Raw genomic sequence first — 144,179 nt, 5'->3', positions numbered from 1 at the left:
AATGATTATAAATTTTCACATTTGACCACCTCTCTGCTAGTCTCATGCTTAATGCACAAAGTTAGGAAGCTGCAGGTAAAAATTTCACAAACACTTTTATTTATGATGTTGTCCTTGGTAACGGAAATTTCAATGTACTGAAATGAAAAGTATGATTAAAGGGATACGACGTCCTGACAAGGATAGTAGAGGGCAGCCTTCTATTTCCCACTGAAAATATATAATACTTTTCTGACATCAATTTCATAGAGAATAGACATGGGCTAGTCATGAAAAAAAGACACAAACACGTTTCGAACTTCACTGTTGTTGTGCTGTCTTAAATGAAACTTATTCCAGAAATATCTTGCCCAAATAACAAGGCTTTGTAATTAATTTTAAGAGTCAGATCAAGAGCTAATTTAGCATAAGCAAGATACGGGATGTTATCTTAATGATCTTCCACAAAACTTAGAAAATAAGAACTGTTTCTTCTCCTGTTAAGAGAGATACTCTCTTCTCATTTCCTCTTGTCACTTTCCCTATCACTTTACTCCTATAATAAGATTTATTGCTTGTAGATTGCGTTTCAGATTCCAATTTCATTTTAGCTAACTTGTGTTGTCCTACACAGCCAGAAAGTTGTGGTATGCTTGAAGCATTTTAGAAGTACTATCCTAATAATGACTGGCTTTAGTCTAAAATCATTTCAGCTTCTTTACTAAGTAGAAAAAAAATACATCTATATAGCATTAAGAATTTTGATCCTGTTTATGCATAGAGAGAAAGGGAAATGAAACTGCACTAAGATTATATTACTAATAGATTACATTAAAAAACATCCCCCAAACAAATTCCTTCTTTCTGAGCAACGTGGCAAATATATTACCTGAGCTTAACATCCCACTTTTATGGGAAGCATATTAATTCAGTGTCACATTTTAAGCAGGTGATATTACAAATTAAAATAACTTTTTATCTTTAAAACAAAAATAAGTGATCACCAAAGAAATTCACCTTCTAGACAAATAGTGTGCGCATTTTCCAAGTGCATACATTGAAACAGTTAACACACCTTTGAAGTCCTGTGTTTTTGAAATTAACAGCCAAACTGGTTCATTCCAGAGAGTTAGAATCAAAACATGCTTAAATATCCTTAAAAAGGATTCAAGAAAATAAACCTTCTACATTCTGGCTTTTTACATTAAAAACCGAGCAACCAACAACAAAAAACCTTATGAACTGGAGAGTGCAGGAGTTGCGTCCATGAAACACTGAACTTGTCACCTCAAATGACTGTTTTCAGTCCCCCTTGAATTATACCATCTGAAACTTGCTTCTATGTTTTGAATACTCAGCAGCATACACAAAGCTCATAGTTTGTTTTCACTGTCAGATGGGTTTGTGCACACTTCATACTGAATACTTTCTGTAACTAACATAACTAGCAGGGAAACAGCAGGGTCCAAAGTATTATTCTAGTCCTTGAATTTCATAGGTAAGCATACTTGTACAGCAGCTCTACCAAGTTATACTTGTGCTTTAATATTACTATTGATTTCAAGGAAAAAAATCTAGAATATCACATTGGTACTAAAAAGTTATGCTTCTGAAACTCGTGAGGTATTGTTATCCACACAGTGGTTGACAATTTACTATTTACTTCCTCTCTTCATCTCTAGAAATGGGTGAACAAAGTGTTCTGTTACAGACACCCAGCCATCACGTTATTAAGCCAAAAAATCTCACTGTCGCACACTGCAAATATTTTTCAGCCTGTACTTCTAACAGCGCCGTACCTTCTTTGCTTGCAGGAGCTGCAAATATTTTGTGACAGATCTCATTTGTTGGCTGGCGATCGCAGAACCCTGAAAAATACATTATGTCTTCTGTCAGTTATTTAAAAAAACACCACAAATTATAACAAAAACAAAATTACCAGCAATTATCATTTGAATGTCTATACTAATCCATTTCAGATTAGCCTGAGGTTTTACACCTTGATATTTTTCCCTTCTTACCACAGTTACAAGTTACTGCGGTCATTCAAATTTCTTCTTTTACAATCATTGCCATTATAACACCAGCAATCTACATTGCTGAGCATTCTGCATAGTATCCTTACTGAAGCACACTTGATTCTAAATGAATTTTAATATTTGCAATTTGAAACCTGACATAAACCCTCAGAGCAACCATGTGGCATCAATTACGCGATAAAGTACACAGGTTACAAGTACCACAGCAGAGCTCGCACTCTCTTTTTAACTCACTAATATCTCTGACCCCTCTGTACGAAAGCACTTCAATCAACATTCATATATATATTTCTTTTTAGCTTTACCATTTAACAGGCTGTAAAAAATGTTTAGCAATCAATTATACACATCAAGTTGATATCCTGCAGAACTGAGGGTCATTTAAGCTTACAACTACATCTGAAAGAGTTTGGGAAAGCCATACGGGGAGCAAACTAGCTTTTCCCTTTTTGAACCTTGCAAGCAGAAGGACAGCTTAATTAAACCTAACAGAGGGCATCCCCTCAGCCTTTCAGAGGCTTATAGTATAGCCCTAACAACTCGGCTGTTGGGGTTTGAGGGCATTTGCTTTACATCTCCAAGCTCTGTTTGTGCCACATACCGTGCCAGTTAGAAGTGTCACAAACAAGGAATCGTATTAGGTAAATTTGATTCTGATCGCAAGACATAATCCAGTGCTAGAAGAATAACCTAAATCTGGACCTGGCTACTGATATCTGGTATGAGATATGGGTCAGTGAACTTAAGTGCTCTATTTGTAATCATAAAAAGAGAGATAATGCATAGGATGCTAAACTATTGCTTTGCCTCCCCTTCATCTTATGAGGAAATTGATGGTCCATATTCTCCTGGAGGGCAGGGAGAGCGTGTGGCTGATTAGGAATCAGAGGGTTGCTCTGACTAGGCATCTTTCCAAGAAACTTCTCTCCTTTTATCAGTATTTTCAGGCAAACATGAGGAATAAGAGTAGGTTCCTCACTGCTCAACTAAGGTACTGCTTTTAGAAGAGGTTTCTCAGCCAGCTCCATCTATTTTTCTCAGGGTTCATAGGTAATCCAGCTTTTGAAGAGACTGAGGTTCTTCACATTCTTTGCAGAGGCTCTTTTGCCAGCCTCCTGCTGAGCCGTCATGAAAAGCTGCAGCAGCTTTGTAGCTTTCTCACAGGGTCGCTGACAGGGTGCAGCAAACTTCCTTTCACAAGCACTTTACTCTCACTAAAACTAATCTCGTAGCATCAATACCAATTCTGCTGCCTGTTCAGGAGCTTCTCAATAACTCACGGTGTCCAAATATTTAAAAAAATCCATTTCCCTTTGACATCTTCGTTTTCAGTTAAGTGCTTACTTAAAGGACAAGTCAACAGTTAAACAAGAAATACAATTGAGCGGTGTGATTTCTTTTTTCTTCACTACAGTCTTCAAAATTAGGGCAACCAGAATTTTGTCTAGAACTGTACATAAAGTGCATAGCACATGCATTGGACAGAACACAAACTTTAAGTATATCCCACACATCCAGCTTTGGTGCTCATGCTGTAGAGTTGACAAGTGTCACGTGCCTCAGATTCCTCCTAACCGACATTTCAGGAGAAAAAGGATTCTGGAAAATCCAGAGAGATAGTAGATCTGGTCAGAAATCTTCCCCAAAGAGGGTTTGTAGATGCACAAGTTAAATACTAAAACATGGTTCACTTTGGAAGAAAAGCCTCAAGAATATTGTCCTCTTTTTTGGTGGTTCTTAACCTGCATTGAGCATTTGACTGAATTATTACAGATGCATTGATCTGACTTCAACCTGAAGTTACTAAGGTTTTATAAGACTGCAATAAAGCTTTCTTTGCATTAGCCAGCCAAGCACATAAACATTTTAATGAACTGTTTTTACATGGTTCGTTGAGTAGCGCCTGGTCTCCTATAACACAAATCACTTCTCTGTCACATTCAGTCCTCTCGTACCAGCCTTTCTTTTCACCACACAAAATACAAATTGAATAGCATTTCTATGGAAATTCAGTGAAGACTACATTTTAGTCAGTATAGCTCCCTATATTTAAAGTTTTAAAGCTGTTGAGTCACGTAAAGAAATTCCCTGGCAGTCAAAAGCAACAAAAAAGAACATGTAGAAAAGCAAGCTTCACTGCTATCACAAGCTAACTGTCAGGGACCACTACAAAATAAGCTTTGGAGCTATCACACTGCACCCTGAGCATTTCAGACAGTGAACTACGGTGTTGCCATGGAGCGCTGGGGGGAGCTAAATTGTCATTAATCATAGAACAGACCATCTACCAAACAGGTATTTATTTTATGCTGACCTAAAGCCAAGAATAAGCTATTGAAATCAGCATCAATGCAGAACAAATATATTTAGAATAATTAAATCACATCAATGATGACCATTTTGGTACATCCTAGTCAATCTTTAAAAAGCAACATGGAAAGTATAAAATAATTATTGTGTCATAAAGTCTATCTGAAAACACATTATGTATTTTTGAGATTAAAGATTGTTTTAACACATGATTTAATAATGAATGCAAATTATGAATGAATATTTAACAAACCATATCACGTTTTATGTCTTAACATATCCTTCGCCATTACTGTGAGTGAATGAGAAATGGCTTTGTGATGTATTGTCCTGCCGCCTAGGGCTCTGGTGTTTTCACCTTGATATGGCCTTTAAAATAAATTAATTTGTTAACGTTTAAGAACTCTGTGTAAGGGTTGGCATAGAACATTTTTAAGTCTGTCTATGATTGAAAGAGCCACGCATTAATCAGATACCATTTATATTTAAAAGAATTTATTTGGCCAATTGTTCCGTGAGAAAGAGTGGGAAATGTTTATTTCCAAATTGAGTTTAGGACTAAGTGGTACTAATGGTACAATAAAGATGTTATATGGTGTTAATATAACCTGCGTATTAAAAACATAATGAATTTGCTATTTATGAACCATTAAGTTTTACCTCAACCCTAGGATAAACTTCCTGTCATTACAAATCTATTAATAATTTTTGTCTCTTCTCTTCATCCTTATTCCCATCATTGCTTTCTTCTATATGGTCACGCAGTTGTATTGTGAAGCTCTTTCTAGAGTGAATTAAAAAATATTTTAATTTTATTCTGAGCAATATCCTTTAATATTGTATGGCTAAGTATGAGCTTCACTAAATTGAAGTTTTAAAGAATAAAATAAATAGGCAGGATCAAGCACCATCTGCCCCCTGCGCTGCTCTGCTCCATGTCCTTGCTTAAACCAAGCCTTGTGATTGCACACTGAAACTTGGGCTTCCTCAAACATTCACACTAGTGTCTCTTCCTTTTGTTTCTAAGCAGCTAACACAGGTGAGATAAGCCATCCTACTTAAGGAGGGAAGGATTTAAGAAGCCAAAAAGCACATCAGATTATGAAGGGAGAACTAACAAAGCTTAGGTTTAACCACGTTGTCCAAATGTTAGCCTCTAACAGTAAACTTTTTAAGTCCAATTAAGATAATCAAGCTTTTTTTCCAATCAGCTTAGAGCAAAGCTAAGGACACTAATCTCCTTAATACCACACAAGGATTTCCAGGGGAGACGCACGAATCTATGCACACAGCTGCCGCCATTTTGAAGTTCCTCAGAGAGGAATGGTGCCCTCACAGCCTCACCGCTCACTCCGAGCCAGCCCAGTGCAAACCAAACCAAACCAACCAAAGCACATTCACAGACCTGGTAATATTTTATGTGGTGCCCAGAGGTAACCAGCCTCTGGTTACCGTATGGAGATAAAGCAGCCACGGAGATCTTTTCGTAGATTTTACACTCTCACTCAACTCTTTTGTGTGCACTAGGTGCAGCCTAATGACCTGGGTAAGCAGCATTAAAACATTGTGTTTCAATGTACACTAAAGCTATGATTATGAATATCACCTCACCTGAGGAAAAAAAAAAAAACATGAGTCAAAGTTCACACAAGCCAGCATCACAATATTACGTTCATATTCACAATATGTCTGCTCTGCTACACACACACACACACACACACACACACAGCTTCAACCTCTACTTTGGAAGTCAGCAGTTACACCATGTCCAGAGAAAAAGAAACAAGCAAAACTTAGTTATGTGAGAAAGCATTATTTGAATTGTTAGGGGTTAAATAGCAGACAGTAATAGCTGGTTCAGAAAACAAGAATGATTTCAGAGTTTTTGCCTGAAAACTTAGAAGTGAAGAAAGCAAAACCAATTCCCAGCTGAAGTATAGACAAAGATCACCCTCCCGCAGGAGTACAGCATGATAAGTAGCCACGGTGAGAATCACTGTGATCAGTCAGAAAGGCAGGAGAGTTATTAGCTTAGCCCTGAACCTCCTACTTAATGTGGGGCCAGTGGTGATAGTTAACAGACCCTGGCTAAGGTGACAAGCTTTGGACCTGCTTGAGGAAATCCAATTGAGAAGCAGCCAAGAGGAACAACAAGCTAGAAACAGATGTTCCAGCTACCAGGATGTGCACACATTTAACCTGAATATGTAGGAAAAAAAAGTATTATTTTCGATAGATAGCAATTTCATCTCCTTCTGCAGCTCAGGTACTGTCCGATCTCATTATCCACAGCTGAAGTGCTTCCTTCACATTTCGGAAGGGAGCTTAAATTCAAGTGAAACTCTGAGTGATAGCTACTGAATAAAGAACTCAAGGCGCTAGGCTGATATTCTGAAGCAAGTTTTAGTATTCAAGCAAAACAAGGCTAAAGTCATGGGAATACAAAAAGTTGAATTCCAACACGGAGTTAGAATAGTTACTAATACACATTTAACACCCAGCATAAACAGTCAAGAAAGCCAGCTTGCTTAGCAGCTGTCAATTCATATTTAGAAACTGATGCTGATTGAATGTACTTTTGTCAGGAGAAAACTAGACTGCTGCCAAAATGGGACAAAAACAGGTTTGTTAAAAGGAGCTCATTATATTCAAAGGTGATTTGTGCCATACGCAAAAGAAATGCACAGAAGACTAGCTTAGGACTTTGACATATCTGGGCTCCATAGAGTACAAAGCAGAGTACAGAAGTCCTATGGGATGATATTATCTTATATAAAATATATACTTTGCTCTATGTCTTCCTTTGCAGTTCCATAAATCTGTTTAACATTCATGAAAACTATATATGCACCTCAAGAGGAGAAAACACTCACTATGCTGATTTTTACAACAAATTCACTATTCTCTACACAACATATATTTGGTCCACATTTCAAAGACATCCTTTCTTAGAGACATAAAACATCACTAACTAGTTACTGCTAAATTCGTTTATGGTTCTACATCGAAAAGTAAAATAAAATATGAATAAGAGAAAATTGTACCAATGATTGGTTGCAAAATGAGTGCACAAGAAGAAAAGATCTTGATAACAACAATTTTGTTCTATGCCTTTCTTAACTTCTGACCCAACATGGGGGGTAGGAGTAAATTAAACTGTTCCCTCAGACTCTATTTTCTGTGTCAAAATAAGTTACAGGAGTACATCTACGTTCCTTCTTGCTGCCATTTCCAAAAGTAAATTATCTCAGTAATTTCCAAAATTATCGTAAATAAGTCCTTTGTTAATGTTTTTATTACTTCAAACTAAGGTAACGGTGTGACAAACTACTCTTATATTTAACTTAAAACAAAAACCACAATCAGTTGCCTTTCTTCATTTAAGCAATGATATGTAAGGTGGAAAAGAAAAAGTGGATTAGATGAGCACAAAATTAAAAACTACTCTATGCAGCCACACCAACATGCCTCAGCTGTTCCACAGCCTGCTTTCCACAAACTACAGTGATGAGTAGATCAACCCTACAGTTACTAGCATCAGTAATACTACCAGGTTTAACAGTGCTGAAAGGAATCCTAATTTCAAACTAATCAACAGTTCAACTCCTTACTTTGAATCAAGGCCCAATGAAAACCTTTCCTATCAACCTTGAAACCCTATCACTACATTGACCATTCATCACCACTTTCAACTTTATTAGTCATGAGTATCATTACACTTACTGTGAGATTGTTGAGCCTCAAATTGGCTCAGAAGTATCTGTAAAACTTTTGGATTATTTTTTGAAGTGTTTGTAATTTCTTGAGTATGGACAACATTTTTCCAGGGTTCTTTCCCTGAACAATAAAAGGTCTGAGGATTACCTGTGGGTGCCACAAATACTTTGTGTACAGCTTTATGTGGTTCTATTAAATTAATAATGCATGAGGAAATGTTCTTCAGAGCACTTTGCTCCTAAGGAAGCCTAGTTACTGAAACAGGTAACTAACCAAAAAAGTCATAAAGGCCACTAAGATTTCCTCCGGCTCCAGATTGAGGCATACATTTACATGAAATTTAACACTTTTGAACTATATTGTGAGTATGGATATAGGCTATGGGGAAAGTAACAGCCAAGAGAGTTACCAAATATCATCCCTTTACAGAAGCTGCAAAATTATCTGGGACCAAGTAAGTGCTTATCAACTCGTAGAGCTCTTTGTCACGTGCTGCAGTGACTGGTTTTACACAACCATCAGATAGCCTGCAAGTTAGCAATTAGTTTGCTTCTACAAGATTTCTTCAGTAATGGAAAGGGCTGAAATTACAACAGGCATTTCGCTATCTGTCAGACTGTACTGTTGTAATCTATTCCTATGCTTTTTTTTTCCTGGTTCTGTATATGGCGCTAGATTGGGAGTGCAAATATTATCCTCTTCCTTCAAGTCCTAGAAAAGCAAAAAATTACTTCCTGGTCCTTTGTCACTTACTGTTTTGAAACAGCTTCTACATTTCAAATAGGCTCTCAATTTCTATTTTAATTCATCTACCAGTAAACTGGGAATCAGATTACTAGGATCTAGGAAATAATCAACGTCCATATGAAATTCTGAGTGCCTTCCATAGATCCTAAACAATACTACTCCCTGAAAAATTAGCTCATGAGGCAGATAAATATCAAACAGCACATACAGGATATCAGAATGATCTTTAGTCCAGTGGGCAACATCCTAACTCGTTCTGTGTAAAATGAAGGTTTAAAAACTTCTTTTCTCAATTACTTATAAGTGTAATGTTAAAAATCAGTTATCTAGTTGGACAGCTCACCTGCGTTAAGATTTAACACCAGAATCTTCTATCTCAGATTCACCTTTTCTCTAGGGAAGCATTTGTAGAAGTCATGGGGGTATAGAACCACCTTTTTTGTTTGTTTGTTTGGCTTGATTGTTTTGGATTTTTTTTTCTCTCTAGCAATATCTAGAAAACAGTTACTGCAGCCATCTCTTTTTGCCCTACGGAGAGCTGATAAGTTTTTATATGGCCCACAGGAGCATCAATTCAATTTTAATACTTTCTGAATATATTCCTGGATCTATATAGGTATTAAGATACTTTGCTTCTAACCTGTGATTTTAAGTGAAGTAGTATCTTAAATTATGTCAGAAGAAAAAAACCCAAACAATTCAAAACAGCCACTTCAATTTTAAAAGTACAAGCTAAAATACCCTCAAAGATTGAGGGCCATTTTACCTCACCAGGATAAGTTATGTTTAGTATCTTGCATCCAAGTTAATCCAAGAAATATCTCAGTGCAGTGGGAAGAAAATGAAACTAATGAAGAAAAAAAGCAAACCACAGAGGTGCCACCTCTACTGCTTGTAACACAAATCCTTGAAATCAATGTGCAAAGAAAGACGAGTAAAACGAATGTCAACTCCCAGCGACCTTGTTTTCATGTATTTTGCTCAGACTTCTATACTATCATTTCTTTGCAATCAAGCTAAGGTACCTTTGTTTTCAGCTCCACTCAAAATATAATTTCCTGATCTAATCCTGTTTATTACCAGTGTGAACATTTTTGAGTGTAAAAGGTATCCTAGCAACATTAATGACTCAAACATTAATTCTTTAAAAGGCAGTATATATCAACTTACTGAAGCAGATTCCTTCTTGTTCCCAAGTAACAACACCAAAAATGCCCTCAAGAACAGTGAAGGTCTTTCTCACAGAACCTCCTTCCCTCCTCTGAGACCAAGGAAGTATAGTCACTTTGGAAATACTTTAAAATTAAACCTAAATATTTTCCTTTTACGTGAGAAAAGGAGAACAAGCCTATTAAAAAAGAAAGTATCTGAATGATCCCACGTAAAAGACACCATTAATTTGATGATCTGTTGCTTTAACATACTTGGTCATACATTTAATGAAGTATTGTAGTAAGTAGAAACAACATGCATTTCACATCAAAATATTTTACATTGATATTGGAAATGCAGATGCACGTGCCTTGCAAATGACTGGCGTGTTTTAAGTACAAAGTTGATTGACACATGCTTTCAGTTAATGATGGTAATTATGAAGAATAACAACTCTAAACCACATCTGTTCAATGTAACAATCTTGTTGTGCTATGCAGATTACACTGAGAGCTGTCAGAAATGCCATTTTACCACAAATCATGCATAAGCACATTTGGAAGACAAGAAACAGATTAATAAGCATCAACACTTCTCTGTAAACACTTGTTGAAGAGAATAAAAGCTATTAGCATTGAAGGAAACGATACAACAGTGAATGCTTTTTCTATCAAGTCTGAAATAAGAAACCACAGGAAGGACAAAAGTGCGGGCTGGGTCCCTGAAGAATAAGTACCCTGTGGTACTTCATCACCACGTGGAAAACTCAACACCCACACTTCACATGAGCAACCCTTAATCACATTCTCTTTGTTTTTGATAAATTCTCACTCAACATCTTCCTTTAACGTGACACTTGATAATATACAAATAAACACTTTTAAACTGCAAGTACCTAAAACACTGAACAAAATAAATCTAAGCAAGCACGGAAATAAATCTGTAGGTATTTTTTGTCCACTATTTCAATCCTATTTAAACATTCTGAAAAAAAAAAAAAAAAAAATAGTGCTTTCAGTGTGGTTAATACATTTTAATTGTGTTATATCAAATGAAAATTGAAACTAAAACCATTAAGTGAAGAAAAATGAAAACAACTCAGTGATAAGCACTATAGCTTTTTACCGTACCATAACTGTGGGTACTTTCATTCAAAAACTTTAAGATTCAGGGTCATGTTTTTTCTATAACAAAGGAGCATGGAATTGTAGGCAGGCTGTCACACGATCACAGACAAGTCATTAATGTAACATGACTTTGTTTGCTTTCGTATGACACAAGACATTACAAAATGTACTTGACATGCAATATAATTGTAGATTAAATAAATAACAGGATTTCCAAAACAAAAAAATGTTCCTATGGGTATTTTTCCCAATCTATTTCATTTCAAAAGGGTAAGAAAAAGTTAAAACAAATTAATTGGAGAAGTATTTTTCCACTTATGACTTAGTTATTTCTAAATAATCAATATAAACTTGCAATTTTGTACAGTACAGTGCAGTAATAGAAATTCAGCAGATAATCTTTTTGGCTCTAAGTATTTCTTTTTCGAACTCTTCTGAATGTCCTCTTGTTCACAGACCACCACGTTGGGTAAACTGTATAGTTCTTTAGTCAGACAACCTGCAGATTTAGTCAGAGTTAGCATCTACTATACACCTCACTCACTTTGAAATTCAGCTTAAATTGCCAACATATGCTCAAAGATTTGTTGTTTTGTCTTTAATATTTATTGATAATGCTGATACAGCCATCACAGACATTTCAAGCTGCAGATTAGCCAAAAATGGTACATGTCATAGCCAAAAATTTCATGAAGAGACTATTTTCTACGTATTATAACCTACAGAACGTCTAGAAATAATGGTCCAGTTATTTTCATGCTCTGAGCTTATTCAATTTCCAATAAAATGGATCAATCTTCCATAGCTAATAGGAAAGATGCCCACGGAATGTTAGGTCTGATACTCTGCAAGCTGTTCCATCACTGGGGCAACACAGGGAAATGTTTCAGAACATATTTTCAAACTCTGAAATTCACATTTATAGTGTCTGTAAAATCTACTGATTTTAATTCAAAAAAAAAAAAAAAAAAAAAAAAAAAAAAAAAAAAAAAAAAAGCAGCTACCAGGATTTTAACACGCTTAGCATTCCTTCTACCAAGCTATTACCAATAATTAACATTCAGTGATTGTTTATTGCAACTGTCAAGCAGAAACAGTGATTTCACTTAGCCAGCAGCTTGCAAACTGTCACTGGGTGAGCCAGGGTTACAACTTCTTGACTAAGGGGTGCACCTGCCCATTAGAACCCTCTTCTCAGGGGAGGGCACAGCACGCTTCCTAGTGCAGGAGGAAAGCATTCTTTAATGCAATATTCTTCATCACAACAAATATGTAAGCCTGAACAAATTTTCTCAGAAACAGCTGCTTCTATGGTATCCTGGCATTTGAGTAAATGATTTGCAGAAATTCCACAGGGAAGGAGGCACTTTAAAGGCTGCCAGGGAGTGTGATAGGGGCAGAAGAAGAGTGAAGAGGCACAGCTGTGACAGCTGAAAGCAGGATAAGCTGCACTGATCTGTTTCTATGCTTATCACAACACCCATTAATCAATTCTAATCACAGCAGGCCCACCAACTAAACTACACTCCACCTCTCAAAAACTGACTACTCAGCCTTGTAATCCTCTTGAAAAATTGTTCATCTGAAAAAAATGTCAGGGGGACACTGTATTGCTTACTTTATTAAAATGTAGATATTCGCATTAAAAATATCAAGCAACAGTTAACATATCCACAGACTTTTCTTCCTGATTGTGTTCAATATTTCACTTACTTGAATTTCTTCCATGTAATTTTAAATTTTCCTTTCTACCTTCAATATGCTGTGCTATGGATGGCCATCACAGGGAACTTAAGGTGAGCAGTCGACAGACAGGACTACATATTCAAAGCAGACTACAGCATAAAATGGTTTCTACCCTATGATTTTTTAAATGTAACTTCATATAGAGCTTTCCTTATATGAAAAAATAGATCTGGAATTACACTAAAAATATGACAAAATACACAAAATTAGATACCAAGTTGCACTAAAGCATAAGTTGTGGTGTAGCTCACAACAGAATACCTTTTGTATCAAAAATGTGTTTTAATAAGCTTACTTTTCTTTGACACTATAGGTAACGTGAATCTGAGTTGTGTTCTGAACAAAGGACTGTAAAGATATCACTGCTCACTATTTGCATATATCAGCAGCTCATCCAGATTTGCAAATTCTGCAGGTTTTGAAGGAGTTGTCTAAATTGTTCAGTACTTAAGTTGCAATGATACTTACTCACTAGAACAATCAAGTAAGCAGTTCTGTGATTTGCTTGCTTGTTCACTAATTTTCTAGTCATTAATGCATTTTAATCCCTGCTTTTTTTGAATCCAGCTCTGTCTACACCAAAACATAGTTGCAGATTCAGAGAACATAACATAAAAGAATTAAAGACATAAAGAAGAAAAACATTTCTACTCAAAGTAAGTTCAACAAGATGTCCCATGATGACATATGAACATTTTTCCATAGATTTCAGAAGGCAACCCTAACAGAGAGATCTCTCGGAACAAAGAGCGCAGATAACTGCATTTCAGCCCACGGTGCTTTGTTACACAGAATTCAGTCCAGTGTTGACAGGCCAGAAGCTTTAAGTTCAACTAAACATCAAAGAAAACACATAGTCAGAAGCCTGGGTACTTAAAGCCACCACTTGGAAGGATTAAGTGTGCTTTGTGCATCTCTTTGCAATGTCAGTTTAAAGGCTGGAAGAAGGCTTTCAGAATAATCGAAAAGATATAGAAGCTGGAAACCCTTTACAGTCAGTGGTATCTAAGTGCATCTAAAGAACATGGCACTTATTAGAAAATCTCACATATAATACACCATTTTAACAACCTCCTTATTTATGCAGCTGTCACATCTTTGAAGAATCGTATTCAACCCTTTTATTTTAATAGTGGCATAAGTTAACAAGAGTTAGATACTGCTTGTGCCACGTCTGGGAATTTTGCTATTTACCATAGAGTGACACAGGTCTTTTCCAGAGACCACATTGCAAATCCATGCAACTTATATGGGCCTCATCACGCTTGTGTTTGCTAAGTGCATGCATTATTTACACAGCATCAATAATTTCCTAGTTAATATACAAGCAAAAGAGATCCTGGAATAATTACTGGACAACAGCACAGAATAAAACAGCCGTACTACTCATTCAAGTAAACAGCAGTCTACAATTACCACTGGAAAGTAATATGCTTATTAGTTTTTATTATCTACGATAGTGTCAATTGTCAAAGAGGGGCAGGAGACACCTTTCGTGTTAATATCTTAAATTCCTTCTACTACCAAGCCAAACTTTTGAGAGCTGCATACGCTCTTCATGGAATACAATGACCTAATTTTATGTTAATGAAATTATTCTGATAAATGGGTAACTATTTTGTACTCACTGACACTACAGAACAGACACAGTAAATATGCTGAGGAAATTCAGGAGTCAGAATCACTCATGTAAGCTGTATGGAATTTGTAACTACTTTTCATTAGGCCCATGAAAAGCTCAGTAAGTACAACATAAATGCATCGTATTTTAATGTGCATCTTATCTTCATACCTTCATCATATTGGAGATTTCAGGAATTTGTTAGGTCAGGTTTATTTTCCCCCCAGTTTCTCGACCTCCCTTCAAAACTGGTCCAATTCACCCTTCTCTTTAGGTGGTGTTTCTAAGGAACAGCAACATAACATAAGAAAAGCTACTTGTATTATATAAACAAACTTTCTCAGTTATAATTACCTAATGAAATTTTTTTTTTTGCACTTGTCTTCTGTCCTGAAGTCTTTGGGATAGAGATTTACCATATGTTCAGAAAGTTCCTACTACATGCTAAGCACTGATGCAATCTAAATAGCATTGAAAAATACCTTGATCTAACAAAATTCCTGATGGAATCTTTGCAGTGGCAAATTACAACAACATTGTATCCTTTTCAAACTACTTGTACAGCCTTAGTTTTTCCTCACACTAAAACAGAAACAGCTATATAACTTTCATATGAAAATAAATAAGAAAACCCAAAGGTCGAGAAGTGCTTCCAGCAGACAAAGCACAGGCTGTGCAATTGCAGGCAGCATGAACATCAACGTCGGCATCTCGTGAAGATGGAATACATCACTGTGCTCTGAATGTTGTGATATTTGAGAGCGCAGAAGTAATAGAAAACAGATCAGATGTGCACACACACAGGAATGCACTCCTTTTTAGCAAAGAAAACATAGAAATCCATTACATACTAGGTTTAGATGCACCTAAAAGGAACCTAATAACTAAGCTAAGCCACTGTTCACACAAATATGGCTTTTATTGGCCTCTTTTGATCACATGAAGAGTCTTGATAGTCTTTCAAAAGAAGTGCACGCAGCTCCTGATATATGCAAATTCTCAAACAATACAGTCAGAGAACATGACTGTAAAAATGATCTTATTCAACACAAAGCTAATTTGTGCAGTCGCATTTTTTATGTAACTTATACAGATATGTTTTCAATTCAATAATAAGATTTTTTTTTTTTTTACTAGTATTATTGTGACTTCAGAGCCCAAACAGAAATGGGAAAAGCTGCTGGTGTACTGCGCTATATACTGAATTATCTCCTACTGGAAATGCCTGCCAGGTGACTCCTTCAAAACCACATAGCAGATAAAGACATATCATGAGTCTCATCATGCCTTCAGTCCCAAACAAACATCCCAGTTGACTTGAATACACCAGCCACAAGAACAAGGAAAGATGAGACACTCAGGTTACGGTGCTATGCAACATTCCACATTTCTAGAATACTGTGGTGATTTTCAACAGTTCACAGTCTTTTAGATACTATTAAGAGTGCAGTTTTTAAAGAATTTTTTAAATAATTCAGACTTTTTCTCTGAAAGTTCCAGTTATCTGAAAAACCAAGAGAGAAGCCTGCTATTCTGTTTTCCTTCTCTGGGCATTTATGAAGAACGGATCCCTGGTGCCCTTACAGGCATCCTGTGCACTGAGAAGTGCCCTCTGAGGACACAGCATTGCTAGATTGGAGCACGTAGCCCAGAGCTATCTTAATTCTCTGGACTTCATAACCTACCAATAGAGTGTCATAAATGTGTTTTATGTATTGTGCATTTGACTGAAGCCTCATATTTCTTAGACCACTGCTGTAAACTAAAACTCTAGTTTCAAGGAGAACGAAAAGGGGTCACGTAGGAGACAGATTTAAAAGCAAGTTCCACTGGGGTTCTAGGTACAAGCACAAGGCAAACAAAACTGCAGGGCTCACCTGCACACAGTGCTCCTAAGCTCAAACAGTAAAACCTCCTTCAGCTACTGTCCTATACAAGGTTTTTGTCTGCAGTTGGTCTCCAGAAAGTTAACTCTAAGTTCCAATACAGCATTATATATCTGTGCACAGTATGTACTAAATTACACCTGTGTGACAGCTCATATGTGACTATTCTCTCTATATTAAAAATACCAAATGGAGAGGAAAGATCCTGCAGAAGAATCTATTTCTATGGTAAGGACTGTTCTTAAAGATAGAACTGAATATTTGCTCTGTATCAGAAATAGGAATATACTTCCTCCTTTATCTGTTGAACAGGAAACAGTTTCTCACCTTTGCAAAGCATTTCAGATCTGCTAGATAAGCACTGTAGATTCCCATGTAATCCCAGCCCCAGAAGGAAAACAGAGGTAGCATTATGACAACTCAGTAGCATCAGAAGTTAGAGAAGTCGAGCTGCAGCTATTGCAATCCAGTTATATCAGTGCTCTGCAAACAAAAATACTCTTTTGAAATCTGATCTGCCAAGACAGACACCTCTTCCTGACTTTCTAAGAACAACTGAGCAAACCACAAAACAGCACCCTCATCATCAAGTGCCAAACTTGATAGATACATCAGGAGACAACTTTAATACTCACCTGTCTGCAAAACGCTCAACGTTTCCCATTATGCAAAAATAGCCCTTTTTTTTTTTTTAATTATAGAGATGGATCTGCTTGTACAGGAACATACACAAAAGGAAAGTATCCTACAAACAAAACTTTTTGCTAATACAGTATGAAAGCTAGTGATGAGATTTCTCCTATGCTCACTCAGCGATTGCTGCTGGCTCACAACATCCAAATCCTTATGAGACACTTCCATCTAGAGGCTGAAATTGGAATAACTAAAACCTGCTGTAAATTGTGACACACACTTCAAATGCCTGAGACTATCTTTTAGTAAACAGGTTAACACTTGACCAAGGTTTTGCACTATCTTATTAGACAGAATTTAAGAAAAGTCTCTATCAAATATTCACTTTCTTTAAACTAATTTTTTCAATGAAGACAATGTATAGCCAAGCAGATCCTTTCTTTCACTGCTTTCTAATATAAAAGAAAAATGTCCACGAGCCTCTAAGAATTCTTCCTGTCCTCTGTTTGTTCTGAAAATGCTGTTCACAGAATGTGCTGTCAGGTGTCAGAATTAAGGTGCAGGTTAGTACAAAGATAATAGAATTGTGAAATAAACGCTCATAAATGACAAATGACTTTGGACAGAGAAGTACTGAATTCGTCTAGGCATTAAAAATTTCATTTAGTTGTATTGTAGGACTAAGCAGGGAATTACCCCATCTATCTGCTGACATAGTCATGGCTCTAACAACAGCATGGAGACATGGGTGCTCTTTCTACTAGAATGTTTGAGGGGCCTACAGTCTAACAAAAGCTATGTCAGGAGGTCAGATCCCTCAGTACCACATGAGCCTGCAGCATCTCTAGGTAATCCCAGAAGCCAGCGTCCCACTAACATCACAGCAGCGTGGGTTCAATCCTGTGGTAACACCTCAGACAAATGCAGCTGATTATTTAGAGACATGCTTACAAAAGTTACTTACAATCAAGAAATAAAGGTAAATGATCTAATACCCAGATTGCATTAGTCTTTGCTACATACTGCAAGCCTCGTCTTTTCTTAGCGTCATCAGCAGGTTTGTATAACCATCTGGACTCCTTCTCCCAGTGAGTAGCAAAATGAGAAAATCTCGTTGCACAGCAGGATGAGAAGTACAAAGGAATGAACACCTTTGCATACCTCTCTTCAGACTACATGCTCCAGAGTGGTAAGTATAGCATAAAAAGTTTAGCTTTATTACATATAATGTACAAATGCAGGTCACTCTGACAGTCATGTCGCCTTCTTATTTCCACAGAAACTACAGCAGATACCAAAGACCATAACAAAGCTATTTGATACAGCAAACTCTCAGATACAGAGCACTATTTTTCAATAATCACAGAATGGCCAGGGTTGGAAGGGACCTCAAGGATCATGAATCTCCAACCTCCTGCCACATACAGGGCCACCAACCTCCCAGTTTAATGCTAGACCAGGCTGCCCAGGGCCCCATCCAATCTGGCCTTGAACATCTCCAGGGACGGGGGATTCACAACCTCTCTTCCAGCACCTCACCACTCTCTCACAGTAAAGAATTTCCCCCCTAATGTCCAGCCTAAATCTCCCCTCCCTCAACTTAAAACCATTTCCCCTTGTCCTGCAGTTATCAACACTTTCAAAGAGTTGGTTCCCCTCCTGCTTGTAGGCTCCCTAAAACTTCTTCACCACCATTAGCTATAGATTTTCACCAGCTGCAAATAAGAGCCCAAACGCCATACTTGCACAAATCGGCACAGCCAACCACTGCTGAAACATACCACCCACTGCCTCACTGTGCTCACATCCACTGTTTGATCTCCAGAAATGTTCAGAAAGCATCAAAGAATGCTAACGGGTGCCATTTTTTCCTCAGGGAGGAATTCAGCAGCACATTTTTTCCTTCACACGGACTTCCATGTTAGGCACGATTTTGTCAGACTGCCCCTTTGCTGCCATCTGTCATACAGCAAAAAAACTAACGAGGTAGGCAGGAAGGTTCAGCTTCCCCTGCCATACCACCAACATAGACCTCTGATTTCACAGAACAACATAATAAAATAGGGGAAATAACTTTAAAAACAGCCCTCATATATATATATATATATATATATATATACACACACACATAAACATACTACATATATATATATGTAGTATGTATATGTATACATATATATGTATATAATAACCTCATATACACCTTATGTAATGTGACACACAACATGGACTACATGGACTCTTCACCATTTGATTAATCCTCTTGTACAAAGATCGGAGATTATGGGAAGAGATTAAACTTGCATATAACTGGTTGTAATCAAAAACTGAAAGCCAGATAAGTCAACACTGATGAAGCTTTTCTGATACTACTATTTCTATTAACTATTTAACACATTTTTGAGAACATCATCTCACAATTTCAGTGGTAAGAAGCACGCACAGATGTTCTGAAATGATTTCGTTGCAAGTGGGAGATGGCAGTGGACAAATAAAAAGGAATATCAACAGACTGAGTCCTATTTTCCAGTAGCAAACAAACCTGATAAAAATAGCTCCGGAGAATGAAAATACCTTTAGTATTATTCCCTAATTACTGTCCTGATTTGGTCAAGTCTGTTGTGCAAAATTTTCTTATAGAAACTGCTTAGGACACTTACATATAGCATACTTCATAACAAAGCTTCAGGGAACTCTACTTTTAAAGCAAAATAGCTTTGCTTCAAAGCATGTAATAAGTACATTTCAACATCATAATTTATTGAGCTGACTTGGGCTTTTCTGTCTCCTTGCATACATGGCCACAAACAGATAGTACAGTCATGCTGCAAACAAATCACAGTCAGAAGAGACCCCTCCATATCATATCTGGAGCTACATATGTGACTTCACATTGGAGTGCAAGATTTTGCACAAATATGCTGTATCGGTATATATCAGAGTTTCTTTTTTCAAGTACCACTTCATGAATATTGTTGTATTCACACTAGAGGGAGTTGTATGAGCACATTAATTTCATAGAAAAATAGAGGTAAAATGCCACACATATCACTACAAAATGACAGCATTTTTAAAGCAATTTAAGGTACAAATAGTTAGGGAATGAGACCAAACAGTTTTGTACTCAGTCAGGTGTATATATATAAATATACACTTATATATATATATATATATATACTTATATACACTTATATATATATATACACACACACACACACATACACACACACACATATGTGTATGCAAAAATACATTATAATATAACAATACAATCAGATAGTAACATATAACAAGATTACTATTTGTTATTAACCTACTAGAGTTGTGCAGAGATTAATGAGGAAATGGATGAAAGTCACTTAATGTATTCTTCAATTTTATATGTTTGGAGTTTTATTTGTTCGGGTTTCTCTTTTTTTCCCACTATTAGAGATGACTACAAGTTTACTTGCTATTCCCTTCCTTTCCTTCAACTGTCCATAAACTTTTCTATTTATATTTGCTTGTACTTACATTAATTGAGAAAATAAAAAAGAGCCTTATGAGATGGAAAGATACCTGCAAATATTAGCTTTTTGGGTGGTTTGCTGCTGCTGAAATGTCAGCTCAGGAGATCTCTTTCTGTTTTGTTTTTGCTGCAACAGTCAAATTATAAGAACATGGATTAGAATATACATCATTTCCTGATCTGGAATCTAACACCATCACAAATGCAGACAAGGCAAAACAACAAGAATGAAAACAAAAAATTGAAGACTGGGAAACAAACAAATAACAAAATCTTCTCACATATACATACCAAGTCTTAAAAATAGCAGAAAACATATATAATTACTTAACTTTTTTTTTTTTTTTTTTTTTTTTTTTTTTTTTTTTTTTAAAGAGGGAAAGATCAGGACTTCACTATCTAAAAGGCATCTGTCTCAGTTCCTGTGAAAGCTAGGAAGGGAATTCAAATACCTTCTAAAACAAAAAAACCAAACAACCTTACCACAATGAGATTAGAAAAGATACGTAGATTTCTGCAAGAAACAAGACTCATCTAATCACAGTATTTTAGAGCATATAATGAATGCAAGGTAATTTCCTGTCTAAAAATAGCAGCTTATTTGCACTGAAGCAGATGTAGATTCCTTTTTTCTTGAGGGTGACGTTATTGGATCAAATTAAATGGTAGCCTGCTGGTTTTCTTCTCCTGCAGTTCTCTTACGAGTTAGTGAGAAATGGCATTATATATCCTTACTTTCTAACACTGGTACATTTTCTTTATGAGGCATAACTGGATTATGCCTTTTTACACAATGTCTCAAAAGATGAGATTATTTGAAGGCTTCTCAAGTAATCCAGTATTCATATTCTGAAGATACACTTCTTCCAGGGTGATTATCTTCACTGAAAGAAAGATTATTTTACCCTATTAGGGATTAAAATTAATTGTTTAAAAAAAAAAAAAAAAAAAAAGTAAAGCAGAAGACCAATGTTCTCAGAATTAACATAATGCATTGGTAAATGTACATACAGTTTTACCTGAACTCTGACTGAAGAATGTTCTTTTTTGTGTGATAAGGGAGAACATTAAAGGTAAAGGAAAAAGATATCCCCACAAACTATTGAATACATCAGTACACAAAACAAAGTACACCCCACTCAGGTCTCTGAAGGTTTCTTCCTAATGCCTCCCCCACTGCCCCTCCTCTCTGTGTTACTAACTAAGTTTAGGTCACAGAAACCCCTTCTTTGCAAATACATGTGATTCAGATCTATAGGTTCCTGTGGTTGCAACTGAAGATAGTTACCAAAAAAAAAAAAAAAAAAAAAAAAAAAAAGCAAGACAAGGAGACAAAACTTATGTCCCAAGAGGCAGCTCATGAAATTCTCCCAGGGACAGAGAGGCTGGAGACTCATGGTCCTGCTGAATTTGCAAGAGCCCAGAATAGCAGGAATTGGCCACATCTGCATGAGACCACCAGCAGACATTCACATAACCCTTACCATATCCACTAAGGCATTAGCTGCTACATACAAAGGCTACACTGAGGTGGTTCTTGCTCATACCTATCTCTAACTATTCAGAAAGGCACAAATGTTCCTAACCATAACAGTTCATCCCAAAATCTGCCTGGCACAATCACAATCCCTTGATTTTTATAATTTATAGATCGACCAACCTATAGTTATAAATATACCTTACTCTGATGCTTACTCTGATGGCATATTACATGTACAGATTACTGGAGTTTCAGCTCAGCTTGATGATGTATTAACGCAATATGCTCTAACTTATTCTGATAATGTATAGTCACCATATATATTGTATGAGTGAAGTTCTTCAATGACATAACTGTAACAAGGGCACCTACTGAGGAGAATACTAGCATAAATTAGATTGTGTTGACACATTACATAGGAGTGCAATTGTAGCATTAACAAGATGAATTGCATAAGCTGATTTAAGAAGCTATATGGCAATGGAACAATGACAGCAGAGTAGCAAAGTCCCAGGCTGCAGCTGCTTGCTCAAAGGAAACAGCCACGAGCACAGAAATAATGGAAAAAATCTGCTTACCTTAGAAAGGCTTCAGGTACGCAGAGAAGTCCAGTGAGATACCCTCACCTCTACTGCCAACCCTTAAATGAGGTCCAGTCACTCAAGAGCACTGCATGCACCTGAGCTCCCCAGGGTTGGCCCTGCCTTCCCACCAGGTGCTCAGTAACTGGTTCAAACCATGAATTAGCTCTTCTGCTACAGAAGCCTAGTTAGTACAAAAGGGAGCAAGACAAGCTGTATAAGCTGTTAATAGTATTTTCATTCATTGTTCAAAAGCAAAACCTGATATGATTGAAGATGCCCATCAACCCACTGATACCTCCATTAAAACTATCAGAAATCCAATTGCTTGCATGGTCTTGAGCAAGAGTAAAATCTGAAAATCAGTTTGAGCCCTGACTTGTGATACACTTGACCTTCTCTTTTAAAAATAAGAGTAGTTGATAAACTCTATTATTGATACAAAGAACTATAAAAACCAAGATATTTTCTGAGCATTAAGCACAAGAAAGGCAAGCATGATTCATCATCTGGCAGGTGGAGTATCACTGAGTAACACATTTGAAAAAACCGTAACATCACTAAAAAAGCAGAAATTGAAGACGACAGAGTACTACAGCATTAATAGATGTGGATCAGATCACAACTATTCGGCCTCTAAAGGTGTGCTGAACTCATAGGGAAGAGCTGAACTTAGATAAAGATGTCAATTTTTTTGTTTCACTTCAGTTCTACAGAAGATAACTTCTTCTGGTATTTCAAAAAGCTCCCAGCAAGTATGACAAAGGAAGGTATCAAAAGCAACTTTATACAGAAGAAAACCAAAAAGGAATTTACATTTAAGGTTGTAAAAATTATAAGTTACAAATGATCTAGATTCACTCTCTACAGCATTAGCACAGATGTAAATGATTCGGAAAAATCAGTTACAGTACTTAAAAACCTCCAGCCAAATACAAAATTACACATTTCCAAAAGTACTTGTACACCAAGTTCCTCTTCACTCAAAAAAGTACAAAAACTGGATAACTCAATATACTTTGTTAGCCCCTGAAAAGTCTAATAAAGGTCTTACAGTAAAAAAGCAATTAAGCAATACCGCATCTCAACTGAGGAACACATTAGTACATACAATAAATACATAATTTTGATGGTAGCACAGCACTGCAAGACGTTTTTGGACAAAGTATTAAGGTACACTAGCTTTCAGATAATACATTACTAATTCAGCATGATTACATTTCCCTCCAAAGCAGAAAAGTGCAAAAATGCCAAATAACAGCCATTTTATTTTCAGAGAAAAAGCATGATTGACTCCCATCACCGTAGCCCATTCATAGAAAATAATTCTAAAAGCCTGAACTGTTCTCAAAGACCAACGTTCTCAAGATGCTGCACACTTTCCCTCACAAGTGAAGATGATAGGTATGAATATCTGCCTTCCAAGCTTTGATATCAAAGAAAATATTTATGTTTCAGATCCTAATTTTCTTAGCACTATTGTAAGATGTGCTAAGCCCAGGTCTCCTGGAATCTAGTGTTAAAGAATAAATATTTTCTGTTAGTTTTCACTGGCTCTAACAAGCAGACTAAAGCTAAGTGGTTAAAGAATATCTATGGAGAAAAAGCAGAAGGAAGTAGCTGTTTCGAAATGCCATTTTTCAGCCTCACAGAGCTCCGTTGTTTGTAATGCTTCCCTCATTCTATAAGTAAAAGTGCAGGAAATAATCCACAAGAAGGGCTAAGATGTAAATCTGTTCCCCATTCTTTTAACAAACCACATCCTAGTAAAAGTCACAAAGGAATACGAAATACTGATGTATAACAAACACCCATGTTCTTTAAAATAGTTCCGAAAGTAGCACAGTTAAGTCCAGGCCAGAATACAACATACATTTCTAGAGAAATTATACCTCAGAATGAGGCAGAACAGTAAGCCAATCAAATATGTGATGAGAAAGCAGCAGAGCACAATCTTCTAAAAATCAGTGATGTGGGTGAAACCCTTCTGCATTTATCAGTGGGAGTTCTGTTATATCTGTTATAAATCTAAGTTTCTGTTACAAATCTAAGTAACTCTCATGTATGTGTATACATACATATATACATACATACACATACATATTATACATACATATACAGAGTCACTTAGATTTACACAACTCTTGTGAAGGAGGTAGACATGTGCACGAATTTAGTCAGATACTTTCTATCTTTGCCTCATTTTTCACTTTGTATGTGTGAAACTTGAACCTCATCTAGTCCTATGCCTGTAATACTCTTACGCTCTACTTTTACTTGTAAGTTGTGCAACACTCCACAGCCTCAAAGGATAACTTGCATTTCATTTACTAAATGCTATGCTTCTAGTTCACTATGAATAATACTCAGACTGAGTTGAGCAAACATAACTTCTAGCAACACAGCATGAACTTGCTTCAGAGTTGAAGACCATCATCACTGCTACTTCAAGACCAGATTTTTCAATAGACTACAAAAAAAATAAAGGATTTATAAAATACTTGACAATGCTATTTGATATCTCTTTCCCCTACATAAACAAGCACAAAAGTTTTTGGGTTTTTTTTTTTTTTGTCTGCTTTTTAAATGAAGTTGGTATTTCAATCAGTGAAAGGCATAAAAAAAACCTTCCAGCTGCTGTAGCCCTACTGGGTCATAATGCAGAGAACAATATTAAGAAAAAATAAAAATAGGTACCCGTATCATCTAACTTATTCCCAACTGCCCTTACTCCTAACTTTAGGCACCTAAGTTGAAGGCATAAGAGGAAAAGATGCAGTGTCCTAACATGTTTATACTGTTCCCTGTTTTTTCCCCCAACAGTTTTTAGTATCTTCACATCATATCAAGTTCTATTTCAGTGTTGTTTTCTTTGGTTGTTCATCGCTTTTTTCCCCCAAACTTTTGCATTTAATTATTTCTTATAAGCTTATTTAATAGAAAATTCCTTTTTTTATTAACACAAAAAAACTATATTTTAAACTCTGTCTTAAATTTCTTTTTTTCCTTGGGAAATTCTAGGCACTTAATATCATACAATGAAGTTATTATTTTCATACCATTTACTAACCAATACTGCAGTATGTATTAGCATTCAGTAATATGTTACCTTCACTTCACGGAAAGAAAAAACATTTCCCTGAATTCTTGATAGCAGTATTTTATACCCACTCTATCACCCTATCAGGTGAGAGCTCCCCTGAAAGTGCAGGTGGTGACTGGAGTTTATATGCATGTTTTGGAACTCCCTTCTGTTTCCAAGAAAGTTCTGCTTCACCTGTTTCAACTCGTCTTCCTTCAGTCTCAGTAGTTTCTTTACAAGCAACCTGAGATCTCGGTTTTAGCTGTCCTTGTTCAAGTTCATAACTCAAAATAAGTGAATCAACAAGAGAGTCCAATTCATCTAAGTTCATAAACGGCATTGTTGTCTTCTGGAAAGGATTGTTTGCAGAAGCAGAAGACAATGCAAGTAAACTGAAATAATTGTTAAAATATCCAGCTATGATAGAAATCTCTCCCGCAAAGCTCCTGAGCTGGCTCGTGTTTCTGAACGACCCTATGAGAAACAAAAACAGAATGAAAGGTAGTATTCCACAAGAAGAGACCAAGCAGCCTTCCTTCTCCTTACTATACAGATCGCCTTTAGTCTACAAGTTATTAGCTAGGTAGGTAATAATTCAGGTAAATACCTTGTAAGGTAGAAGAAACAATCTGATGCACTTCAGATAGACACCGCTCCAGTTCCACATATTTCGCAGCAATGTTAGTGCTTCTCTTTATTTCCTGAGATAGCCATTCTTCTTCTGCTAAGTGAGACTGTATTCTTTCCTGTATTAACAAACAGTAATTTAAAGAGACCCAAATACATGACAGCAATCCTTAATAGTTAACACACTGTTCCAGACTTAGTCACACAAAAGTAGATCACTGAAATACTGAATAAAAGGGATGTTAGATTATTGAAAAGCTCTGGGAAGAAGTCTTGACAGGAGGGAAAACAAACAAACAAGGTAACTAAAATCGCAAGAAAGGCTTGGTTCTCAGAAGGTAGATTAAGTTCTCTCTCCTAGCTTTTAATTCAAATAACCAGCAACAACAGCAATTAATTATTGCAGTAGTTACCCAGTTTCACTAAAATTACTGAACTTCAGGCCATTAATGAACAAAGACAGAAGAATATATAAATAACGCTAGAAACAGTAAATAAAATCAAGCACTTTTAAGTGGAAATGCAGTGGCCAGAAAAGCTGCGGTGTTCCAAACACAAGAATGCCCTTAAGGGAAGAAGTGGAATATGAAAGTTTATGAAAGTTATGTAAGTATATGAAAAGTTATTTCACTTTTTTTTTTTTGTTTGTTAAATGCACCTTTTTAGTTTAAAATCCAATTTCAAAGCACAAATCTGGTGAAATATTTTACTTACCTTTCTGCAATGAGAGACATTACTTTCAAGGAATCTGGCTAAAGCCACAGCATCATCCTTAATTTGACTTTGAATCTACAAAGGAACATTACATAGTACATTTGAGTCAAGGCACAGGAGAAGTACAACAATATTTCAGAAGCAGAACAAAGAGCACACCAATATGGATAATACTTAAAAGCAAAAGCAATGTTTTTTGCAACATAAGATGGAATTTTTAAAAATAAAATAGTTTACATTGTTCTCCACCAGTTAACATATCTGCAAAATTTCATGTAAGTCCTTAATATAGGAGAACCAAATAAGCAAACTTGAGCGTCCGTTAAAGAAAGGTTCTCCTATAATTATTATGCCACTGCCATTTTAAGCAGTGATATAAGCTTTTAGCTCAAACTCTTGTGTTCTCTCTCTGACTTCACAGTAGCTGGAGACATTAGTTAAAACATTACTCAACCACAAAGCATACACAGGACTCCTGCCAGTAAAAAATAACCTGCAGCAAGTTAATAGTGTGATTTGGAACGCAGTTTGTACAACTCCTTTTGCTAGAAACATGAAAAAAATTTCTGCAAGACTTCCATCTCTCTCATCTCATACTTCTGCTACTCACTGTAAATTTATTCCACACAAACTTTCCAGAAAGAACTACAGAAGAATAAAGCAATATGGTAAAGCATCTCTAAAAACACACCAGTAATTTCTAATTTTAATATTATCTCACCTCATTTTGTGGATATTGTTTCACTAGTTCTTTCTGCATCATTCTTGCTTTTTCTTGTACAGTGTTTGTAAGCAACTCCAACCCTGAGCCTACTCCATCGTAAACAGCACGTATAAAGTCCTTGTAAAGCAAAGAGTCAAAACATGATTAAAGGAACTCATATGGCCACGTGTAACACTGAAACACAAAGGAAAATGCAGCAATGACAGCAGAGTAGCAAAGTTCCTGGCTGCAGCAAGTGAATACTTCCTCAAACTAAACAGCCATAGGCGCAGAAACTAAGGGGAAATTTGCTTACGCTTGGAAGGCCTCAGATATGAAGGGATCTCCAGCAAGATACCCTTGCCTCCACTGCCAACCCTGAAATGCTGTCTGGGAAGGGGTGGACCCCTTCCAGTCCACCCTTCGTGTGCACCTGAGCTCCCCTGGAATGGCCCTGCCTTATCACTTAGCTAAATTACTTAACATTTCCTTGGAAACAAAATGGACTTTCCATAATGGACTAGAAATACACTTGTTTTTGTTTTTTGTTTTCTACGCAATTGTTCATTGCTGGCCTATTTGGCCAAGTGTGATTCTTGAACAACAGAGGCTCCTTTTAATTTTATTCAGATTTCTGAAAATTCAGTGTGTTATCAACAGACACTCTTGATAAAAATATTGAACTTGTTGAAATATGCCTACTTGTATGAACTCAGTGCAGATGCAATCCTGAAAGTATAGCATTCTTATTTGTGCGTGAAAGTTGTACACACTTAAAAGTTCAGAGCTTCTTGATTGTGTGATTTGGACATGTTTGGTAGTTTTGAATTTTATTTTTTCTTTTCCAGTACTACAAGTATGAAAGTATACTCATCTTCATAAAAATGAAGTATTAGATGAACTCAAAACTTTATTCCATTTCTTAAATTGTTTGATGTAACCATCAGACTTACAATCACAACTACTCAAAACAACTGTGAATGTCAACACTAAAATTACTTCATAATTAGGTCCTACGTTTTAAGATACTTAAGAGTAAAGAAAACAAGAATTCCTCAAAAGCTATTGTTTGGGACAAGCCTTCGCGCTCAAGTATTTCTCATACTTACCTAGAAAGTCATTATTACTATTAAACTTTTTCACCTGTAAACTGACTGTAGAAATAGTGTTCTCTTCAAAAAAGGAAATATCAGTTCTCGTGAATACAGCCAGGTGTCCTATGCATTTCATCGTCTGTTTTACTGCTTCGTTGACTTTGCTCTGTGCTTCTGTTACCATTGAGGATATATCTGAAGAACATCCCTTAGAAATAAAAGTATGTCATTCATTGAAACTAGAAAGTATATATGTTCAAAGAGCACACACTTTGTGTAGTGCAAGTTTGTAATGCCAAATAGCTCATTGCATTTTCAGCTTCATATTTTCCCACTTGCACCTGTTTCTCTACCGCAGATAGAAGCCAATATCTCATAACCTTAAAGAGACATGATAATATTATACTAAACACTTTTAATAGAATTAGCCTTCAGGCAGCTTGTAATGCTGTAACATGATGAAAAGCACAGCAATAACAGCTAGACATTAGGCTGTTTTTAGCATATGTAGTTAACATTACTTTAATACCCAGGATTTCTCTACACAGCAGCTGAGCCACATTCTCTTTTTTTCCAAAATGCATACTTTACCTGCAACAGTAACTGTAAATAACCTCCCAAGTTCTTTACTTCCTGTTTTATTTCTTCATTAGTCTTCACAGATCCAATGCACTTCTGCACATTGTTAAGCCAAGTCTTGATCAGTACCACAAGCTGGTCAAAAGCAGAGGTAATTTTGATGCCGTACAAATGAGCATCATGGTCAAGAGAGATAACTACAAAAGAAATAGAAGATTTTCAGAATGTCTCCTCAACAAATGGAAGTAGGAATGTTTATTCTTCCCATCACCTCACATATGGTTGCACATCTGAAAGGCAATTCACCGGTAACGTTTATCTTAAAGGTTATGAAAGCCAGACTTACAATTTTTTTGACAGTCTTCATCTTGCTGCTCATAGGCTTTAGAAATGGCAGAAACTCCTGAAGAAATTGTAAACAAATTACTCAGGAGATGATCGGCAATGCTCTTTCCTCCTTCATGATTCTGTTCCAGTAAATCTAAAGCTGAACTTACAGCTTCTTTGCAAATTCCCGGAAGAAGAGAATCAAAAAAGTTTGGGCATATGCTGGATTTATTCTGTGCACCTGTACGGTATAAATTAAAATACATAGGCATGAAACTCCACTGAAATAAGCAGACAGAAAAATCTAACCATTGTGCATTGTTTCTTTAGAAATGTTTAAGTGCCAGACATGCAACTTTAAAAAAAATGTGTATACGTAATTCTGCACAATTTTTAGGATTAGTCAGTACAGATTCCATAGTGAAATTCTGTAACGTAAATCCAACTTTTTCAACAATGGAAAACATAGACAGAAAATGAAGAAAACAAGCCAACCTACAATAACTACATAAGCACATTTGGAAGACTGAAGCATCTGGGGAAAAACAAGATTTATAAAACCTACAAAGAGCCAGGGCAAACCTTAGCAGCTAAACGAATAGCAAAGATTCAAGCACATTCTCCAAACAACTGTACCAGCATTCAGCCACTGGCAGTTTGTTTCTTGAACTATCATCACTCTCCCGTAAACCTCCAGTTAAGCATAGTAACATTGCAAGTAAAACTCTCATTAAGAAAAACAAAAAAAAAAAACAACCCAAAAAAGCAGTTTCAAGTGGTGGTTAGAAGCTTTTATCCTAAGAAAGCATAACTATAGAAGCAAAGAATAAGATCCACTGTTAACAGATTAGCATTCTGAGCACGGATACATTACGATTGGGACACTTTCCCTTTTGTCCCCCATGATTATTGCAAGTTCATGCATTATACTAAGTAGTATTTCCAAGTTCTCAGTATAAAGTGAACAGTGATCTGCCATACAAGTACCTGATATATAGGACGCTCGTGTGTTCTGCATTGGCTGCAACTTTATACTAGATAAACATCCAGAAATTCTCTTGTTCTTCATGAAACTCCTACTTCTGGAAAAGATGAATGTCAATATATTAAAAACTTAAAGTATCTCACTCCTAGTTCTTACTGAAGAATCAGTGAATGTTAATATCCACCAGGCAATTGTGTGTATATATATTTTTACATATACACACACTTTAAATTTGTTGAACTCGTTAACACAGAACCTGAGATAGCCTGTCCTTCTTGCTCCCTTGCACTACACAAACACCAACACCAAATCTTAGCTTAACATTCTATTTCATTTAACATTCTATTTCATTCACCAGTATGCATGACTGACACAAGCCAGCTGCTGACAACACAGCAAGGAAGCCAGTTTCTCTTTGTTTTCTCATTCAGTTGTTTCTAGAGGCAGAATGAGAACAAGTACACTTCTGAGGTTCAAGAATACACACCTACAACATTAGGATACTATCCAGAAGCCTCAGACAAAGCAAAGTGTTCCAACATTATTTAATATTTAGACTAAAAAAACCGTTTATTCATTGTGTTCTTTTCAGACTTGTTTACTTGGAATGATCAGCATTTTACCATCAGCTGAAGCGACCTGCTTTACAGCAAAATAACAATAATCAGCTGCAACCCACTTGCAGAGCTGTAAGGAAGCATCAGTTAGCATTCGTATTACAACCAACAATTTGCACAATTCTAGAATCACAAACACTGTTACAAGACTGAAACTTCAAACACAAGGTTTTCAGATCAGCTGCAATTCATTTTTAAAAAATATTGCTGTTGTATTAAAGAGCCATGAGTAAAACCTGAACAACAATATATTTTGCTCCGTACCGATACCTAAAAACTTGGTTCGCAAAGCCTCACACACGTTTTGGCCGAATGCACTTTTGGGTCTGGGGGAGCCTCTTTTCCCCTTATTTCTTATCCATTTTGGAAAAATAAGATAATGGGCAAATAGAAGATCTCACTAACATGGTGTATGGGAAAAGTAAGGATGGTAACAACAATTTAAGTGCCTATTCACGACAGCTTCTGCTACTAATTGAACACGCATTGTACCTTACATCAGGTTCTCCGCAGGTTAATCAAAAATCCTATGCTAGAGGTAAATTGATCAATTTCTGGAGATGGCTCTGAGAAAATAATTAAGAACAGCTTTTATCATCAGCTGATTGTCAACCGTTACACACAAAGCCTGCTGGCACTGATTACTCATCCCTTGCTTTGCACAAGCTTTTGCACAAGAAATACTACTGTTTCATCTTCCAAACTGCTTCAGTGAGAATGCAATTCTTATTATTACATTGACAACACATTGCATATTAAAACACATTTCGCAAGGGAACACAGTAAAACGCAGTAAGATTTCACACTTAGTGTTAACCTTCCCATTCCTCACATATGTTTTTTTTTTTTTTACATTAATTTGGTTTTAATTTAATTTTTCATCTAATTTGTAGGTTTGGCATTATGATAATCTAAACCAAAAATAAATAAATAAAAGATTGAGTGGCACAGAAGTATAATTATGCAAAGTAACTTCTGATTTGCACTGAACAGTGGTGAAGGAATTCCAAATGATCACCTTCTTCCGGAAAGAGAAGAAACTGAGGCATCTGAAAGGTCAGGTTCCCACTCATCAGCAGGGTCATAAAATACATCAGCAGCTTTATTGCTATCATTACTCTGGGAAATATAGGAAACAGAGGAGAAGGAAGGTTAAGAAGAAACCGAGAGATAATAAAGCATACAATACCAGGATGAAGACATCATGCTCTGCTGTACAGCAGTAGATTTAATCACAGAACCACAGAATTGTGGGGGCTGGAAGGAACCTCCAGAGATCATTGAGTCCAATCCCCCTTAATGTTTTACTTTTTGTTAGGAAATGTGTAATTTAAAAAAATAACTGACATTTAGGTTGAGATGCAAATTTTTAAAATGCAAAATGAAACAAGAGACATTTAGTGAAGACACTCTGCTCTTCAGCATCTTCAGATACAGGATACAGGAATACCAAGTAAAAATCTTCACAGCTCTCTCCATATGACAACATCTATTCAAATTCTGTGTATGTAATTCACACAAAAGCAGATATAAAAATAAATAAATTTGTAGTGGTTTTAGCCATATTTTTGCATTTGACACAGAATCTCTGCTTTTGTCAAGAGTCAAACAGGTTTTAGTAATAAACACAGTATACTTCTAGCACTGGAAATTTTGGAACTACATTGTAAAGGAATGTTTTCTCTTCCATTGTTTTCTGGTTTTACTTTGTTATTTATTTTTTCCCTTTTGATCAAGGCAGGGAAAGATTTTAAATTTCTGATATACATATATCAAAAACCAAACATACATATACAACAAATTAGATAATACACACACACACATATAGGTATATATTGAGGGTTTTTTTGTTTGTTTGTTTGTTTTTTTTTAAGATCACATAGCAAAAAAAAAAAAAAACCACAAACCCAAGACTCTCCTTATATGATTACTGCAATATCTTCAACAAAATGTTACTACTCATTAGTTAGTGGATTTGCCTAAGTTCTTACTGACCTCATAGAGTTCTTTCATAGCTGCTAGTTTGCATTCAAATTTCTCCAGGCTCCAGAGAGTTGCTATGCGCAGTTTGATGTTACGAACCTGTACTTGGACAGAAGACACCAATCCTGTTTTATCATCAATTTTGTCATGCCTGAGAATTTGAGGAAATAAAAAAAAAAAAGAAGTAAATATGAAGTACTTGTAGGTAGATCATACAGAGACCAAACATTTGATTACAAGCCCAGTAATAGTTTAAGACACCATGTTTCTTACAAAATACAAATATTAGTTTCCATTTTAAATACATTTATATTTAAAAGAGAAAAAAAAAAATCCTTGCAGTCATAACCCCATACTAATTCCTAGGTCTCAAGAAACTCAAAACCAAGTATGTGCTATAAACTTCTGTTGCCAGAAACATCTGAAAGCCACAGTAAAACACTCACTCATCCCTACTATTGTAGCCATGCTTACTGCAGAGATTCTCCTGCACTGTGCGTATCTGCACTCCTGCTAAGGATATCTGGCCATTATATAGAAACAACTGGTCTCAAGTTCTCAATATCTAGTGCATGCATGTCCTCAGGTTTTCACTTTAAACTACCCCTATTGGGTTAAGTTTATAGGGCTACATCATAGTGGCTGACACATATGTCCTGGTTCAATTTTGCCCAAAATTAGAATAATTTCCATAGAAAAAACATCTCCAAGATCAGAAGTTTCATCAAAATGAGTGATGTATTTCATGTGCCTTCGGACCTCTCTGATACGTGAGCTGACACACGATGGACGTAGGCATCATTCACCCCCAAAGCATGCTTGATCCAAAATGAACTGCCTAACGTAAACATAACTTGATTTCAAATTAACACAACTAAGTTACACATTCCTCCAGAGCTAGGTAGGAAAAGTGATCTGTCATCTTCAGAAATCTGTTCAAAGAACATCAAATAGCTGATTGCACTTCTAGAATCCCCACCACATACACTTATAACCGGCTCACTCAGACACTTACCTGTTAAAAATAGTGTTTTTCCCTAATTCACTACTAATGGTGTTGGCCTCTTTGATCATCACAGATAACTTCAAAGAATTCCAGCTAAGAGGAGCTAATGAAGAATAAAATGCTTAATAACATACATAATGATCAAGTAGTGTAATGCAACAACTTAAAGGTTTAAAACAAAACAAAACCACACACGGCATCTCGCATGGAATTTAACCATCTAGCTGCTCTACATTTTCTCAGTAAGGAGGGGAGAGGAAAAAAAAACCAAAAACTTCCCAGATAGACAACACTTGGAAAAAAAACAAAAGAAAAATCAACCAAGAGAAGGGTATATAAAAAATAACAACTTCACATCAGATACTATAGATTAAGCTAATCTGATACAGGAGACTAAACAGAAGCAATTGTTACTCCAGTTTCTCCAGTGGATTAACTCCTAACTAGTTCAGCCAGACTGAGAAAGAAATCTTAAGTAATTAGGGTAAATATAGACTAGCTGGGAACCCACCAAACCACCCTGAGATTTTAGCACTGTCTCGGATCCATTGTTTCAGAGAAGTAAAGGATGGTAGCAGCCATAAGACTCTTAATTTTCATGTTTGTTAAAAAAGCATTAGAGGAAGAAAATCAGTTCGGGATCCACACTCATTACATCCAAGTCAACTGTGCAAAAGAGAAATTACTGCTCCTGCAACATTAAGTACATACTTACTATTCACAGTTCTATTCCCACTTGCACGATTCTTCTGAAGGTTTTGAATTTCTTCAGCAATCTTCTGTTTCTCATCTTCTAGAGCTTTAAGTATTTTTGCATGATGAATAGTATGATCTTCCAAAGCCTAAGGAAGAGAGAAAGAAAAAAAAAAAGTATGAAACTCAAGAGTGCTTACCTATGTTTACACTTAGTTTTTCTGCTGTTACTTTAAGGACTTCTGCAACAGAATCAAATGCATCTTCCACATCTGCCATCAGTATGAAACCCTTCATCTTCCATCTTTGGCAGGTTTCTTGTTTTGGTTAGATACTGAAATGTTTAAAAGAAATACAGAAATAAAAGAGAAGTAGCATAAAAAACAAGCAATGAAATAGTAGTTGTTGCAGAAATCAGACACATGAACACCAGTGTAAAAAAGACTAATACTACATTTATTCTTAAGAGACCTTACTCTCTTGTTTTATAAATACCTGCTTAGTAGCTAGGGTCTCCATTTCCAAGCGCTTCTTGTTGAAGTGTAGTTCTAGCTCAAGATTTTGCTTTGCCTTCTCTAATTCCTGTATTTTACTCGCAGCCTTTTGATTGTTCAGTTCTTGCACTTCCTTCTTATGAGATTCTTCTCTCTAACATAATCAAGGACAGACAGAAAGAGGTATGCCACTGCTAAAGTATTTCTGATCCGCTCCCTAAGTGGATATTAAGGTTTATTTTCACTTCAATACATTGAGAACAAGCAGCCCCTATTGAGAACACCACATACTAGAATAATACAACAACTTAGAAGACATACAGAATAAAATTTTGTAGCTATGTTAGTTCATATACGAGTTACACTTCCATCAAATTTACACAGGATTATTTTGTTTCATGACTAATTACACATATTATTACACAATTATAATTGATAATTATATAATTATAATGTATTAAAAATTATATATAGCAAAATTTCTAGGATAATTCTGAAGAGAATACCTACTTAACTTCTTGAGTTAATAATCGTGACTTCATTTTTGTATTTATTTTCTAAATGAAGAACAAGGGTCAGCGCTCCCTAAGATACCGTTACAGTATGCAAGACGAGGGGAAAAAAAACAAAAAAAAAAACAAAAAACCACACCATGATATAACACACAACAAATACCTCCTGGCATACTAATGTTTTTGTTTTACTACCTTCTGATTTACTCTGTTTTATTGGTAAGTTTTCTATAAAAATGCAGTGGCAACTTACCACCTCTGCTTCCAGTGACTTTATTTTGCTTTCATAAGCTTCTTTTTGTGATGTCAGTTCTTGTTGAACCATTTCTTTTGCAATTTGGACACTTTGCATCATTTCTTCCTTGGCTTTGAGTCGTGCCTCTTCAATTTCTGATTCAAGCCTACAAGTACACATTTAGAATGCTGGCTTTAATCTCTTACAGGCTGCATAGAGGTTAATCTTACCCACTTCTATTGTGACAGAAGGAATAATGCTAAATAGTCTCCAGTGTTAACAGTTAAGAAGTATTTTACAACTTCCATATTTTACTTAGGTATTTTTCATTTCATAGAGAAAACAGACAAAGGTGGAAAGGGAAAAAGTATTTTACATTCTTCTTAACTTCCAGTTTTACTTCATTACATCTCTTTCACAAAATTAAGAACTGTAACAGAAACTCACAAAATCATATTAAGATGCAGAAAAGTATATGTTAAGTCAATGCAACTTGCAGTTTAATAATTCCCAAGAAAGAAGCAACTAAGAATAACGTGGCCTTTTCTCAAATTCTCCACCACCACATTTGACCCAAGCTGTAACATCGATCTCATTTTTGTAGAATATGTTTTTCAGCTTGTCTGAAATCTCACAAGCAGGTTGCTGACATTATATATTTGGGGGATACAGTGCAACTGAAGAGATACACTAATTTGGGGATCTCTGTAGTTTAACCTTTTCTACAGTAGCGGCCAGCATCCTCGGCAAGTGGACTAAATTGTGGTATCACCTCTTAAAAGTAAACAGTAAACTTCAGATATGTCTGGAAGTTGCGTTCCCATTACAAAATGAGTTAATAATAAACGTTCCATTTTCCAGTTTTCACATAGACCAAAATAATGAGTGATCATAAGTTTCTTACCACTTCAAGCTACTTGAGAGTTGCAGTAACAACCATGACTTAGTAAAAGGAAATAAAAGGAGGTACGCACTGTGCTCTCTGTGCAACAAGCAGCTCATTCTTCGCAAATTCAAAGTCTTTCGGACCATCGTGCAAAAGTGTAGTTCCACAGGACGGCCCTTTAATCTTCTGAACCTCTACTGGATGATTAAATCTGAAGTAATGATCTCCACCAAGGATCACTCGATCACCCTACAGGGGAGGAGAAAAAAATTATTCCATAACTTTTAGATTTACGGGCTTGAAACAGAGACGATAGGAGTAGAAATTGAGAAGAATTTAATTGTATCAGAGCCCTCTAAGAAAAACTGTACTCTGAAATTGGAATAGGAATACAGCTACAAAATCCACAGATGCATACATTCCTCTGTTATGAAGTCAGCTACTCACATGATGCAGAACTGTTGGGTTTACAATGCAGTTCCCATTTATGTATGTCTTAGCTTCTCTCAGTGGAATAATACTCACGTGGCCGGCAGTATTTTTTATAACACTGAAAACAACAAACATTTGTTACATCAGTAGCTTATGTTAATTGCAATAGACTAAAAATCAATATTTTATACAGTGTCTTATTTTCCTTTTTCTGGATGCAAATTGTCTTTGTATTGTTTAGTTACAACATTACACAAACATTACACAGTGAGAATTGTAAAGGCATTTCACTAAGCATTAAGTTCAATGGGAAAGAATTATCATACTCAGAATCATTAGATCAGGACCTTGTGCAAGATTTTTACACAAACAGAATAGATTTCAATACATTAATAAAACATACAACAAAATCGAACTGCTTAGCTTAATACCTTACTAAGGAGAAATAGAAAGCAAGCTTCCTTAATCAGTGAACACCGGAAAAATTATCTTCTGTAGTTAGAAAGCCATATTTTGCTACTGCCAGAAGGAGGAGCAACTCCAAAAGCAAAGCCAAGATCAAAAGTACTTCCTAATTTGGCATAGATAATAAAAGAAAAAAAAACTTCAAAGAATACTACATACCAGTGATCATCAGCAATTAGTACACCGGAAAGCTGGATATCATGTTTTGAATTTGCCGTATACCTTCCAACTGTAGTTTCTCCTTCTTTAATCATATACAGCAGCACTTCAGAAAGCTGCGGATCTTCATTCAGATTGACCAGGTTTGGTAAACGATTGTCCATTTTGAATGCAATTCCTGCTTTCTAGATAAAAGATGTCAGCAAAAAAGACTATTTTATCTATCCCAATATCTACATCATTCTGTTAATAAAAAAAAAAACAGCATCGAGGAAAGCAAATCTTGAAAGTACTCTAATTCTTCTGCAAGGATTGCTGATGTCATCTTTCCTGTATTATTTGCTATGTAAAGTGAAGGGGAAAGTGAAAGAAAAAAAAACATACCTGCAATTCTTTTATATCTTCTAGTTTTCTTTTTTCTGCTTGCTCAAATTTCGCTTTCCAAGCCCTTAACATATTAAGGGAAAATATAACACTGCCTTAAGAACAAGTTTGAAGTATATAAATTTTACTATTTGCTATTTAAACACGTTATTGACTACCTTACCTTTGCATTTCTGTCATGTCCCTTTCCTGCTGGTGCAATTTTATCCTCAGAGATGTTATTTCTTGCAAATAATGTCTGTATTTTTCAGGATCCCTGTTCTGAGCACTCTTCTGAGCTGCCTTCAGTTTTTCAATTTCAGCTCTCAGCTCTACATTAGGCAAACCAAAACCAAATAACAAAAAACTATAGATATGATAGAGTTTAGATATTTCAGAACAATACTAGAATATTCATCCCGATATCTTAAAGATAAGCAAAACATCTTTCCCTATTCCAGGTTCTCAATTGTAGCTCAATTGTCGTACCTTTGTATAACAAAAATTAAAACAACTGAAACTGAAAACACACAGGAGAAAACCACCCACAACTCACGAAGCAGTATAATGTTAGGAAGAAAAATATATCCTAGTAGCCTAGTTAAGGGTTTATACACAAAAAGCAGAGAGGAAAATTATTTTTTAAGATTACAGAGCAGTTGAATAGCATGTGTTAAGAAAAACTGAACACAACAAATACTCAAAGGTGAGTGTTACTTTGGGGGCACACCAAACTGCTATTTATAAAAGTATCCCTATTTTAAAGAGTTCACGAAACTGAAAAACTTCCTCAAAGATGATAGTGTCTGAATTTCTAAACAAAATTGATTAGAAAACATTTGAAGAGTAAAGAAATCAGTGGTCAGTCAGCACAATTATTAGTATTCATGTCTCTCAAGGAGCAGTAAATTTAATAGAAATGAAAAAAGGTCTTAAAGACTGCAGATGTCAACCTCACCTCTGATTAACTTGGCATTCACATCTTCATTTACTTTAGCCACGTTGATAATTGAACATGCTTGTTTTGCATAGCGAAGAGTGCTGAGTGTTTCTTCTGTACTGCTGGCAGCTGGACTTATTGTGGCAATCATAGCAGTTTGTGAATTTCCACCAAGGCTTTCTTTTAATAACCTTTATTTGATGGGAAATTAGAAGTACATCATACAAAATACCTGTATCTTGCTATTTTGAGAGTAGTTAGAGTGTGATTGTCAGCTAACTTAGAACACAAAGGTCACATTGCTCTTTACTTGATTCAGAAGGCTAGTTTATTTCTCCCTGTATGTCATTTTGGTAAGCAAGTTTCAGATGTCTAAGCAGAAAGGAAAATTGCTCTGGGTGCAGAAACCTACAAATTGCTCTAAGAACAAGCCACATGTTCAAAGTCTTTACCTGAACATTACTTTGGAAATAGCACTATTATGGGGGAATAATTTTTCTGCTATGCCACTGAAGCACATGCCTCAGTTCAAATCATGTAAAACACTTCATAGCAATCCTGTCACAATTAACACAAGCAGCATTACAGAACTGAAGGTTTTGATGCATGACAACATAACAAGAGAGTAATTAAAAAATAGACCATACAAAATGCAAAAGAGATACAGAATTACTTCAGTGGTAAGATGGACTAGGAGCAGCACCAAAGTGAAGATGCAGTCCGATAGATGTACTAACATCTTCTGTAACACACACAGAGGAAGAGAGACAATAAGTGTACTAAGCATCAGAGTACACAATAAGTGTACTAATCTCAAATCAGAGATTGAATAATTATACCTACCCAGCTCCTCCTATCAATCTACTTCCGCACAGAGGGAAAAGGAAGGAATAGCTTCTGGAAGGAGAATTCACAACCCAAGAAAACCTTTTACTGCTACATAAAAAAAAAGCCTGGAGCATACATACCAAGTAAGGACAGATTCCCGGTAAGGAATGAAAGTTTTCTTCCCATTTCGTGACAGCTTGGAGAGTGCAGAAATGACTTTTCCAAGGGTTAACAGTGATTTATTAATACTCACACCCTCCTGCACAAAGCAAAAATAAAAAACCTACAGTTGTATTTGCTTGTGTGATGCTGTTGATTCTGTTGATTTACTCATGCTTATTTAATGCATACTGTATCAAATGTCACCACTGATTAAAAAACAAGATGCAAAAGTACTCTTCTTCTTCTCTTGGAAATAAGAGACCCTGGTCTTTAATAGTCTTAAGAACTATTAACCTAACATAGGCAGGTTGACAAGTTGTCTCTGAATAGGAACTCTATTTATTTAAATTCCAAAAATGGCAAAGTCCCAACTGTGCAAAATCTGATTCACTAATTTGCAAGTCAGCTGCTCATGCTCATTCACTCTTATGCCTGTCAGAGGATCATTAGGCCTGCACAGCAAAGGGAGTGCTCTCCCGGGCAAGATCTGGCCTGCCATACAGCACAGTCAAAATACACTTTAAGGCTGCTTGCCCTCATTGGCAAAATACTGTACAAAAAACTTATAAGCATAAGGGCTACATGTCCTTTTATGACAATTCTTGTCCAAAAGCCTTGGTAGAGGAGGATATTTCAGAGTTAAAGGTTAGAGGCACTCTGTGAAGAAAGTCTTTTTCCTCCCCACAGATATCAAGTTGTGATTTACCTTCAGCCTTTCTCCAGTGGTCTGAGCTGTAGAGCAGCATTCACTGCCAGCTAAATCAATTAGGTTTACATGGCTGGTAAGCCTGTGATCACGTTGCTCTTCATCCACAAACTTTACCTGGAAAAATTGGAGAACTTTATGTTTAACTCAATATAAAATATCTGAGGACAAGCAGACATTGACCAAGCTTTTCACTTTATAACAAATAAATAAACCAAAAAACATTAACATTACTATTTACTTTTTGACAGGATACTTTCATGTACATCCCATTAAGGAGATTAAGTCCATACAATGAACCATAGCATCAAGAGTTTACATGTGCATAATTGAATAAGCAAGAACTGCACAAAAACAGACATTTAAAACTACAGCTCAGTGCTCATGATTGACTGTTGCCTCTATCATCTAAACAACCAGGGGGAAGATCTTAGGACTAATCCTGATAGAAGAAAATCTAGTGTTGTGAAGAGTGAGCTGAAGGATAACAGGGCTCAAGTAATTGGGCAGAGGACAATTAAGGACAATTAAAGAACAAAAAGCCACACCCAAGTTAATTGTAAATGAGAAAACTGTCAGTCACTAGACTTCTGAGGAGCTCCACTTATTTTATCTCATTAAGTCAGTATTACCTCACTAAGTCAGGTTTTGTCTCTTAAGTACCTGTAAATCAAACAGGAAGTTGTAGTGCCTGTATCCCAGAGATGAAAGGATGACACAGGTGTCCTGAACTACTTAAAACCACTCCTAGATCTGTCAGTCTAGGCGTATTTATATGATTTCTATAAATACATACAAGCACAGAGATAACAGAACATACTCAAAGTATGTAAAAAAAAAAAAAAACCCACAACAATTTAACTATGTAGAAACCCATGTTAAAATGCACCCATTCATGTATACTTGCCCCATTTTCTAGGCAGCACTCAAAACAATTTTCTACTATGTGAGTTGAACAGATAATTCAGAAGAAAACACCCAGCAATACCTTGGTTTGTGTCATAACAAGAGTGAGGACAGAATGAGATCTAGAACTTTTGTCATTCATTACTGTAGCAGCTGTCGCTCTCTGCTTATTTCCCAGTTCAAGCCAACTCTGTAGGAGAAAAAAAAAAAAAAAAAAAAAAAAAAGAACTTTTTGGTGCACTCTGGGGAGTTAACTGCAGTTTAAAATATTTGCAAATCTAATTATTGACACAGATGATGGATCCATACGGGTGGAATCACAACTTCACTATATTAAGAGCATGATACTTGCTTGTACGTGTCTGCTCAGCTCCAAGGCACAGGACTGGTGCTTGCTGTACTTTTACATCTGCTGAAACGTCAGAGTGCTGAGCAACCTGCAAACCTTTTTCTCCCTTCCATGGAATTTTGGTTTCAGCAAAGGAATAAGGAAGTAGAAATACAACTGAACAACTCTTACCTGGATATCTGAGTAAGAACTGACAACATTCCTAAAGTGAGAGGAGGGGAAAAAACAAGATTCAGACTCGTCTTTCAACAATTTTACCTTTTGTGTGCATTTTGAAATACTTCTTAAGTTAAGGAGAAAATACCAATACATCACAAAAGTTGCAGTTGTCCTGAGACTGCCATTGTTTCTAAGGACTGTAAAATAATTTTAATTGTATTATAGCCAATGGAAATACAGCAAGCCAAGCTAGACTGTGTGAAATTAAGATACTGTCTAATTCTCCGGTGAGCACAAAAACTTAGAATCTCAAGATAATAACACAGTATGCCAGGTCTATGCTGTGCATCTACTAAATCACAAATTGCTTAAGGTTGGAGGGGACCTCTGGAGATCATCTGACCCAACCTCCTGCTCAAGGAGGCCTCAAAGAACAAGCTGCACATCTAAACAGCTTTAGAAGATTGCCAAGGAGTGAGATTCCACAACCTCTTAGGGCAAACAGTGCCAGTGATGTCACTCACACAGTAAAGCAGCACTTTCTGATGTAGGAACTACTTCTGAGAATAGTTAAGACTTACACTGTTAGGTCTTCCACATATGGTCCTAACACTGGATGTTCTCTTACACGAAGCTGGAAAGAACATCAGAGGAAGAAAAAAAAAAAAGAAAACAACCTATTAAGTGTGCATTACTTAGAATTATCTTAGAAATAAGTGGCAGTTTCTGTACATGCTTAACACAAAGTCTCATGCTAGATTTTGTTGATTATCATCATCTACAACAATGTTTTCAGGATAATAGCAACAGCTGAGTGTTTCTACCTGCAGAAGAAATCATAGCAGTTGCTCTAGATTATTGCTTACAGAGCTACCTCCAAGAATATTTGGATAAAACTACAAAATAACTACGATATCAAATTAGAGATTTATATTTAAAAAAACCACCACCATTGATGCCGCAATACACATTTTCAACTTAAACAGTTTGGCTCAAAACCACAGACAAAACTCAGCTGAATGTACACCTGCTGTAAACCATACCAGGTAGTCTTTACACGTGACTAGTTGACAACAGTCTGTAGTTTTGGATAAATGACTTATTTCAACAGCAAGTCAAATATACTTTATCTTCTCTCCCAAACTAAAACTCACTGTTTACAAACAAGATTTTGGACAGTGCACTGCTCAATACTGCCAAGCACAGAAAGCATGTGGTTTTTTTAGCAGGTGGATTTTTTTGTTGATGTTGTTTACTTTAGTTTTTTAATAAATCTATGTGATGAATGCCTTCTCTTCATCCCTTCGTTCACAACAATTTCTTTAGCTTACGGTTTTACAAATTCTAGCACAGATATTAAAATGAGCTAAGCTAGTTTTCACTAAATCCTTAACTAGTTACTTGATTACTGAATGCCCCCATCCACCCCCATTCCCAGTTTCTTAAGAAATAAAACTAAAGTAAAACCAAATAACAGCAACAACAAACAAAACAAAGGAACTTCCTGCCAGCCCTGGAACTCTAAGCAGTACATTACCCAGGGCAAAATACCTGCATGAAGTTAGCCATTTTTCCCTAAGCTTTTACACAATACTATTTCTCTATACCTGAGCAACATAAACACACAAAGGAAACTAAGTGGATAGGAATTCTCCCTTTGCAAATAATTTTTTTCCCCTTAATACACTACTGAGCACAAATAGATACTGAAGATCAGTAGTGAACAAGCATCTCAGAAGAAAAACAATAAACAAATATTTTCAGAAGTGAATGGGCACGTCAATAGGATCAAGAGCTAAGGAGAGTGCTGGCTCAAAAGATGTTTTGAATGGTTTAAAAGCTGTTCTCAATGCTGTATATATTCATACATATACACATACATATACACAAAAGTCATTTATATGCCTTGCCACCGATCAAGTCATGCAAGCAAGGTTTTGTTTACCTTGAATCTTATTAGCTATCTGAAGCACTTAGATAACAAAGATAATCACTCATCCATTACACATGACCATTTACAAAAAAAAAAAAAAAAAAAAAAAAAAACCACCACTGTTTTGACATTGTGTAGATACTTGTTTCTGAGGGCAACTTACTGGCTGTTTCTTCTGTCTGCTTTCAGCTTTAAAGACAAGGAGATCATGAATTTTCTCATTGTAAACTTCAAAATAGCTCATTTCAAGGTGATACAAGACCTAATAACAACAACAACAACGAGGTTCATTCATCTTGTCCAAGACACTTTTTCAAACGTTTTTTCTGCCTTGAAAACTAACACAGATGATGAGATCCTGCTGTCCATTATGATTCTCAAAGCTTACCACTGCTACACCAATTAAATTCGAGAGGAACAGAACGTAACCCTTCTTTAAGGCACTATGGAAATGGTCACAACTGCCTATTAATCCACTTAACAAGATTTGATTTGGATAGGAATTCCAATCAAAAGAAACTGTGATCTCAATAAAAAAATCTCACCTTCTATAACAAAGCCGTCTCTCTCATATAGAGTTACTTACGAATAAAGGTCTATTCTCAAAACAGAGAAGGAAACATTATTTACAACGAGATTTTTTAGAATGTTAACAATTCAGGTGGAGATAACTGAACTTTCATTTAAGTAATTTCACCAGGAATACTGAAGTAGAAAATCAGAATTGGAAACTCCTCAAGCAGATTTCAGACTGCTGCATGACAGCACTGAAAGATGAATTCACATGCTTTGAATTTTATTCTATGTTACATTTTTTTAAACACCATTGTCACTAAAGAAGCAAAACAAATGTTGATTTGGACTATTCAGAGAAATCTGCTAACCAGAGCTACTAGCAGAAAGATTTGTATCAGCAATAAAATGTAGGCATCAATAAGCAGATAAACATGAGGGTATAAAGCAAGAGAATGAAACAGGTAAAGATACTGAACTGAACCACCCTACTCACAATTCTGCATAAGCTGAGCTGCATAATCATCCTACCTGTTTCTGGTCCATCTGTGCTATCCGAGTGAAAAGATCTTCACAAAGTCTTGGAATTATCCCCCGGTCTTCACCAAAGCCCATCATCCTGTAGTTATTAAAAAACGTTAGTTTCATTTTCTAACTCCTTACAGCTAATTTTAATATTATTTGTACACATGGAATACAGAAAGGGTTGAAGGTGTTTTTTTTGTTTGTTTTAATCTGAAAGCACAGGAAAAGAAAAAGAATACTATAAATAGGATAACAACTGCAATAGTACTGAGCATATCTTCTAGGCCAAAGCAAGTAAATACTACAGGTACATTTTAAGATCCCACTTAAAAAGACAGTCATGCCTCTGTGAACGTTACATATCTATGATTAAGAGAATAGAAACATCACATGATGCTAAATTGGATAAAAACATTTCTGATCCTCAACTACACATTTAAAATTTTAAAACACTTCACTAGAATTATAAAGATCATGGAAATGGTTTTAATAGATGTGTGGTTGAAAAGAAAAAGCTTTCTAGGCATTCTAGTGAAAAATACACACAAGGTACATAGGCTTGGCTATCAAAGCCCAAAATACTATTTGTCTGGGATAGTGTAAAGTTGTTTTTTTTTGTTTTGTTTTGTTTTTTTTTTTTTGTTTTTTTTTTTTTTTTTGTTTTTGTTTTTGTTTTGTTTTTTTTTGGTTGGTTGGTTGCAGTCAACATCAGATAAATAAAAGCAAATACTGGGACAGTGTTACCTGTACTAAGTGTAAATATTAATGTCTCTCTGTTTTATTCTTTTAAAACATGTGACAATATTTAATACATTTTAATAGCTAATACATAGCACAATCTCTTTTCATACTTCACGTTGAATAGTAAGCCTGTAAGAATTGTATTTAGGAACTTACGTGTATGATTTTCCAGAGCCAGTCTGCCCATAAGCAAAAAGACAAGTGTTGTACCCCTCAAAAGCTCTTTCCAGTAGTGGCAATGCCAAAGTTTTGTAAATCATTTCTTGGCTTGCAAAGTTAGGATGACACTTGTCAAAAGACCAAAAAGAGAAGTCATAACTGAAGGTGTAGAGTTGGTTTGTGCTTGGATTTCGTACAGATGTCTCTGATCCACTCATAGATACCACAGGGAGCAAGTTCTCATTTTTCTCTCTGAATGGAAGAACAAAAATAAATACAAAGATGAAAAAGTGTAAGCTACATTCCTTACATTAGCTTCTTCAGTTAATTTCTTCGTGAAAATAAAAAGATGGGCAATCATCAGTTAAAAAAAAAAATTAAAAGCATTCAAGCTCAAAATACTTCAGAAAATGACTACCTAAAGAACAGACTCAGGCTGCAATAAAACAAATTCAGCCTCTTAAAACCTTTACCTTGATGTAGAAATATTTGCTAATTTTGCTATTTATTAAACATTATTAAGCCTATGGAAAAATAAAAAACCAAAAAAACAAGATGGAAACCAATATACACTGCTGTTGTTGTTCAACCCAATCAGCTCAGCTGGTGCTGAGCAGCTTTTCACATGCTCTCCCCTCCCAGCAGGATGGAGGAAGATGATAAAGCAAAGCAAAACAAAAAAACAATGAAGTAGAACACATGGGTTGTGATAATAACATAATATGTATTTACAAACCAAGCGATGGACAACACAATTGCTCACCACTCACCAACCAGTGCCCAGCTGCTCCCCAACAGCAGCTGCCCATCCAGCCAACCCCCCTTAGTTTTTTCACATGACACCGAGTGGTATGGAATATCCCTTTGGCCAGCTTAAGCCCTGGTTCTGTTCCCTCCCATCTCTTGTGACCCTCAGCCCCTTGCTGGCAGGGCAGCACCAGAAGCTGAGAAACTGAAACGCCCTTGGCTCTGTGTTTTAGCAACCAATAAAACATTTGTGTTATCAACACTGGTTTACTCGTAAAGCCAAAACACAGCCTCATATCAGGCGCTGTGAAGACAATCAACTCTGCCCCAGCTGAAACCAGAAAAAAATATAGAAGGTATTAGGCAGCATCAGAGACAAGACTATGATACAAACCTGCTACTGAAAGGCCGCACACGCACAGCTACGACGACTTTACTGTTTTCTACTTTGAAAATATCTTTCTCAATGCTGTTGCTTTCAGCTAGAATTTCAGCATTCTCATCTGCTTTTGCACTTCTACCCACAGGAGGAGAGCTTGTTTTCTTTCCTGACACAGTTGGAAGATTGGCTGTTTGTTTACTTGAAGCAGATAGAGATGACTTAACCTGAAAAGTGCTGTTCTTTGGTGTAAGCTTAAATTCTTCTGTCCAAGCTTTTGTTGGCGTCCTTGGTCTTTCCAAGCTGTTATGCCTTAACTGTTGTAGCCTTGGCTTTCTATCCGTTCTTCTTATATCACCTTGTTTGTTCAGCTGCTCTCCTGATATCTGATTAACATATTTTGAGGTAGCTATTTGTTCTGATATTGGCACTTCTTTTTCAAGTTTTGCATCAGCAGTGCTCGTCCTACATTTTGAGTGCACACAGCCATTGTTTTCAACATTGCCAAACAAATCCTTGCTATTAGACTGATAACTCAACTTTGTAACTTGTTGACTCTCAGCTAACTTATAGCTTGGTTTAATATAACGGGTATCATTATTACTAATACCACGTTGGAGTGCAATCTTATATTTTCCTTCAGGATCAAAGACACTGTTTTCTGCACCAGACATGGTATTCCCATTAATTGTACTCTTTTCTACAGAGCCACTCTTCACACACCTCTGCAGGGTAAGCCTTTTCTCCATTTGCTTATTCTCTGTGCCCTGGGGTGTATTTTTACCAGATTGTTCACTACTTGATGCCAAATTTTTGCTTGTTCTAGTTCTCCTCTGGAGCATTAATCTGTCCTGAGGTTTCAGTGTAAGCGATGCATCATCCACATTTTTACAGGCTGAAATCACATAGGTCCTATTTACTTCCTCAGATTTATTCTGAGAACGTGACAGAAGACTGTCCTGGTCTTCTTCTGATACCTTTGATGCCAGTTGCTGCTCCAACATTTTGCTGCTGGCTAAGGCATTTTTTGAAGCTATCTTCTGCGAAGTAGTAGTACGTGGTACTTTATAGGTCTTGCTTACAGAAACTATGTGAACAGGCATTTTGTCTTCAAACAAGTTAACATTAGGACTACAGTAAATACAACTGCTTCCTAAAATATTATACTTAGTTGCTTCTTCTCACAGAACCTGGAAAGATAAAGTAAGAATTTTATGATGTTTATTAGATGTGAGTTATACTTCAGGGCACTGGCAGCTCCTCACATATACTGAAGTAAATGTATGTTCCCAGATATCAGTAACAATCAGCATCCTCTATTTTACATCCAGTACTTAAATACTAATTTATATTTGAGTGACTATTTTCACCAGCTATTTAACTCCTTTTATGGAGTTCTACCATTTGCTTCAGAAACATCAGAAAGAAGCAGCATCAGTGCAAAGACCAAAGGGATTACTTAGTAACAAAGATGAGCACAGACATAATTTCAGGCGAGTCCCACGGACTCCTAAGCAAAGGGCATATGAAGTCGTGCCTCCATCACTCAGAACTGCTCACACCTATGGTGTTTGACAGAACAACACCGTTAACAGCAGAACACTGCAAACAAAACAGGTTCTACCGGGCTTCTGATGCACAACATGAAACGTAGTAACAAAATATGTTAATAAAGATATTTCATACAAGATCTTACTTTAGACCACTCTATTCCATTCTCACACGGCAAAGGCACAAGACAACTAAGCCAAGGGATGAAAGAAAAGCAGTATGGCTATCGTCTTTTTCACATTACTCGTCTTAAATGCAAGCAGACAACGAAACCACGCTTCTCCCGCAGAGCGGAAAGCCGTACCCGCCCAGCCTGCACAGGAACACACCGTTACAGGTCTGCCATCACCACCCCCTGCACACCTGTCAGCTGCTACCAAACTGCCGTGAAATGCCAACAAGAAGTCACCCGCCTTTCGATTCTTCCAGAATCGTATCGTCAGCAGGCAGAAAAAGAGGGCGGTCGGGGAAAAAACGGATCTCTGGCGACGAGGAAGCGTCAGGCTAAGCGCTGCTCCAACAGCAGTTTCCTTTAACGCTACACTTCACAGTTACAGCTTTCGGAACGCGCTCCCTCAGCCCCTGAGCCGCGCCGGGACCGGCCGCCCCAGCAACGGCCCGTCCCCTGCGGGCAGCCCGAGGGAGACCCATCCCCGCTGCAACAGAAAACCCCGGCCCTCCCCTCGGCCGCCCCGCTCACCCTCCGTCTCGCCTCCGCGCGCCCCGACCGCGGCTCGCGCCCTCCTCCCGCCCCGTTTGAATGTGCCGGGCCCGGGGGATTGGCTCGCGCCGGGAGCGGCGTCACGGAGGGGCGGGGCCGAGGCGGCCCGGAGTCTCTGCGCCGCCGGCGGCGGGGCCGGGCCGCGGAAAAGCGCCGCGAACGCCGCGCAGTCCGGGCGCCCCTCGCGCAGGCACGGCAGCGGCACGAAGCCAGGCTGCGCCTCACAGCACCGGGACACGGCGCGCGCAGGGGAGCGCCTCATCGTCTCGTGACGTCTCTACAGAAGCACAGCGGGCGCTCCCTGAAGGCTGAAAACGTTTTACGGCACGTTTGCTGCGTAAATTTCTAAGTACTGCGTTTAGAAGCAACTGAGACGTTTTTAAAGCGCCCAGCAGAGGGAGACAAAAGCCAAAGCAAGGGAAAAAGGTACCAACCGTCATTTCTCGAGCCTCAGTCTAAAACAACAAAAAAAGGAAGTTTCAATTATGACCAACCTCCAACCGTGGACGATAAGTAGTGACATGTAGTAACACCAGCTATCCCAACACTTGCTACCACCACTCTAAGAAACGCTATTTCCATAGCTTTGGTCTGGTTTCCTGGAAGAAAACCAGTGCCAGAGAAAGACAAGAATTACACATAAACAAGTAGCAAATGGATACGATCACTTACATATTAACAACTATAATGGTTCATGACAAAAAAAAAAAAAAAAAAAAAAAACCCAACAGATTTCTTCCTTAACTTACCTGGTTTATCCCATTTTGCTACAACAAAGATATACTAACAGCCAGGTATTGCAAAAGATGAGATAAAAATGAGATATTAGAAAATCAGATTTGAAAAAAAAAAAAAAAAAGAAAAGAAATACAGAGAGACATGAAAATTGCACATTTATTTTTATCACAGTTGCATAATAATTACAAAGTTTGCTTTATCTTTGTTACCTCAGAGAATTATTTTTGTCATGTTTTCTAATGATGTCCATAATATTATCCCCTGTTACAAGGCTATTTTCTAATTGTTTAAGTCTCTGCTGTTCCCTTCTCTTTTGGTCATGTAGATATGGGGAATTAAGCAGCTGTGGGGGAAGAATAGTGCCTGTCGGTTTAACCCTCTTCACAACATCCCAGAAGAGTTTCTTGCTGTTGTTATTGATAAAAGTAATCGCAGTTCCATTGTGACCCAGCCTCCCTGCTCTTCCAACCTGAAAAAGCAACATCTCAGTTTAAGCTATTAAAGCTCAGTTTAATATCAAGTACAATTTCCTCATATCTCCTTATTTTCTGTTATAAAACACAGTTAGGTATTCAGGAACTTATGTAAATGACAATATCTTCATCTCATCTTCTACACACAAAAATTCAATACACATCCTAGATTTGAGATACACTGATCAGAAGCTTTAATTTACATGCATGAAAAATTACTATTTGCTTATGGGACATAGCAGAAATCCAACATTAACACTGAGATTTCATAGAACTACAGAATCCTAGTTTTTCAAATGCTATATCAACACCACATACATGTGCCTTGTTTTCTGTACAATATGTGCAAGTTTCATCATAATAAAAGCCCTGTACTTGCAATGTTCTCGAGACAAAATTATTTCTCTGTGTCACCCAAAGTGCTCAAGAATTAGAAAAGAATCTAAAAAGATTCTCTAATTACAAAAAAAATACTATTTTAGCACCAGTACAGTTCTGTTTATTTATTGACTACTTGCTGAAGTACAAAAATCATCAAAAAATAAAGCAGTGTACTGCAGTTAGTAACATGAAGTAATTGAGGTTAGAAGGACTTCTGAAAGTCACCCAGTCCAAACTCCCATCCCAAACAAGGCTAACCAAATTTAGATCAGTTGCTCAGGACCCTGTCCTGCTGACTTGTGAATGTTCCCGAAGACAGAGGTTCCACAACCACTCTGAGCAACTTGTTTCACTGCCTTAACTCACTCTCCATGAAAATGACCTTCCCCTTTTATCTGGTCAGAATTTCCCTTGCAGCAAGTTGTGACCATTGTTTCTTAGCCTTTCACAGCAGATCTCCAAGAACAGTTTGGCTCTATCTGCTCTGTAACCATCCATTATCACAGCAATTAATTCTACTCTAAGCCTTCTCTTCTCCAGCCCAAACAAGTCCATCTCCCTTAATCTCTTCATCTAAGACACAGTATTTCCATAAGTGGATGTCATATTTCAGTATACTTTCAAATTAATACTTCAACAAATGATAGAATATTTTGGTTTTTTTACCTGATGTACATATTCATCCATACTTGAAGGCATATCAAAATTTACGACCAGTTTGACATTGACAAGGTCAAGTCCTCGTCCAAGGACTCCAGTACTTACTATCACTTCATACTTCTCTTGAAGTAATCCCTGACAGGGGAGGAAAAAAATTATTTTTTTATTTATCTGCTTTTCAAACATGAAATCTTCTGTTGGCCAATGTGATTATTCTATTACAGAAGACAGAATGATCCCTCGTATTCTTGATTTAAATAGGAGTATTACTTCAAAGAGCAAAAGAGAGACCAGAACCCACATTTTAATTATAAAAGCATCAATTAAGGTGAAATGCATATTTACATTCCTGTTTCAAAGCAAATAAGCTAGGAAATAGTGTTCAGTATTTATCTGCATTTGAAATAACCTCATCTGTAATTTTACCTGGTCCCACACCTCTCTCCTCTTTTCCCCCACAAATACTTCATATTTAACCACAGAAAAACAGTAAACTGTGATCTAATTAAGCCATTAAACAAAAAGCCACTTTCTATCTATCAAGAATCTAAAAACATCAGGAGGCACAGACCTGTAATATGGCTGTCCTTTCCACCTGAGATTTTTCAGAATGCATGGATGTACACTGTAATCCTGTAATCTTATGAACTGCGTCACTCAGCAGATCTGCTCCTAGCTTGCAGTCCACAAATACCAACACTGGAGGCTTGAAAAGTTTCTTATCCTGTAAAATGGAAATAAGAAGGTACCAAAGGTTGTTGCTCATCATCAAGAACTCTGATTTGATCTTCGCTGCTCAATGTCTCTAGCAGTAATATCTCTTCCAGATGAGTAAACATTCTTAAATTCCAGACAAGAAGCCACAAGACAGCAGCCATCAGCACAATTTCATACATCATAAACATATAAGATTTGTAAGTTCAGAACCCAAGTTTATCTCAATAACATGCACATTTTATAAGTAGGGAGCTTTCTTGACAAAAAAGTTACATTACACTTCTGAATTTCTTTACGTTCTGATGTTCAGTTAAAAATTCTTATTTATTTCTTGCATAACCCAGGTCAAGACTCCCCCCTTCCATCCCTTCTGTATTCCTAAAGTACACATAAGTAATTGAGGCCTGCAATATTCATATACAGAAAATTCAAGAAAGAACTAAATTAGCATTCTTTGTTTTCTAATGACCTTTAAAATGACAAACAACTCCTAGGCCATAAAGCAGCTATGACAGTTTTAACAAGTCCTGTTCTTCCACCACACACAGATAATCAATACAAATCTTTAAGGTGCCATTCTGCAGATCACCAAAAACCCCAAAATGATGATTTTAAACTTAGTTCTAAGAACAGGAACGTAGTCTGCTGCTGCAGAAGGATGTGTGAGTGGCAGGGGTGGAGTAAGTCCTAAAATTGCCAATGAAGTTCTCGCGCTGCAGCACTGTTGAGCGTGTAACTGCACTATTTCAACATCACCCTCTTCTTCACTATGTACAGATCAGAATCAAAGATGAGAACCTGACAGAGCATTGTGAAAACAGACAAACTTTTAAAAATGTCCTATGAGAACAACATTGCACTTACATTTAGTATTTCAAACAGTTTCTTCTTTTTAGATGGTTCTTCCACCCACAAAATAATCTGGCGCACATTGGAACATGGTAGATTCTTTTCTCCAATTGTTATTCTTACAAAATCATGCAGAAGCTGATTTGCTAAGTGTTCAATACCCACTGGGATTGTGGCTGACACCAGTATAGTTTGATGATCATGAGAGATGTCTTCCAAAATATCCAACACTTGCTGCTGGAAACCCATTTTTAACATAGTATCCACCTAAGTAAAAAATATTGTATCTGTATCAGATTTCTCAATAAACAGAATAAACAGCATAAACATGAACTTGAAAAGAAAGATGACCCATGATGCATATGATTGGTGTGTAATAATCCCAATGCAGTAGAAACTTCAGTTAGAAGAAAAGCTATATAGGAAAATTAAAAATAACTGGCTCAAAGTAGCATTGTCCCAGCTGTCAGATATGGAAGTCTTTTACAGTCGATAGAATATGCATTGTTCAAACATCTCAAATTGTTAGAGGTGAAATTTTCTCATAACAAATATATTTCATCTTTACAGTGAACATTCTGTGTGTATGATCATCTGATAATGCACCCACAACGACTCTCTACAAGGATCTCTGTACATACAATATAGCCTTGAGAATTAACAAACTTACTTCATCCACTACTATGATTTTTATGCCATGCAGTTGTACAGAATTTTGCCTTACAATCTCTAGAAGTCTTCCAGGTGTTGCTATTACAACCTGACAAAAGACAAAAAGAAAAATCTGTTAAAGGAGAGAAAAAAAACTGGAAAAAACTATGAAGTTACAGCACTGAGGTGAGAATGATGATAATTACTGAAGCTACTTATGTTCAAATAAACCTCTAAGTTTTTCTAGGTAACTTAATTATGAAGTCTCAAAAGGAAATGGGTTTCTTAGTTCTCTAATGGAAACATCTAAATACCAGCTGTGTAATCTAATCTGCATTAAAAAAAAAAAAAAGAACTATTTTTGACCTTACCTACAACTCTGTCTACAAAAATGGCATGTTTCACTAATTGAAAATAGCAATGTTATGTGTGATCCTTTCCAAAACAACAACTATCTTTACTACATTCAATCAGAAGTAAAATGTAAAGAATTATTACTTTATACTATTATAAAATTTTCAAAGGCTAACAGTTATTTCAGTAGCTTACACATACTCAGGAAAAACTCTGCATCTGTGCATATACAGCTATATCAACAGTCACATTTTTCTTTTCTGCAAGTGTTGTGAAAACACAACTCTCCAGAGCACCTTTGCACACTGCCGTCCTTACCTTGACACTTTGCTTGAGACGATGAAGCTGTGGTGGCAATGGTAAACCTCCTACCAGGAGAACTGTTCTCATGTTTGGTAAACCAGCCATGAGTTCTTTAGCTTGTCTTTCTATCTGAATTGCTAACTCTCTTGTTGGTGCCAAAATAAGGGCTGACGGAGTTTCTGTCTACAGAGAAAGGGGAGGTAAGAAATCTGTTGAACACAGAACTGCTTCATTGTTCCAAGCAGTGCTTTGTTTTGTTATTTTTGTGTTTTAGTTATTGCAACTGAAATTACAAAAGAATTCAAATTCCACATGAACTCAAAACACAGGATGCTAGCTAAATCCAGAGAGATTACAAACATTTTAGAAGTCTTGATATCACAGGAACTCAATATTTCTCCTTATCATTTTAAACACCATTGGGACTAAGCAAATCAATAAGTATTAGACAGAGAGGACAAATACCGATAGGACACCCACACAGCAAAAACATCTCACAGAAAACTTCAAAACAAAATCAATAACCCCTCTCACCCACTTATAATCAGCCAGACAGAGACTAAATACAAAATTGCTACTGTCTTCAAACATCTTTTTGTTCCCTATTTAAGGATCTTCAAATTATCACCTCCTCCTGCAAATCTAGAAAACACAAAATTACAGTACAGCAATTCCTCTCAGATAACAGTTTCTCAAGCACAATTAATACATAGTAATGAAGTAAAAAGAATATAAAGTACAACAGGAAAATGAGGAAAAAAAAAAAAAGGTAGAATTACGGTCTAGCTCCAAGATGCACTATTTCACTAATATTAATCACACATCACTGAGTACATCCTTCATCAAATAAACACAGTTCTCACACATACTGATACCTATACTGCAATTTCACATAATAGTTATTTTGGATAGTATCTGTTTCTTTCTGTTCTTTAACTGGAATATTTACAAATGACCAACACCAGGAAATGGTTCCTTTCCCACTGTATCTTCAGGGGAATTACATAGTCCAGAAGGACATGGTTAAGTTGAACACTTGCCAAAATGAAAACAGCTGAAAACTTATCACCACAATTAGAAGTATCTAAGCCAGGAAATGTCAAACATTATCTTATAACCACATTTCCCTTATGTTCTTAATGTATCATTTCTCTGTTACATTAAAATGAAAATTATTTTAAACAAAATACTTTTTACATATAAGTTAACTAGTAAAGTATCCTTAAGATAGAAAACAAGAGTTTATGTAATGAAATAATATTCATTGAGACTCTGATTCTGTACATGTTACTATACACATACAACTGCCTTGCGGACTTTGAGAATAACCAGACAGAAGAGACACCAGAGTGTAATAGCACTGCTCCTCTATAACCAACCCCCCGTGATACAGTATTTGGAAGATAAAGAGTTACTTAAATAATCTTTAGACTATTAAGTTGAAATACATATACACATATCTATCTCTCTATAGGAAAGACATATAAACGGTGTAAAATATCACGTGGAATCAGATCTGAAATTTTCAAATTTCAAAATCTTCTTGATTATAGCCACTAAAGCAATATAGAGCTGATGCACAAGGCATAGAATACTATTTGCCATTATTTCTCACCATACATTCACATCCTCCTGAAGCAAAGATTTTCTTAACTGCTTTCTCCCCACTGACACTGCAAGAAGCTGCTTGTATAGCAACAAGATTTGCAGAATCGTACAACCTGAAACTCCTGTAGTTGTTTGATGGTCAGCCAACCATATCCCAACTGAAATTACCCCAATGTCAAAAATCTTTCAACCACCTGATGCAACAAGATCTAGCAACTACTACTTGCAAAACATGTGAAATCATTTTCTAAGTCATGTAGGAAGTTTACCGCAGAACTTCGCTACCTTTCTTAATAAAAAACGTATATTGTATAATACTAATGGAGATGATTTAGCATTCAAAGTGCAAAATAATCAACAGGCCTCCCCCACAAAGAACTAATGTTCAATCAAATAAATAAATGACTTAAAATAAAGAAGACTGCAATTGCATTCTCAATTACACTGAAAATCTTGATGACAAAGTTGCCTATCACTTCCTCAAAATAAACACGATTTCATTACCTTGTTCAAAACCTTCATAATAACAGGGAGTAGGAAGGCTGCTGTTTTTCCTGAGCCTGTGTCTGCACTAGCCAAAATATCCCTCCCTAACAGTCCAACAGGGATCATTTGCATTTGGATGGGAGTTGGGACTTCATAGCCAGAATTCTTTAAATTACTGTTTAAAGTTTCAGGAAAACCACAGTGTTCAAACTCTATAATAGGTCTTGGAACTTGCTGGCCCTGGATTGCGATACCTAACTGCAGTTTAAGGTTCTCAACCTGCTCATCTTGCAAACCTAAAATAAAGGAGTGATCTTTATAGAAGTAAGGTGTATTAAGGAGGTGAGTTTCTTCTTGAGATCCTCCTTGTGCGAGGTGATCAGATTTTAGCTTTTCCTCCTTTTCTTGAATTTGTAGAAGGTGTTTGGCTTTACATTCCAAGCTACAAACATCTTCATCTGTTTTATCACATATATACTCTCCGTAGCGACCACAGACAACACACACAGGCTCTCCAGGTTCTGCCCAACGCTGAGATTTGCTGAAGGACTTTATGGGTTCTTCTGAAGAGCTATCTTCAGTGGTACTTTGCTCGTCTTTTCCTAAAGATGGGTCAGGAACACCAAGATCAGAAGGAATAGCGATGGGCTCTGCACATTGCACAACTTCATCCGAATCACGTTTTGAAGTGGAAGTTTCTGTTCTAGCTGATTTATCATCTTGGAACTCTAAGGAAGACCCTCCAGAAGACAATTTATTTTTCTTGGCCGTACAGCTTCTGTCCTCATCAGCACTCCTCTTGACTTTAACAGACCTTGGTAAAAACATGCTTCTGTACAGCAGAAAAGAAACAGCCATTAGAGAACAGTACAGAGCCGAGGAAATTTCCAACCCGGAAACCCACCCCTAATAAAGACACGGAAGCTGCCCCTTTCAAAAATCACCTCGGTTAGCAATGCCGCCGCAGGCCAGCGGCGCTCGGACCGCCCGGCTCGCCTCCGCCGCCGCCCCCCCTCGGGCCCGAGAGGCCCCAGCTCACTGCTCCGCTTTCAAAATGGCGGCACGGGACGGGTTGAGGGGAAGGGAGACGGGGAGCTTCGGGCGTGCGGCGGTGCGCGGCGAGAGAAAGGGGGACGGCTGGGTTCCTGCTCGCCTGGAGGAGCCGAGCCCGAGGCCCGGAAAGGGATGGCCGCGTGGGAGCTGGGGCCGCCTCGCCTCCCACTTCATTCCGGAGGGCCGAGCCGTGCGGTGGCGTCCCAGCGGCGCTTTACGCCCCGAGCACACAGCAAGGACTGGCACACGCGAGACAACGTGCTATTACTGCACCTAATGGAGGCGTGGGGCATGCTAGCTACATTCCTAACTCGCGCATTTACCCACGTCCAGCACATGCAAGGGCAGCAATCCGGGAAATTACTTCTATGCCAGTAAGCAAAAGGCACGCCGTGGATCCTAAACCATTCACACTGCTTTAATATCGCCGTGGAGAAGACCAGAACGTGTCACATTTCGCAAAAGGGCAGAATTAGCTTTCAGACGCCGCCTCAAGCCGTGTCCCGCCACGCGGTACGGCGTGACGCCGCTGCCGGGAAGCTGCCCCGCGGCACAGATGTGTGCGGCAGAGCAGGCCGAGTATCCCGCAGCCGCTCCCTGCCTTCCCGAGGCCGCGCGTCACCGGTAGGAGGCGAGCTGCAGCCACGGCCGGCGGCACCGGCGCCCTGCGGGACCCCGTTCGCTGTGTGCCCCGCTCCTGGTCTTCAGCACAAGCCACACCACCGGAGTACTCCCTGTCTAAAAGTGCTCCCTAAGACCACAAATAAGGCGGTGCGTGGGAAAGATGCTTGCTGAAAGCGCCAAGGCTGCTGCGGTCTGAAGGCACTGCCCGTCCTCCGGAACAGATTGTCCCTTCCTCCTCCAATTCTGAGCCCATTAGTAATGGCTTGTAATTAACACTTCCTTGTTAGGCACTGACACTTTTTTTTTAAATCATCACTTCGCAGATGCAGAAACTTAGTTGGATTTTATAATATCACTGAATGCAGCAGTGCACACAAACACACATGCACAAAAGAATTACTGCATACTAACATTCACCTCGACAAGTAATTTCAGCTATTAAATTTATACCCACTTCTGTTAGACTAATGAAGGTATTAGCAATAAAATAATATTGAAGTTAATTCCACTCAAATTATTAATACTCGAGTTTTGCTAATTATAATTGGTAATATGATCATTAATAGTCATTATTAATATGAAAGTATTATTGTTGATATTGAAGTCCTCCACTTCTTGATCTATTTTAAGTGATACAAGAAACGTGTTCCCATGCTGATCCATGGCATCAAACCCACCAAAAACAAGTGTAGCACTTTAGATTCTTGCCTGCAGTTTACCAGCAGCTACTTTGCCCCACAGTTTATCCCCTCTCACAGCCATCCTTCAGAAGCATGAACCAACTTTTCACTTCACTCATGAACAGTAAATAATTCAGTGACACAAGACTGGATTAAACCAGAAGACCAAAATCCCTGTTCAGAAGAAACAAGTGTTAGGCACGCTACATCCGTGATGGTATCAGAAGCATTCCGAAGAGCAGTGTGACAGCAGTGACGCAGCTCAGCCCTCTGCAGTGATACCTGCCTGAGCGAGCCCTGTTAGCTACACTGCACTACAACACAGCCTGCAGGCACCTCACAGTCTGGCTTCTTGGGTTCCACAGAGGGTTGCATTAACAAATACATCCCAAAGGGTAAGAGTCCAAAACGCTTCAGTATAGTGTGCTTTAAGTTTCCTTCGTAGGCAAAATATCCTCATGCCAAGTCTGAATTTTCCACGTGGGGTGAGCCCCCAGTGTAGGCTGGCTGTGTACCCACAGTGGACTCAAATTCGAGTAGAAATGAAACCAACACATCGCTCCCTCCAGTGGCAAGTGTCAGTACTGACACGTCCGAGAATTCAAGCGTGCCTCCAAATGACAGATCAGAGATTGGGATTTTCTTCATGCTACAGGATGCACATCGAGTTACTCCATATGAAGCATTATTATGAAATAAGGAATTCCACGGCCTTAACTGTGGTTGTTAATGTCATAATTCATAAAGAGCAATATATTTATTATGATGTTACTTACAATAATTGGCTGAAATAATAATAAAAAAAGAGTAAAAGAACACTTCACCATATCTATATGTGGAGTTAGCAAAATATCTGCTAGTTGGGAAGGGAGGGAGGATGTCTGTCCATTCAGGTGACACAAATCAAAGCACATTTACTTGGAGATGGGCCCCATACCTGCTCCACCTGATGCTACAAAAAAGTTAAATAGCTTCCTGTTTCTTTCAAATTTCAGGATTTGGAAGGCACTTTGCAGATTTGTAGGTGAGGCAGTAATCAGCAGCTCTAAGCTGAAGCTCACTTGAGGAACAGTTCTTCAAACAAACCGCTCAGTCAATGACAGTGAGTGACTCCACTGGTTTCTGAATCACAGCCTTAAAGGAACCACACAGGAAAAATCCAGATAATCTAAAAAACAAATAATGTGGCTAATCCTTAACTAGTCAATTCTGCTAACATTCATATCAATTGTCTTGATTTCATACAGACATTGAACACGCTGTTTTTATTCTGAGACCAGGCAGTAAACAGGCAACTCCTAAGGTTGTTGCAAATAATCAACAAAAGAAGGCTTGGACAACTGAATTATTTGGGCTTCCCGAGCATTTTTTCTTTGGAGAGCCACATTCCAAGAAGATATTGGTTGATGTTTCTCTCTGCAGAAATATGTGGTAAAATTTGAATTAATAAAAACCTAAGTAAACCTAAATGCTTAAAGAGTATTACTGAGTTGTGGGTTTGTTTGTTGTTTTTAGTTTATAAAAAACACAAATAAATCCAATCTTGAGCTCTGGCATTAAGTGCCAAATCCCTACAGGTGCAGAATGTCTTCATCTTTCCGTGCCATGTCAGAAAATAAAAAGGGATATCACCCATTTCTGGTATTTGCATTTGCTGTTTTTTTTCTGTGATCAATTATTTTTCCTCTACTAATGTCCAAGATCAAAATATTAGAATACAGTTCTTTAATTATTTTATAGTTATGGTACTACATGCCCAAAACGTCATTTTTCCATGATGCCACTGCTTCATTAATACAGATCCACAGAAGTATTCCACAAAAGCCAAAATACTCACCTTTTACATTATTCTATTGCTCTTTCTGTAAGGATCTCAAATCATTACATTTGAAAGCTGCTTATTACTTTGCTATTTAGACTCACATAACAATGAATAAGGCTGGTTTATTGCTGCATGAGATGGGCACCCATTCCAAAAAACAAGATTAAACTCCCACTGAAATTAAGTCTGCATTCTTCCCCTTACAGGATCCCACACAAATGGATGTGTGAAGAAGAGAATGCACAAGAGACAAGAGGAATTAAAAGTTCCAGCTTACCAGATGACAGTGTTTGCTACTACTCCTGGCTTTAGAAGCCACTGGAAGCTGCTGCAAAATAGAGGAGCCTTCCAAAACTTGCTGCTATTGGCTGAGTTGGTGGCTACACAGCTCCACAAGTCAAGTCCAAAAACTTCCTTTATATCAGCCCTCCCTGCTGCTCTGAGTGGCTCCTAATGCTAAGTTTCAGCATACAGAATTCTAAATTCCTGAAACGTCATTCTGTCCACAAAGTATTCAATACACTCTTAATAATTCACCTAAAAAAATAAAACTCGTGGATAATTTTTTCCACTGACTCACTCCAAAGCTCTGACATTCATTTTGCAGTCCTGTGACTTATTTGGTATTAATTTTCCTAGCAGAGATCTTTGTCATATGCTAAAAAAGAATGTGACTGATATGCAAAATAGAGGATAAAAAAATTGTTATGTAGTTTACCAAAATGAAGTGACACCTTCAGCTAACATCTTTTCCACAAGCACTGTAAGGCAATGTAGATACCTCATTACTGAGTGGAACATTTATCCACAAAGTTCTAATAGAAAAATGTATCAGAGTTCAAAAGGCAATACTTTTTAAAAAAAAAAAAAAAAACCCTTTCATTTATGTCCAAAATGCATACAGAAAATCTACTTTTCCTCCTCTAGAAGTACTTCTTCCCTGTTTGCTTTCCTTAGGTAGAGACAAGAACGAGATGACTGTTCACTTTTGCTACACCTAACACTCCTTCCCCCCCCCCCCCCCATATTTTTTTTTTTTCATAAACTCCAAAACTTACCTTGGAAAGCTAAATGTGAGACTAAAGTCTCCTGCCAGTTCTTCCCCAATAAAGAATGTACCACCATTTGTTACAGCCCAGAGTTCTGTTTGGTTTTTTTTCCCCCTCCATCACCTGGGAGGCCATGGTTTTCATTAGCTGTAGCAAACAGCATAGTGGTGAAGAAGTGATCTGTATCTGGTCGTAGCACAATTACATTTCTGACCTATTAGTCAGAACAAACAATAAACACTGTTTATTAGTCAAAATGAAATGCTTATGCTGGCTGCATCAGCATGGACAACAGCTAACTCAACTAGAAACTATCAATAGAAATCTACTGCACTGAAATTTGAAATGAAACAATTGTGCACTGGACAGACAGTATTACATGGTGCTGCTAATCCTAGAAATTAGATACTATACTATTTAACCATAACTTCAAGTACAGTTTTGGCCCTTTGACTCTTTATAAGAGAGCTACTTGATTTTTCTGTACATGTTTCAGTAGGATAAAAATGATACAATCCAGTCATTACAAAACTGGTACACTGCTCAGATTTTATGGAGTTAAAAATCACTTATGTAAATCTGTGAAAATAACCTTGAAATTCTAGTACTTGCTTTTTTTTTCCCTGCCTTCATGACTTACTATTAATCTGATAATATATTTTAATTAACTTCATCCTTGCACTTGAATATTTACTCATGACAAAAATGAGCTGCCTTCCCAGGCAAATGCTACTGGAAGATAAACATGCAACAGTCATCCTACAGAGATACAAAAGCACAGATTTAAGAATGACAGAATAACAGGACTAAATAGCAAGCCTTCAAGTTACACCTTCCTCCTAGCATAAAGTGCCAAGTACAGGAGAAAATGAAAAGCTTTAGTCTATACTCCAATCCATGAATACCAAAGCTCTGTGGATCAGGGCTGTTGGACTGGGTAAACAAGGAGATGACCAAGACTCTGTAAATCCCAAAATAACCTTGCCCTAGGCCTTAACAGTCCACCTCCGAATTCTTACCATTTCAAAGCTTGGCTCTAATTACAGGTTTCTCCAGTTGCTTTTATTTACATTCTTCTAAGAAACTCAGCTCAGACAAAACAACTGCGCCCCAAGTTCAATTCCAGCCAAATCAGTACTTCTGGTACAGCAGATTAGTTAAGAATATCCCCTCAAAACCAAACGTAAGCAGTAGAAGTAACTCATCTGAAAACAGCTGCCAATCCATGACCTCCACGTTCATAAAAACTCCCACCCACTTAAAAGTGGAAGACACTCAGAACATGGCTTGACTCCTCCGATCAGTCAGAGGATGGCAATGTAGCCAATACTGTGTATTGCACTAATTTATTGCACAAGTGTAGTTATCGCAGAGCTCTACGAGAAGATTATTAAATATGAATAGATAAACCAGAAATACTTTTCTCTTATGCGATATACCTAAACTCAGTATGTGCAATTATTTTTTATTGCATAAAGGATAACGTTCTTTAAGGCTACCCAGAACAGCAAGTTCAGCTGTGATCAAGCTGAGGTACTGAAAACTGAGTAAGTGTAAATACCTATTGGTATATACAGCAACTATAGACTACAGATAACCCAAAGAGATGAGAACATATCACTAAATGTTCAAGAAAATATAAATCCTTTAAGCCTCTCTTAAGCTTTTTCTTCTATGAACCATTTGCAGTATTTATCCACTAGCAGTTACAAGCACTAAGCAGACAACACCACCTCCCATGCCTCATGGCACCAAATTTCCTGTTATTTAGTTGTGAGTTCCATGATCACAGACCTCTAAAGATGAAACAACAGATTTATCCTTCTGAAATTCAGCAGGTTTCCTAAATGTTGTTTACTATGGGAACACACAGTCAATGCATTAGCTCAGCTTGATAAAGCACAATAGCTATTAAAAAAGAAAGCAAGCTTAACAAATGCAGCCTATCTCTCACTACCACACTTGAATGACTGGTTCCCTATGCTTTCTGTTAGAAAGATTCAAAGAAAATGCCAGTAACCTTACAGCTGGTGACTCTAATACCAGAGGGTAGCAAAACAGAAATAATGAATGCCTCCTTATTAAGCAGTTTTGTTTGTGCTGTTCCAAGAAAGATGTGCCAAGAACTTGCCATGCAAACCTTATTTTTTCTGTGATTTGTAACTTGGCTGTAAAAAATTCCAGCATAATAATGTCTAGTTCAGAAGAATTCAGATTTTGGGTTTTAAAATATACTTCTAAATTTCAGAATAAATTCAATCTACACTAAATAAGAAACAACGTAGCATTTCATGTATTTTTTAGTTGTTACCCTGAAAAAAAATTGTCATCAGCCATTTGCATGCTAGATCATCATACATTTTCTAACCTTTTTGGGTATTAAATTCTAATCTTTTGGATGTTAAGTCCAAAGAACTCTGATATAAATGGCAAATTTTGTGCTGTATGCTCAAGTCTCCACTGACATGTATTTCCCTTCTAGGAAAAGCTGTATGAAATCCATACGAAGAACTTGGGGATTCTAGCTGCTAAACAACCCAGTGGATTAAATCTGTGCTAATTCTTAAGACAAAGCAGCTGACTTGGCTGTAAGGATAGGTTGGGAAAAAACTGGCAAAATCACATCAGTCTTATAAAACACAAACTTAGAAAGTCCACATGAAAATGGTCTGGTTTGGTTTTGTTTAAACCAAATGATTAACAATTTCGAGCCATGCAAGTGTCCACTTCCAGTTTTCCAACTTCCTTTTTTTTGTAGCACAGGATCCATTAGAACAAGGTCATTCTGTAGAGTTTCTTGCCAAAACAATATTGTTTCATGTTGTAACTAGTAAGATGCACACAAATTAGACTGTTACATGTAGCATCATGTAACAATGCAGACAGAAGCTCCAGCTAAGGAAGTCTTCCAGGAAAAGGCCAGTCATGAAGAAGCCAGAAGGCTACAACAATTACCCGAGCGCTGAGAAGAGCTGTGGAAAGGTGGTGGCTTAGGCTTGTGCCAAAGAGGAAGAAACCTCCCAACAGTTCTAAACTAAGAGACAACAAAAATACAGCAATCAATTATAAAATAGTTCTGAATTTATCTGACAGGTTCACTGCCAGGACGTTCTTGAAGAAATAAAGCCAGAAAACAACACAACACAGAGGAGCAAAGAAATGATTTTGTTCATTTTCTTGACTAATTTGCCTTTTTTTTCCCCCCCCCCTTCAGGGGACTCTGCCTATAGCACATCAGCCTCCAGAACACCCCTACCTACCTTACAGTTTTGTGCAAATTAAATCTAAGTAGGCATATGAAACAACAGCTCCTCTGAGATTATTTGCAATTCAGCCAAACACGTTAAATATAAAAAGGAAAAATGCTAGACATGTTGCATCATTCTTGAGGACTCCATGAAATGAAGTAAAGCCATGGCTCTCATTCCCATTCTGGTCTGCTTCAGAGTAAACTAAAGCTGCATAGGAACAGCTCCCCCTGACATTACTGATTTAAATACTTGAAAACAGAGCATTACTGCACTATTCAACTTGAACAAGGAAAAAGTGTGGCTAGACAGACAAGAGACTAGTAAGAACAAAGAGAGCCTACCAGATCAGTGGGACTCAGAGCAAAAACAAAAGGCTTCTGTATTACCAACCCTGTCTGTTCTGCAAGAAGCCACAAACATAGTCAGTGGTTATAAGAGGGAGTTGGCCCTGGGAAACATGTCAGTATGTCTTCAGTGATTAAAGAGACAGCAGAAGTGCATCTCCATACAGATGGCTCTTAATCAGCAGTTGATACACAGGAAACCTGCTCCCTAGTAGCAGCGAGGATATTTCTGCAGGACTCTTAAGTAATGAAATCAGAGCAATATAATAATATCAAAGCCTTATTTGCTACTGCTTGCCTACTATTACAGTATCTAAAACCCTGTAATCTTGACTCTGAAGCAACATCATTCATCACTTTGTTCTACATTTCCACTGGTCTCTGGGTAGAACACCTACAACCCAATACAACAAAATGTTTACAATTCTTATTTTTCATCTCTTTGTTCTTAGGTGTCCCATCTCCAGTTCACCTCTTCCCCCAGAGAAGTCAAACAATACTCCTGATTATTCTAGCACAGTACTGCATAAGACCTTGGAGGTAAAAAGGAAGATGTGCTAATGTGCCTATGCCTCGGATAGGCTTTCTTATTGAGCTGGTCTTTGTTTCCCTCACCTTTTTCTGGTGACTACGACTCACTGCTCTTCCTCAAAGAGAACACCACAAGCACAAGTCAGAGACTCAGGTGCCCAATTCCAGTAGATGCCTTATGAATAGTGAACTACTCACTCAATTGAACAAGCTGGACCTGCATCAACACAGGAATTTATTGCAATATCTGTTTTGTTACCTTACATTCTCCAATCAGGCAATTCAATTAAACACAGTGAGGAAAACAGAAAAGAGCTTGCCACAGACAAGAGTTGCCAAAGGAAAACCAATAGGTATACCATCAACTCCCTTTTCCAGTCCTTATTTCCAGGGATTACTTCTGTTGCATCATATAACAATTCCCTTGATTCAGTGTAATGCCTACAGGCACACTCTCAGCCAGGCTGCTGCTTTACTCATTTAGTAAATTATCACCTTTAAGGACTGAACTGTGTCTGCTAAGACAAAGCCTGTGAGAGGGATTATGAAGATCTGTGCAGAAGTAAGCGTCCCACATGTTCTTTGTCTGGCTCAGATGTCTCCCAGAGCAGTAATCATCACAAGGGCTCAAATCTTTAGAAAGCAAGTTTCAGCCTGCTTGTCCCCTTCCTTCATCTTCATTCAACTACACTGGCTAACAAGAAGAGAAAGCTGTTTCTGACACCCTTGATTCTGACTGTCACTCCCATTCTTTGTGGTGACAAGTGAAGTGACCACTGCCCCCTACCTGGGTAAGACAGCTGAGAAAATGCCCTGTGCTTCAACACACAGTGTGGCAACAGGGTAACCCAGCCTCTAGTGATTTAAGAGCAGCTGAGCAGGAACTAGTTCATACATAGAAGGGAGGACCAGCTGATGACAGACCAAAAAAAATGTTATATGTTCTAAAGGTAGTGGATGAAAACTACTATACGGCAATATTCACACAATCTAAGGCAACACTCACACAGATTTAAAAGAGGTGTCAAGTAGAGAAGCATAATTATTGATACTAATAGAATAGACAAAAAGCTCTGCAATTCTTAAATGAGAAAAATCCTATTAGAATCAGCATGTGCTTCAGCAGGAGTAGACTTATATTAGCGACTACAGTAACTGACTAGAATATAGATTTAGATGTACAGCACAGATTTGTAATTCTAGCCATTTCCAATAAAATTCAATAGGTGCCACAGGAAGGCTGAGATCAAAACCTCCTTAAAATTATGGTTATTCAGATAAATACAAAAATCAATTTACAGAACACTTAACAGTAGATGCTGCCACAAAAAAATCACAGACCAAAAGCAATAGGGGAATCATGTGACTGGATGGGCTTTAAGTTGCAGGGGGCTGCACACTGCTGGGTGGGTACAAGGGAAATAACAGAAGGAAAAGCAGAAATAATATAGAAGATAATATAGAAGTCTTAAAGAAAACAGCAAAGTAACAGCAAACTATTACTGACAGTACTTTAAAAAAAAAATAAAACAACTAACCATACACAGCAGTGTGAAAGACATGACAAAGGAATTCTTTTGTACTGATTTCAAAAAAACATGACTTTTATGTGCCTGCTTGAAAAGTGAATAGCCAGTATAAAAGTACCTACCCAAGCCACTATCAATTTCCAACCTGCTGGAAAAAAAGCAAAGGACACAGGGTATCAGAAAAGCAGTCAAGTTGGAGTGTAACAAATGAGGACATCAGCATCCAGAACTGTTGACTGGCAGGTGAAGTGATTACGTGAAGCCTAACCATAGCAGCAAAGAATTAGCAAGTGACAGAATAACCAGAGATGTATACTTTTTTTTTTTTTCCAGTTAATGTCTCTTTTGAGACATTCTAGAAGAAAGAAGTCATCCAAGTTATTTCTTCAAAAACACATTCTTGGCAAGGCACCCTTGATCCAGAAAAACAATTATAAACACAATTAAATTCACTCGTGTCTTTAGTGGCAGTGATTTCAAATGGGAACTACACAGATGGTTATCCTTAAAAATCTTTGTTGCCAAGTTTTTATTACTAAATATAATATACATATATTTCATTTGAGTCAACCATTAAAATAATTGCTGTTCCTGCCATGTTTCTAATATATATTGAAATAGGGGTGTCTTTAAATCTAGTTCTTGTACATGAGGCTTAGGTATCCTATTTGTTTTGGAATATTAAAAATATCTTTAAACTAACTGTAAGGTACACCTCTTCAAAGCTACTTGGAAAATATGAACAAATTAAGTGGTGGTCGAAGAGAATTAAATGCAGCAGAATTCTATGTACTCAGAGTAAGATTATTTCAGTACATATGGGTAACCAAAATCTCCAATAACATCAAGGGTCAGTATGTACAAATGCAGGGACACAACGCACATCTTTGTGAAGCACACTTTCCATGGCTACTTCAGAAACAAGGTGCCAAGGTGCCAACTATTTGTACCTGTGCCCTGAAGTAACTGTTGTAGTTCCTCAGTAACCCATAATTTCTCTACAATTTAAGGGAAACTGAGAAACTGCTTAAAAAAAAAAAAAAAAAAAAAAAAAAGAATTAGATGATAATGTTTGAAGAATATAAAGAGAATTTAAAAGCTCCATTACACAGTTCCTGTACTATTTCCTTTACTTTTTTTTTTTCCCCCCCTGCACCACCTCTACTATAATACCTTCTAAAAAATAACTCTGATGCATATAAAGGGCACAAGAATTCCCCTGTCCTAATGGAGCATTCTCTCCTACTGACTGCTGGTCTTATTCAGACATACATGGGCTTCACTGGAAACTGAAAGCAGAGCCAGAAGATGGAAAACTAAGGCCTATTCATGCTCAACCAATAAACATGAGTATGCCTCCAACAAACGACCTCTTATGAGCATTCACATACTTCTGCACATATAGAAGCAGAGGAGAAAAAAACAAAACCAAATGGCCAGCCATTTCAGTGGAGTATAATGCAAGAGGAAAAACTGTGCAGATAGCCCTCATTCTGTCTGTGAAAAAACTAATAATCAATTTAAACTTCTTACACCTGAACACACAATTCAAAAACTAGCCATCCATTTTATTCTGAACTGCAGCACAAATAAAATATTATTTAACAGCTATCAATAATAACATTGCATTTTGTTCCTGTACAAAGCGTTTCTGAAAGTAAATTCCCCACCATAATCTCATTTTCCAGGGCAGGTGAGTTGCTCAAGGCTTTAAGGCAACATCCAAAAAAATCTCGCTTAGGATTTTCCTCAGAAAACTGGGGATGCATCTAGATGGCCATGAGGAAAATAGACCTCTCTTACTGAAAGGGAACAATGCCAATTTCACATGTTTTAAAGTGCACACAAAAAAGGTAAAAGTTACATAGAAAACTTAAGCATAGAAGCACATCAAAGAGAAAACAGTGAACTTACAGAATGTTATGCAGAAAAAAGAGCCATCTAAAAATACCTAGCAAATGCACAATTCCAAGAGATGGACAGAACTTGAAAAGCTACCAACATACAAAACAAATAAGGAGAAGGAAAAAAAAAAAAACAAAAACAAAAAAAAACAAAAAACAAAAAACAAAACTTGGAAAAAGCACCAAAGTAACCAGAGAGAAGAAGACAAAAGAGAAACAAACCAACCAAACTAAAAATCACCACTGGAAATCCAAACTAACAAAAGAACTTAAAACACAAAAGTTACAAAATCACTCCTGCACCTCTGTACTGTTCTGAAACAGAAAAAAACACACTCCCCCATAAAACCCCTAGCTACCAAAAGCTGCATATATATTGTAGCAGAAATGCTAAATCACAGCTTGAAGCAGTGATTGAGCACCTGGTGGGAAGGCAGGGCCAATCCAGGGGAGCTCAGGTGCAAGCCATGCAGCTGAGTGACCAGAAGGGATGGAGCCAGAATTCACGCCCCTCCCAGATCTCATTTAAGGGCTGGCAGTGGATGTAAGAATATTTTGTTGGCAATTCTTTCATACTTGAGGTATTCTAAGGGTGAGCAACTTTTTTTTTTTCCTTTGTTGCTGCTGCTCTTCATTTGGGCTTATCCTCACTTTCCTTAGCCTACAACTTTGCTACTATATTGTTATCGTTGTGCTTTCTATTGTGTTATAGTGTTATGTAAATACATCAGTAATGATGTCAAGTAATCTTAATAATTCAGACTAACATACTAATTAGTATCTGTTAGAAAATGCACTTTCCTAGCTCTCACTATTTGAGAGGTCTTATATTACTTATGGAGCCATACTAAAAAGCTAGTATAACAGGGACTTCATTTTAGAAGTCATCTTTATGTTATAATATCTCTTTCAGAGTCATCTGTAGATCAGACTTTTTCAGTCTGATATCTGTCCAAAGCTTCCTAGAGTCAGCAAGTACAGTCATTAAGGAATGTGGAGGGATGTGGCTGCTCCTTGATCTGTGGCATGCTAAGCTGCATGTAGTACCTTTGCTAGACACAGAGCACATCTCTTACTTTAGCTATTTCTATCCTGACCACTGGAACTACTTGAGGAGAGAAAGAAAAGAAGGTGAGAGAGTCTTACACAGAGAAAGGTAACATCCTTATGGTGTTATTTCCAGACTTTTTTCAATGGCAGGGCTGAAGTATTATGTGCTGGAGTAGTTCCTGTTAACTGCTATGTTTGTGGATTTACCTTAACATGATAGTTTCAACTAGCTATCACTAGCTGGTATTGCCCATTTAAAACATTTATCATATAATGTTACGAAATAAGAAATTATGTATGAGATACTACTTGGGCCTAATCACTCCCTAGTCTTGTGCCAGCCTCAGTTTAGTCTAAGAGAATCTATCACAGACAAAGCTTTTTTGGGAGGTGCAAGAATCCTGAAACAAGTTAGAAAACAGAGGTTTAAAACTGTTGATAGAGGTTTGTTCCACGCTCTCCCAAGGTTATGACTACTGGCAACAACCTTCTCCCACACCATTATTTTTAGCTTCATGGTCATACGTGGCACTTTTGCCACACACTGACTACAGATTCTGTACAACCACTGTGTGATGAAGCAGATGGCAGTGAAGGATCAGGTCTATGGCATAGCTAGAGGATAAAACTAGTCAAGTGGGTTTCTAATACAGGGTACAGGGAGTGAGAAGAAAGAAAAAGAAAAGAAAAATCCTCTGGGAGCTGCTTGCTTTAGTTCTTAATACTTTGTCCTTTCACCTAGAATGAACTTCAAATCATTAAATACTTTGCAACAGAAAGATAGTGTACAGAAGAGTTTATTGCTACTCAAGTATTTTAAGGTGAATAAGCAGAGCAGAAGGAGGTGAGCCCTTACTGTTTCTTCTCTGTTTATCTCTTCCAGACAACTAAAGCAAACTTAAATCACTTTCTATGTTGACTGCTGATACCTCTGACAATGTAGTGAGCAACACCACATATAGGCATATTTGTGGAAGTAGACCTGGCACAAGCAACTACTAGAGACGTTTTCCTTTTTACTCTCAGATGCCTTATATTCATGTGTTAACTTTTAAGAGCACTGAGCAAGTTAAAATCATTTATATTACAGTTACCATGGCACAGCAATTTTTAGAGTTCCCTCTGTGAATCTGAATGGGTTTCACTGCACCTAATAGAAACTTTCACACTTAGATTTAGATTGGTAGTAGCCTCCATATATTCCTATCCACAATGGCCTCTGCTTTCAGTTGTTCTAAAACAAGATTAACTTTTTAATTTCTTACCAATTTGAAGGAAGGACGGACTCGGGCCTACATTATTTTAGAACAGCTTTTTACTGGTTTGGGGTAAAGGTCACTATATTCTTAGTGTGTAATACAGTATAGGCACATGTGTTGTGTAAGTGAATTAAATGACAAATCCAGAAAGCCATTAAACATAGCTATCCCTCCTTATTGGGATTATGCAGCATTTTGTAAAGGGGGAAAAAAAAAGCCTTTTTTTTTTTTTTTTGTAGTGTTTATTTGGTGGTCTTAAGAACTCTTGAAGTAGGTCCATACCCATCATACTGAAGTGATGGCCTTCAAGTTGTCACAAACGATGTTTCCCTGGAAGTCATTCTGATTTCTAGGTGTTTCCTTAGGCATACAATAAGCTGAAATTTGGGAGTATGTTTTCTTCTGGGTCTGATCATTTAGGGTTTTAAAAGCTTCTGCATTCTAGGTGTTTGTTGCTACTTATATAATGAGAATTAAGTTACCCTTCTATAAGCAATATAAAAAACAACATAAACGAGTTCTTAAGTGTCACATAACTTCTGAGGCATGTTAAAAAAAAAAAAACCTGAGGAAAGCATGCAAGTACAGGTTTGACTTGAGCTGCTGAAAGCTAAGCCTGTACTTCTCATGAATACGGAGTACTTTCCAGTGCCACACCCGCACATGGGGTTCTTCCCATTTCCTACTGCGGGAATTCCAGCCGGCTCCCGTCAGCGAAACCGGGATGCCTCCCGGCCCCGCCGCCACGGTACGTGCCAGAAGCACACGTAACGCAGCAGCGAGATGCGAAGTCCATTTTAAACGCGAAGACGTAACCGTCTGCAGACAGCATTACGTCGGAGATCCTCGCTCAGTCTGTGCCAGCCCGTGCCGCTCGCTTGGAGGCGCAGGGCCCTGGCAGGGCGAAGCGTTTCGGCCCGCGCCACCTCTTCTCCCCCCCCGCTCTCCGTCACGCAGCGCCCACAGCTCGGCCCTAAGGAAGCCGCGGCCTCTCGGCAGCCACAGCGTTTGAGAAGCCCCTCCCGCCCCGCTAGGAAGAAGGGCAGGAGGGCGCCGCGGCCAGCAGCTACCGCCCTTTTCATTCTTTTCCTTTCCTCGCCGCCGGACCCCGCCGAGCACCTCCTTACCGCCGGGCAGCGCTCCGCCCCGCCGCCTCCGCCTGAGGCGCGGGCTCGGCCCGGCGCCAGAACCGCCCCCTGCGGGATGCGCGGCCACGTGACCGCGCGTTCCCGCCCCGCCCCGAGCGAGCAGGCGGCGGCGGCTGTGGCGGCGTCGGCGCATGCGCGGCCGCGCGTCTCCCGTCCGGTGCGGCAGCTGCGGGCGCACCGCCGCAGCGGCGGCTTCTGAGGGAGCGCGGGGCCAAGCCGTAGGGGCAGCGCCCGGGCGGCGTTTAGCGGCGGGCGGCCGGCGGCCGGCCCTGCTCCCGGCCCGCGTCGTTCTGTCGGCGGGGCGAGGCGGGCCGCGCGGCGCCTGGAAACCGCCGCCCGGCGTTTTGACACCTCGGCGCCGGGAAGGGCCGCGTCCCGGCCTGCCGCGGCTGAGGGCACGGCCGGCCGCTCCCGAGGCGCGCGGCCCCCGCCGGAGGGATTCCACCGGGCAGCGGGGGCCGAGGCCGCCAGGGCCGGCTTTCGGGCTGCGGGGGGCGGCGGCGTGAGCGCGGGGAGACAAAGGGCCGGAGGAGGAGGAGGACGGCGGGCTCTGCCACATTCCTGTGCGGAGGAAGGCGGGAGGCGGCGGCCCCGGAGCGGACAGCTGGGCTCCGGCACCGCGCCGCCTCAGCTGCTCCCGCCGTGCCGCGGCTGTGCCGCCCGGCCGCGGGGCGAGGAGGAGGAATCATGTGAGTTCGGATCGCCGAGGGTCCCGTGGGAAGATGGGGGATGCCGCGGACACCAAGGAGATGAAGAAGACTTTCATTGTTCCTGCCATCAAACCCTTCGACCATTATGATTTTTCCCGAGCGAAAATCGCCTGTAATCTCGCCTGGCTGGTGGCCAAAGCCTTCGGGACAGGTAGGCGGTGTCTTCTTCTCTCCTCCTTTGATGCGTCTGCCCAGGGCTGCGGGCCCTGCCTGGGCCGGGGGCTGCGGCGCTGCTCCTCACCCCGCTGCTTTGTTACCCGTGGGCTTCGTCGGGTAACGCTCGTCCGTCCTTGAGTCTTGTTGTTGCCGCTGTTTTGCGTTTTAGAGGTAATATAGTCTTATTTTAGGAGTTGAGCTCTCTAGATTGTGTTTTGTTTTGTTTTCCTCCCAGGCTCATGGTTTTCTAGAAGGCAAAACAAAGCCACCAGCAATCTGTGTTTGTCCTTCTGAGGGCTGAGTTAGGGGCTAGCAGTGGAAAGGGATGCGTGCTGTGGTTCTGACGTGTGACAGCAGCCCGTAGCCATTGGGGTGGTTAAGCAGTAAAAAGGATTGAGGAGAAAAGCGTTTAATGCCAGTTCTCGGCCTGCAGAGCGCGGCAGGCTCACCCTTCCTGTCTGCGAGCATAAATGGCAGTGATTGCCATGCCTCCGGGAGGCGTCATTTGTGCTGCTTTGACACCCCGGACCAGGGAATACCAGAGCTATTATTCGATGCTTGAAATGGTGTTGTTCATTGAGGAATATCACACTTACAGTGGTCTTCTGAGGGAGACATCTTGGAAATTTACCAAACTGTGTTTTGTTGCTTTTCTTTTACAGCTGTAGTATGTGAATGGTTCAATTTCTTTGGATTAATAACACAGATTTTCCTTAAAAGCTGGCTTCAATGTTAGCCGTCAGTGTCTTTACACTTATTCTGTATGGAATAACAGGAAAATGTTTTTTCTGATGGAGCTTTCAAGCTTTTGAATTTAGGCCAGAGCACTGCTTAATGTATTTCAGCAAGGCTTAAGGTGTACCTTCGTTGTGCTTCTGGGAAATAATGGAAAAAGTGGGGCTTGCAGAAAGCTGGTAGTTTCAAGGTGGCTAAATCTAGTGCAGTTTTACTATGTTTAGTGGCTGTTGAACAAAAATGCATATTCATCATGTAAGAAATCAAAGTATTGTTTTCATATTAAAAATTGCCAATAAATATTGCTTGTTCTCTGTTGTAAAAACTGGATAAGGATATTATGCTCTTATATAGGGCTTTGTCAGCTCTGTAGACATAAGAGTTGAAACAGGAGTCATGCAAGTTCTTAAAAATCCTTGGTTCCAGATCTTGAGCCATCATTTTCTGTTTAGCTCAGCTCTGTAGGCTCTGCTTGTGGCAGGTTGGGTGCGTAGCGCTTTGGCAATTACATAACTCAGTGCTCTGAAACCCTGAAAGGCTTTTGCTGCTGGAGTTGGACAAATGCTCAGCCCGCAGCTGAAATGTCTCAGTTTATATTGGGTGAGTTTCTATTGCGTGTGTAAAGCAACTTGCAGGGTGCTTCTTGGTTAATAGTGTATGGATAGGGTGATCCAGAACACATTCCTTAGCTCTTGGTTACTGTGGTGGTTCAGATACACCAGAGAAATGTCACTAGAAGAGGTAGTAGCTCCTTCGGACCTCAAATAATGCCATAATGTGAGATAGGAAAAGGTAAACAAACACAATTGTAGCATTTCTGATCTCACTAGTCTTGAATTTGATTAGTATCTCAAATGGCTGCAAAGAAGAGTTAGTTACTAAAGCAGGGAGAGCCAGTATACAGGAGTTGCATGTTTGGAATACAAATGCTTCCTTTATACTTGGAGCAAAATAGAAGAACTGACCTTCGCCTTTCCTACGAAGGAAGGAAGTTTGTCGGGATTGGGGATTTTCAACTACCAGTTTTAGTTCTTTAGAGTAGGTCACAACCTCAGAGGTGTCTCCTATGAGCAACTGCTACATGCATTCATATAAAGGAATTAACGGATTGTTCGTGTGCTAATGGGTGCCAGATCTTATTTCTTTCTTTAATCCTTGAGATACTGGAATTCCTTAAGAAGGTGTGAGAGGTGGAGGATTTTTTTCTCCATCCTCTCTGAAAGAAATGACTGTTATTGATTTTGATTAATGAAAATGGTAAATTGTTGTGATCTTGTAAGCCTTCAGTGTATTCATCTTGTTGTATCAAATGGGTACATCTGTTAGGTCCAGGGGATGTATTTTGTGTTCTTAAAAGTGCATGGGCAGAATTGTACACACAGCTTGACTATGTGAAGGGAATGTCCTCGAAGACAAAAATTGGAATGGGTACCATTCCTTAAGGCTTAGTAGTAACTTTGTGTTTGATGATTGCTACGCATATCCAGGAACTGGCACCAATGGAGTGTTGTTGTTATGCTCTAAGGAACTGTGAGAAGAGTCTGGCTCACAGCACAGGCAAGTCAAAGTGAGTTGTCTTACTTGTAAACTGTCTTATTAATTTAGGAGTATACTAACAGTCATCTTGAAGGCATCTTGTATGAAGAACAGTTGGGACGAAGAGTTTTTTTGTTCTTAGTGGGTTTTTTTGTTGTTGTTGTTGTTGTTTTTTAATTTAAACAATGACAGTTGAGTACAGCACTTGTATATATGTATTAAGGAAGCGTGGGGTTTTGTGGCTTGGTATTTTCTTCAAGGAAATGTTAGAACAGGTCAAATAAAATGTTTTCTGACAACCAAAGGTAGGTGGCACAGCTTGCAGTAACTGAGAAGGAATGTCTGACCTTACAAATAAATTCTGTGAGCACTCATTTTCAGTATTAACTCTCAGTGCTGGGAGTTAACCGCTTCAATTCAGAAAAACTGTTTTCCAAAGAAATAATTCAACTGTGTTGATGGCATTATGTGATTTGACTTCCAAGTATGATGTGTTGTTCTGTATGCTCTGTTATAAAATAACAGAAGTGGATGTCGTTTTGGAGTGTGAGGTTTTTTTCTTCTCATTCTACTGAAGTCACAGAAAATTTAGCTGGAAAAGCTCTTATTTGTCCACTGTCGTAAAGAGGCTGAGCTAAATATATATCAATCCTGACAGATGTTTGTTTATCCTTTTGGTTTTTTAGTAAAGTCTGTAATTACAGAGATTTGGTGGCATGTCTGGTAGTTAATTTGATCCTTATTTATCTCTAGATATTAAAAGAGCATAAATGTTTCTTGCCACACTGTAAACACATTTCTTCCTTGTCATATTCCTGGAGGATGTGAGGGCAGTAGGTGCCTTACTTGTGCAACACCTTTCACATAACGAAAACAGTATCTGCTCTCTGTTCTGCTGTTCAGATGAAACATGGGTTTTTTTTCAGCTTAGTTTTTTTTAAGTTGGGCTTTTTTTGGACTTTTAATTTCCTCTCTCCATCTTTTCTGTGGTCTTGTTCTGCATGAATTCTGTAATTAAATCTTGATGTAATGGTCCCACTTTATGCTTAGCAGTACAGGGTATGTGTGAAAAATGACTTCATCTTTCTAACCCTTAACAATCTCATTTATTCACTAGAATATGATGTTTGTCATTTTTGCAACAGCCTAGAATTGTTGACTCACTCAATCAGTGATTCATTAAAGCTCCGTATCTTCTTCTCTGCAGAACTACTGCCTACTCAGTTGTTCCCATCTTGTAATTGTGTGGTTGTAGGTTCCTGCTTTGCAGCTATACTTACATAACTGCATCCTATATTCAGACCTCTTCTTCCACTTGTCAAAATAATCTCAAATTGTAATTTTGTCTACCGAAATGCTTTCAAACCCTCTGGAGCTTGCAATTGGTTCTCTGGAACCTTGGCCAGTATGACTGAAAATACTGGTTCTTGAACCTTGAACTGTACATTCTTTCCATTTGATAGAGAACCTCTGGTGGATAATTCTTAAATGTGATTTTTCATCCAGCCTTGCTGCCAGTTTTTTGTTACTAAGTTGAGACTGATCTCTGGCATTTATAATTGCGAGAATATTGTGGGAACAGTTTTAGAGTCAGGCTAAGTCTGGTGCTATTCTACTTACTACTTACACAACATATTATCCTGCCGCAGTAATGAATTTCTCTGGCTTTTCAAGGTTCTTTTTACAGGACAGAAGCTAAATAAAAGCTACCCAACTTCAGTGCTTGCCCTAAACCTTGCTTTTTTTTTTTTTTTTTTTGGCAGCAAAAACAAAGGAGTCCATGCGCCTTTTAACATTACATTTACCCTTTATAGGTGTCTCAAGCAATAGATCACAATTTGCATCATCTACAACTAACCATGAGCCAAGAAACTTAAAAATGGCTTTCTCCTGATGATTAATATTTTCAGAATTCAGTGCGGCTACTTACTGCTGCTTGCAGATGCTGCCAGTAGAGCCAGGAAGGGAGGAAATGAACATTGTGTATCTGACAGAAGCAAGTTGAAACTAAATACTCTCATCTGTTACGTGGAGTGGTGCAGGCCAGGACATCTCATCATCTTTCCCTAGCAGACCTAATTTATTTACATTTGCTCAGCATGACAGCTAGCAAAATCTTACACAAGAGTTTGGAGTATAAAAACAAGTGCTTGGGATTTTTGTGGGGAAAACTATGTTTTGTTTATTTGTTTTTATCATATACACCAAAAAATCCTTTCCTTCATCTTTCTAAAATATTTAGTGACAAATTGATACTTTGGACAATCCTACTAAAAAGCAGTTGATTGGACAAACCAGCTGATTTGGTCTGCTTGAAGCTTGTATCAGTCCCATCTGTCTAACGTACATGAAGCTTGGATTGACTTTTTAGAAGTAACTTCTTGTAAGTTAAATACAATCAAATGAGCTTCTGGGCTTACCGGGTTTGCCAGAGTCATTCGTAGTTGCACACTGCACACATACAAATATGGGAAGGGAAATTAGTAAGTTAACAGTTGTCAGGATACTTACTACATGATAAACATCAGGTAAGGTGGCTTGTAATCAGTGGTTCCAGTGACTCCTTGTCATTGAGCCTGGTTGTCATTAAAACTGAAGAGCCTGTCTGCAGAAGGTAACACGAGGCAGCTACGCAGATGATGAGATGAAGCTCTACCCATTCTTTTCTGTTCCTCAGCCGTCATTGCCTTTACTACTGCAGCTATCCTGTAGCTGCGTTCTCGCAATGAGTGAGAGTCATCTGTTGGGTTTATTTAGTGACTCTATGCTTAAAGGTGCTCTTGTTTTCACTTTTTATGTATCTGTACAGGTAAAGTGAATCGGGAACTGCTCAGCTTCCCTGTGTGAAGCGTTACGTAAGTTCATTTATCCAGATAGCTGGTAGATTTTGACGAGCCTAAATGGATCCACTTGCATTCCTGAAGTGAATCACTTAATGTTTGTTTTGGTGAACCCAAGCTCTGAATACATGGTTTTGATGATCGCTATCTTGGAAAATGGGGCTGGGAGTCAAAATTCCTCAAGACTTGGAAGCAAAATTTAGTAAGCTTTGCCCTTCCCACCACTCCCTTCTGTCCTTCTCCCCTTTCTTTGTACAGTACATTATTACTGATTCAAATGGCAGTAATAAGTAAACCTTTTTGCTGCAGCATTGAAATGCCTTTCTCTCATATTAAAGAGTTGTATTGCTGTAGTAGTTTCCTATCTGCTTTCCTTTTTTTTCCACTCAGTTGGAATCATTCTTAAATTAAGACTATCTGTAGTACAGACACCAAAGTAGATTTTTCACCTCATGTCTATGTAGTTATGGCTGAGAAAAAGTTTTCTTTGTGATTGGATGTGGTGTTCAAAAAGTTCAAAAGCTCGAGTTCGAGAAGTCTTTATCTCTTTTTTCTGAAATAATTTCATTGTGTAGGAAATGTAAAATATATCCTGCTGCTAGCAGTTATCAGAATGCTAAATGAGTGAGATGGGATTATAACTATATTATCATCTTTTTATTTCTCATATCTTACCTACTCTGAAAATAAGTTCTGAAGACATTTATGCAAATAAAAGTTGATCCTTTTATTGCCAGGGATTATTTTAAGTTATTCTTTTGTTTATGAGAATGTGAATAGGTAGAGGCAGGTGTTGGTAAAGCAGCTGTTAAACCTTGCCCTTGCTTGGTATTTCCCATTGTGCTACTGAAGGCAGAATATGGGTCAGACTGACAATTAGTGTGACCCAGAAGAGCTTTTCTGATGTGATTTTGAGTGCTCCAAAAAAAGAACTGAGGTCTGCATGGCTTATGAAAGTACTGTGCAAGTTTTGCTTTTTTTTGCTTTGTGCTGTGTTTCTCTTTTTGTGTGTGAGATAAGAAATCTTTCTAGAAACTGAGACCTATATAAAGTATATAAAAACAAATAACAATGCTGATATAATGGCACTTACCTCTGAAATGTACATCTTAGAGAAGCATTCTGTTGCTAGAAAATGTATTCGACTAATTGTTTATTAGTGTTTATTTCCTGTTTTTTTTCTGTGTTAGGATCAGACCTCTTGTTGAACGATTTGTGAAGCCGTAATCATGACAGGGAAAGTAATCCAAAAGACTTGCCTGCAGGCAAATGGCTTTTGTTTGGTTTAGTCTTTTTGCACAAGACTTCTGGACATGGATTATTCCAGTTAGTAGTGCAGGAGAATGTCAGAAAAGGAATACCTTGCAGGACGCTCAACCCTTTGCACCTTAATGGATTGTTTTTAAATTTGATTTAAGAGTTAGAAGTAGGGATTTGAGGCTTTTTATCATCTTAAGTTATTTGTTTGCTATGTCTGAGGATGGCATTAAACTTTCTTTGCTCATCGCCAAGCTGCCTTCTTGGTGTTACGTGAAGTGCATGCTGGAAGTGCAGAACCGCTCTTGTGGCATCCAGGAACAGGAGAGAAGGATCTGTTTGCTTGAAGTGCTGTGACAGCAAATCCAAGAATCTCTCAAATTCAATTTGGTTGTAGCAGATAAGTGAAAAACAGAGATACTGAAATTCAGACTGACACAATTTTTGTAGGATGACCTCTAGATATTTGCTCCTAGGCAGAAGCTAGCCAAGTGCTGTGCAACAAAGTGGCAGACAGGTTCAACAAACCAAAAAGGAGAAATTTCATTTGAATTTAAATGGCATCATTTTCCTCTTCCTGGTTAAAAGTCATATTTCATTATTTATGACTTTGTTTTCAACAGCATCAGTTTGAGCCATGAATTGCCAACCTGCTTTAAATGTAGGAGCGGAGGCCTTGACAAGCCCTTGAAGGTCTGTCCAAAACAGAATAACAAACTGAAATGTCTCCCCCTTCTACTGAGGAAGCTGTGAAAATTCATATGAAGCAACATTATATAAACCACCTTTTTTTCTGACTTGTTTTCAGTCTTCAGATGCTTGACAATCATGGAGGTCCCAGTCCCTCATGTCCAAAATGACAAACGAGGCGCTGGACTCCTTGCTAGTAAGTAGAGCCTGAGTGACAGTAACTCACTCTGTTGCCTTACTGCTAAAGCATGCCTTTGTTCTGCAGAAAACTGTCACATCATGGAGTCCATTAAGATCTGGCATAAGTTCATCTACTGGTTTGCAGTAGGAAGTGGTTGAAGGTATTAGGCAGTACTTTGGCAGAATAAATCTGTGTTAAATCTCAAAGCTTTCTACAACTAGATTTTTCTTAATGTGTTGTTTATGGAAGTCAGTAACCTGTAGAAAATGTCCATTTCTCTGCTGAGGCTTTACATAGTCATGTGGCTCCCAAGAATGATGCATATTTTAACTGGGAAGCCCTAATGTTTTTACCTTGTTAATATGATCCTGAAGAATAAGTAAGAAGAAGCTGGATGGACACTTCTGTTTTTATTCTTAATGCAGGCATTCATCAGTCTCAAATTGTTCGCTGTTACAGTCTTAGGTCATGTAACTCAAAGGTTTATATTCATCCCTGTAGAAGCCTGGAAGCCTTCTGGAAATGTTTGTGTGTTAAGTAAGCCTAGACTTTCCACATTAACCTGAAGAACTTTTTCCGAAGGAGGAATCCATGCTATATTCAAAGTTACAATTGGCTAAATAGAAAAAAATAGGAAAGGTAGTTTACTTTAAAGCTTAAAATGAGTTCTTCCATTTGTTTTTTCTCTCTGAAGAGCATCTGAGGAATTGTTACATGAGCCCATTGTGTATTAAGAAATAATTCCCTAGAGACATTTAAGATATTTTTCTAAAAGTATCCTGATTGTTAAATTTCCGTAATTTTCTGAGCTGGCGCAGCATTGCTCAGTGCCCTTAGTCATAATTGCTCTAAAATACAGAGTATTTTAAGGTTGGAGGATCTAAAGAGTCACTAAGTGAGGCAGGGAAATGGCAAGAGAAGATAGCAGCATGGCAAAGAAATGCTATTGCGTGCCATTGGTACATTAGGTTAGTACACCTAGTGTATTGATGGGGGTGCTGATGTTTGTCTTTGTTTTTGTTTTTTTTTTGTAATCTTATTAGACATTAGACTTGTATTATAAAGGACAAGTTAGATTTGCTGGCAGCATATTTTGATTTGTGTTCTATGATATATTAGCTTTATTTATGGTTTAAGCAAATAGTACACTATACCTCTCTTCTCCTTGACGTTACAAATTGACAAAAAGCAATGTCTAAGCAATTTTTTCTTTCTTTATGATGTTTACAGAATTACATGTTAATATTCCCCTTTATGTGTGTTCTAATGCAAACCTGAGGTACCTTCCAGCTCAGAAAGGGTTGCTGTTCATGTGAGCTTCATGCAGCTCATAGTGGAAGCATATGAGATGTAATAGAATATGTATGAGGAAGAAGATGATCTGTCATTATCTCCTACTGACGTGTTCTGTGGGTTTTTTCCTCTCTTCTGTTTCACCCGTGTTGGGCCATTGACTCCACCCTCTGTTTCAAATCCTGTCGGTGCAGCTGCTTAGCCAGCTCAGCTGAGGGAACAGGGATTGAGCAGAAACAGAGTTGCATCACTGTTTTCCTACACTTTTTTTCCACTTGGGCTCAGGGAAAGAATCACATGCGCTTTCTACCATAATTAGTTAAGCCAAGGGCATTTATTAAAAAAAAAAAAGAAAAAAGAAAAAAGAAAAAAAAAAGAAATAGTTACAGACACAAAGGGGAGCATCTTGCAGAGCACGTCTGGAAATACAGCATCTGAAACTGAAACCGCTTCCAAGTAGTTTTCCTCATCACTGGTGACTTGATTTCATTTGATCTAATACCATCTTGAATTAATTTATAACTTACATTTGCTATAGACAGTAAGAAATATACTCCCTCTATATTGTATTGTGTAAAGTTTTTAGAAAAACTATTGCAGATAATGTTGAGCTGCCAATTTTGGACTTTATATCCCGGTATAAACTTGATAGAATCTCGCATAGCCTTCTGTTGGTACTAAGGTTCATTTTGAAACAAAAAATTTCGAGGAAACTCAAAATGAAGAGGCATGAAGAGGCAAGTAACACTTGAGCTCAGCGTTTTGTCAGAAGAAGGAAACCTATAGTATTTCAGTCTTTTCTTTCGTTCTTTAAATTCTATTAAAACATACACTGCTGCATGCTTAACTGCTGAATGTCGTCATGCTGTGATGTATGACCCTTGGCAAAGCAATAAGCAAACCTCCCTAGCATATATGAAACCCAGAAGGCTGCTGAGCAGGGATTTCTCTTTTTGTCTCTGGAATTTATCTTCACTGAAATATCATGTTCAATTTCTGTTTTGTTATGGTAATAGAGACAGGTTTTGTGTTCAAGTGGATGTTGTTTTGCCTTTGTACATCTGACCCGTACAACATTTTGCTGAAGAGAATCAGAATCTTTAGACAGGTATTTGGAGAAGCCAGGAAACCTTAAATGATGCTCTAAACCACAGATGGGCCTTCTGGTGTGTGGCCTTTGCTGAGTGGACATCAGAATTATTTTTTTCAAGTTTCTATTTACAGTTGAACTGCTGCCTATGTATGCATTTTTTTCCCGGCGTTTTACATTACAATGACTGAGTAAAGGTTTCCACCTTCCCTTGAATATGTTTTTTGTGACTTAACTGTGAATCCATATGTTTAAACAAACAAACAAATCCTAGTGCTATATGTATTTTTTCTAATACTGACGCTTTATTATTTTTGGTCTTTGTAGAAAATGTTCCAGAAGAACTGCGAGAGCCATTTTACACAGACCAGTATGACCAGGAGCACATTAAACCACCTGTAGTTAACTTGCTGCTATCTGCAGAACTCTACTGTCGTGCTGGGAGCCTTATTCTGAAAAGTGATGCTGCAAAACCACTTTTAGGTCATGATGCTGTTATACAAGCTCTGGCACAAAAAGGCCTTTATGTCACTGACCAAGAAAAATTGGTGACTGAACGAGATCTTCACAAAAAACCCATTCAGATGGTGAGTGACAAATTTTGAATGTTTATTATGTTCCTTATTGTGTACTGCCTGTAACTGCATATCTGTTTCTTTTTAACATGCATGGCTTTGTTGAAATATTTTTCTTGAATGCTGTTAATTATAGGGGGGCTTATGGTTGTTTTTGTTTCCATCTCCTTGTAGCTGTGAATGTATATGTATTTTTTTTTAGTGCTAACGCTCAAAAACACCTATCATTCTGCTGAGTACAAATGTTACTTCTTTTAATATGACCATGGCAGTGCTGAATGCAGTGAGTATTTCTTGTTGGAAAGTGGTTTGAACACAGATATTTCTTTTTTCATCCTTACAGAAATTTCTGGTTAAAAACTTATAGGAAAAACAAGTTCTGATGATACAGGCAAGTCAACCTAATGACATTCAGTAGTCACCAGTTACATATTAAGTCATTGTAAAACACACAACAGCAGTATATTCTTTTGTAAAGACTTAATAATACTTTCCACACTTGCTAATTAAAGCATTGGTTCAACAGATGGATGATTCTAGTACTAATCTAGTAAAGCAATGGATTTTCCTCTTCAATTGGAGCTGAAAGAATAAAATGTAGAAATGTGGCTACATATGGCTGGCTAGTCCTTTCCTTTAGATTGCGTATAAAAGGACACTCTGATAGAGTAATGTTTGAAGTGAGATATTTAAAAATTATTAAACCTATTATTTAATATAGAAAACAGTATGAGACTACTAAGGCTGAGATGGCAACATCCGTTCAAACACAGAATTCTACTCAAGTCTGTTCATTTGAAATCACTCACTTTTTTCAACATTGCAATAGAATTACTGTTTCTACTTCACTCACGTATTTGTGGCACAATCTGGTATTTTCAGGTTGAAGTGTATTGGGCACAAGGAACAAAATGTCTAATAGAGAAAGGACTTGCATAAGTTTTCTGTGATCCATTAGCTGAATTCAGACTTAAGCCTGTTCTTACCATCATCTTTTTTGTTTAAATCTATCCTCTGTAATTGGTTGACAACTGTTTGGAAGTCTTTTGATGCTTTTATGGTCAGTGACACGTAGCTATTTCTAAAACGAAGGTGGGTGAAAATAGGGCAATGTTTTTATCATTAGCTCAGTAGCAGTATGTGTTTATTTGTCAGCAGACTAACCAGCGTTTGGCAGAATATGACTAAAGATAACCTTTCAGTTCATCAATTGTTATTAGTTGGTAAGTTGCAGGGGCTTTACAGAGGTCTGAAACTAACAACTAATTGGTAGCTTGAATGATCTCTTCCATGCGGAATTGCCTAGGAGTGTTAGACCTCATTTGCATATTTTTTGGCTTTTTAGAAGTGACGATAGTCAGTGTGTGATATTAAGACTGAACTCTACATCAGCTTTGTTTTTATTTTTTGATGGAAAATTCACTCCTTCTCAGAGAGTGCTTAACAGCTGAAGATACTAATATTTCAACGTTAGTGTAATAAAACTAGTCTAAGCATTATTTCTTTATGTTTAAACAGTGAATCGGTTTGATTAATGAGTGCAGTTAACTTGAGACTTTGCCAGCCGCCTTTTTGAGATTCCTGTCTCCCTTTAAAAAGGAGAGCTCAATGAAGAACAAATGGTGTCTCAGTGAAAGAAGCTGTGAATATCAAATAAAATGTCTGAAAGCTTCATATCGCTTCAGAATATTTGCAACAGTTATAATGAGATGCTGCGTTAATGTGGTCATGAAAGTAAAAGCATTCAGGAGATAAAGAAACAAAATTCCTGACTGTTCATGTTTTTATGTGACTTAATGCCATTCATTATTTCGGGATGAAGGTTACTGACTTGCAGTCCGGAGTTGATGACTCCTTTATTTGATCTGTTTCTAGAGCAATTGTAAGAGGCATCTCTTCTCAGAGCTGTCAGTTGTGATACATCACTGTTCTCTAGCTTAGTTTGCAAGCATTTAATTCAGTCACTTATGTTACTTGAAATCCATTTCAGTGGCAGTCTTTTATTTGCCTAGTGCTTGGGTGAATATTTGTGGCTTTCTCTTATTGTTTAGGTGCAGTCCAGCAAGCAGTTACTCAAGCATGAGTCTTGTAACAGATATCTGTAGATAACTGTTCTGTCAATTCTGCCTGGGTCACTTGTCCCCATCTTGGTGCTGACAACTAATCCTAGAACGATAGAATGGCTTGGTTTGGAAGGGACCTTAAAGGTAGTTGAGTTCTAACACCCTGCCACATCAGGGATACCTCTCACTAGATCACGTTGCCCAAAGATCCATCAAACTTGGCTTTGAATGCCTCCAGGGATGGGGTATCCACAGCTTCTCTGGGCATTCTATGCCAGTGCTTCACCACCCTCAAGGTAAATAATTTCTTTCCTTGTGTTTGAACTAAATCTACCCTCTCTTCTCTGATAGTCTGCTCCCAGCTTTCCTGTAGGCACTCTTTATTGTGAAGGTTTACAATTGGGTCCCCAGAGCCTTCTCTTCTCCGGGAAGGAAACCCCCAGCTCTCTCACAAGAGGAGGGCCCCAGCTCTCTGATCAGTGAATCAGATGAGAAAAGTGATGCTGTTAGGCTGGCTCACAAGCAGCTGAGCAGAGGCCATGTGACACAGAACATCAGAAAACCCAACTGACTTGGGCAGGAGGGTATCCAAGTCTAGCATTGTTGCTAGAAGAGAAATAGTGTGGGAAGTGGAGTCTCAATTTATTCTGAGCCCAAGAGTTGTGATTTGTTGTAACATAACAATGTCCCTCAGCAAGTTCCTACCAGCAGAGCTATATCTTAATTGGAATTATCAACCTTTTTCCATGCTATGCAGTTTGTAAAGCTGACAGAATGGTACACTATTTCTGGTCTTAAAATAATCCCCTTGATATCTTCTGATACCATTTCCTCAGTGTTTCACATGTCACAGTTTCTCCAAGACTTGGATAGTAAGTTACATATTCTGTTCTATGATCTGTTCTATGAGCATGAAATGGTTTTTCAATTTTGTAGAAGAGAAGATTGGTATGTGTAATTAACTCATGCATTCCTCTCTTAGGCCAGATTGTGTTAAACCGTGCTCAGTCTAATTCCAAGTAATTTAATAGGAAAATGCATGGTAGTCTCTGTATTGGTTAGCTTGTGTTCCTTGTAGTAAAGGAAAAAGATGGTGTTTGTTTGAGAACGCTTAGTGTTTTCTGCAGAGATGTATTGCATTTCTAGAACTGAAAAGAGATGAGCTATCTTAGCAGAATAGGAAAGGAAGTTGAAATATGGAATGGTTTGCTCTAGCTTGCTTTACTTTTCTTGTGTGTAGCTGCAGGCAACAGACTTGAAATTCCTTGTGCTGTGTTCGTGTTTGTAGCGAGGTGATGGCTGCAGTGATGAATTCTGGTTTACTTCACATGTAACCAGAGTATTTCCTAAATCAGGCACGTCAAATTTTGGTCGTCTTAATTGCCTACACAGCTATAACCTGGCCTTTTTCTAGGAGGTGCCTAATATAATGAGGACTTAAAAAAAAAAAAAAAAAAAAAAAAAAAAAAACCCACAAAAAAACCCCATGAGGTGGATGTGTTTCGTTCTTTAAGTGTTTGGGTAAGGATGGATGCTAGTTCACTGCTCAGTCATTGCTGACTTGACTGCATTGGCATCTAATTTGAGAAGCTGCGAGTTTTTGTGAGTATGTCTGTATATATGCACATACCTCCACGTATGTGCATGTATGTAATTTACAAATATATTCATTGGTTTCATCCAGTGGAATAAATTTGGGAGAGGCCCTCTTAGGAAATGAGCAGACAGTAACAGGAGCAAAAGGCTTTCCTTAAAGCCTCTCCTGTGTAGAGGTAGGGAGGTCTATGTGGGCTCTGGTTTATTTCTGTTTCTTGGATTTGTTTTTCCAGTTCAATGGAAAACCAGGTTTTATTTCAGGCTTGTTCTGATTTAAAAAATTGTAATTTAAACTGTTCCTGAAAGACTGCATCTTAAGATAACATTATATGTCATAACATTATATTCAGTGGTATGTCTATTTCTGTTCTCCATGTATTGCAAGCCCTTCAAACTTTAATTCTGTGTGTATTTTTGTTAGGTCATATTTGATAGGATCCTCCTGTTACTTTTATTCTTGGCAGGGGAGCAAAAGAACCAAGCAGCGCGTTGTAACTCCAGTTGGAAATTGATGTTGTTTTGGCTCTGCTGCATTAGACTTTGGGGACAGCAAAAATTGTGGAATAGCTTGGAACTGAGACAAGATCGAACCAAGAAGCAGAGTGTTTGTGCTTCTGAAATCTCTACTCTGGTAGTGGGGGAAAAAAAGAATTACCTGGTGCTTAGAAACTTTCTGAAAGCTAAGCTGCAAAAACGTGAATAAAGCTATTTATTTCAGATGGCAGATTCAAATTAAATGTGTTTAAAAAAAAAAAAAAAAAAAAAAAAAAAACCCAAACCAATGAGCAGTTCTTTTAAGAAGGCACTTCTGCACCTAAACTTTGACAACTGTAGAAATTAGCAACAGCTTAAGAATTCCTTTTGGTTCAGGTAGTTATGCACTAATTTTGTTTCCAAATGTAACATTCATAGATCAGTGCTCAAGCCAAGATTAATTTTTATATTTCCATACTGATTTTTTTCAACACCGTTTATTTCAAAAGCAAAACTGACCTAAACCTTCATAATAGATATATACACAAGGTGGCTAATTCATGCGTGAGGAAAGGAGGAAAAAATCCTTATGTCATCTTACTATTTTCAGATATAGATATTAATGTTACAAATATATATATATGCATACTCTTATAGGACAAACCTGAGGAGGCTTTATCATTATTTTGATATTTAGATGGTGGTGATCTTTGTCAGTTTTTCTCAAATTGGAGGAAAGATTTAGTGAGGAATTGAGCAACATTTTCTGTCCTCCAAATCCCTGTAATGAATTTCTGCTGCCTAGGAAAAAGAATTAAAAAAAACAACAACAGTGTTTTTGTCTGCAGCTTGCTCTTCTGTAGGGAAAATGAAGCTGTGTAGTTACCCAAGCTGTGCACTTCTCTACTGTTTCTGTCAGGACCAAGTCCAATTAAACTTCAAGGTTGGGGTATGGGAACTGTTGAGTCACAGCCTGAACCATTGATTGTGCACCTGGGGAAAGGTCCTGGTCAGCCCTGGGAGCACAGGTGAAGGCAATTGAGCTGTGTGACTGCAAGGGGTGGAGCCTGGCTGCACCTCTCTTAGACCTCATTTAAGGGCTGACTGCCAATGGGGGAGGATCTTTTTCTGGAGATCCTTCCTTGATGAAGCTTTCCCCTGCAAACCTGGAATCTTCTGATGCAAGTGAGCAATCTTCTTCCCTTCCTTTATAGCACTTTTCTATTGTGCTGGTCCTTAAGTCATCGCACCTTTGTTGTAACACCTTTCCCATTGTTTTGGTCTGCCCAGTTGCTACAGGGGATGGTAGTGAAAAATGATTACTCGCTAGTTTTAAACAGATATTTATTAAAGGATGGAGGGAGAGAATGCAAACAGATGCAGTAATGTTACAGACTACTACCAAACTTGCACCAAAAATGTATCAGAATTCAATAACAAAGTCAGGAAAAAGGAATTAATATATGTGTGTGTATGCATGTATGTTTTAAAGCACACAATTTTTTTAAAGGGAGCATATTTCTTGGGAACAAAAAGCATTTTTAAATATTTATTTCTTAAATAAAACTTAATGACTAGAAAAAGGTTAGTACATAGCGTATATAAATACTATCTCCAAGAAAATGTGCTTACAAATTTTTCTATGTATAATGGTTTCAGTAAGAAAATAATTAAGAAAAAATAAGAAGCCCTGCACTAAGTAACTAAGTGTAGTGCAATCAAAAACAATTCCTGAGTAAACGTGAACTTTGATTTGGGAAGATAATGTTGCAGGAAAAAAAAACATTTACCAGCTGGGCAGTGATCTTAAAATTACATCCATGAGTAATTACTTTGGAAAATTACTCTCATTGATCAGGAAATACTTAAATTCTCCGTATACCTGAAGTTTGTCATCCAAGATGTTCAGGGAATGAGTGTCTCTAGTGAAACTGCAGCGATAAGTTCATAATAGCTGGTAGGGTTAAAAATCTTTACCTTCTAAAAGCCAAGACGTAGTATGTGTAAATGGATTTTTAATATGAAAAGTACTAGTCTATCATCTCAGTTGTTTATCCATTCAGCTGCAAATTATTTTCTTTTTTGAAAATGTCTCTTGTGAGGAAGTCTGGCAATAATTCTTCTAGTAGTAGGGAGTAGAGGCAATTCCTGGGGCCTTAACCAGTTCAGCTGTTCTGCTGTCTGCTGCGAAGTTAGTCATCGCCTTTGAAGCATGTGGAAGTAGAGAAGCACTCAGAGCTAGGATCTGCATCTTTTTGTGGCTAAGACTAGAGGCAATAAACAGTTAACTCATCCTGCAATCCAGATTTCTGATCTCTTACAGAGTGCATTCATTTGAAATGACAGCCCCTCTCACCAGAGGAATATTTATCCTTGATGAAGGACTCCATCGGCTCACCCCGTGAGCTTGTAGCTACATGCTGCAGCCTCTGTGTTTTCACGCTGCAGAATTCCTTCAACTCTGCAAGGCAACAAGAAGCATACTACACACTTCACAGAGCAAAGGAATAGCATGTGGCTCTGCTTTCAAGAATTTGTTTTCTGGTTTTAGGCATGATGTAACAAGTTTCCATTTCTGTGCAATTGTGAATTACTTGCTTGTTGAGGGTATATAAGATCACACACTCAACTTGAGCCAGTAGACATAATAATATGTAAGATAAAACAAAAGAGTTTAATGTTAACTGACTTGTGATACTGAAGTGTCTTGCATAAGAGAATGTTTCACAAAAGAGTAAACAGTAAGCAAATGTAGTGATGAAGTAGAACCTGAACTTAGAATTGCTTTATGTTCTTAGGTTTAGGCCTTACAGAGTTTAAAGCACTGCACAGATTAGGTCAACTGTGGTTTTGGGCTGGAGTAATATACAATGCAGATGTTCCATATTTTTTCTTGATTACTTCTGTGGACACTGAGTTTCTTTGTACAGGTTCCTTTCAGAGATCTCATTTCCTCGATAAGAGTGATCCAGCGTTTTTGCTGGTCTTGTGTCAGGTATTTGCACGATAGTAACTAAAGGGAGATGTCTGTTTCACATGGTAAATCAGCATCCCAAAAGTAGCCTAGATACCGAGGCCCTAGAGCATAAGCATTTGTTGGCACGTTGGTGGTGTTATCTGCTACACTTTCATGATGCTTATTCTGCTCGTACCTTGGCTAAGAACTTAGTATCCCATGTATGCCATGCTGTTACGATGACTCATAGGCTGGGTATTTTGTTCTGCCATCTCTTACTGCTTCTTGTTTTTGAATTGTTTGTCTTACAGTTTTTTTTCTATTTCACGGAAATTGCAGCAGTGATTTTGGGGCTGTTTCTAGAGTGTGCTTGTCTAGAATTGTCTAGAACCTCTTGTGTACAAAACCAGTGCAGATTGTAAATACGAGTTGTTGGGTGTTGTTTTATTTCCTTAATTTTCTGGGACTGAAGAGTGTATTTAATCTAGACATGTTATTTTTCTGAGAGGTCGATATGTCTGTTTATTTGCTTTTCATGCTTTCTTCAGTGCTGAAGATAATTAGTATGGGCCGTAGTCAGGTGGAGTCACCCTTGTATCTCTCTGAGCTATTGTCAAAAGAAACTGCAGCTGAAATAAAGTTTCATAGCTAGGTTGTTCTGTGCTTATTTAGATCCATGGGCATCCTAGTCTATGAGTAGCTGAAAAGAAAAAAATGTAGAGGACCATTACTTATTAGAGACTTCTTATGGGAGATAACAGACATTAACTTTTAGGGTATCAGTTTTGAAATCTGTTTATCAAAGACAGTAGGCCTTGGTAGGAATTAACTCTAAGGAACCACATAGATATCAATATCAGAAATTTGCAGAAGAATGAAGTGATGGCAACGTCCTTTGCAACACCGATAAGATTTGCGTGAAATACCTCCTCCCAACTGGTGTGGCAACTAATACAGAAGGCACCTGAGCTCCTGGTGTCAAGGTTGTCTTAACATCAGGTTGGCTTTGTCCTACAAAGTAGAAAGGTAGGAATTGTTTGCTGCTCCTTTCCAGGAACTCTAGTGTTGGGATGATATAAGTGCAACCTGCTTATTTTCATGTTTTCAATATCCCCGATAAAAGAAAGCAGAAAGCTTTCTATATTTCTTTAGTTTTAATTTTCACTTTTTTTTATTTTCCCCCTCTTGCATCCTCTATTTCAGCACGAAAGTCTGAGTAGGATTTTTGGCCTCGTTTGTGATTCCAGCAATATATCTGATACTTAAAATTTCTATCAGTAAAAATCCTTGCATGTAAGATAATGGAATCTGATTGTTCTTCAGAACACCTTGTAGGATTCTTTTTGGCTGAACAGAACTACTGGATAAAGTCTGTTATTTGTATTGCACTGAAAGTATGTTATTGAATCACCGTAAGATACCTGCTTTATGAAGGACTCAGTTCTGTTTTTTTTTTTTTGCCAGAGGAAGGAAGTTCAGTTCAACATACAGAAGTAATGACCAAGTACCTTATTATGCTTGTTCTGATGTGAAGTTGTGGTGACTGTTTTTCTTCTTGTGTTAAATGAGGAGAGATAATTGCAGCACATCTTGCTTCAATTAATATGTAGTAATACTAAAACCGAACTGCTGTAGTTGAAGTGATAATGGGAGATAAAAAGTGAGGTATACCTGGAGAGAAGGTAATACTTCTTTCATGAAGAATTCAAGTAGTGCATTGGTTTGGGCTCTGTTTTGTTCACTTCCTTGCCCATTAGGAAATTGAATGCTGCTATGGCTAAAAAAGTAGTTGGTATTCTTCTGCCTTAAGCACTCTGAAGTCTTGAACCAAAAATATTCTGATTGCATTCTTGTTCTGTGTTCCTTCTTACTCTGCTGTTTATGTCACACAAAGAAGAGGAGGGGAGACAACGAAAACAAAAAAATCCCAGAGCCTCACAAGGGAAAACAGATAAAAGGAGAGACAAATAAAGAAAACTGTGAAGAATTTAAGCTTCTGAAGCGTGCCAGATTCTGTATGAGAAATGGTTTCTGAACTGGTTGGGAAGTATTTTAATTCATCTGGGAAGAAGTATTACTTTATTAAACAGTTAAAATTATGTTCTCTCTGTTTTAGTGATGCTGCTTAAGTACTGCTTTTCAGCTTTTGGTTGTGAGTTTGCTGCTATGACCTTTCTTTGTCTCTTTCTTTATTAATAAACTTTTCATATATTTAGAAGTGTGCAGAAATGTTCTTCTGTAACTAAGCTGCTTCTGAAAGGAAAATCTATGAATTGTTTTGCAGACTACCTAGGAGATTTTTTCTTCATGGGTTTGTTTATATTATGTGAAGAGAAGACTTTGCTAATATGCTTCTGATGGATAGTGGAGAGCTAACGATCCTACATGTTTGTAGTATGCAGTTGGTTCGTTAGGAGCAGCCTTTCTTCCTATTATGGGAAATAGTGAGCCGCATTTAGCAGGAGGTACGGATCTGTCGTGTAAACAGAAGGAGAGCCTCACTACCAGCTCAGTGCAGTACATAGACACGTGGTGAGGCACAAAACCACATCGAATGCTGAAGGAATACAGAAATACAGTTGGGACTCACTGTAATGAAGCAACTGTTTCGATGCAGTACAAAAGAATGCTGCTGATCTGCATTTCGTAATCCACATACAGGAACCTGGTAGTCTGATCTCACTTACGTACTACGGTGACAGTGTGCTCTGTGCTGTTGTATCATAACATGAAAATCTTTGTTGCCTTTACCTTAGTTAACTTTTTGCAGGATCAGCCTCTTAATTGTGCTGTCTCTGTAAACGTGGAGAACAGTTTATTCTGTCCCCTGAAAACTGGACCCAGGTTACGAACTGGGACCTTGTTGAGGTTGAAGGGCTCAGCAGATACAGGATGCGTTTTACAAACTCTGGTATGCAGTGTTCTCTCTCTGTCCCTCTCTCTTTCACATGTACACACAGACTGCAGCTGACATGTAGCTGACAGGGTGACATTGTACGCTCGTATTCAGGTGCTTATGGGCTCTAATCTCAGTCCCTTTCTTCTGACCAGCTACCTCACTGTTTTCCACCCTAAATTGTTGCAGAAGACAGGCATAGCCCTTTTTTTGGTCACTTTGCTCCGTGTTATTATTTAGAAGTTGAATATGCTTCGATCAGTACCACATGCTTTGGTGGAAAAAACCTGTGCTTGATTTCTGAAGGGCATGCAGTGAAGGGAAATAAACATTTGTAAAGGCTTCCTATTCCATTATGTAGCAGTAGTTCTGTAAACTTGAATGATGAATTTGTGTTTTATGAAGGGATGAATAATCTGTAAGGAATGATGAATTTGTGTTTTATGAAGGGATGAATAATCTGTAAGGAGCTCCACTCGCTTCCAATAGTTTTGTTACATTGATACCTTTATTGCTCTATAGGGGGAGAAGATGCTGAGAGGAGTGAGTGGGATTATATCCTAATAGATAAAAGGAGAGCAATGGAATAGATTAGAAGCTGATGAAAGAAAGGGAAACTCAGTTTGGAATAACTTTTTTTCTCTATTCCAGATTCTGTACTTCTCCCCACTCCCCTTTAAAAAAAGAGGGGGGGAGGGGGGGGGGAAAACCCACAGCAGCTCTTACTTAGAAGTTTTCTGTAAAGGCATGTTTGTATATATGAAGCAAAAAAATTATGTAAATTTTCATGGAAAAGCTGTAATCCAGTGTAATTCAGGATATCATTCTATCAGGAAGCTTCAAAACTTCTGTACTGCTAAATTACTTAAAGTAATTTGAAGAAATTTGTCTTAACATATATACTTGAAATAATGAGAGTTTTCAAACTCCTTTTTTGGTTGTATTTTCCACAGTAGGAAGCAATAGAAAACAATTCATAGTGTGGTGATGGCAAAGTAACATAAGACAGTAAATGGAATGATGAAGAGGGAAGCACAGATTCTAATGAAGAACTGCTGAAAACACTGATGCTGAAAGTCCTGCTCAGTTCAGTTACTGAACATGCTATCAGTTTTAGTATGAGAAACAAAAATTGTTACCATAATTAACTAATTCTGGCGTCTTCAAAGGTGTTATGGTGTCCCCAGGTGTTGTCTCCTGCGTTTTGGGGTTTTTTTCTTTGCTTTTAATTGTTGCCTTTAGTTGGAACCACAGATTGTGCTTTCTTTAAGTCAAAACACGCATACGCTACAAAACTATAAAGTACTTTTGGAAAAAGAGTAAATATTTCCATATGGCTTTGGGCACGGAGGGGTAATTTGTCTGATTTTTCCCTAGAACATCCGGAGACTGAGAACTTCTGTTGCAAGCTACATATGGCTTGGTGTTATTGGCCTGTACTGGTTCTAGGGAAGGGAAATTGCTTGCTTGCTTAAACAAATTTGATGTCTTAATGACTTAAACACAATTATGCTCTTATCATACATATAACTGTAGTGTCAAATAGGTTCTTTTTCTCAAGCAAGTTTAAGCTTTTATTAAAGAAGAAAGCAACTTTATTATAAATATAGCTTGCTTTTCTGTTTTCTATTGAGCTAAAGCAGAGTCTTCCATTTCACTGTGGCTTACGTGATTCTCTTCTCAGCTCTCCCTGCCCTGCTTGCTTTACTACTTTGCTCTGTCCTCTTGCTCAGCTACCTTTCCCACTGATTTTGCATTCCCTTCAAACCTGATCACTGAAGAGACTTTATTTCAGATTATTGAGAAAACTAAATGGTAAAGAATGGTGAGATAAGTCAAACCTGTGGTGTTACTTTTCAAGGTTTGTGTATTCATACATCATTTAGGGTTTAGAGTTGAATTGTCAGTTTAGCTGATCAGATTATAAAACTATTTCATGTATCTAGCATTAAAAATTCTGTTTAATGAGCATGTATTAGCATCATCAGATGCCCTACATTTTTCAGTTACATTTATAGCTGAGTTTTTAGAAGTACTTAAGTTCCATTCATTCATTTTGAGTTAGTGTTATCTTATTTGAACAAATCAAGCTACTTTTTGTCCTTGAAATGATTTTGCATGGGAGCAGGGGGATACGTGTCCTTATAATTATCTGTGTTGTCTGCTGACTTTCAAAAAACATTCTTCCATTGTTTTTGTTTCTATTCTCTTGGAATGTCCCCAGTGTTCTTGCTGTTGCTGAAAGAATAACACAACATATGCAGAAAGATCCTCTTAAGTTGTTTGTGATTTGTTCTTTTGTACACTTTTTTGTTGTGTTATTTGCTCTAGTCTCTGAACTCAAGATGTAGCTTATCCATGAAATTGACAGTCTTTCAGGTAGTCCAAAGGCTATTAATAATTAATACAGTCTTCAGAAGAGACAAAAAAGTACAAGAGATTACTGGTCTTAGCAGAAAACAGAGTACAGTTCAGATATATGAGCTGTCTTTCATATTGCATTATTTAAATCTCTGCTCCCCTGAAATTATTAGAAGAAAATATTTTACGACTAGATATCGTAGCAATCACATATTAGTGCTGCACATTCCCCCCGATTGAATTAACTATAAGTGACAGTGCAAGCCAGTTAAGAAGAGGTTGCCTTTTGTGACCCTGGAAGCAGTAGCACGTGCAGCAGATGAACTGTGGGAAATCGAGTATTGAACAGCTGATAGAAATGGAAGGAATAAATACATCCTTGATTGAACTAAAGTGAGTGATGCTATGTGCTCCTGTTAAATGAGCTACCTTAGGCATAGCTTTATGTACTTCATCGAGGAGTCATGATTAATGTCTTGTCTGTGAACTGATAAATAAACTTGCTTATCAGTAAAATGCTTAATATGAAAATGAGGTTATGCTTTTGAGACAGATCGGTGACTGTGCTTTAACGTCTTAATGTAAATGTGCATCTCCTGTCAACCCTTTTGTCTTTCTTAACAAATTTCACCTATAAAATGTCATTGTTACTAACATAATTTCCACCAGCTTAACATTGAATATAATTAAGGAGGGCTACCTAAGGAATTACTGGGGGTCTCTTTTGCATATGCAGTTCTTTTAAAACATGCAATTTCTTCCAGGATGGCTCGGCTAGAGGTCTTGTTAATCAGGCCACTGTTAGAATTGATCTTGCTTGAGTTGATCTCAGTCGTCAACACTATCAGCAACCAATCATCTTTTTAAGGCTGAAAGGTAAAACAGCAGCACAAAAGACTGCTGATGCTATTACGTTCTCTGGGGTAAAAATTGCCAGTTTTTCATTCCAGTTTCACCCTTCATTCCTGTATGAAGGTCTTGGTTCATAATTGCTGTTATTATATATGATATACATATAATATATATATATATTTATATATATGATTATCTTAGCATCTTTGTGAATAAACTGTAGTTCAAATCATGCAAGACTGATTTCCTAATATTTGAAAATTTATTACTACTATTTCTTTGATTGTACTCCCCTTTTTATCTTATCCAAACTGTAGTTTTCTATATTTTCTCTGAAAATTATTTGATCTGGAAAAATGCCGTTCTTCTAGTGTAAACACTGACTACGTTTACCTTTTAAGTTTTTCTGAAGATGTACATTACTGTTTTTGTTATTCTTTGTACCCTTTCAGTATCTTTCCTAACTTGTCTTTCAAATCAATTTAAAATATGGTCTGAATTTGCAAACTTAATTCAAGTCAAGTGATATTTTGTTTCTCTCTATTGTTCCATTTATTGGATAGCCCATATCTATATTCTCCTGGTTATCTTACCAATTCTTTCTTGTACAAGTTTTTACAAGTGTATTGGAAATAGCTGTGAGACTGGATGAGGGAGAGTCAAATTTACTCATCTGCCAAAGGGAAGACTGAAATGCTTGCCAAAATCTGAGTTGTGATGAGCTTCCTTCCTGGTCAATGTATTGAGAACAGCTCCAAAAAAGACCAGCAGGATTCAGGTTTGAGGCAAAATGGGAGAGATTAGGTGGCTCAAGATGAGGGCTGGGTGGATTTGGAATGAGGGCTGGGTGGCAGGGGAAGAGAAGTTAGTGCTGAGCAGAATGCATCCATCCACAAAGCTCTGTTGACATAGAGCAGCATAACATCTCTTTCCTCCTTTGTGTTACCTGAAGATAAGTAGAGTTGAGTGCTTGGAGATGCTTGTGGAAAGTGTTTCAGTTAAGTTATCCAAAAGTTACCCATGTCTATGTGCACCAACCCCAATAAAGTAGAGATGTCCAGATCTGTGTGTAGGCATGCTGTGATAACGTATGTTACCAGAAATATCTTTTCCAAAAGAATGATAAGTAATTTTCTCCTACAGTGCAACTCCTACCTCTCCTCCTCTGTGCTTCTTACGATGACATTTACGTAGATGGTGCTTTTCAGTTTAAAGTAACACACTGCAAGTCTGCTGGTGACGAGGCATAGCGTAATCGCTTGTTGTATTATCATAGTTTCTTGGACAAAGTAATGGTTTGCGATTAAAAAAGGAAGTTGGAATATATTAAAGGAAATCACATGGTTCAGCACTTTTTTTTTCTATTTCTTTAATGGTTTTCTAGTCTTGCATTGAACTGATAGTATAATGCTAGTAACTGGTATCAGTACAACTAAGTCTGCATGGAAATCAGTGATAAAATGTGAAAACAAAGGTTGACTTTGAGAACAGACAAGGTGAAAACGAATTCTGTGGTGCACAGCTCAGTGGGATGCCTTTCTTTGAGAAGTGTTGGATTGCTGCCCTCTGTACATGGGAGAGGGAGAGAAGTGGGTTGTTTTTTTTTTTTTTTTTTTTCGCTTGATATTCATCAAAATACAGGATCTACAGAACAAGGAATTTGGTTTTCTTGACAAATCTGGCATTAAAATGTCTTCAGGACTTTGTCTTGTACTGCCAGCAATACTGTAAGTCAAATAGTAACAGATGAGGGTCACAACTTGAGTTTGTCTAAACCAGTATTTCATTAAAATAGCAGGCCCATGTGCAGGGCAGACTGATTTGAAGTCTTCTGTTTACAGAATAACTGGCACTCCCAGGTAGGCTATTTGTTTAGCACATCAGAAGTTTTCAGAGAATTTTATCTTTAAGTATTGCTTGAGTATGCTAAATGTTGAGGCATCTATAATGTGCAAGTATTGTAAGAATTTTCTTTAGCATAATTGTTCACTGATTTATATTTATTGTATGTTTTGGATGATCAGATAGACTACTAGACAGTCATGTGTATTGCCTATTAGTTGTGACTAAGAAATGTACTGTGATGTTTCCTCTTGAATGAGAATTATATATCACTTTCTAATGGTGTCCATATCATGCTGTACTATTGCAGTACTGACTTCCAGGTTTTGACCTCCCTGTGCAGATGGTCAGCTTTCTAGCTTTAATAAAGTTTTCCTTTGGGTGCTCAGGTAATAAAAGTTAGAGTTATTGCCTTTTATTCTAATGTATGGTAATTCAAGCTATTGTCTTTTCTGCAAAATGTTCAATAATGTATCTCATGAGTAGATCAGACAAACTTCCAGTATCACCTCTTTCCATTTAGAGGTTATAGAATATGAATGTTTGTAAAAAAAAAAAAAAAAAAAAAAAAAAAAAAGCTGATGCCATTTTACAACTTGAGTGAGGAGGTTCTCCTCTCTTTTTCGCACTTTAAAAATGTGATTTAATAGCTGAGGTGAGGCATCAGTTTGTGCTGCTGAAACATGGGATCATTCATTTTGCTGAAGCCAAGACTTCAGCATCGCATGAAGCACTTGTATGGTTTCTGGATATGTGCTCTGACATATCTTGTGCTGGTAGCAGAGGTTTCCAGTAACACTACTGGTAAGTACTGCTGTTCTTGGAAGTGCAGCCGACGCATACTTTCATTCCAATAATAGATATCTTAAGTTATTGAAAAATATTTTTTTGCAAATGAAGGTGTAGGGTTTACCATTTTTCATATTTTCTGTATTTTGTTCTTCTGTTCAGCTGTTTTCTTTGTTTTGCTTCATGTATGTCCCAGTCTCTTACTCAGCTTGCCTGGGCTGGGGAGAAAAGGAGGAGTGATATTTTGGAGCGGAAGTAGTTGTTTGCTACAATGTGAATGTGTCATTACTGCAACTAACTTTATCATTTTGAGAGGTACTAATTATGCAGCGCCTCCTAGAATAACTTTATGAGCCAAAAAGGCATGAGAAATAGGAATGTGATAGTAAGCTTTACTGTTTTAATAGATATATGAACCACCAATTATTCCATTTGCTGAGGGAGGTGGAGGAGAGACTTCTCTCATTCTTTTTCATGCCTTAAAAAGTATCACATTACAAACAAATAATTGTGAAGTATGAGACCAGAAATCTTGGTTACCAATTAACTGAGGAATACTGTATGGTTTGTAGTGGACTTATGTCCTTTTTCTTTGGAGAAAAAAGCATTCTAGAGTTTTGTGTGGGAGTCAGAAACTAATTATCCTTTTTGGTTTTCAAAAGCCTTACCAGGAGGAAAATAAACTTCCTGAGGAAAGTATTCTACTTACTTTTTCATGCCTTTGCTAAATTAACTTCTTAGAAGAAAAGCTTTAGTTACTTCTTCATTGAACTACCTATTTTTGTGACAAGCAGAGAGACATTCAATCACCTTACTAATACACAGCTTAAATTCCACATCATTTCCCAAGTGGAGAGATTATTGACAACAGAAGCATATGTCCATAGGATGTTTGAGGCTATCCAATATCAATCTTCAGAAAGCTTGTGAGTTTCAAGTCTGGACTGACCTAACAGGCGGAAAGGCTTTTGGATACATTTGTCTAAACAACCCTGTACACCTTTCCCACATATGCTTTAACTTCAACTGTGCACCATTTCCTTGCTTAGCAGCCGTTGTTACAGCTGGCCTGTCACAACCCCTTAATCGCTGGATGAAAAAATGTTGTTCAGCTGTCTAATTTAGTAATGCTATTAGTCAGCAACTTGTCACCTGCTAGTCTTTACTACAGTAACAGCCATGGGGAAGCAGGTTTGTGATCAGTGTAATTTTGTGTCTGTTCTAATTTCTTTAATGCTGCTGATAGAATTCATTGAAGTAGGAGATGGGAAATTTCTTTTAACCTTAGCTGTTGTTTTAAAAGAAGATCTTCAACAAGGGCAGTTTCTCTCATGTTTTACTATTCTGTGCTATGGACCACAAATGTGGTATTTCTACAATCCTTTGAGGGAGAGGACAAAAATAATTGCTCCTCTTAATGTAATTACCATTACAGTAATGGGTATGATGACCTTATTTCTCTGCCCTTATGTTTAATAAAGAAACACTGAGGAAATTATGGTGAACCTGTTCATATGAAATTCAGGAAGATTACATGTTATGTTTTTGTATACAAATCAAAGCTAGTATTTTCTCTTCTTGAGGACAGCATGCTGAAATGACGTAATATTTTGATTTAATCAGTATTCTCCTTCAATAAGGAAAGATATGCTAAGAAATATTCTTATGTTCCTGACCTAAAGGAAGGTTTTTGTACATGAGCTATATGAAAATTGCTGCAACAGTTCTTAGCTTCTCAAGCAGCAGCTTTATACAGATACAGTGGTATGACATGAAGAAGTGAAGTTCTCCCAAGCTTCTGAATGCTTACATTTCAAAGGCAGTTAGCACAACATTGACTTCTTTCTTTTGTCTAAGGTGCTTAAAGATGCACATACATATCCTCAATAAACAGCAGAAATACACATTTAAACCAATAAGGATGGTCACCTCAAAAATGAAGGTGAGTGTTTTTCAAAAGAATAAAACATTTGAAACTCCTTCATAACCGGAAGTTCTCCCTAAAAGCCTTCACTGAGTAACTGAAGTATTTTTTTTTCCACTATTGTATTTTGGCAAGAGTTGCGTACATGAGTTTCAGCTGGGAGGCATGTTTCCTGAGGAATCTGAGTAGAATGTAGAAGCTAAAATCTTACCTTGCAAGACTACAGTCCCAGAACTGTGCAGGTGAAGCCATATTGCCATAATGTTAGGAAATGAAACATTTAAAAAATGGCATGTAAAGGTGTAAGTAAGAAAGCAGAATGGAGATGACAAATCCTTTTCAGACAAATGTAGGGGAGACGTGTTACATTGGTCTCCACACGCAGATTAGAGCTTGCTTCCCCCTTTTCAAAGAGCATCCTGTTTGTATTCCTACTTCACATGTCGTCTTATAAAACCTTAGGTTTTTTATGATGCGCTGAATTATGCTGCATTGGAGAGTGCATTGCTTATGCTTGCATTAAAGAAGTTGCTGATTTATACTATAAAAAAGACAGCAGTATGGCAGCTTGTAGTCTCTGTGCTTTGGGTGACTTGCAAGTGTTTGTTTTTTAGCAACAATACTGGATTTTAATTCCATTGATGTCTTTGGCCCTATTGAGTCCTTTTTTTGGATTGAGAAATGAGGGAACCACAGCTAATTTCCCCTCTCCTTTTGTAGTAAAGCAAGTGTTGTGTTTTTATCTTATAAATAAATAAATGAAAGCAAACATCACCAACTTAAATAATGACATTGAGAATTCAGATCTATATTCTCTTGCTGAAGGAGAAGAGCTACATAGTCTTTCTGTACATTGTAATTGAACCACTTATTTTTCATGAAGCTGGGACTTTGTACTGAGAAGAAATCAGCTAACTTTGAAATGGTGGAAGGCATTAAGGGGTTACTCAAAGAGCTTGTGGGTTCTCCATCCTTATTGATACCAATAATGTACCTGGTGAAGCCCCCGAGAAATACAGCTACTTGGAACTGTTATGAAAAGGACATTGGTCTGAATGACAGCCAGCGGTCACTTCCAACTGAAGGTTTTCTATGATTCTAAGTGTCCTTTCAAATATTATTTGAGTTCTGCTACAGCGAACCTCAGATAATGACCCACTGCTTACACTGTCTCAAACTGATTATCATCCTAAACTGCAATGTGTAATCACCTTTTCAATATCTGTTGTATCAGACATAGTAATTGATCAAATCACTACATCATACTATTCATCAGTGTAATTAAAACATGATTTTTCTCTTATTTTTAGAAGTACCCTGCGTGCTTGTTTTTAAAACGTCATTTGTCAGAACCCAAGACCACAGGGCAGTAGAAAAAAGATGTTAAGTGCTGAGAATTACATGATGTTTCATCCTATGTGTTACTTTAGGCTGCTGATCTTAATGAATTAGGTATAATATAATGGTGTGACTTACACCAGATGGGTATTTGATATTTGGGCTGTGCTTAAACTTTTGTGAGATAGTGTGGGAGTAGCAAAGTAGTTTAATATTAAGGAAAAAGCAAAACAAAATGCTATGGATCAGAAAGCATGTTATATCAGTTATCTGAGTAACAAGAACTGTAATTTAAAAAGTTACTATCAACAGTAAACAGCTGGAAAGTGAATTAATTAAAAGCCTGGGTTGCAAGGTTTCAAAACTGAGTTGGAATTCCAAGATAGCCGTGGGTGGTTATCAGTGAAACATGTAGGACCTCACACTGTGCTGTGGCACGATGCTGGGCTAAGTCAAGCATGGTGGAAGACAGGGCTCCACTGACATTTCCATGAAGTAGTATGCTAGCCATACATCTAGGTTGATTCTGGGACCTCAGCCTTTTCTCTGTGTCCCTTACTGGCTTACATACTCGTAGCACACCACCCAAACGTGAACTCTTCACCCCACATTCTGAAGCACCCAACTGCTCCTGCATCCCTGTGCTGAAGTGGTAGTTCTCCAGTGTTCCTAAGGCTATGTTCCTGAAGCAGATGTTCTGAGGTGAACAGGCTTGGGTACTCCCTGTGGACAAATACCTCTGGAGGAGTTCTGCTGAGTTGCTGGAGAACTTAAATCACTGCCTTCAATGTCATTACTATGCTGGTATGAGTGAGTCAGGAAGAAGGAACTGCTAATTTGTATATGGTGTATTTGGTTTGCAACCAGAGCCAGTCCTGTTTCCCTTTTTCCCAGCTCCTGCATTCTGCGAAGATTGGTGGTGATTGTTGTGAAATGAGAAGTCCAGATGGTATTTTATATTGCTACCGTTTCATTTTGGTGTAAATGTCTAGAGCGTAAGAAGAACAAACAGTGCACACATGCAACAAAATAGAAATTGTTTACATATTTTTTTTGTTTCTGGTTGCTCTGGGCAGGATTTGACTGTGATCTGGCAGAATTTTGAATGATCGTTTTAAAAAGTGTTAGGGAAATTTAAAGCTAGTGCTGTTTATTCTTCTACACATGTATAATTTTGTCTAGTTATCAGTTGTTCTGCATTACTTTCTCATTTTAATTTAACTGATATAATTGCAATTTTTTTGTTTAGTTTGTTTGAAAAATGAGTGCTTGATGTGAAGTCACTCAAGTGCTGATTGCTAGAGTATTCTTGATGTCTGCATGCATATTTATTATATATTACAAAACTATGAAGTGGGACAAAGTAAAAATAGTAAAATAACAGTCATTTGCTGGTTCATGATTCCAGTGCTTATAGTTTAGGTCTTCACTATGAAGAGGTATGGAGAGGTCAAAGGGCAAAGTCCTACCTGGTTATGTAATTTGAAAAGGCTTCTGGAATCTGCTAAGGACTTAATTTGGATTGAATTAATAGATGAAATCATTAAATTCCATGAGAAGCATAATGAAGGAACCTTAAGCAGAAGAACGTGTTACCAAAATGCTTAACTCAGCAAGTTTATATACTTAACGATTCCACTTTTAGAAATATTTCCCATGTCAAATATGTAAGTCGTTAAATAATGTTTTTGTGCATTCTTGGAACCAATTACTAAATGAAAAAATTTAACCAAATATAGAGTGTTATGATAAATAAGGAGAAAAACCACTACCTGTAGAACCTGTTAGGGCGTGTTTAATGTGGCACTGTAATGCTGTTCTTGCTAAACAAGCATCTTGCAGGATGTAGGTGCTTCATGGAAGTGCCGTGAGGTAATGCAACGTGATTGTTGCTTTGCAGGACAAGAATAACTAGAAAATTGAGGTTATGTTAGAATTGTGCTAGGGATGAGTATTGCATGAGGCCAAAGAAGAATTAAGTCCAAAAGTTGTCAAGTGGCAGAACTGAATACTTGTGACTATTCTGTTTTGTTGACCAAAACATATTCACCTTGCGTTTCACTCATTAAGCTTAGTGGATTGATTTGAGACTTGTGTTATTTAAGTGAAGGTCTTTTATGAAAAGGTGCCTGGGAATTCAAGATACCACAAATTTTGTTCATTGAGTGCTGAAGAAAACAGAATTCAGAGCTGTGGGTTAATGTGGTGCTTGAGGACATCACCACTGTGTGTTTAACATGACTCTTTGCTGCTGCTGTTGTCCTGTATGTTTAATCCCGTATTTCCTCGCTATTCCTGTCCCTTACTGTGTCTGCCAGCCACCTGGTATTATTGTCTTTTCTCATTAAGTATGTGTCCTGTGGTGTTCATTCTGCATGGTCTGTTTATTGGAGCAGTTAGAAATTCAGTGATGTTTTCCGTGGGGATGATCTCTCTTAGCTATTGTTTTCTTCCTTGGTTTGTTTCTTTCCAATTATCTTGGCTTTCTCTTAATTAGCAAGGAATTTTTGGTAATAATCATAACAGGAGGCATAACACTAATTTTAGAACTGACATGCTAGCAGAACAGTAATGAGAATTGCAGTTTTCTTGGGAAATGTTATTTAGAGTTAGCATTACCAGGTAACTGCTTTTAGGAATACAGAAAACGGTGACTGTGTTTGTAATCTTAGTATGTGATGAAACATGACCTGAAGTTGTTACATCCAAGTCTGTGGAATTTACTGTGTTCATTACTGCTGACTGCTGGAGTAGCTGTCACCAGTGGTGTGGGTGCTGCATGTGAATGCTGTGAAGCAAATTTGTTCTATGCTGTCTTTTGATAAGTACCTGCAAACAAAACCTGTTTTCGGTAAGTAGACACTATTGGCTACAGGTGTAGAAATCAGTACAAAAACAAAGTGGCACAAACATTCTCCCAGCTGATTTTAGAGATCTGATCTCTTCCATTCTTTATTCGAGTGCCAAATCCAGTGTGGGTAAAATCTTTAGGGAATCTAGCTAGAAATGTATGTTTATTTTACAAGTGCGAAGTACAGCTTAAGGGCTTCTTTTCCTAAACGTGACCAAATCCCTTCACAAAATTTTTCTCAGAAGATTATTCAGACACAGCCGACTTCCATGAGAACAGAAATACGTATTTCTGTTTACAGAAACGATATCCTGTCCAAATCAAGTCTCTCAAAGCATAGTGACTAGGGGAGTGTTTTTAATAGAAAGAAAAAAAGGAAAGACTTAGGATTTTTGATTGGCACTTTTAGTTTTGCTTTACAAGCATGAAGTTAACAATTATATGTTCTACCTTCTTCTTGTTCTTTTTTCTCCCTTTTTTCTAGTACCATTCTGGGAAGTTGTTTTAGCTATGATTTTCCTAAGGAATCAGGTCAAAAGAAACCTCCTTGCTTGCATCTTTTAGTGGAACATATAACTATGCTTAGTAGTATGTAACAATATCAGATATAATATGCAGTATTTGCCCATAAGTATACATGTATGTACAACATATATATGTACACACACACCTTGTGCATAGTACATTTTTTATGAAGTTGTTGATAGTTGCTGATTGGAAATGGAGTGAACCAAATAATCAAAGATGAGACAGAAACAAGCATTAGCAGTGATACTTCAGGATAATTCAGTAAGCTGCTTACTGAACTAATCAGTAGTGGAAAAGAAAGCTGTGGAACCTACATTAAAGAAGCAAAAAGTAACCAGTAATTATATGGGATGATTGAGTTAAGACTCTCCTGTTCTGTGCAGGGTGTAGCTGAGAAAAAAACAAAACTGTGTTTGTCTTGAAACAGAAAAAAAAAAAATCCACTTCAAAATGGAGCATTTTTTTAAGGCATAATATTGTGCCATTTAAGATCTCACTACTTTGCATCATTGTAGTGAAATGATCAAAGGAGGAGAAGGCTTCTCTTGGGAACTTAATTACTATTCAAACTTTTTTTTCCAGGACTTCAATAGTTATGCTGATAAACCTTGTATTTTAAACAATGGGGTACTGTTTTTGTACACAGTTTTTAGTTTAGTATTTTTTGTTTAGCATAACGAACTGCAAGACATAAAAGAATGTAGCTTGCTTGACTTTTTCTCAGATAAGGGGGGAGAAGAAACAGTGGAACTGTGTGTGGAATTAATTTTTTGTACAATTATTTTAGGTTTAAGTTACATGTTATATGATTGCTTTCAGTTCCCTGGGGAAAAAAAAAAAGTATAACTGGTAATTTCAATCAGGATTGACCTGTAAATAAAATTAGCAAAAATAGCAAACTTGTGAGTTGTTTCTTGGGATCGTAGTTTCAAGTTGACCAATTTTTTTTTTCCAATATTATTTTAATATTCCCCTTTGAATGTCTTCTATGAGTTATAAGGAAAATAATTGATGAGACTTCTTAGACTTTGCAGATACCTTTACGTGGTAGCTTATTTCAAACAGAGAGATCCCATCAGTGTGCAGAATGTTGATTCAACCCTGTTTTGATAGTAACAGACTATTGGCAAGGGTCATCTTTTCATTGCTGCATTTGTTTGCATAAGTAGTTTGCAGTTTTTAAATAATTTGCTGGAAACACTGAAAATATGCGATTTGGCTACCTAACTGTAATTAATTTTATTTACTTAATGCATTTGTAATGTATTGAGAATCTTGGTAGGCAGAAGCCAAGTGAATACAGAATGATAGCAGTAGTTTTTGAACTTAGCTCCATTGCTTTTCTTTCCAAGCAGGCTCTTAACAAAATGCTGAAATGTGTTAATGTGTGAGTGTAAGACGTGGATTTCATTTCTAAGCTGTGACTTTTAGAACTAAGTAGTAGATCTTCTATGAACTCTGTAGTGGAGTGAAGGGCGCTACTTTTTTTTGTAGATATGAGTTGTGCAGCGCAGTGTTGTAAGTTTACTTGATTCAAATCATGTGTTCTCAGCAATTTTCTATTATTATAGGTACTGTAGGTACTGGCTTTTACTAATATGTGAATAATCTGTTTACTGGTTTGTTTCTACTTGCATCAATGCTTTCCATAATGAGGGTTAAGTTTGCTGCAGTACTGAGTTGTTGTGATTTTTCAGATGCTTCTTCATCACCTAATTCTGAAGTCTGTGAACCAGGCTGCTCAGTTAACTTCAGTATCTTGATAACATGCCACAGAAAAGGCTACATAGTCTGCTCTGTATCTTTTGGACTTAAAGTATGTTTAGGAACAAGTCTTTGACCTTCCCACAGCTTTGGAGTATGTCAAAGAGCATGTTTATACTGTTATGTTCAAGTTCTTATCTGTGGAGCTAGCTTGGGCTCAGAACCAGTCAGTGGTCTTCTTTTCAAGTGAGAAAGTGTGAGCATACATCCAAACGAAGGGCTCTCAGCACCTTGGGTGTAGGTCTTTAAAGCCCTCTGTTCCACACTGATGTGAATTGCGTATTGTCCTTAGCAGAGAAGCTGTAATGTGTTGAGGAATGGGCCAGGATGTCCTTGCCGTTTGTTACCACAGGTACTGGAGGCTGAGAAGCAAGTCCTCATCAGCTTCTAAATCTGCAGTGAAGCAAGTAGTATGGCTGTGTTTGTGAACTGACTTACCTTCTTCTTCCTTCCTGGACAAATGTGAAGACTGTTCAGCTGAGAAACTGGCTTTGTCTTTGGGGAATCTGATCTGTGCGTCTCCTGAGGTGGCTGCTAAAGTTACTGGGGAAGGTGGCTGAGGAGAGAGGTTGTGTGGGCTGGCATTAGCTTTTTGTAGGAAGAGACAGGCACTAATGCTTTGTGATGCTTGAACATGGGATGAGACTTCGCTATGGATCTCTACCTTGTACCATGTGTGCCTGTGAAGACCTGAGACCTATTTGCTCACGTGTTTTTGGTTTGCAAAGCAGCCGTGGGCAGCTGACGCTGAAAGAGAGATAATGAAAAAAAAAATACTTTGTTGGATGGCTGGTTGTTCCATTAATAGGTAATGCACAGCCACTAATAGATACATGTATAAGACATCTGGATATGTCCAAACCACAGCTCCAGCAGCACCTTGGAGGCTGTGTCAGTGCTGGGCAGAGCCCTGCAGTCACTCAGCCATGCAGGCACTGGGCAGGAGGAGCGCAGTGTGAGTGCGGGCAGCACTCGCACTGTGGCAGGCAGGGAGGCTCCTGGGTGTAAGGTGTAAGAGCACTGGCTGTTGCCAGGAAGGTTTGCTATCAGGCGCAGTTTCATGAAAATATGTAGTTAGTATCTAAGGAATAATCTGCCTTTTTTTTGTCAAACGAAACAGCTTAGCTGCATAAAAAAATGGTATTATTGCTGTCTGATTCTAAGGGCAGCACCGTAACGTTCTTAAGTAATACATACAATAAGGGCAGCAAGAAACATGAATCTGTTCATCTTTTTCCCGCTGGGAATTCTGGAATAAATGATGTGTCCACAGCCTCAACTGCAGTGATGAAAGCATATTGCTGCCTGACTCATGGTGTTTGCTGCTGCTGCCATGGCTGTAGAAGCTGTCCTGTGAAATGTTTATGTGCATACTTTTTAATAGAATACAACAGAGCTGGTCGGTGTTAACAAGTGTTTGGGGTCTTTGTTTTCAATGAGAGATGTGTTTAAAAACAGCATGTTCAGAAATGCTGTCTTGGGAAATCATTTTGGTTTAGGGGAAATACTTAGAAAGCGTTTTGTGAAGCAGATGCAAATCTCTTAAGTGCTGCCTCTACAAACTGGCATCGTTTTCTTATTTGGTCATGAGAATGTAGTGGAAATCCTGATTGCTTATTTACTTACATTTTTTTTAGAAACTATGAAATAGACATGGACTTTCAATATTCGAAACATCTGTGTTAACAGACACCGTGTTTTATTTATCAGTATGTGCCTATTTTAAACATAGTGGTGTGTGTTTGGTGTGTGTTTAGCTACATCTGTGTTAGAGAATGAGTTTGGTAGAAGAAAAATAATTTTCTGTCATATTGCTTTTTAGTTACGTTAATGTAATTGTGTCTTCTTCCTGGAATTATGACTTCAAAAACAGGTGAAGTTGCACTTATGCAGCAATATAATGATGATTGATTGAAGGTTGCTTTCCAGCCAGTGTCAGTTTTTATTTCCAGTAAAATAACATTGATGAGGCCAGGGGGATTATTTTCACTAAGGAGATTTCAGAAGACTTCTTAGGCTTTGTTAAAACATCAAGTTGATGTAATGTTTGTATCATGAAAGTTGTTTCTTTTTCTTCCATTTGAGTTTCTTTCCTTTTGATGTTTGTTTTATTGCACAAGTTACTTTAATTCATGGTGAGCCTTTTGTTTTTCGCTTTGTCTTGCTTTCTCAAATCTGTTGTGCATGTTTCTGTTGTTTGGTTTTGATTCAAAAACTGAAAACCAGGCAGAAAACTTAGAGCATTTACAGTTTTGGCCCCCTATGCATCTGGCTATGTTTGCAAACAGTACGTAAGAAAGTGGTATTTCAGTGTGCATAATAATTAGGCATTACTATTTCTCTTTGTAGAGTGCTCATTTGGCTATGATTGATACTCTTATGATGGCTTATACTGTCGAGATGGTCAGCGTTGAGAAAGTGATTGCATGCACTCAGCAGTATTCATCCTTTTTCCAAGCTACGGATCTACCTTATGACATAGAAGATGCTGTCATGTTCTGGATAAATAAGGTATGAACAGTGGAGAAGCAAACCATGATTTTATTTGTAGTCTGTAAGATTGTATTAGAGATGAATGGATATGTATATACATAGGTGTATCTGATAGGGACTGTTTTTCTTCTGCTGTTTGTGGATAACAAAAAGAGAAGTTTGCAGAAATCAGTTCAACTAGTTATGTGATCTAGATAAATGAGAAGTCTAAATTAAATAGAATAATATAACTTGCATATGGCACATTAACAGTTGCTGTCATGTTGAGATAGCGTGTTGGCTGGTTGAATGTCTCCGGTCGGCTATGTTAAAAGAGCTAATTTCTTATTTATCATGATTTAAAAGCAAAGTGTTCTGTTTATGTTTGAGCACATATTGCTTGAGATTGTTTAGCTTTACCACATAATCAAATCAAATGACAGCAATACACTCTTAATCAAATGCAATTAAGCATAATAAAGGGCAGAATAAAGCATAAAGCTAAGCATAAGTGACCTAGACTGCAGCTGGAATGTTGACATTTGCAGGTTACACTTCACAGCTATGGAATCAGAAATATCTGTTAAATCTTTTCAGCAAACTTAGTGTAGTGATTTACAGACCTTAAGAAAACTTGCAATTTCCACAACTTGTTTCTTGGACCACGGAATAAGCTTTTTTGTCTGTAGGTAAATGAACATTTGAAAGACATAATGGAACAGGAACAAAAACTTAAAGAGCATCACAGTGCAGAATCTGCAGGAGGTCAGAAGGTACGTGCTGGAGTTAAAATAATTTAATCGAGGACAAGCATTCATTGTAAATAACAGTTACTTATAGATATGGTATGTATTTGTAAATATGCATTTGCAAACACTGAACTTTTTAACTGTTTGTTACATAATGCAAGGTTTTAGAGTCATAGAATATAGTGAATTGGAAGGGACACACAAGGATCACAGAATCCAGCCCCTATTTCTTTTTTAAGTTAGTTTCATGATTTCCATGAAGTTATTCCTTTCAAACATAACAATAGGACAGTTGCACTTTTTATTCCCAGTTGTCCTTAATGACAATTCAGTTTTTGATAGCAAGAAAACATGTGTTGCAGTGGTTGTAAGAAATTGATTAAGATTAATGAATACTTCCTAGATAATTTCAAAATGCAGTTGAGTCAACTGTGAAAAAGGAAAGTACGTTTTATGCATGTTTTTTTCAGTGTTCACCCTTGTAAATTACATGCATCTCAAAAGAGATAAATCTGCATGTGGCATCATGGGAAGAATTGCTTTATGATCCAAGATGTTTATTCCAACTTTTTTAATGTGAACAATAAAAGTTGTTTAATACGTTTTCCTAAAAGGATTGTAGGTATTTTGTTTTGTTTGTTTGTGGAGTTCAGTTAATAAAATAGCATTATGCCCATTTAAAATGTGGAAAGATTGCATGCAGTTCCAGAGTAAATAAATTTGCATGTTTAATATGCTTCTGGATAATTCTATCCTAGATGAAAATAAGATGAAGTCAGTCACTTTTGAAAGATGTGAATAGTTTTTGAAATCTTAATAGTTTTTGCATTAGAATCTTAATATGGTTAATAGCAGTGATGGGAGAAAAAAAAAAGCCCACATATATAAGAGCAATTACATAAAATTATCGTTATTTGTAAACAAAAAAAGATCAGTAATGTTTATTCTCACTTAGATTATAATTTGAGTAATTTAGAATATAATTTGTGTTTTGTTAGGAATGTCAAGATAAAATTTGTATTTATGTCCTTGTTCTTGAATTAACTGTTGAAATAGACTGCATGGTCCATAACCATATCCCATAAATAAAACCAGTGGACTGAAAAAATTGCCTAAAGTTAGCATGAGCATTTGTGATGGTTTTGTTGTATGAATATCAATCTGTAACACAGAACCTATTCTGTTGACCACATTACAAATGCACTTGTAAAACAGCAATTATTGACAAATAATGGAAGAAATTATAATTCTTTCTATACATACACTACAGTTTTAGGTAGATTGTTCCAGGAGCATATTAGGTTATTTGCCTTGGTGTGAGACTCAGCTGCATAAATTACAGGTATTACAGGTACATAAATTGTCAGGTATTCCATGCTATGAGTATATATTGGCATACCTTTATCTATTACCTGGAAAACTTAATGTGGGTAACATGTCAGGCTCCAGTTGACCCCTGGATGTCTCTTCTGCTAGCGGGAGTTCATTGCAGATTATATTGCAGGTTGGTTTGTTGTTTTTTTTTTTTTACAAATACCATTTGTACAGAAAGATTCAAGACTGCAATGACAAGTGGAATCTGATTTTAGAAAGTAAGTCTAGAATCTGAAAAACAGAGTCACTTGTAGTTGGATTTAAGGAATTTAAATCTCTTTTTTTGTATGCAGGAAGATGGTAAATTCAGATGGTAACTCAGATTGTTATTTTAGGTTTTCTTTGAGAAATGCTGGTCTGTTCAACTGATGATTAACTGTTTTTTTTTAATGTAGCAGTATTTACCAACTGAGATCTAGAAAACATAATAAACATATGCCTAAAACTGGTATTTCCTAACTGCAAAGTATACTGAATGCAAACTTTCCACAGAAAACTATGAAGAAAATCTATTATAAATCAGTTCTTCATATTTTCTGTTAAACCATGAAGAGACTCTTGTCAAGCATCTGCTAGCATTTATCTTCAGACTTCATGTCTGATTATTTGTCTCCATATTCCATCCCTCATGCGTTCTTTTTATAGTACCAAATCAGTGACGTGTCCTGTTACTTTATGGCACTGACCCTCCCTCTCACGTATCTCAGCAAAGCTGTGAAAAAGCTGACTGAATTTTTGTATGAGATTTGGCTACTAGTGAAATGTGTACAATTTCTTGTCTGAGTACTTAGCAGTGCAATTTTCCCTTATTATTTTATTCTATCTTGTGCCTGTTTTTAGTTACCATCAGTAATCTTTACTAAATTGAAAATGGATGGATGGGTTTGATCACTGCCATTGTATAAACCAAAATAATGTAATTACACACTTTACCAGTTTCCTGGAGAAACTAATTGATAGTTCTACATGTTTACTGCAGCTTTGCATTTTCAAGCTGAGTCTCTATTTTTTAATTTAGGTTTGTTGTGTTACCCACGTGGTAACAAGTTCTAAAGTTGATGATTCCATCCTAAAAATTTAACTGATTTTGCAATCTTCCTTCTGCTCTGGCCCAGTTCCTTCAGAACTTTGTTTTAGCATTTCTAAACTGTGATTGGGTTTTGAACCCAAACCAAGTTTAATTAACAATGTCTTATATGCTGAATTAGAGAGGTGGCCAAACTACCATGCAAAGAATAGGTCATTTGTGTGATTAGGGTGAGCTCTTCTTAATTTCTGGCCAAGAATCAGCAAAGCTCAATATTGGAGAACTGAAATCAAGTTAATGAGTAATCAAGTTAATTTTTTTCTAATCTCTAGTGTGATAAAATCTTAAATGTATCAGTTATAAGAAAGATATTGAACATTAATGCCTTATCTTGTTGAAAATCTGTTGTGAGCTTTCTTGTACTAAATAGTAAATCTCTGTATTGCTAAAAAAAAAAAAAAAAAGTGAAGTATCATATAAATAAAAGATAGAGGTAAGATAGACTTAACTATTTCTGAGTAGTTGCAAATAGTTTTAACAGATTATGAGATTGCTTTTGTTTTCCTTCATTTTCTTCTGCTGCTAGCTTCCTGTAGAAGATAAGAGAGGAAGGAGTATGTATCTTTTTAGCTCCAGGTAGTCCCCTGTGGATCTTGATCTGCTGGTGCTTTGTGGTCATCTCGTCTGTTTCTGGTAGAGTCTCTGCATCTTTCAGAATTAGGATTTGAAGTTTTGTAGTAGCTTTGGTTTTCAGGCTTCAGTTGAACAATATGTTGTAAATGTACAGTTGCACTTGTTAAACTAATGACTTTCAGTGAAATCAGAGCTTTCTCTTAAACTGTTATCTTGTTTGTGATTTAGACTGAGTCAACACTTAGCAAAATCAATGCAAGTGCCTTGAGAAAATCAAATTTCAGAGTATTTACCCCAAGACCTGAACTCTTTAAGCATTTAAAAATTGGTTTAAACAGTGCAACTTTTTGTGCGAAGGTAAAACACTAACACTATAGTCCCACAATCATTTAAATTTATTCTAAGTCCCCACTGCTATCAAAAGTTAACCCATCAAGAAGATGGCTTTGGAGCAGGATGAACTTCCTTATCTACTTAATGCACTGCTGCATGAATACTAATGATGGTACAAGGAAGAGAGCAGGAACAAGGGCCTGATGAAAGGCATGACTTCCACTTTTTTTTTTTTTTTTGGCATAGGATGAATTTATGCAGAGTTAAATTTATGTTGGAGTCATTTTCAAAACTTGATTTGTAGGAGATAAAAGAATCTTCTTGTAGGAGTGCAGGTTTTCACCTGAGACTGTTCTTAATTTTCTCTTGCAGGGGGAAAAAAAAAAACGAAAAAAAAACCCCATGAAATCGAGTCAGGATTACCTTGTCAGGTTTTTTTTTTTTAGTGACTGATCAATTCTTAGTAATTCTCATAATAATAATTTTGTTCCTGTTCATGCGAAGTACAAGTTTGAGAGTCACTGAACTGTGTTGTTCCAAGGGATTTCAGCTTTTCTTTATCTGTTTGAGTACAGAAAGATCCACCAACAGTATGTTTCACCTTACGTTTTTAGGTCAAATTTGTATTTTTGATAATGTGTCAGGTTAGAATTGTATATACCAGTTCTGATGATTTCTCTGTGAATAGTCAAACCTCCTTCTACCTTTCAGGTCATTGCACATCATGCAGCTGATGCTAATATGATTTGTCATTGCAAAAAAATAACTGCTTGCACCTCTTGTTGTTCTGAAAACTGCTATATGACTGTTCAAAAATATTCTAAGCATTATAAACCTCTTTGGCTTTGAAGTGACTAATGCAAACTTCACTGCAATTGGTTGTAATGTACTACAGTGTGTTTATACCTTTTTTCATTGCTTTAGCTTCCCTGCTTCTCCATATACACTGCTGGAGTTCATTTTGATACTTGTGAAATCATAACTTCAAGTCTCAAATGAATTCTTTAGTCAGATTGCATATTCAGAGTACGATTACATGTGTGAAAGCACTTAACAGAACTGCATTGATATGACAGTCTTATCTATTGTTGTGGGAAAATGATAATGTTGATCTACTAAGACTGAAGATGAGTATTTCTACAGTATTTTTTGTGCTAATGAGTTGAAGATACAGTGGCTATAGTGCTCTAATGTTTATCATTAAATTATAATTTACTGTTATACGAAATGAGAATGTTGAAGAAAATTGCTTTGTAAAAATGGTGAAATCTGATAAATTGTTCCTGTTTTTTTTTTTTTCTTTGCTTTCTGCTTTTGTTTTTTTTTTTTTCCCTACTGCTTCCTCTGAAGTCTCCTACCAAATGGTATTGGAAACTGGTTCCTGTAAGTTTGCCCAACTGCTTCACTTTGATCAACTAGCTTATTTTGGGAATGGCTTTGTCCATGTCATGCTGGTCTAATTATTCATTTCATTTGTCTCTTTGAGATAATTTGTTAAGAGATTACTCTGAAAAGGTGTTCATAGTAAAGCTAAATAAACAAAATAACCCTCAAACACCCTGCTTTGCAAGGTAGTCTGTGCAAGATAAGTGAAAGATGTAATGCTGGGTGAGATTTACCGTCGCTTTGGTGTAAACTGATAGTACCAGCTGTTAACTTTTTTCAAAATACTTTCTCAAAGAATTCCAGTAAGTATATGCTATTTGATATGGACTCTTTAAAAAAAAAAAAAAAAACAAAAAAAAAAACAAAGCCTTGCAGAAATAATTTTTGATTGCTGTCTGTATATGGAAACTGAAACTTTCTGATACATTTTAATGTGCAATCATTTCACCATTTGTCTAGAATTCCTTATTTTTTTGACTGATTTAAGATAGTTCTCTTTCCACAGAAAGTAATCAAAAACGATCTATTGATAATGAGACCATAATTTCATTAACAGCAGTAGAAAGTGACTAGTTCTGCATACTATTAAACTTTGTTTTCCCTTTGTTGCATGTCTGTGGGGTTATTGTTCTCATACAGTAACTTGCCCCTGAAACACACTCTTATTATTAATTCTACAACAGGTTTTGCAATTTGCAACATCTTTCCATGGAGAGACATGCTGTTTGGCTTGGGAATAAGCTAGTCAGTTGTTTAGGTACATGCAGAACTACGTATTTCTGGTCTGAATTCCAGAGAACTAATCCTTATGGCTTCAATGGGAGGATTATCAAATAACTGATTTAGCAGTTGCTCAGGTCTTGGTTATCGTAACTAGTACAATATTGCTCATAGTTTGCAAGGAGAATTAAATAACAAGGCAGCTGCATGTAGGCAGCACCAGAGACAGCATGTTGTTCCTGGTGGTGGTATTAAAAAAATGAGTAAAAAGGTTCAAGCACACTTTTCAGTAAATTAATCATTATGTAAGTTCTTAATAATTTGTGTCCTACCAGCAATTTCTATGTAATGCTCTCAATTACAATTGTGACATTTATACACACAAAGACTCTGCTCTCCACAGTATAATCCATTAACTTAATTTTGGAATTAAATGGAGAGAGCAATGGAGAAAAAAAAGGAGAAGCTTTTTACTGCTTTACAGAAAATAAAGCACGTTTTTGTTGATGTTGTTCTACTGATACAAAGAAGTGGCTACTTCACAGTAGTTTCAGAATGTTTTTATTTTGCTTTTGTCTACAGTGTTAATTTAGTAAACTAACTTGATTAAAAATTGAAACCTGTAACCTAAATTCACCTGCCTGTTGTCCATAAAGAACGTGCTCTAGAGTTATTTACTTTGAGCCTGTTACTTGAGTACAATTATAACTGAAACTCTAGTGCTACTGATAATACAGTAGGAAAGCAGTGGCTCAAATGTTCTGTTAGTTCAACCACTTGTCTCATCTCTTCGCTTTACATGGTGCAGATGTTCAGTAGTGGGATAGGCCTCAGCATGCGGGCAGCTGGAAAGTTACTCTGAGAAGTGAATTTATAGCACATCACTGAAGATAACGGCATCCGTGTCTCTTATTAATGATTACCTCATTATATATATAATGTGTATATATATATACACATATTATATATTATACATATTATAATATATACATATATAAATATATATTTATATATATATATATAATATATATATATACATATATATATATTATATACATGTTATGTATACACATAACATTACACATGTGTTAATATACACATATTATGTATATACATAATATATGTATATACATATATTTATATACATATATAAATATATATATATATATAGTATATATATATTATATATATATAATGTGTACCTCAGAATACACACGGGCACTTGAGAGTAGCTGATGGGCATTTAGTTTTTAGCTAACCTTGTTCATATGCCAGTGTCTTAACTACACTGAGATTTGTCCAAGAAGAATAAGCTCAGATGCCAATTCAGACTGGTTTCTATAGGACCTCAGAAACAAGATTTGTATTAGCATTTATGTTTTAATGAGTGCTACAGCATTTTAATATATGTAGAGGTTTGTTTGTATCTTGCATTATTGCATCCATATTTACTAGCAAAGATTACTACTGAATAGAAGGGTTTCTTCAAATGGAAGTTACGTAAAAATGCAGTGCAATTACCAGTGTCTTCTGTTTTTCGATATAATTTTTTATCTTTTCTGCTAAATTGAAACACTATGCCTGTTATACCTTAATGAACCTAGCATGGCAGATTATATTTGTTTATTTTCCTGAACTGATGTGCTTGGTGTACTCTACAGTGAATTAAGTCCTCTTTCTAGGTTCACTTTAATGATTTGACAGTTTCCAGGCACTGTTCATAAAGCTACTTTGAGGCATCCTTGGAGTGACAACAGGCTTTCACAGAATTTACTATGCAAGACCATTGCATTATTAGTTTAAAATATTTTTCAGCACTCCATTAAAAAGATGACACTTAAAAGGAATATATAAAATATTACAGAACTATTTGGGCCATAATTTTAGAGTCCATATCTGTCCTGTGTCTTCTAACATTATTCCGTAATTGAATCATAATATTTAACTGATTCAGTTTTAGTCATAGGGAAAGTGCAGAGACCTTTTCATGTTGTATTTGAAGCTTAAAGGATTTTTAATCATAGTTTATCATAGTATTGCCTGAGAATGAAAAAAGAAACTTTCAGTGCAGGCAGATTGGCCTGTTTTCTCATGTTTAACATGAGAAGAATTGCTAGTAATTAATTTACTGTTAGTGAATATTTAGCATAACATGCAAAATATTTGATGCAAATACCAGTCCATTTCAAAGATGAAGACAAACTCTCCATTTTTAATTGGTTACCATTTGTTAATTAACCAATTACTAATATTAATTTATTAGAGTATAAGTTTCCTGGGCTTAATAGAAGCCCTTAATTTTCCTAGAACAGATATCTTGTATTACTAGATTTGTGCTTCTTGGCCTTTTAGAAGACACTAATGTTCACTACAGATGACTTCCCTGTCATCCTTAACAGAAATCTAGTGACAATAAGCATGGCCTTCAGGGTTAGTCTGTGGTTCTACAGGCTTTTTTTTTTTTTCTTTTGTTTTTCTTTTGTTTTTTTTTTTTCTTTTTTTCTTTTTACCAACAAAGCTAGATGAGACAGTTCCCACCCCACCCAAAAAGCCTTTATCCCTGCCAACTCAATTGCTTTAGAAACAAAGGGGAGAAGAGTTTTTGGTGGAGCAAAAGTTTTATCATGCAGCCGCATCAGCAACTTTCAGTACAACTCAAAGGTGGAGAGCAGCAGACAGGATCTTGCAGCTTCAGCTTTGATAGAATCTTAGAATGGCTTGGGTTTAAAGGGACCTTAAACATCATCTAATTCCAACATCCTGCCCTGGGCAAGGTTGCCACCCACCAGATGAGGCTGCCCAGTGGCTAACCTAGCCTTGAATGCCTCCAGGGATGGGGCATCCCCAGTTTCTCTGGGCAGTTTGTTCCAGTTCCTTGCCACTGAAGAATTTCTAACTGTTGTGGTTTAACTCTCTTTTGGTTTAAAACTGTTCCCCTTGTCTTGTAACTATTGGACCACGAAAAATGTTGGCCTCCGTTTTGTTTATAAGGTCCCTTTAAATACCAGTGTCTTCAGTGAGGTCTCCCAGAGCCTTCTCTTCACTGGAATGACATCTTCAAAAGCTTCACCAAATTCCTACAAGGCTGCTTTCAAGCTTAATGTGTGTATTTCTGTGAAATTTACTTAGAAACACTCTTGGCATTATAATTAGTTGTGTGATATGAATGAGAAGGTAATCATTTGGTACTGTTTTAAAAATAACGCATAGTAAATATTAACGAATTACAATCTTTCATCTCCATTTGTTTTCTCAAGAAATATTGAAAAGAAATTCAGGTCATAGATAACGTTTGTTAAGGTAGCTGTCTCCCTTTCCCCCTCATCCTGCCCCAAAAAGAAAACCATAAAAATGGATTAATTGTAGGTAAATGTTATCTTAGCATTCTAAACTAATGACCCCCTTGTATACTGAGTTGTTTTTCAAAGTATCTCCTTTTCCTAACTGGGCTGCTGCCTGGCCTTAACACTTGACCATGAATGCTTCTTTATGTTTCGAACTGCTTACAATGAAACTTACTAGTAATGAAATGTAGTTGATGCAGATTTCCTTGTTTCAGAACTTGCTGTTAAGTAGGTTATGTTATTGAGATTTTGGGAAAGCTTCTTGTGCATTAACTTCATAGTCATTTGCACTGCTGGTAAAATGAAGCTATGATCTTCACAGCAGATTGGGGTCTGTCTTGTTTACATGCAGATCCCTTCTGGTTGAATAGAAATGGATGCAAGATGTTGAATGAGTTGTATGATATTTAATTTAGCTGCACAGAGATCATTAAAAAAAATTTTGGTAGTTTAGAAAGAAAGTGTCAATACTGTCATATAGGCTCCTTTCCTCTTAACTATTACTTCTGGCATTCAAAACAAAGCATAAAGTGAAAAGTTCTAGGAAATCTGAAACTGAGAATATTGAGTTATTTAATGCTGCATTTTCACTGAGTGTAAAATCTGCAATACGAATCTGTTTATTCATGTGTTCAGAGCCGTTGTGTCTCTTGATCTCTTCATTCTATATTGTAGGCCCGTTACAGGAAGGAACAAACATTGCTCAAGCAGCTGCCCTGCATTCCATTGGTGGAAAACTTGCTGAAAGATGGTACAGATGGTTGTGCTTTAGCAGCCCTGATCCACTTCTACTGTCCAGATATTGTTAAACTCGAGGGTATGTCTAACATGTCTCAGTTGAAATGTCTTTATTTTTTATATATATAAAGAAAGGTGCAGAATAAGATGTGTCAGAGGCATGGTCTGAGTGTGACAGTGATGGATTCAGTATTAACGTTTTATCTATGTATTTTTAAACTTTTAATTTTTAAACAAGATCCACTATGTCCTTCCATAGTATTTACTCTTACAGTGTCACACAGATGCAAGTGTATGGCAACATGTTATTGCAGATATGACTCTGATAACGCCACAAAAATTTGCAACTATTTGGAAAACAGTGATTCTTGAAGCTGCGTAAGTGCTTTCTTGTGTGTCTGATCAGTTACAGATATAAAACAGGGAAGGGTCACTTCTGTCTTTCACAGAAAAGTAGACAAACTGCATAGCTGCTCTGTATGGCAGATGATAGTTGGTTTGTGTTCAGGGTTTTTCTCTGATAGTGAAGTATATATCGTGGATAAACGAGAGCATGTGGTGTAGAACATACCGGTGCCATGCTGTTCTATAATGGCAATTATCTGATGATGAGCAACTTTATCTTTGTACTGTGGCCTGGTTCAAGTCGTTTCTTCCTCTTGGCAATTGAGAGCGTCTTGCAGCTGTAAAATGTCTTGGTAGCTAACACCCATCATTTTCAGCCTGTGTTCTGTCCGTGATACCTTTGATGTCGTGGGAACACTTGTATATATCTTCTTCCTAAGAAATCCAGGAATATGAACAAGGATATAAAGGTACTGGAATATGGAATTCATATGCACAACAGCTTTATAGGAAGCTTCCAGCCCAGTAGGCTTTGAAGATTAAAGACACTAAGATGCATACATTCATTGTTCTTCTTTGGCTCGTGAATTTTTGAAAATAAGCTTTAAGTTTATATAAGTGTTGCAGCCAAGTATTTACAATTCTGTATGATTGGAGAGAAGTTAGTATTTGGGTTGTGTTTAAACTGAGTAACATACTGTTTTTAGTATGACTGTAACATAGACTTTCCGAAGGATCTTTTATACTATTTCAGGATGGCATTAACAACAAATTCCTTCAGCATGTGTCTTTTAGTACATTGAAATACAAGACACTTGTCATCTTTCAACTTTCACTGTTATGTTCATTAGGTGTCTTGCCCTAAAGACATAAAAATGTGTGCCATTGTCTCAGAAATAAATTTGAAGATACTCTAAGCAAATAGAAACACTGTAACAGAGACTGCTCCAATCTTCTCTGTCTTTAGATAGTACTACATCTGATATATGTTAAGCTTCACTAAGATTTTATTCTCTATTGGAAATGAGGAAGGCAGATGAGGAACATGCATATGCAGAAGTGCTTAAAAATGCACCAATAACAAGGAGAAAAATATGAATCCAGACTACACAGCTCTAAAATAAATGCTTCCTTGTTAATTTGACTTCAAAATCTGGGTTTCCTTGTAGGAATTTAAAACTGTGTCTGTGAGACAAAAGATTGGCTATTGCTTAAAATTATATGATTCCTTTCATGGCTTATGTTCTATCTTAAAACTGTGTAGCTTTTTAAAATCAGTTCTTCTGTTCAGACTGTTGCAGAGCCTCACTTCCATGATTTTAAGTACTGTTTTTGTTTCCTACTGAAATATGCTTGTAGCTTGTCTTCATGCATTTTTGTTCTTCAGCAGTGCTCTTAACTTGAATAGCTTTTTCTAATCTGATTTCTTCTGCTCCAATATGTTCTTTCTGCTGTTTTGCTCAGGCTTCCAAATCCAGCCTTTTCAGTCTCACCTTACGAAGTGGATTTCCATTGTTGTTATTATCTTCAATAATTTTTTTTGCAACCAGTCTACTTTTTGTTCATCATCTTTGAATGTGGATGGTTATAACTGCACACAGAAAACCAGGCTGGCATCTTGTTACTGCCTTGTACCAAGACTTCCTTGTCGGTACTAGAAACACGTTTGCTGATGCATTCTAGCATCATTTGCTTTATTCATAGCTGCGTGATGCTGAAATATCACAGACCATCTTTACATGAGTTAATACGTGATACCTTCCTTCTCTGTATCAGTTTCAGATACTGAATCATGTTAGAATTCTATTAGAATAAATGCATCATTTTGAAATTTTGCACTGCTGAACTTAATCTCATTTTGATCAGTTTAGCCAAACGTTATTTCCATCAGTATTATACAGGGGATTGATTGAGGTGATGGAACGTTTTTTAGCCCTTTAGGATGGGATGCCTTATCCTGCTAGCATCCAAGCAGATTCTTTATCCAAAGGCAACTTGAAGCCTATGCACTTGAAAGCTGTTACCTCAAGCTCTGTCATCCACTGCCGCTTTGGGGGTGAGGGGAGGAGAGAAAACAACAACATATGCTCTGGACGTATATTTACTTTCTTTTATTTTCTTCAGTTTTGTTTCCTACAATGGCTCTTTTTGTTGTTTATTTTCAAGTACCTGTATAAGCGCAGAACCGGGCAGTTAGCTGGGTGTGAGGTACTTAGAGCATACTGTGTAACTGCGTGATTCTGTTCACTGCTACCAATGCTTTGTTGTAAAGTGGCACATTGAAACATACGGTGGTAATTCATGAATCAGAGGCTTCTGATCTTTGTAAAGATTTGCATCAAACATGGGAGTCCACAATAGCAAATATATAAGACTAAAGTGATGTTGCATTTATGGGGAAATTCAGAGTTAGTGGCATGAAAGTGTACTCTATATATGAGAACAGCATTGGGAAAAAGCATGCACTCCTGTATAGAAAATCTAAACAAAGAAATGGATTTTTTAGTGATTAAATATTGAGTTTTTATTATATGAAAATAGCAGGAGATTAAGAATAATTTACATTTCATAGAAGTCAAAGCAAGAAAAAATAAACTTGTCAACAGTTAAAAAAAAGTTTAGATATTTTTCTAAAGATACAAAGCTGTATTAAGGTATAATATAGTGCTGTCATTTCTTAAGTTTCTGAAATAGAAAAATAAATGTCCTTATGCAGAAAAGAAAAAGTCAAATTTGGATTTATCCAAAATGCTCCAGAAATCCAGCAAAAACAAAAGCTCTTACTGCAGATCAGGAACTATATGTAATCTTCACTTATATTCTTCTTTTGTAGATATTTGTTTGAAAGAGACAATGTCTTTGGCTGACAGCCTGTATAACCTACAGCTGATTCAAGAATTTTGTCAGGAATACCTTAACCAGTGTTGCCATTTCAGTCTTGAAGATATGCTCTATGCAGCTTCTTCAGTAAAGGTAAAAAATAAAAAACACTTAGAAAATGTAAGCCTAACGCTTAAGCTGTTTTTTCTAGTAGTATCATCAAGCCTTTTGATCTGCTGCTGTATGGCTGAGTGGAAGAGCATGTTGCATCTTTTGAGGTACAACAAGCAGTAGATTTCAGCAGGATGTAAAACTTCTTTCTTTTGGCAGCTATGTTGTTCTACTAATTTTAAGCTATTTTTAAAAGAATACATTTACACAAACTTTGATTTTGTGCAAAATAATTTCATGCTTTATCTTCTTTCTTACTGTTGGTTAAAATGTGAAATAGCAGTCTGCATTAGTTTTAATTTTGAAGACACAAAAGCACAGAATTTTGAGTTATTGTTCATTGAATTATTGCTCATTGTCATTACTCATTTGTGTCTACAGTAATTTCATGGGTTTTGAACCTTAAAGATTTTTTTACTTTGGTAAATGTGTTCTGTTTTGTATACTGATAATTTTTTTTTTCAGGTTTTGTTCTCCCAAGTTAATTTTGCTGAAAAGAATAAGCAGGGACACAGGACCAAACACTGTTGTTTTTGTTTGTTTTTTTTTTTTTTTAAACAAACAAACACTTTTTGTCATCCTAAGATTCTAATCTTTTCACAAGAGTAAAATCACTTGGTTATCCTATTGTTTTTAAACAGTGTGGAAAGTCAGAGTAATTGATTTATTTCTTGTCTAATTGTAACTTCAGTTCTTCATTATTGTGTTTTTCTAAGATTTTTTTCCTATATAAATGCTCTTTATTTGCTTAAGATTCTTGTTGGCCTGCCTTTAGGGAATGAAATATTGTTATGGAGTCAGCATATCCATTGCAGATGGTCTGTAATTGGTTTCTAAATATCTGGGTCATTTCACTGCTTTTTATGATTTTTTTACTGCACTCTTCCAAGCTGAGTCACAGAGGCCAGAACCTGAATACAGACAGCTTTGTTGTCGCCTGTAGGGCTGAACCCAATCCTTTTCAAATAAGCAATAAGCTGCCAGGATGAGTAAGGGCAGCAGGACCAGCCCCTCGAAGTCTAGACTACTTAGCCATTGCTGTTTTATTTTGTATATGCAAAGCTGTCTAGTGACTGCTTTCAATCAGCTTTTGGTGTTTTTAAGTTTCATATAAAGCAGTTTACCTACATACTTGTAATAAGTCTGTTATATTGCAGCCTCTTGTCTGTGGTTTCCCATATGGTCCTAAACACACACATGCAGGTTTGAATTATATCACAAGCAGATATAAAGTAAGAAGCTTAGTTTAAATACTTTGTCAATATCCCAGTACATCATCTTTAACACTTCTGAAATGCTACAGGCTCGATAATTTTGCAGTTTCTGAACGGTGTTTAAAAGGGAGTTTAGAACTCTTTAAATGATTTTAGAGCAGTTCTACAACTGAGAAGGGGCCTTTTGTGACCATGTTGCTGTGGTGTGGATACTTACTTAGATGTAAATTCTACAGTTAGACTGCCAAGTTCTTCTTTTAAACCTTGATGTGGAAAGAAACTTTGGCTGGTGCTATAAATTTCCAGTGTTAAGAATAATTTACTTTCAAAATAAATGCACAGTTAAAGGAGCTCTGTCTAAGTTTTCCAATGCATCTGAATAGAGGGGGTTTTAAGTAATGTATATGTTGCCCAAATAATTTCATTGTTACTCAGAAAAAACTTGTATTGCAAACATATATTTTAAATATTATACATTGAATTAAACTGGTCTACAAAATTTATATACATTAGTTTTAGGATTTTTAGCATCATGCTTTCAGGTGTCAATCAACAACAATTTCTCTTTATATTCAGGGTGACTCATACTGTTCAGTAAGTGGCACTATGATGCTTTTTGTGTAAAAAAGCTGTTTCACTCTTAATGGTGCCAGAAATAACAACAAAAAAAATCAAAACACCGATGCTGGAAAAAGCTTCAAGAAAAAAATTAAGTTGATTTATTGGTATGACAGTGCTGGCCCTAGAAATTACACTAGGTATCATGACTTCATGCTAAGTGGTCAAGCACAAAGTGCATACCATACCATACACGCTTTGATTGAGTCAGTGTGAGATGCATCACAATACAAGAACACCTTCTGCTAATTAAACTGATATTACTAATAGAAGAAATCCATCAATAGCAGCTATTCACATAATGATTCATTTGCTCACACAACTAACGCTTGCATGCTCATTCAGTTACTTTCATTGGGTTGGAACAATGCTTGGGAAGCCAACACAGTAAAAAAAAAAAAAGCCCTCCCAGATGTAGGGATCACAATAGCCCGCTAGTGGCTTTTTGGAAGGTGTCCAGAGAGTGTGTCAAGAAGCCACCTTTCTCACTGTGTGTGTGTATAGGGATATGGAATGAATTTGTGTAGTTGGTTTGCACAAGGCAGCTACTGCTTTCTTAGTGTGGTTAGGGTTATACAGCCTGTTGTTGGGGTTGCTCGTCATCCTGTCCAGCTTCTCCTATTCTGAGTTCTCACAGATTCAGGGCCATGAGCATCTGCAGCACTGGGTTCCTGGGAGACTTTCATGTGCTGTTGCTTACCACGTCTGCTTCCTATATTTGGCTGCTGTTTTCTGATAACTAAGAAATTATTCATCCAAACTTCCACAGAGTGCTTTTATTCAGGTGAATGAAAGGTCTCTGAATTAAACAATTGTGAGACATGGTTACTGCCTCTCATCTGAGACGGACATTACTCTGACCTGAGTGTGGGCCAGTCTGAACTATTTAGAATCTGAATTAAGCACATGGGTACCTTATTTTGCAATTGGATACTAATAAGAGCTGACAAAACAAACATTTGCCTGGTAAGCCAAGTGGAAAGCACGGTCCCAGAGCTTCCTTTTTTTTTTCCTTTGGAAAGAATCTGCTGAATTGAGCAGAACAAACCATCTAAATATTTGTTTTATCATTAAAATGTATTGCATCTGAGCAGTTTGAATACAAGCACTTTCCTATGTAAAGTAGTTGGTGACTTTGCTAAAAACATGAGTAGAAGTTATAATGAGCACTGCCTCCTCTGTGATGTAAAAAATGATGGTTGTATATATTGCATTGGTTAATCCCAGAAATTAAGGACTGGGCTTCATCCAGTAGTGCAGTGCAGCTTTCCCTCTTATCTCAAGGTAACAGTGCAGATCAGGCCTGCTGGCATGTGTAAGCCCATATAAATGTGCATCTGGGCTCTGTAAGGACCCAGAAGAGCAGCTGGCCGTGATTGGTGAGGCACTTGGGAATGAATGGAGGGGGAAGCACAGGGACTGCCTTCCTATCTGGCTGGTTTAAAAGGAGTGGAGATCAGGAGTGAAAATGAAGGTTCAAGCAGTGAATAATTAAAGGGATTTTCCTCCCAGGAGGTGCCAAACACTCCTCAGTCATTATTTGAAGGGGAGCACTGGGGTTTTATTTCACTGATGTTAGTTGGCTGGTTGTCCTGCTTTTTTGTTCTGATTTGGAATAACACTGGAATCTTCACCTTGAATTGTTGTGGCATTTGTCAACCTGTAGAGGGTCCTAATGCTTCTATGGCTGCTTTTCCAATCAAATTTATTGGGTTCTAATCTGATTGTAAGCTATTTGTGTGGTTTGTATATACCAACTTGTGATTGTTCTCCAAATGTGCATATCTAAAACCTATGAATATTACAAGGGATGTAGCTTAGTTTAAGTGGCAAGACTAGACATGCTATTTCTGTTTTCTGTAATTTCCATGGTGTATGTTGAGAATAGAGATATGCAAGAGAAAGTTCATCTTTAAATGTACATTTTCATAAAACAAGCTGGTTTATGTCTTCCTTTGATGCCGAAGCAAGTATTGACTTGAGAACTTATATTAAAAATAGGGGATCTTTTTCAAAAGATCTTCCAGTAGCAGAAGATACAGTAGCAAAAATGCAGCCACTAATACATCTTACTACATGCAACTAATGAACAGTCTGCGGACAAGGTGAAATATAAAACTGAGTAAATTATATCAGATTGTTGTAGCGTATGTGAAGTTGCAAGTCTGCCATCTGCTGAGCAGTATTTTCAGCCTGTGCTCAGAGCTTAATTATGGACTGTTTTTTTTTTTTTTTAAACTACTGAAATACTGTTATGTTTCTGAATATTGTGTGTATGCACATGTAGTAACCATGTAACAAGGTATTAAAACTTAGCTTGGCATGATCAAGGCAAAATCAGTGGAAATAATATCTGCGTTCCTTCCAGCATGGACTAGCAATGTTACCACAGGCCCACAATTAGTTTCTTCCCTCCTCACCCCCTCCCCCCCAAAAAAATAAAAATAAAAATAAAAAGTAAGCTGCTGATCATTGGTCTTCCCCTTGGATAATGATTAACATACTTTTCTGACTACAAATAACATGAGGAAAAATGCAGTTTCCATTGTGATATTTCATCACAAAACATTAATGTAGCCTGAGTTCTAATAGAACTGCACAGCCAACACTTTTTCTTTGGTAAGTACTGCTTTGGGTTATGGAAAAACAAGCTTTATTTCAGCAGCTCAGGACTGCATAGAAAATATTTTCAGAAGAACTATCTAAGCCCTTCATAGAACAGCCACGCTATTCAATGCAGCATCTCCACATAAAAGTAGGAATTACTGTATTTAAATACAATACTACTTGAGATGGGAACACAGCTATGATTAGGACATTTTATAATTACTTTCATAGTAAAAATTATTTCAACTTGTAAAATTGTAAAATGTACAAGTTTGAGGGGAAGGAAGGCTGAAAGTATTAATAGATGGCATAGGAATCTTAACATTAAAGATCATATTGTGTCTGAAAAGTAGATACCATTTTTCTGTTTATGTGTATTTTTTTCTAATTGTAACAGAATGCTACAGAAAGTGTTTTGCTGTGCATTTTTCCTCATTCCTTTTCTGTCTTGCTGAACAATCCGATATAGTGTTTTTCCTGGTCTGTTCATAGCTTTGTCTTTAATAACTGTGGCAACATCTGGCTGATCCCTTCACTGTCTACTAAACTACATGAACAGCTTTCATTCTAAGAGCATCCCTTCTCTGAAGTGGAGGCTTATCTGCATTAGCAATGTCCAGGAAAAATAAATCTGAATCAAAATGATCAAATAGATATTTTAAATTACGTTTTGAGACTTGCTGATGCAGAATTGAGATCATCTCATTTATTATTAAACCTTTCTGTCTTAGTTTTTAGTTTATTTGATAAATATATCCTAATGCCTAATGTGTGTAATTTCTTTTCTGTAATAAATTGATATTGCATTTAGTATTTTTGTCAGGTGTTTGCTTGCAGTTCAAAACTCGAGGTTTCTTTCTACTTAAAAAAAAAAAAAAGAAAAAAAAAAAAAGCCACTAGCTGGGTGATCGACAACAGAAAGTTTACAGACACTACAGTTATGTATGCCTGTGCCAACCAGAGACAATTTTCACTGAAAAACAAAAAGTCCTGTACTGTTGTTTTTACTTTCTCGGGGCTTTTCTCTACTTTTTTTTTCTTTTTTTTTTTTTTAATGTGTGGAAGTGGCTAACCTATTTGACAGGCATCCTTTTCCACACATCCTGTGCCTCCCTGCCCTGCCTGCAGGACACTGGTCCTGAGTGTATGCTCATCATGAAACACTTTGACCCATACGGTTACGATCTGGTCGAGTGATGGGTGTTAGATAGATGGTACTACAGATCACTGTTACTCATTGCATTTTTTTAAGGAAGCAATAGCGATGTGAATGTAAGCTGGAAACAGAGATATATCCCAAATGCTGTTTGTTCCCTTTGCTTGCAGTTAAGGGTTAGGTATTAACATACGTTTCTCGGATTCTTTGTCCTGTAGAGCAACTACCTGGTGTTCATGGCAGAACTGTTCTGGTGGTTTGAAGTGGTGAAGCCATCGTTTGTACAGCCTCGTGTTGTTGTGCATCCCCAAGGTAATTACATGAAGGATTGGTTTTGATATGCGTGTTTTTAATATGTATGAGTTCAGATAACTGTGGCATTCCCAAACGCTGTGAATATCTCAGTTAACAGGATTTGGCTTTGTACCACCCCTTTAAAGGAGCAAAATACTCTTTCCACATGCTAATCTTCATCTCATCTCATAAATCATAATTAGATTTTGTTGTTTACTACAAAAGCCTCATCTGAATTATAGTGGTACAATCATTTGCAAATTTTCCTGACCTAAATAAGCCTAGAATCCATCATGCCCTTGCAGAGATTATATTCAGAATAGGGAGCCAAGATCAGAATTTAGCCTGAAAAATTGTATGGCTGAGGAAGAGTTACTGAGAGAAAGAAACAGAAATCTGGAGAGAGCAGATAAATAGTTAACTTTAACCTTGCATTTTGCACCTGGATGCACAGCACAGTTTTTTGTTGGTAAACTTACAGATTTAAAAAAAACAGTTCTGGAGTAAATCTTGAGATAGTAAACATAGAGGTCTTGGTAATTTAGATGTTCATATAATACTAGTATGATAGTCTTTCCAAGAGCTGGAAAATGAATTCTTTTGTGTGATTTGAACACCTTTTTTTGTCTGCTGGTTTGTATGATTTATAGTACTTAAAGATATAAGTTTGTTTAATATTGCTAACTAATGTAAGTCCTGGCCAAAATACTGCTTCCTAAATGGAAAGTCAGTCTAGTTTTTTGGGAAAAAAGTCTTTTTTTTTTTTGTTTGTTTGTTTGTTTGTTTTTTTTAACAGAAAACCATCTAGTTAAGAATATTTAAAATATATAAAAAAGAAATATCTTCATTTTTCATTTAAAAATAATAATAATGGTGTGACTCCTCTTTTTTTTTTTATTTCCTCCTTTGTCTTCTCTGGTCTGTTTTTCATTGTCTTAATCAGTGCCAATATGAAAACTGTGGAAAAGGTAAACCTGAAAGGAAGTGATCGCTTTTTTAGTCTATATAATGAAACCTCTGAACGTTTTTTAAATCTTTGGAAATAATTACTTGAGTTTATTTTAGAAATATTTTCTGCTCTGGATGTTAATTGAGTACTAAACTATGGTAACTTGAGCTTTGTTCTTTTTGGCAGCTGAACCTGTGAAAGATGCAGCTTCTGCTCACAGTTTGAATGCTAACAGAAGAAATTACATGGATGGCCCATGTGGTTCTGACTTTGTAGCCAGGTAAAGCCAGAGTGCCAGTAGTACCCTTTCACAGTCTTTTAATCATTCTCTTGACAGAGTAAAGGAAGCCTTTCAGTGATCTGATCTGAACCGAGTGAATGGGAGATAGCGTTGCATTATATTTATAAAATGAGGGCAGAAGTTCTATTGATTGCTTCTAAACTGACACAGAAAGGACAAAATTAGCATTTTAGTTGAATATTCAGAAAATTCTTTGTTGGCAGCCCTTGTTGGTAGTTGTTTTTTATTTAGGAATTTATACTGCCCTTGCATTAGGGAATACAATTTCTTACAATCATAAAATGGCATGATTCTGAATTGTTCTACTGTGTGTATCTCATGTGTTTCCCCTGCAGACAATGAAGTTATTTTAGTGTAAATGAAGCTTCTATGCCAGGAGAAAAAAAAGCAGTCATTTTGAGTATACTTTTTGGAACAGAGAGGTTCCTGAGGCCAGTTGACACCATGAAAAGCTACTGCAAGCAGTCCAGTGAAGTACTTAGCCCTTTGTTCTATCCTTTTTTTCTACAGAACATATCCCTGCTCTGACAAATTGTCAGTAACCAAGTATCTTTTTCATCTAAAAAAAATATGTACATTTTGTGCAAAAGTGTACATTTTGTCTGTGTCAATGATTTTGACTTCTAAATTGAAGAGGATTTATTGAAAGCTTTAAGTTAAGCATCTAAATTCAATTCATAAACAAACTGGTACTGTTCCAAATTTAACTATCAAGTCTGTAAGTTGCCACCAATCTGTTTTGTAACATGGCTTATTTTTCCCAGACATGTTCAGTAAAAATTGTGAAGTCTGTATGGCTGGCAGTGGATAGTGTATTCTGCAGTCTCATTGCAGCACTTGTTTAGTTTCTCTAAAAGTGATGGACATGGTTTGTCCTGGAGTATTATGAGCGCAATCTGTAAGTAGTAGAAAGAGCTATATCTTTATTCATAGACTGATGTACTTTATACAACTTGGTGGTACTTGACAGCATTGAGAGATGAAGAAGAGGCCTCAGGAGTTATTTCAAATGCTAGAAATCTAATGTGTAGGCTGCAGTTTGCCATCAGCCAAGATTGCTCTGACTGCAGGATGTCTTGGCTTTCATTCTCGTTCCAAGTGGGCATTCCTGCCTGCTTTTCTCTATGACATAGTCACCTCAGTACACAATGACAGGAAAAAAAAAAAAAAAGTAACCCAGTCAGAGAAAGTAAATGTTTTTCTGCTGGCTGAATTACAGCAATGATTCAGAGCAGACTCCAGTGCAGAGCCAGAGCAGCACAGAGGAATGGGACTGTGGCAGCAAGCAGTTACAGTGTCTGAGTTGCCATGGAACCACAGTCTTAGTGCCAAAATCAGTCTTTTCCTGAGAGAAAATGAAGCATGTAGATTTTCTCTTGGTAAAACAAATTGTCAGATGCTGCTGGATTAAATGCATATGTATTAAGATAATTTAGGAAATATTGATTTAAAAGCTTTCACGGAAATCTGAAATGCCATTTAAAACGGATGTGTTTAGCTTGTGCATTGTTATTAACACCAAAGGTCATGCATTAATGAGAAAGTCTTTTGAGTAGTTTTAATGTATACTTACAGAAGATGGTGTTGTATACTATAAACTAACAGTATTTTCCTTAAATTGACATGAACATCCTCCCCACAAATATTCTTTAGAAACATTTCTAAAGCATGCTGTACATAAACTATAAAAGCACTAGGCAAAGGTCTTGGAAGTTAATTAGAGAAAAGAGAGTTTGGGAGTCTACTTTTAATCAGTGAACGAAATTCAGAACATGAAAGGTTTTTATCTGTCATGTTTTGAAGTCTGACTTCTTTACACGTTTTACATACAAAAGCATTATATCTTCATGCATATCTGTGTTTGGTACTGAAGAGGCACCTGGTTCAAATCACTGCATTATGTATGAAAGCCTGTTCTGGATTAAAACAGCTACTCTATTGCAAACCTTGTCTGTGAACCAAAAAAAAAAAAAATCTCTTTAAGTAGAAATGGAGAGAAGCTTTGAACTACTGTTCTAGTGATTAGTATTATTACTGCTCTTACTATGTCTGTCCACACCTTGCACATACTGCAGTTGAAACACAAAAATGTCAGATTAAGCAACAGGAAAGAAAGTTGTGTGTAAAACTGTGGTGTTAGCTGCAATCACTCAACTTGTTTTTTTTGTTGCTAAAATCAAGCCTAAAAATGAGACCTTCCTAACAATGACTTGAAATATTGTCAGGAGATGTGCACGTGAACAAAACCAGCACTGCTCTGTGGCAGTTTCAATAAGAGAAAGAGCTTTTTGATTTTGTGTCTATCTACATTGAGTCTAGTTAAAGGTAATAATGTAGCATGCTGCTTCTAATTTGCTTTAAGAATTAGAAGCTTCTAGAATTATTATTCAAGAATAATGAAGCTTCTAATACTTCAAGAGAAGAATTACACTTTACTTTCTCCCTTGTCTGAAAAAACAAATCTTTTGTTGGCAAAGGACATAACGTCTTGCTGTACTTTTATAACGTGGCTTTTGATGTATTGCTTATAATTTAATGTTTCTTGCTTTATAGATTGGAAAGTCCGAGTTACACACCATCTCACCAACTGCATACACCCCAGCAGCCTTATTCATCTGTCCCAGGTAACATTTTACAATTGGCTGTAAGGAATAATGAGACAAGATTCTGAATCGTTCTGAGTTAATTGCGACCTTATTTAAATTTCTTCAAACTTCATTCATGCCAGTTGTTGCTGAGAGAGTCTTACATGAAAGGCTGGTGAATGAGTTCTGTAATTTGTAAAATATACAAATGGGTAAGTTTGTGCTTGTACCACTTGCATTTTTTATTTGAACTCATTTTTCATTATGTGAAATACGGCTTACAACAATTATTTTTAGTATATTGTAGTAGTACTTGTAGTACTACTAGTTTCACCACGGACAAGTCCTTTTCTGTGATGCTGCAGCTGCCCAGAAAGGTGTGGTGGATGCCCCAAGCCTAGAGAAATCAAGGTCAGGCATGACCTTGACCGACGGAGCCAGACTGATAGAACTGTAGGTGTCCCTTTTTGTTGCAGGGGAGTCGAAGTAGATGACCTTTAAATGTCCCTTCCAACTCAAACGCTTCTATGATTCTGCATTTTGCTCAATAATAAGTTGTTGTCTAAGGAGTAGCATATATATACAGGATGAAATTAATGAACTTAATTGCTCAAGTTGTGTTCTGAAAACAAATTTCTGCTGTTGCAGTGATGTAAGTAGTGAAGCAAATTAATTTGTTAAAGCAACAAAAAGTAACTGCTACAAAAAATCATGTTAATGATTTTTGGATTCCACTTCAATTTCACTTAGGAGTCATCAGAAGGTCCTCATCAATGTCTTACGTAGATGGCTATGTAGGGACATGGCCAAAAGAAAAAAGGTAAGTAGTCTTACCATAAGAGTTGATTAAAAAGTGATTGTGTTGTAAATATAAATGTGATTTGGATTTTCAAAATCTAGTAATTATTTTACAAAAGTAGAAAAAAAGAGAAAACTGTATCATGGATTAAGAACTCAGCAATAGGAAACAACCCTGAGAAATAAATTATTTTTTATATGTTAAATACATTTACATTTACCTACTACAATTTAGCCAAATGAGTTAAGAGTCACGTTATTAAGGAGTTCAGTATCAAAAAGTAGTACCAAAAATTCTATTAATTTCTATATAGTAAGAACAGTCTGGCTGACGATGTCTCTGTGTTCAGTTAGACCAGTCATAATCTCTGAATGTTTAGGATATAAGCTAAAGATAAAACGATTAGAGTTACAACGAAGGGTTATTCTGCAAATCTAAGTTCTCTTTTCACACCTTGATTCTGATCTAGACTGGCAATTTTTATATTCTTCAAGTGCCTCGAACTCATTCCAACCTATAAAAAGCATAGGCCGGCTCTGAAGAAAGTGTTCTTATATTCTGTTCTGTTGTGCATTTTTAATGTATCCTATTTGCAAATGAAGCTGGTCAAAATACAATATACATAACAGTCCATTTAATACTGCAGTCTTCAAATAACTTGTAGAACAAATATGAGTATTTGGTTATTAATCATGGGTTGCTCAGTTATTTCCTTTATTCTTATCTCCGTCAAGGTCATCATTACATGGAGTTTCATTTGACATTTCTTTTGACAAAGAAAAAAGCATTCCAGTATCTTCTCCAAACAGAGGTATTACTAGATCTGTGAGCAATGAAGGCCTTACATTAAACAACAACAACCGTGTGCCCAAACATATTAGAAAAAATCTGTCCTTCAGACCAGTAAATGGAGAAGAAGAAAACCAAGATATTGAAGAGGAAAAGGACACAGTAGCTCATACAGACACAAAGGCCCATCATTCTTTTAGCACAAATCAAAGAAATGCCAATGAGAGCAGTCACTGCAGGTTTCCCAACGGGGCTTTGCAAAACAGAGCCATTCTGGATGACTTTGGCAATCAGATTGAGACACCAACAATTGAAGAGGCTTTGCAGATAATTCACGACACTGAAAAATCTCCCAGAGTTATCCAGACAGACCAAATTACAAATGGATTCTTTCTTCACAATCAGGAAATGAGCATCTTGAATTCAAACATTAAACCAAATCAGTCTACCCCTCATCTGATCACAGACACTAAAGGTGCTTTAAGTCCTGTGACTGACAATACAGAAGTTGATACTGGAATACACGTTCCTTCGGAAGATATTCCAGAGACGATGGATGAGGATTCTTCTTTAAGAGATTATACTGTAAGCATGGACTCTGACATGGAAGAATCATCTAAATTTCTTCAGGATTATGACCTAAGAGCTAGCAATCACAGAGATCAATTAAGTCCCTGTCCTAGCTCAGTAAGTACTAAATCACAGGCTGGCAGTAGTGCTTCTTCAAGTTCAGGGGTTAAAATGACTAGTTTTGCAGAGCAGAAATTCAGAAAGTTGAATCATACAGATAGTAGAAGCAGTGGCAGCAGTTCTCAGAAAACCACACCAGAAGGTTCTGAGCTGAATATTCCTCATGTGGTTGCTTGGACTCATATTCCTGAAGAGGCATCTGTTCCCCAAGGAAGAGATACTACGCAGTTACTGGCTTCAGAACTGGTACATCTTAAGATGAAGCTGGAGGAAAAGAGAAGAGCAATTGAAGCCCAGAAAAAGAAAGTTGAAGCTGCTTTCACTAAGCAGCGGCAGAAAATGGGAAGAACAGCGTTTCTTAACATTGTGAAAAAGAAAGGTGATGGAGTATCACCTCTCCGAGAAGAGGCAGCAGGAGCTGAAGATGAGAAGATATTCACTGACAGTAACAGACTGAAAGAAAGAGAAATTCAAAAAACAGATGAACAAACTAATAAAGCTTCAGAATCAATAAAAGAAAATCCTGAAAATTCTCACAACAAATGGTCAAAGTCTCCTGCTACTCCTATGGATGCTGAAAAGCAGTGGAATTTAGTTAGCCCCTCAGAAGAAAATTTTAGTGAAGGAGATATCTTAGAATACACCAAATCTATTGAAAAACTAAATTCTTCCTTACACTTTCTACAACAAGAAATGCAACGTCTGTCCCTTCAACAGGAGATGTTGATGCAGATGAGAGAGCAGCAAGCTTGGGTTATTTCTCCTCCTCAGCCTTCTCCTCAGAAGCAACTTCGGGAGTTTAAGGTTTCATCAAGGCAAATGGGAGCTCCATCTCCCATTGCACCTTTCTCACAGGAATCTCCCCGCTCTACACATCAATCTCCACAATCATCCAACAGGAAGAATGCATCTTTTCACATAAAAATGCAAAGGACTCCTAGGCCAAATGAACTGAAAATAACACCTCTAAATCGTACCTTGACTGCCCCGAGGTCTGTAGATAGTCTTCCTCGCTTGAGAAGATTTTCTCCAAGTCAGGTTCCCATTCAGACTAGATCATTTGTTTGCTTTGGAGACGATGGTGAACATCTGGATGAACCACAGTTGAAGGGAAGTCTTCTGAAGGAAGTCAAGCCTACAGAAGAGGTATCAAAAGAAGGACCAAAACTTCTGAACAAGTGCGAACAGAAGTTGGAGGAAAAGGAGATAAAACCCCTTGAATCTAGTGTTTCTGAAGTATTATCTCAGCCCATAATAGAAACTGTCTGCCTCACTCCAAATGAAGATCAGCTAAGCCAACCAATGTTGCCAACAGCAGCTCCCAAAACAGCTAACTTAATTGAAGTTTCCCTATCAGATTTGAAGCCACCAGAAAAAAAGGAAGTATCTGTTGAGAAATACGAAGGTGAGAGCGATAGAGAACAATTTGAGGATGACCAGAAAGTGTGTTGTGGATTCTTTTTTAAGGTAAGAGAACTCCCTGATGTCTATGCTTGCGCACAACTTCCTCTGAAAGGGGAACTACTTGGTTCAGATAAGGTGTTTCAGTGATGACTTTGTACTGAAGTCAAAGCAACTGTAAATGTGCAAGCATATCTTCTGCATTTGATGACTAATTGACAGCATAAGAGTGATCAGATTCTAGCACATTGCAGTTCTTAGCATGACAGAGTACCCCTTTCCTAGTCATGGAAGAGTGATTGAGGGTTTTGATGAGGAAGATGCGCTTTTGTGACCTTAATTAAATATGCTTACTTATCACTTCAACTCTTACCTCCCGATTTCATGTCCAAGTATAACTAAAAGCTGGTAAAGTACAGCCTAGGTTTAATATCTCAGTTGCCCATTGAAGAGCATTTCTCCCACTGTTGCCTATTTATGGGAGTACAGTCTTTTGAGGCTGCCTTTTGAAATTAAAGGTTATATTCATGCGGGCTTTTAGCAATAATGTATGTAGTGAGAGGGATGTTTAGACAGTTAAAGCTGGAAAGATTCAGAGTTTCCATCTTGGAATGCCTCAAAATCTTGCAACAAGAGGTCAATAGACATGTGCCTTACTTGTCTGGGAACATTCCTTAGTTCTAAGAAAACACCTGGCTTCATCAGCAGAAGTCATTGTATATGTTTCCTTATTATTGCTTTCTGTGATAAATTGCTTTCATCTCCATATAATGTTCCAAAGCTGAATGCAGGAGTTCATACGGCATAGCGTCTGACTCTAAACTAAAATATTTCACTTAGTAATTTTTTTTCATCCCAGTTCAATTTTATGTTACACTTAAGAAGTAAACATTCTTTTTTAGTATTTTTAAGAAAAATCTTACTGAAATGATTTTTTTTCTAACTACCTCCTAACTGTGTTAAGATGTTGCAACCCATCCTAGAGTTAAGTGTCTAATGACTTGACAAAATCATTTGACTCATGTAGACATCTTAATATTTGGGTCCTTTTTCCTTCAAATACTGTTGCTGCTAGGATGATCAAAAGGCAGAAAATGATATGGCAATGAAACGAGCAGCATTATTGGAGAAGCGTTTGAGAAGGGAAAGAGAGACTCAGCTTCGAAAGCAGCAGCTGGAAGCAGAGCTAGAACATAAGAAAGAAGAGACAAGGTAAAACTAACTACATATCCTGATCCAAATGACTGCCAACAGTGAGTATAGAAATGTCATATTTAATAGTAAAACTTCCATGTCAAATAATTCATCTTGATATATATCCAAGGTTATTTAATCCCAGAGTCAAATGTGCTTTGGAGCCTAGCTGAAGCCATGTGCCAGCTGGTCATGTGAAATCAGCAGGTGGCCTCAGTCCATAGCTTACACTGAACACAAGCCCTGCTGTCCTGTGTGATGCTCCTCAGATTGTTACTCTGCCCTGCACTTGATATTCTGAGGGAGAGCTTATCAATTCAGGCTTCAATCTGCACAAATGTACAATGGCAAGTTTCTCTGTTCCTATTATTGTCAGAGAACTCTGAAGTTCTGAAAATCTAATGCTTGTGTTTTCCTCATTGGCAATGTACTAACTATAACTGCTATCTTGGGAAGTTGTTACTGTTGAATTTATCTGATGATTTCTTAAGGCGCAAAACAGAAGAAGAACGTCAGAAGAAGGAAGATGAACGAGCACGGCGAGAATTCATTAAGCAAGAATACATGAGAAGGAAACAACTTAAGCTTATGGAAGAAATGGATACTGTTATAAAACCGCGTTCCTTGTCAATCAAACAAAAAAAGCCGCGTCCGAAATCTATTCATAGGGATCACATTGAATCACCTAAGACACCAGTCAAAGGTCCACCAGGTAACCCGTGTTCATGTGGAAGAAGAGTCTGTTCATGCTAAAACACCAGCTTAGGTTCTGGTACTAACAAGCACGTGCATTTAGAAGTGTCTTGTGCTAAACTGAAGCTGCACGTATCAAAACTGGAGAGCAAAACTGGTGAATAAAAACAAAAATGTGAATGTCACCTGCTATGCATGCGTGCGTGTGTCAAGAAACAGAAATGTTGAACTGTATGGAAACCCATAGAAACAGCAACGTATGCAACAAATTTTGTACACCCATATGTATTCTTACTAGTCACTAATCTCTTCTCACATGTGACAAACAAAGAATGAGTAACACTTGGCAGAAAGGGGGTGGATACATAAAATGATCACCATAAATTAAGAGTACTTACGCTCTTGCTTAACACAGTCAGAATTACATTTTACTTTAATGTTTTGTATTATTATTCTGTTTCACTTGCTTAGCTACTGCATGTGTAGTTATGAGCGTCATAGCAGCACCAATCATATGGAACAGTTAATTTAGATATCAAATGACTGCAGAAATGACTGAAAGAAATGTTGCCAATTTCCAATTAGAAAAAAGTAACTAGACTGCTCTGTTATCCTTTTTGTTATAGCCTTGTAATGTCGCTGGATTTTCTCTAGCGGCTTCCCTCCATTTTCCAATGAAATCTAAACTATTTCATTCACACCTTCCAAGAGTAAGCTTTAAATTCAACCTCTGAAGTTTTTGGTTTTTTTAAATGAGGTCTTTTTAACCTTTATTGCACTCTTTGCATAGTGCCCATGTTCATGCTTCACAATAATGCTCAGTTGCAGACTATCCCAAATGGCTGGGTGTCAGAAAGTGTTGAGAATACAGTGCACTAAGTATGCACGCAGGTATATCATGTACTGAAATAAGAGTTGCTTATATGAAAGCGCTCAGAAAGTTTTGGATGCTGGTGTTGGATCTAATGAACAGACTCTGCTACTTGTGTAGGTTTTTAAGCTTAAACTTTGTTTTTATCCAGGTTCACAGCTTTATCGTGTTTTTTCAGTATCTAGTCTTTCACTGGCATCGCTGAATACAGGGGACAATGAGAGTGTGCAGTCAGGCAAGAGAACGCCAAGGTAAAGCTAAAATAACGGTTTCTATTTTTTTAATCATCTATATAGAATTAACATAGATTTGAAAGAGGTGATCTGTATATTTCTTACTCAACAACAGGTATATTTTTTCTGTTGCAAGATATAGGCTGTTTACCCTCTCAGGCATTAGGAAATAAAACCGTGGTCATTTATTTCACTAATTTTACCAAGTAAACAAATTGAGCAGCTGTAAATGAGGTCAAAATGTGGCCTCTTGAATTCACCTGTTTGAAGTCTCATCTTGTCAATGTTTTACTAAACCAGTGTGCTACCTGCAGCTAGATAGCTTCTTTTCTTTCCTAACAATAGTAACTTACTTTCTGTGATTTCCTCTAAGTGGTAGCACAGGAAAGAATTGTGTTCACTGGAGTTTTAGGCTTTTCTGAACACAAGTATCTATTTTGCATTAAGAAGTACCTGAAAATGAAATCAGAGATGACTCATAGTGAATTTCAGAACCAAGTTTGAAGTTACCTTCATGCGTATTCTGTAAAAGTATTTTATAAAGAATGTGAATCTACTCTCTTAATATTGTAGCTTTTAAAGTAGTTTTTAAAACTAATGTTTAGATCTGAGTCTGTGGAAGGTTTCTTATCTCCGAGTCGCTGCGGTAGTCGTAATGGTGAAAAAGATTGGGAAAATGCATCTACGACTTCTTCAGTTGCCTCTGCTACAGAATACACAGGTCAGTGACAACAATGTTCAGAAGAGTACCTGTCTATTATTAGTGATTCTGTGCATGAAAATGCTTTGATTATCTGCATTACGAATCTTAAAACTTTGTAAGGATGGTTCCATAGCAGTGAAACTATCTAAAACATGGTTATAATACAAGATGAAAATAGTAAGTTCAAAATAAAGGTACTGACTCAGTAGCACTTGTAAACTGCAGTTAGGCTCAGAACAGCAGATGGACTGAAAAGTTACTCTGTGCATTTCGATCTGTCTAGCAAGGCTAGAAGAGTAGAAATCTAACCTCGATTTAGAATAGTGTGACGAAAAGCAAAAACAAAATTGCAACGGGAAAGTAGTTTTCTTAGTAATGTGAATTTAAATATTCTGGACCTTTGTTTCCAAACAGATGCTTTGTGGTTTATTATAAACTTCACAGCCTGCCTTCTAATTCTTTTATTATGAATCAAAAAATAATGGTGTCTTCATCCATTTTCTCCAAACATATACCATATGATAATGCAAAGACCACCATCATTATAAAGACTGCTTTTGCCCACAGTGTTTTGCCAGACTGTGTTTTTTAGTTGACTTGTCATTCTTCCCCTACAGGACCAAAGCTTTTCAAAGAACCCAGTGCTAAATCCAATAAGTATATAATTCAGAATGCTCTGGCACATTGCTGCTTGGCTGGAAAAGTGAATGAAGGTCAAAAGAAAAAGATACTGGAGGTAAGGGTGTTTTTTCCCTAAAGGTTAAACGCCTGTGTCAAACCATGACTAAGATACTAAGAAGACAGATGAGTATAAATGCAGATATTGAAAGGAACCTTTCTCTGAGATGATGTCAGCTCTGATGAAAAGATTTGAGTAATTTCTGTGGCTTGTTTCCTCTGTGAGCAGAAAGGTTCTCTAGTACAATAGAAACAACAGCTTATCACATTGGATGTGCAACATGGGAAGCTGAATTAATTAAAAGGCATGTTATTTAACTAATAGCTACTATCTGTTTAATGTGGGAACTTGAGTATGAAGATTGTTAGCATTTCTTCACACGCTTTTTGCAACATGAAAAAAAATTCATTTTATTCATAAGGATCCTGCAGTTAGTACCCTTACAACTAAAGCTACTTTTTGGAAATAACAAATGAGAAGTCAATACAGACTCCTTCAGTCCAAGTAGGAGAGCAAAATAAACCCTAGAAACCTCGGGAAAGAACAGCTGTAAAGTGGTCAAGCTTATCTCTAGAATGCAGCATGCATATTCAGAGCACATCTCATAGAATTTCTGTTGGGTGGAGTAGGAATCTGAAGGTTTCAGCTGACAAAGAATCTTTGCTTCGTGTGTATCAACTGACTTAATTTGACCAGGCTTCACTGCATTTAGGGATGACTGAAACCCTTTTTAGCATTATCTTTTGGGCACATCTGGACATATATATATTTCCTGTTTTTAAACTTGCTTGGAAAATTATAATGATTGAAAATAAGGTGTTCTAACAGAAAGAGTTGCACATAAGTTTCAGCTCGGATAGAAAACAAATAAAAAATGACAGTGATAATTTTGAATGTTTTCTAATGACAATGCAAAATTCAAATTGTGAATCTTTCTTTCTTTTTTCTGTTTTTTTTTTTTTTTTTTTTTTTTTTTTTTTTTTTTAAAGGAAATGGAGAAATCTGATGCCAATAATTTCTTAATCTTGTTCCGGGATTCAGGCTGCCAGTTCAGATCTCTGTATACATACTGCCCTGATACTGAAGAAATTAATAAATTAACAGGGATAGGTCCCAAATCTATCACAAAGAAAATGATCGAGGGACTATATAAATACAACTCTGACAGGAAGCAGTTTAGCCACATACCTGCTAAAACTTTGTCTGCCAGTGTTGATGCAATTACCATTCACAGCCATTTGTGGCAAACCAAGAGACCAGTAACTCCGAAGAAACTTTTACCCACCAAGGCATAGTAGATGAGAGAAATTTCGCTTCAGACAATTATGATAAACTTGCACTTCATCTTTACTGCCTATAGGAAATAGATCTCTAGTTGCCAACAAGACTCTTAGAACTTAAAACTGGACACAAAGTTGTATTATCATGTCCAACTGGAATGTAAACACAGTGTTTAGGAGTGCAGAAGATTGTCGCTTAAGTGAATACTTTGATTATGGAAATGTTTGACTTGTGTGGAGATCTGTACGTGCTAATACAATGTACGGAGTACGCTCTGTATTTTGTTTGGATACACTGAAGCACTGAATGTTCATCTTTAGTGAATCAAACTACATTTTTTTTACATCCGTTGCCTTATATGTTAGTATTTGTGCTTGTCTTGAAATTGTTTTCTCTCTTTAGAGAGAGAAATACTTCCTAATATCCTCAGTACCATGGAACTTTGCTT

At 37.2% G+C, this 144,179-nt stretch overlaps 3 protein-coding genes across 3 annotated transcripts; 1 reads left to right on the top strand and 2 right to left on the bottom strand.

The window, feature by feature from the left end:
• Window positions 1-25,687: 25,687 nt before the first annotated feature.
• KIF14 (kinesin family member 14) lies at window positions 25,688-48,632 on the bottom strand (the record flags this gene model as incomplete). The annotated part of the gene is made up of 29 exons (XM_079535837.1): window positions 25,688-26,082; window positions 26,216-26,354; window positions 26,950-27,024; window positions 27,671-27,790; window positions 28,796-28,954; window positions 29,338-29,522; window positions 29,672-29,893; window positions 30,640-30,734; window positions 32,273-32,373; window positions 33,250-33,388; window positions 34,253-34,346; window positions 34,959-35,085; window positions 35,432-35,584; window positions 36,196-36,343; window positions 37,152-37,312; window positions 37,511-37,613; window positions 38,120-38,304; window positions 38,504-38,567; window positions 38,667-38,814; window positions 39,441-39,613; window positions 40,391-40,509; window positions 41,119-41,235; window positions 42,107-42,214; window positions 42,545-42,575; window positions 43,114-43,166; window positions 44,629-44,727; window positions 45,510-45,597; window positions 46,401-46,655; window positions 47,545-48,632. The coding sequence occupies 29 exons, from the start codon at window positions 48,630-48,632 to the stop codon at window positions 25,688-25,690; spliced, it is 4,944 nt and encodes a 1,647-aa protein (XP_079391963.1).
• A 2,112-nt stretch (window positions 48,633-50,744) lies between these two features.
• DDX59 (DEAD-box helicase 59) lies at window positions 50,745-57,849 on the bottom strand (the record flags this gene model as incomplete). Its single annotated transcript, XM_079535391.1, has 7 exons — window positions 50,745-51,008; window positions 52,060-52,188; window positions 52,625-52,777; window positions 53,635-53,886; window positions 54,290-54,379; window positions 54,943-55,110; window positions 57,040-57,849. 7 exons carry the CDS (start codon window positions 57,847-57,849, stop codon window positions 50,745-50,747), a joined length of 1,866 nt encoding a protein of 621 aa, XP_079391517.1.
• Window positions 57,850-73,987: 16,138 nt separating this feature from the next.
• CAMSAP2 (calmodulin regulated spectrin associated protein family member 2) lies at window positions 73,988-143,745 on the top strand (the record flags this gene model as incomplete). The annotated part of the gene is made up of 18 exons (XM_079535836.1): window positions 73,988-74,126; window positions 84,081-84,340; window positions 110,912-111,073; window positions 111,724-111,807; window positions 116,501-116,533; window positions 121,276-121,417; window positions 124,517-124,656; window positions 130,488-130,581; window positions 131,699-131,792; window positions 134,367-134,437; window positions 135,149-135,218; window positions 135,932-138,143; window positions 139,153-139,289; window positions 139,763-139,983; window positions 141,014-141,086; window positions 141,674-141,789; window positions 142,389-142,507; window positions 143,440-143,745. 18 exons carry the CDS (start codon window positions 73,988-73,990, stop codon window positions 143,743-143,745), a joined length of 4,473 nt encoding a protein of 1,490 aa, XP_079391962.1.
• Between the last annotated feature and the right edge of the window lie 434 nt (window positions 143,746-144,179).

Source organism: Tetrao urogallus, assembly GCF_951394365.1.
Source record: "Tetrao urogallus genome assembly, chromosome: 5".
NCBI lineage: Eukaryota > Metazoa > Chordata > Aves > Galliformes > Phasianidae > Tetrao > Tetrao urogallus.
This window is presented reverse-complemented; position numbering and strand designations above follow the sequence as displayed.